Source organism: Helianthus annuus, chromosome 17, assembly GCF_002127325.2.
Source record: "Helianthus annuus cultivar XRQ/B chromosome 17, HanXRQr2.0-SUNRISE, whole genome shotgun sequence".
Classification (NCBI taxonomy): domain Eukaryota; kingdom Viridiplantae; phylum Streptophyta; class Magnoliopsida; order Asterales; family Asteraceae; genus Helianthus; species Helianthus annuus.
In genome coordinates, this window is record NC_035449.2 from 171,310,275 (window position 1) to 171,454,453 (window position 144,179).

Consider the following 144,179-nt stretch of genomic DNA (forward strand, 5'->3'; position numbering starts at 1 on the left):
AAGGCTTCTATTTATAGGCCAAAGGTGATAAGGAATCTTTCCTTATTTACAATAATGCCACCTTGCCTTTAGTAACAAGATATTACATTGTAAACACTATAGTTCTTCTGTTTCTGCTACGAACTGAGATGACGGAGGCGATAGACATTAATGTACCAACAAAATTCACATGATAAGGGTTTGGGATTGGATTCGGGTTTAAAGTGGATAAAGTATATTCGCAATCGCAGCTAACGTAAGCCTTGGTTTTAATTAATTATACCTATAATTTTCGACCCAAGTGAATATTTATCTCTGATTCCGTTGCATAATTCTTTTTCGGGGACGAAAAAAGAGTAAGTGTGGGGATGTTTGATGTACTGCAAAGTACATATGTTTATAGTGTATATTTCGGTCAGTTTTCAGTCGTTTAGAGTCTAGTTTAGGTAGAACTGCGATACTGCTGACGTTAAGCTTTGATTTCAGGTCCCGTAGCTTAAAGTGTTGAAAAACGAGCAAAACCGAGCAGTTTGGAAGAAAATCGGGATTCGTACGCGCGTCGGGAAGAGCCGGAAGCTGATAAGAATAAAAAAATATATACTGGAGGCGCCGCGTGACGTGACCCCCCCTAGGCGTCACGCGAGGGGTATGAAATCCGGAGAAAATTAGGGTTTTGTTGGATTGAAGAAAAAGAAACCGAACACAACTCTGAATACGAATCAAGAAACCCTAGGACGAATTTCGGAGGTGATTTTGAGCATTCTGGAGTATTTTGCCGAACGGGAATCATCCGGTTGAAGCTTGGATCGTGAGAGTGAAGATCTTTCGGGTTTTATCTCCCGGTGTTTCTTATTTTCGCGTTTTCGATACTTTATGATGAATTCTTGTTTTGAACTTGTTTTGTTTGCTTTGAACATCATGTTTCTTGGCTAGACTTTAGATACTACCTAGATTTGATGATGGTTTAATTTACTTATGGATCTTTTAACGGTTTTTATTGAATTGATTATGGATTGACTTCGAAAGTAACGTGTTCTAGATTTTCTGATTTGGTGTGTGTGCGTATTTACTTTTGATTGTGGATTGTTACTGTTTCACATAGATTTTGGTGGATGTCTTTCACATAATAGATCTATGTTGATTATTTGCATCCTTGCGGGTTCGGGTGATCTTTGGGTAAATCGGCCGATAGCCTTAGAAACAGTAATTAAAATATAATTAGAAGTAAATATTCTGCTTAACTTGTCGATGAGAGGCTCTAGTTAGTTATTAGGTCGCGATGCAGTATATAGCTAATTTAGATTTTGAGAGAAGTCGACGTTAGTTCCCTAATTGCATTTGTGTCTAGTAAACCAAGTCAGGACCTAGAATTGCCTTAGATTGTCGCGCTGAGAGGTAGATAGTCGTATTAGGGCACTTTTAGAGTCGTTAGAGGACTGAGAGGAAATCTAACAGTCGGTAATCATAACTGTGACAACCCGTATTTCAAAGGTCAGCATTGCTTTTATTGCACGATCATACAAGAGTTATTAAGTTGCACGTGTGTGTCGTTAAATGCTATATGTGCAAGTTGTATACTTGATATCGTTCAATGGGTCTTATGCACACGACCACTTAGATTGTATATGAGTGCGAACGTAGTAAAACGGGCCTTAGTATGTGAACCTTGTAAGAGAATTAGGGCCGGATCATATACGTAGAACTCACATGTGCCTTCATAACATAAGTTCGCATTTTATACTTCGAACCCTGTTGTGTTCAATGAATAAAACCGGCCCAAACCCTTCCTGGATCGTTGTTTTGTTATTAGACTAATGGCCCAAATTCGTAATCCATATATTACTGATTTGGTTAATTAGACTACCGGCCCAAACTCCATATCTATATACGTATGTGTATGTAACTGGTAACGCACACAACAAACCAAACCCTACCTCTTATTCTGAGTGGCGACGGCATAGCAGACCCCCCCCTGTTCGAAGACTTCATTCTGATTAATTATAATTTCGGTTAGTGGCTCTCAACTAATGATCTTTCATGATGTGAGATAATGTATGCGTAATTGGTGTGGCTATTTATTAATCGATCAGATTTCTTTTACATGTATTCATGTAAGTTCTGTGCTAAGATGTGAGTTAATAATGATATTGTTGAATTGATATGTAAACTTGGTAGGATAAACTGTATTGATGTCATGCATATTAGTGGATATGAAAAATACATGATGTCACTATTGATTGTGGTCCAATGGCATTAGGAATTGGAGCACAAGGGTCGGCCATAATACATGTACATGGCGGCCCATGTGACCAAGCCATTTCAGGGCAATTAATGAAATGTCAGAAAACATATTACATGCATGGAATATGTTATAATGGCCATGATTGACAAAGTGTGATTGGTGCATAATGGATTTTGAATTCGTACTACAGAATTGTTGGGTAGTTATCATCATGTATTATAGTATAATAATTGGATTCTTTTGATGGCACATGTAAAGATAAAAGAGAATGCACTAAATAGGGTTGGTCCAATCCACTTGTGGCATTAATCGGTCCAATTAGAATGATATAATCATGCCATTAATGGAGAATTGTTATGATATATAAACATATTTAAGATAAAGGAATGGTTGTTTCAATCGGCTGCCCCTGTTGCTTTGATTGGACCGAAGTACGGTGGGCCGAGTGTGACTACATCCTGATGACTTGGGCTGGTTATATGCAAGGCCACAAGCCCTTAACAGGCTACACACCATACCAGGTCGCACACGGGGAGTTGGGCCGGAGATCATGGGGATTGTACAACCGTTTGGGCCTTCGGGTCATGTTAAACAATTATGTGAGACTAGACTTCATGTGTAGGATGTCAAATGTGATTACGTGTACTGTTGCGCATTACTTTCATATAGGTGTGAAGAGTTATATGTCAAATTCCGAATATGAAACTATGATGCGAGGCTAACTGTTATGAGTTTTGTGAGGTGTAGACTTGTAAGGTGAACGTATAGTTGAATCCACTACTCGTTATGTGATTATATGATGATAATGCACTGGTATGTCATATGAATTACTAATGTAACTTGATTAATGATATGTGCAATATGCGTACGCTACAAGTGCAGTATGTGTGTAGAATACGTGCCCTTTGTGCTTATGACTGATTGGTACTCATGCTAGGACGTGTTTGATCCATCTGGAACAAGTAGTGTAACGTAGATAAACCTAGGTTAGCAAACCAAAGGTGAGTTCACTACATTCGAGCATGCGTCCCAGTGGTTGGGGACAGTCAGTGGGTATCCCGTGGAGGGATAAGTCTTTTGGGTAAAAACGGGTATATTGGTTAATATTCTCACCTATCATCTTTGTAAGTCCCTTATTATGTTACCTGGAGGGTAACGGGTATTAGTTGGTAGCGCTACTTAGGTTTGGCACCCTCACACCGCTCCTAGATAGGACAGATGTGAACTAATGACCCAGTCGTGGCCCAGTACTAGATAGGAGTACGTGGGAAGGGCAGTCATGTATTTCAGGAGTCGTCTTGTTCGGAATTGAGATATTAACAATATTACTTGCATTTGTCAGTGAACTGTTTTACATAAAACTGGTAACAAACGTTTTCTAAAAACTGTGAACTCGCCAGCTTTGTCTGATACACTTGTTACATGCTCGCAGGTCGTTAGGTACTTGGGAACAGGAACTTGCTGGCTGGAGGGCGTGAGTGGTCATGGTTGCATTAATGGGTTCATCTATCAAACATTTATTTACTGTGGATGTTTAGAAAATATTTACATTATGTTACGTTAACGCTTCCGCTGAACTTGATGGTTTTTGAATTACTTATGATTGGATTTTATTACTTTTAAATGATGAAACGTTATTTTAAGCTTATGGTTTCAATGTAATCGGTGGCTCATTACTAGTGGTCACACGCCTAACAGGGACACTCCCTAGGTGGTAATTTAAGGGTGTGACAGGTTGGTATCAGAGCCACTGGTTATAGTGAACTTGGTTTTAAAATGTTTTACAAAACCAGACTATAACTGAACTGATCCGAAATCGACCATGACACTCAGCTCCAGACTGCGAGGTTCGTCTCTTGTTTACCACTGCACATTATTTCTAGTATTTGCTATTAGAAAACAGTACATGTGAATGCACACTTGGCACAACAGTATGAACTCATATGATAATAGCCCACATTACGTGTTTTCAGAGTACAACTTTTCCTTGAACTTTCATAATCTGTGTTGTGGTGTCATCTACTGTGTTGCTTGAATTCAGGGAACATTTCTAACATGAATTGAGTGGAGCTGAGATGAACATGCAAATTGGATTATTATTGTGGGTGCACACATAATAATAATGTGGGGTGCATGTGAGTACCAGTGAAACTTAACAAGTGTGAAAAGGATTCCGCTATGTCAGTTAATGTTATGCTAGAACGTAGAAATCTGTGGAGATCATAGTAATGCTTGCCTCTTACTTGTACTTGCATGTTGAATTTTTTCCTTTTATCATATATATAGAATCATCATGAGCGGACGTGGCGGACGTAATGGTGGACGTGGTGGAGGCCGCGGTGGTGGACGTGGCCATATTGCTATGACTCAGGCTGAGTTAACCGATCTCATTAACACTCGTGTGGCTGAAGCCTTAGCGGCTTATCAGGCTGGTACGATGTGTACCAAACATTCTTTATCCTTGAGTCGCATGCTTGAGTCTTACTTGTTGTCATATTTTCTCTCATTAATAGGTCAGCCGGCGCCACAAAATCCGCCTCACCCACCTGTTTGCACGTTTAAAACCTTCATGGATTGCAAGCCGCAGACCTTCAGTGGGACTGAAGGGGCTGTAGGACTCTTGCGCTGGTTCGAGAAGGCAGAGTCCGTATTCGCGATGTGTAACTGTCCGGTTGGGGACAGAGTGAAGTATGCTGCGGGCACGCTCGAGGATGGTGCCCTGACATGGTGGAATGCCCAGGTTCAGCTGTTGGGCATTGAGGCGGCGAACGCCACTACATGGGACGACTTTAAGGAGCTGATGAGGGAGGAATATTGTCCTCGTGATGAAATACAGAAATTAGAAAATGAGTATTATGATCTGAAAATGGTGGGATCCGAGATTGAAGCATACGTGAAGCGGTCGTATGAGTTGGCTGACATGTGTCCGAATTTGTCACGACCTATGTCTCGAAGAATTGAGTTGTTTATCAAGGGATTACCTCCACGGGTGAAGGGATTGGTTACTGCGGCTAACCTTAATAACTTAACTCAGATTGTCTGTTTGGCTCACAAGATCGTTGATCAAGAGGTGGAGAGCAATTCACTACCACCACGTATTTCAAGTACTACTACAGCCACTACTACTTCCACTGCACCTGCTACTGATAGCAAGCGTAAGTGGAACGATATGGACAAGGGGTCCAACTCTGCACAGCCTCAGAAGAAGACGGATACTGGCAGCAACCGCAGTTTCAGCCAGTCATCATCAGTGAATCAAAACCAGAGTAACAAGTCAGGGCAGGGATCATATGCAGGGAAGTTACCTTTGTGCAACAAGTTTAACTATCATCACAAGGGACAATGTGCTCGGGTTTGTCATCGGTGTAACCGATCAGGGCACGTGGCTAGGGATTGTAGGGCTACACTTCCAGCTCAGCAGCAGCCATCACAGCAGTCGGGTAGACAACAGACTCAGCAGAACCAGGGTACTCAAAAAGGGTGTTATCAGTGTGGGGCCGAGGGGCACTTCAAGCGAGACTGCCCTCAGCTGAAGCAGAACACAGGGGGTAACAACGGGAATAACAATGCGGGAAACAATGGGGGTAACGTTGCGCGTGGGCGCGGGTTTGTGTTAGGAGCGGGGGAAGCGCGGAACGACGGCAACGTGGTTACTGGTACGTTTTCAGTAAACGGTGTATTTGCTTCTATTTTATTTGACTCTGGTGCCGATTGGAGTTACGTGTCTTTGGGGTTCAGTTCTCAATTAGGGTTAAGTCCTACACCTCTCGTAATGAAACACATTGTAGAGATAGCAAATGGTAAAACAATCGAAGCTTCGCATGTCCTAGTTGGGTGTAAACTCGATCTTCTGGGTCAAGTATTCGACATTGACCTACTTCCCATTACTCTTGGAAGCTTCGACGTGATTGTCGGTATGGACTGGTTATCCAAGTATCAGGCGGAGATTCTCTGTAAGGAGAAGATCGTACGTGTCCCCCTTCCTGGTGGAGAATCTTTATCGGTTCAGGGTCATCGCAGTGGGACCCCAGTTAGTATTGTTTCAGCAATGAAGGCTCAGAAGTATCTGCGTAAGGGCTATCCTGCTATTTTAGCCCTTGTCACTGATTCACAGTCTGATGAAAGGAAGATTGAGGATCTTCCAGTTGTTCGTGAATATCCTGACGTATTTCCTGAGGAACTCCCTGGTTTACCTCCACATCGTCAGGTGGAATTCCAGATCGACCTCGCCCTAGCGGCAGCCCCGGTTGCTCGTGCGCCATACCGTCTTGCGCCAGGGGAGTTGCAGGAATTGTCAGACTAACTCCAAGAGCTGTTGGATAGGGGTTTAATCCGACCTAGCTCTTCCCCTTGGGGAGCCCCAGTTCTATTTGTGAAGAAGAAGGATGGGTCTTTTCGGATGTGTATAGATTATCGCGAGCTCAACAAGGTGACGGTTAAGAACCGTTATCCTTTACCTCGTATCGACGACCTGTTTGACCAGCTGCAAGGGTCAAGTTTTTATTCAAAAATCGACTTAAGGTCGGGATATCATCAGGTGCGAGTCAGAGAGGAAGACGTTCCCAAAACAGCGTTTCGGACGCGATACGGTCACTATGAGTTCTTGGTTATGCCATTCGGGTTGACCAACGCACCCTCGGTCTTCATGGATCTCATGAACCGCGTGTGCAAGCCATACCTCGACGACTTCGTTATCATTTTTATCGACGACATCCTAATTTATTCCAAGAACAAGGAGGATCATGAGCGGCATCTACGCCTTATCCTAGAACTCCTGAGGAGGGAGCAGTTGTACGCGAAATTTTCTAAGTGTGATTTTTGGATACGGGAGGTACATTTTCTGGGGCATATAGTTAATGAGATGGGCATACATGTGGATCCTTCCAAGATCGACGCCATTAGAAATTGGGCGGCACCAAGGAATCCTTCGGAGGTGCGGCAATTTCTCGGTCTAGCAGGGTATTATCGTCGTTTTATTCAGAACTTCTCGAAGATTGCTCAGCCACTCACCTCATTAACACAGAAGAAGGTAGTTTACTCTTGGGGAACGAAACAGGAGGATACTTTCCAGCTTTTGAAACAAAAATTATGCAGCGCGCCAATTCTATCTCTACCAGATGGTACCGAGGATTTTGTGGTTTATTGTGATGCTTCGATTCAGGGTCTCGGTTGCGTGTTGATGCAACGCGAGAAGGTGATAGCTTATGCTTCTCGTCAGTTGAAAGTACACGAGAAAAACTACACGACGCACGACTTGGAGTTGGAGCAGTAGTCTTTGCACTGAAGATTTGGAGGCATTATCTGTACGGCACGAAATGCACCATCTATACTGATCACAAGAGCCTTCAGTATATCTTCGACCAGAAAGAATTGAATATGCGTCAGCGTCGTTGGGTAGAGTTGTTCAATGATTACGAGTGTGCCATCAAGTATCACCCAGGTAAAGCTAACGTTGTAGCAGATGCTCTTAGCCGCAAGGAAACGAAGCCGAAGCGTGTTCGTGCTCTACAGCTTACTATTCACTCTGATTTACCCACACGGATTCATTCAGCTCAGGTCGAGGCCTTAAAGGTTGGAAACATTGAAGCAGAGAGTTTGCGTGGTATGAACAAGAAGTTCGAGCAAAAGTCTGATGGCATTTACTATTTTATGGGGAGATTATGGGTTCCTCTATTTGGCGATCTCCGCGAACTTGTGATGGATGAAGCACATAAGTCTCGATACTCTGTTCACCCGGGATCTGATAAGATGTATCAGGATCTCAAAGTCTTGTATTGGTGGCCGAATATGAAAGCTATCATCGCAACATACGTGAGTAAGTGCTTGACCTGTGCTAGAGTCAAAGCAGAGTACCAGAAACCTTCGGGTCTACTCCAGCAGCCAGAGATACCCATGTGGAAATGGGAACAAATCGCCATGGATTTCGTTACGGGAGTACCGAGAACGCAGGCTGGGAACGATACTATTTGGGTGATTGTCGACCGTCTCACGAAGTCAGCACACTTTCTGGCAATCAAGGAAACAGATAAGTATTCACAGCTGGCAGCAGTGTATCTTAAGGAGGTTGTATCTAGGCACGGGGTACCAACTTCTATCATTTCAGATCGAGATCCGCGTTTTACTTCTGAGTTATGGCAGGCTATGCACAAATCGTTCGGTTCACGCCTCGACATGAGTACTGCTTATCACCCACAGACGGATGGTCAGAGTGAGCGCACCATTCAGACGCTTGAAGACATGTTGCGGGCATGCGTGATTGATTTTGGGAAAGGATGGGAGAAACATTTGCCGTTGATAGAGTTCTCCTACAACAACAGCTACCATACTAGTATCAAGGCAGCTCCGTTCGAGGCATTGTACGGGCGGAAATGCCGTTCTCCTCTCTGTTGGGCCGAAGTGGGAGACAGTCAGATTACGGGCCCTGAGCTTGTACTAGAAACTTCGGAAAAGATTGTTCAGATCAGGAATCGCATGGCAGCAGCGCGAGACCGCCAGAAGAGCTACGCTGACAAGCATAGCAAACCGTTAGAGTTTGCAGTAGGTGATCGTGTTATGCTGAAAGTTTCACCGTGGAAGGGTGTTGTACGTTTCGGGAAGCGTGGCAAGCTTAATCCGCGATACGTTGGGCCATTCAAAATCCTGGAGCGGATCGGTAAAGTCGCTTACAAGCTTGAGTTACCTGCTGAGTTGGGTAATGTTCACGATGTCTTTAACGTTTCACAGTTGAAGAAGTGTTTGGTTGACGAAACACTAGTTGCACCGTTTCAAGAGCTCAAGATTGATGACAAGCTACAGTTTGTTGAAGAGCCTATTGAGATCATGGATCGGGAGGTCAAGGTACGTAAACATAGTCGCATTCCGATTGTTAGAGTTCGTTGGAACTCAAGACGTGGACCGGAGTTCACGTGGGAGCGGGAGGATCAAATGAAGCTTAAGTATCCTCATCTTTTTCCTAACGACAAGTCTAAACCGGGTGAAACAAGTGAATTTCGGGACGAAATTCCCCTTCAAGTTGGGGATGATGTAACACCTGAGCAAAATCCGCAACAATCTTGACTTCTCACCTCACTCTTTTGTGTTTACTTGTCAAATTTCGGGACGAAATTTCTTTCAAGTTGGGGATGATGTGACAACCCGTATTTCAAAGGTCAGCATTGTTTTTATTGCACGATCATACAAGAGTTATTAAGTTGCACGTGTGTGTCGTTAAATGCTATATGTGCAAGTTGTATACTTGATATCGTTCAATGGGTCTTATGCACCCGACCACTTAGATTGTATATGAGTGCGAACGTAGAAAAACGGGCCTTAGTATGTGAACCTTGTAAGAGAATTAGGGCCGGATCATATACGTAGAACTCACGTGTGCCATCATAACATAAGTCCGCATTTTATACTTCGAACCCTGTTGTGTTCAATGAATAAAACCGGCCCAAACCCTTCCTGGACCGTTGTTTTGTTATTAGACTAATGGCCCAAATTCGTAATCCATATATTACTGATTTGGTTAATTAGACTACCGGCCCAAACTCCATATCTATATACGTATGTGTATGTAACTGGTAACGCACACAACAAACCAAACCCTACCTCTTATTCTGAGTGGCGACGGCATAGCAGACCCCCCCCCCCCTGTTCGAAGACTTCATTCTGATTAATTATAATTTCAGTTAGTGGCTCTCAACTAATGATCTTTCATGATGTGAGATAATGTATGCGTAATTGGTGTGGCTATTTATTAATCGATCAGATTTCTTTTACATGTATTCATGCAAGTTCTGTGCTAAGATGTGAGTTAATAATGATATTGTTGAATTGATATGTAAACTTGGTAGGATAAACTGTATTGATGTCATGCATATTAGTGGATATGAATAATACATGATGTCACTATTGATTGTGGTCCAATGGCATTAGGAATTGGAGCACAAGGGTCGGCCATAATACATGTACATGGCGGCCCATGTGACCAAACCATTTCAGGGCAATTAATGAAATGTTAGAAAACATATTACATGCATGGAATATGTTATAATGGCCATGATTGACAAAGTGTGATTGGTGCATAATGGATTTTGAATTCGTACTACAGAATTGTTGGGTAGTTATCATCATGTATTATAGTATAATAATTGGATTCTTTTGATGGCACATGTAAAGATAAAAGAGAATGCACTAAATAGGGTTGGTCCAATCCACTTGTGGCATTAATCGGTCCAATTAGAATGATATAATCATGACATTAATGGAGAATTGTTATGATATATAAACATATTTGAGATAAAGGAATGGTTGTTTCAATTGGCTGCCCCTGTTGCTTTGATTGGACCGAAGTACGGTGGGCCGAGTGTGACTACATCCTGATGACTTGGGCTGGTTATATGCAAGGCCACAAGCCCTTAACGGGCTACACACCATACCAGGTCGCACACGGGGAGTTGGGCCGGAGATCATGGGGATTGTACAACCGTTTGGGCCTTCGGGTCATGTTAAACAATTATGTGAGACTAGACTTCATGTGTAGGATGTCAAATGTGATTACGTGTACTGTTGCGCATTACTTTCATATAGGTGTGAAGAGTTATATGTCAAATTCCGAATATGAAACTATGATGCGAGGCTAACTGTTATGAGTTTTGTGAGGTGTAGACTTGTAAGGTGAACGTATAGTTGAATCCACTACTCGTTATGTGATTATATGATGATAATGCACTGGTATGTCATATGAATTACTAATGTAACTTGATTAATGATATGTGCAATATGCGTACGCTACAAGTGCAGTATGTGTGTAGAATACGTGCCCTTTGTGCTTATGACTGATTGGTACTCATGCTAGGACGTGTTTGATCCATCTGGAACAAGTAGTGTAACGTAGATAAACCTACCGAGCAAACCAAAGGTGAGTTCACTACATTCGAGCATGCGTCCCAGTGGTTGGGGACAGTCAGTGGGTATCCCGTGGAGGGATAAGTCTTTTGGGTAAAAACGGGTATATTGGTTAATATTCTCACCTATCATCTTTGTAAGTCCCTTATTATGTTACCTGGAGGGTAACGGGTATTAGTTGGTAGCGCTACTTAGGTTTGGCACCCTCACACCGCTCCTAGATAGGACGGATGTGAACTAATGACCCAGTCGTGGCCCAGTACTAGATAGGAGTACGTGGGAAGGGCAGTCATGTATTTCAGGAGCCGTCTTGTTCGGAATTGAGATATTAACAATATTACTTGCATTTGTCAGTGAACTGTTTTACATAAAACTGGTAACAAACGTTTTCTAAAAACTGTGAACTCGCCAGCTTTGTCTGATACACTTGTTACATGCTCGCAGGTCGTTAGGTACTTGGGAACAGGAACTTGCTGGCTGGAGGGCGTGAGTGGTCATGGTTGCATTAATGGGTTCATCTATCAAACATTTATTTACTGTGGATGTTTGGAAAGTATTTACATTATGTTACGTTAACGCTTCCGCTGAACTTGATGGTTTTTGAATTACTTATGATTGGATTTTATTACTATTAAATGATGAAACGTTATTTTAAGCTTATGGTTTCAATGTAATCGGTGGCTCATTACTAGTGGTCACACGCCTAACAGGGACACTCCCTAGGTGGTAATTTAAGGGTGTGACAATAACAGCCTTGTAGGGTTTCCTAGGTTTCTTCCTGAGAAGGGTTGGGAAGTCTTAGCATTGAAATACCTTAAGGTTTAGTATTTTACGATCCCGGCTCCATACATCAATAAAACCGTTAGAAGTCTATTTGTAGTTAAACTGGATTCAAGTCTAGGTAGTCCTTAATCGCATCTGAATTAAAACCCTAGTTTCATTCGTAATTTAGTTTAATTTCAATTTAAATGCAATTTTAGAATTTTAGTAAACCCCCCCAAAACACAATATTTGTTTAGTCGTGTCAGTGTCTAGTCTAAGTTTAGTCGTTAACGTAATTCATTAGAGTCCTTGTGGGTTCGACATCCGGACTTATTTTGCTGTGCTAGAGTCGACCGGTACACTTGCCGGTGAGTAGTTTAGTCAGGTTAAAGAGTCTAGATTATTATCACTTGAGTCTTAATTTAGGGTAATTTAGTTTATTTAGTTGAACTACTTTTTCCACATCAAAGTCCTTCAGTGCCGGATCCAATTCTTACTCCAATCTACTGTAATTACCTGAAACGCGTTTTAAAAAGGTTTTGTCAGCAGGGAAATACTGAGTGAATCATTCAGTTTTACTAAAATGACTCGTTTGTTATAATTTACAGTATTAAGGGTGATTACATTGTTTCTATATCAACCAACTACCAACAGTATTTGTCACTCGACTCGTTTCTGTGACTGTGGTCATATCACCATTGGCTGCCCCAATGATGACGTATATCACTGTTAGGGCTTACTGGCCTAACCTGTGTTAGGGCTTATTAGCCTAACCCTGTGATACTTCACTATTAGGGCTTATTTGCCTAACCTATGTTAGGGCTTATTAGCCTAACCCCGTGAGAAATTAATATTGTGCACAATACCCCACATACCGGCTGTAATTTGGTGATTACAAAGACTTAATCCCTGTAATTATAACCTTGAAAATAAACAAGCTTTTGTAAATAAATTTGATAAAAAGAGAATGACTCACATTATAAGCATGCAGTATTGAATTAACAAGCTTCCTGAATCAATTTCTTCTGAGAATTAGCATCTACTTTGATTGTAAGTGTATGGGTAAAGTTTATCCTACTGGTAGGACTGATAACCTAATTTAAGCAGTGATGCACACGAAACTAGGTAAATAACTTAATACAACATTTACGATAACTCACAAGATTAAACCCTCACAACGAATGACAAAGTGCGATACTTAAACATCCAGCGGATTCGCAACGAATGACAAAGTATAGCCCGAGTTCGGGCGATACTCAAACATCCTATCGGAATCACGACGAATGACAAAGTATAACCCTAATGTGGGCAGCACTTAAACAGCTGTTGGATAGTTTCAATCGATCGGACATCGAATCGTAGCAGCGATCGAGTTAATACCCAGTATCGTAGCAGTACCCTGATATCTTAAATTTGAATTTTGAGTGATGAGAATTCACTTTTGTGAATTGATTTTGACACAGACGAACAGCTTGTGAACCAAGCTATTTATAGCCGAAAATTGACCCCCTCGCGTGACGCGAGGGGTCCCATAGGGGGCGCCGCGTGACGCGACGACCTACGTTATCTCATATGGTTGCCGCGTGTGTTTGGAGTTCAGCTGAGTCGACAGAATTTATATTTTTAGCAAAATATGTGGATAATCATCGAGTAGGGAATACCCCCCTTGAGTTTTAGGGGCCATGATCCTGATTCGGATTGTTATGAAAATTTTATGAGTTGTGTAGGATTACTTGGGTGTCTCAACTAGGGTTTCCTATTGGGTAAATAAAATAATAGGCATGACTTTTGATGAGAGTTGTTTACAAAATGGAATAATAAATAATAGTTTTGGGTAAATCACAAAAAGAAAATAAAATGGTGAGAAAAGAGAATGGACCCACTTTGTAACTTTAGGGTTCAACTAGAAAATCTCTTGGTATAAATTCTGGGTATAACTTCTGAGTTATTAAAAATATATAATGCACTCGTGGTAAGTATAGTACCCCTAATTCAACCTTGTCCCGAAGTCCTGAGATAGAATCCCAACAACTTAGTCGGGCAGAGCCCTGACATATGTTATGAGGCTCAGATCGATCGGAAAGGGTAGCGGTGATCGGGAGTTACAATACTTAAAACAGAGCATGGCTTGAAAGTATTATTGGTATAATATTAAAAGAAAAATAGAAGTTTGTAAAAGAGTGGAGAGGGCTCTCGAGAATGAAATGAAATTGGCCAGTATTCTGTCTATATTTATATTATCTCCAAAATTGTGAGAGACTTACACATAGCTTTATATTAAAACACGTACATATAAGAGTCATGTCCTTGAATTTGATTATTTTAATATTTTTATTTTCATGATTATCTCAACTTACCCATACTTCAATTAACATTTCTATTTGTTAACTTTATTATTTTATTATTTATTTCTTTCTACATATAACTTTAACTAAAAGAAATTTTAGTTATTATTACTTTTTTATTCTTAAATTTCATATGAAACGTTTTGATTATTATTAATTTATATATAATTAATTTAACTGCTTTACTTATTTGGCGTGTATAACTTCTAAAATATTACGTTTTGTAAAATAATAAATATGCTATTAGAAAGAGAATATTTTTGTCTACATTTGGGTCTAAGTTTCATTAAAAATAGAGTAGGTTCAAAATACAATTTATTTTTATAATTTAATTATTATATGGTTTCTAGGCCTTTCTAGGAATTTCATATTTTTAATAGTCAACTTACCCGTAGACTACCCGTCTATTAATATAAGTTTTTGTATACTTTTATTTTATTAGAAAGGTCAATCATATACAAGCCAATTGATTATATTTATTTCAACCAACTATATAAAATAGTGTTTAAAACTATTTGGGTTGAATAATTATATAAACTTTTTACTAGTTACTAGTTTACTAGGGTTAATAAACCTGTAATTCTTATATAAAAGTAGAAATGTTACAATCAGCCGTCTGATCGGACTACCGTCCGATCGACCAGCTGTCCGACCATCCAACACTTGTTTTCCGTTTTACGCGTTGCTTATCGTTATGCTATCAAACTATGCAGGCTAACCTTACTCTCAAGCGCTCCCTTCAATCCATCAACCGCTGTGAGTATACTCGATCCCTTTTTGCTTTCAGCACTTTTGGGTGTTACATACGTTACCTATTCTAAATCACAATCAAACACACTACTCAATTACTTTAAACGCTAACCGTTATCGCATGTATTACGTGACTAAATGAATGCTTGTTGTTATGTTTACACGTGGAATGTTGTCTACCTGCCTTAACGACGATAGTACTATAGTTTGGACTCAGCACCCGTTCACACGGGGGTTGTTAAGGACAATTACTTGCATGGATTACGGTGGTAATCATGTATTGCGAACTGCCTCGGGCAGTCAACCCGCAGTCATTGGTATCGATAGATCCATGTCGATAATTAACATGCTTCGTTTTCCTCTGTGTACGTGCTGGTTATGCGTAAACTATTTCGAACTCTGTATGCTATTATCAAACTTGTATGCTCACCTTTACATTTTATGTATTGACTTTATTTTAACGTATGTGACAGGTGTTTAAGATGCTTATCTGCTAGGAAGGCGAAGCTAGAATAAAAGTCTAGAGCATAGTTGTCTGTAGATCTTGTAGCTTGAGTCTCTAGACATAGATAAACAATATTTATATTTAAATCTGAGTTGTCGGAACAGAATATTTGCCTGGATCTTATCTGTAATAATTTGTTTGCTATTTGAGGTACGGTATGGGACGTATTATATAAATTGAATAATAATGATAATTGTTATGGAAACTTCTGGACAATCTGTTTCGCTCAGTGCCATGCCCTGATGATTCCGCCATCGATTGGGGTGTGACAGATTGGTATCAGAGCCATAACTATAGGGAATTAGGCAAAGACTCGACCTAGTCCGGGTCGATGTCTCAGAGACCTAGACTATAGTTAGGAACCAACAGACCGAGTTTATGTGCTATATCCTGCTATTTCTCGCCTACACTACCACTACACTCAGGTTTTCAATAAAGATCGGTGATTTAGTCAAGATTAGATGTGAAAGCCGCAAACTCTTGTCGAAATTGCTTGATCAATGCTATTTTTATCAATGATTTCTTCATTCTTTTCAATAACGAACGCTTGTTCAACGAGAGAATTATACCAAATTAGGAGTGAAATCCATATTTTGATGAATAAACTCCTTTATTTTACTAAAATCAAGGGGAAGTTGTCAAGCCAGGGGTGAAACCCTAACCTTGCTGGCTTGCCCGTGATTTTACCAAAACTCTCACCAAGGCCTCGACGGACTCCAACGACCTGAACTCACAAGTATGACTCAAGGGATGCGCGCCGAATGCCCAAGAATCGCGGCAGAGGCCGATTCCGAAAGTCGGAATGTGATGACAAGTTTTTGAGAATAGTTGAAACGCTTTGGGTAGTCAATGTCTAATGGCCGCAGACAATCTATTTCTCGATTTTACGTGTTTCGATTCTGAGCCCGCAACTGCTGACTCTGATGACATGTTTATGTGTTTATATGAGTTTGACTATTTATGTGTTTAATTTTGATATTTACTCGATTTTTGCTCTCACTTCGGTCAACACACACAACTCGCATTGCTCTCCTATCTCAATACGCTAACAAGTCGCTACAATCTAAACGGCATTATGCTGTACGCTATACTATAATATTCGATACGCAATCGACTCGCGAGCTTTAAGTGATAGGTTTCTGTATTCTGATGGCTTCTGTGATTGAATGCGTATGTGCTTCTGTGTTTATGTGTCTCTGTGCTTTACATACCTACGTGCTTATGTGCTTCTGTGACTACGTGAATCAGTGGTCATGTGCCTATGTGATTATGTGATATGTGTTTCAACGTGTTCCTGAGCTTTAGTAAGTAGTAGACGTGGGAGGTGAGATTCGATTTTGATGTGTCTGAGACCTACGACGATGTCTGTTGCAGACAATGTCGTCATCTGGACACCGAACCCCGCTTACTCGCCAAGAAAAGAGAGACAGACGTCTTGCTGCTATCATCGCCAAACAAGTAGCAAAAGATGTGAGCGATGTCTATGAAAACGTCAGTAAATCATCTGAGGAGTCGAGAACTGAAGCTCCCAAGGATGCTACCAAGACTGTTTTCAGCTTTAAACAGTTCAAGGCATGCAGACCAAAGGAATTCACCGGAGAAGATGGCCCAACGTTTATGTTTCAATGGTTTGATTCCATCGAAGTCACTCTGCGCCAAAGCGGCTGTCCAGAAAATCTCCGTACCCTAAACGCAACTGGTGTCTTCCAGTCCCGAGCTCTAGACTAGTGGACGGCCGAGCGAGACAAACGCGGGAATGATGCAGCTTATGAGCTGACATGGAAAGAGCTGAAAGCCATTATGATGGAAGAATTCTGCCCTCCCCATGAACGCCAAAAGCTGGAGGACGAGTTTTGGAACATTAAGCAGAAGGATGGAGACAACGCTGCCCTGACTGCTCGCTTCAAATAGCTCAGCATCACCTGTCCCGATCAAGTCATTCGAGCTCTACCGGATTGTGTTGCCGATTTTGTTCACGCCGCGAAGACCTCATCAATTGAAGAGACTTACTTGCTTGCCGCCGAGATCAACGACAAGCGAGTAAAAGCTGGTTTCTGGGATAAGCCCTCCAAGTCTCTGCACCAAGCCACCACTGCACAGACCGCCGAAACCGCCACTGCTCAACCATCCAAGTCATCACGCCGCAAGAAGAAGCACAACAACAAGAACAGCTCCAGCAACAAGAACTGTGCTGTCACTACCACTGCTGCTCATCTGCAAGCCGTAACGGCTCAGCAGCAGTCTCATCATCGACCAACACCAGTTACTCAAGCGCCGCCAGCAAAGCGTGCTTACACAGGTCCCCACCCGCTCTGCCCGACATGCTCATATCATCATCCGGTGGGTCTTGCCTGTCGTTTCTGCGCTCATTGCAATTTGTACGGTCATTTCACTGCCAACTATCGCTTTGGTCCCCGTAACACCACAGCTCCTGCCACTACTCATCAAGCTCTACTCCCAGCCCCGTAAGGCCAACAAGCAGCTCAGGCACCCGCGATCAATGCTTGAGTCTGCTTTGCATGTGGTGATCCTAACCACTTTGCAAACATGTGTCCGAACAGGGTTGTGAAGCAAGAGCCCCAGCAGCAGCAGCAGCAACAACAAGCAGCACGCGCCAGAACCTTCAACATCAAAATGCTCGTCAAGCACAGGCTGACAACAACGTGGTTAATGGTACGTTCCTTGTGAATGGTATTTATGCATCGTGTTTGTTTGATACTGGAGCCAATAACTGCTTTGTGTCGTTTGAATTCGAGAAGCTCCTTAGTCGTAAGCGCTCTTATCTCTCCTCGTCATTCGAAGTCGAAGTCGCTACTGGAAGAACTATCACCGTTAATTCTGTTCTTCGTGATTGTACCCTCGAGCTCAATAATCACATCTTCCCAATCGACCTTATTCCAATGCAACTCGGAAGTTTTGACGTCATAGTAGGCATGGACTTTCTTCGTGAAAACCATGTTGAAGTTGTGTGCTTCGACAAGATGATTCGAATCTCGCTCGCGAATGGTGATTCACTATGTGTCTATGGCGAAACTGCTTCAAAAGGCCTCAAACTTATGTCCTGCGTCCAAGCTAGCAAGTATCTCCGCAAGGAATACAGAGCTTTCTTGGCCAATATTGTAGTAGCGGAGAAGGAAAAGAAAAGGAAGACAGAAGTTGAAGACGTCCCAGTGGTCCGTGAATTTCCTCAGGTGTTCCCTGATGATCTTCCTGGACTACCGCCAAGACGTGATATCGACTTCCGTATCGACCTCATTCCTGGAGCTAACCCCGTGGCCAAAGCCCCTTATCGACTCGCGCCATCCGAAATGCGGGAACTCTCGAACCAACTCCAGGAATTACTTGAAAAAGGCTTTATTCGCCCGAGCACCTCTCCTTGGGGTGCACCAGTCCTCTTCGTTAAAAAGAAGGATGGGTCATTCAGGATGTGCATCGACTACCGGGAATTGAATAAGTTAACCATCAAGAACCGTTATCCCCTACCTCGCATCGACGATTTGTTTGCCCAGCTGCAAGGTGCTACGTGTTTCTCGAAGATCGATCTACGCTCAGGCTATCACCAGCTCCGCATTCAGGAACAAGATATACCCAAAACCGCTTTCCGCACTCGTTACGGCCACTACGAGTTCGTTGTTATGCCTTTTGGTTTAACCAACGCACCCGCGGTCTTCATGGATCTAATGAATCGCGTGTGTAAGCCCTATCTGGACCGTTTCGTCACCGTGTTCATCGACGATGTCTTGATATATTTCAAATCGAAAGCCGAACACGCACAACATCTACGTTTGGTTCTCGAGTTACTCCAGGGGAACCAACTCTATGCCAAGTTCTCCAAATGCGAATTCTGGTTAGAAGAGGTTCAGTTTCTGGGTCACATCATGAATAGTCAAGGTATCCATGTCGATCCTGCGAAGATTGATGCTGTTAAGATGTCACACCCCGATATTTCCACGTTTCACCGGTGGGCCCGGTGGGGGATTATCGTGACGTAGTTGGTAACATTACAGTCAAACAACACAATATTTAAATGCACAGCGGAAGCAAAAGATAGATATATTTCAACCGAATATAATTGTAATATCAAGTATCACAAACAGTTGAAAATAATCCACAGGGGGATCAAAATGAAATAGGAAACATTGTTCAACAGTTTTGACATCTAAGCTTGCGAGACTTATTATGGATGCTAGGAGAAAGCCAGCCTAGTTCGCGTAGTACCTGCACTTAACCTTTTTGTGAAAACACGTCAGTTTACACTGGTAAATACATTCAACCGACTCAGTTTGAAAAGTTTAATAAAATTGATTTGAATGCACGTGGCACAAACTTTTATAACTTGGGATAATTATTTGAATATAATACTTGTAAACGAATTACATGTTCCTTATGCGTTCAGTAGTCTGATCCGTAGACCGGGTTAAAGATCAATAGACACACCACATTATTTATTCATTTATGCACTGACGGTGTACGCCTACACCCCGTGCTCAGGTCGTGGCCATCTCGTAAGATGATGCCAAGGATATCCGGGACATGGTCATTAACCCCCCCCCCCCCCCGGTCATTAACCCCCCAAAGGCTTTAAGCAAACAAAACATTTCAAAACAAAGCATATCAATGATTTAATCTCTATTCGATTAAAGATTCGATGCTGGACCAAGCGGTATTTTATATACCGTACCCCAAGCCCGTATAAGGGAAATTAAGTTAAAAGTATTTACCTTTGCAAGTATCAATCACAAATAGCAAGTGCGGGTAGCTTTTACCGGGTCTCCTATTCTGGAACGAAGGTTTATAATAACCTATTAGAATCCTAACGGGTCTTTAATTAAGCCTAAGCTTAGACCGGTTAGTTTTAACGAAAGATACGGTTCGAACGCACAATTAGGCGAAGACCAGAATAGAATGTGTTTTAGTCCCGATAAGTTTAAAGACTTGTATAATATGGGTGAACTAAACACCTTCTGGATTTTGAGATAAAAACGATAAGGTTTGACCCGTTTCGGCTAATTTATGTAAATTAGTTATATAAACCGAACCGAACGCGCAGAAAGCGTAACGGGTAACCATGAGAGTCACTTACAGGTTTCCTAAGTTAATATGCCCTAAAGTGTTGTGATATCAGTAGGATACCTTCCATTATGCCTAAAACGAGTTTAATCTCAATATAAGCCCCGTAGGGGTATTTTGGTCATTTTAAAGGTTATAAAAGAGTTTATTTATAATTCTGATATTCGGGTTTGAAGTAATCAGTAAAACCACTTACTTTAACAAATTACATCAGTAGGTAGTAAGCCTTACATGGCAAAATGGTTTTAAAGCTATACTAGGCGTTTAATACGCGTAAAAAGCCATTTTAAGCGATTTCCGGATTAAACAGGAAATCTGAGTTTTCTGATCAGGTTACATAGTTCAAAATACTTTATTTATTATATAAGATTAGTAGCAATTGGATTTGTGTCAAAATACTATGTAGAACTCATTTTATGCCCGAAAAGGGTATAATCGGTATTCACCGAATCAATGCCATAACCTTAAGTTATGAGCAGGTTAAAAATAATTAAAAATCTTTAAAAATCTCAAAATATTATATTACGTCAGTGTGTAAAAGGTTTGGTGTTGGTACGTGCGTGACTACACATATTTTTACAATGAAATTACACACGAATTGGTTTTAAATTTATAAAAGTGATTATTACTTTTACATCAAAACACACACGAAAGGGCAAGTGTACCCTGTCATATATGTAGTAAAGTATCGGTAAGAACCAAGTATCGATCCACGGAAATGGGCGGAGAAATAATACTAGACCTTTGCCACTAAATTACCGGTAAAAACATAAGTTGTTTTGGTTTTAATTAATCTAAAGTAAGCATAAATAAATACTTATAAAACATAGTAAATTATATATAAATAGCCTTGCTTAATACACAACCAAAGCATGTCAGCTAAGTCAGTTTTGGCACTAGAAGCATTCGGTCAATTTTCCATTTTGAGACAATTAGTATCCCTTTCGGGAATCCTAACATGACAATCATTCGGAAAGTTAAAACGATAAACACACTTTAACCACCTAAAATTGTTCTTTAACGTGCAATTGATTAATGTCTACAAAAATATCCTAAAAATAAGTTAGTCATCCGTTAGGAGTTTTCTAACCTCACTTAATCAAGGAAAGCAACACCGATAAACACAATGCAACCACCGAGACAAGCATAGACTAGATTAAATCACAACCGAGTTCATTTTACAAATCTTACGCATAAATTCACCAAGATAGCAATTTTGGCCGAAACTACTAACTAAGCTAACAAATCATGGCAAGAATTCATAACAACACCATCTAACCCGTTAGAGTCCTTCCGTGAGGGCAAGCTCTCTTGATTAATAATAATTGCATTTTATTAAACCACTAACCCGTTAGAGTATCATGGTGCCCACATTTTAACCAAGTTAAACTAGTTAACCAAATTAAAAGTTTACTAATACATGATTAAATAAGCTTCATTTTGCAACTATCTTACCTAACCAAGCACCAATCATCCAACACAATTACTTATAATCAAGAAATCAATATCAATAACAAGGTTGCAAACTAATCATCAAAGATAATCATAGAAAACACTTCCAAATTTCATTACAAACATAGATTAACATACTAATAGCTATAATCAAGCAAGGGATTGTTGTGTTTTTGCCCAAAGGCTACAATAATACATAAATATTAATCTAAATGCTTGAAACATTAACAAAATTCTGGAAAGGGTAGAAATCCAAACCATAAACAAGCACAAGATTAAGAATCTGGATAGTAAACGAGCAAAACCGGGCAATGTGGCTTGAATCCGTGCTAAAGCTGATGCTTCCGGAGCCTGAAAATCGCCTGTGGAGCTCTCCAAAATTCCAGAGTTACTAATAGAATGGTTCTGTTCTGTTTTTATGCTTTTTCGATGTTGCACGGTCGTTCTTCGATCGCACGACCGTGCACTTTAAGCAATTATTGGTGGTGGTCCACCATACTGCGTGACATCAGCAGATTTGACTGGTCTTCGGTCTCGCACGGGCGTGCCATGGGGTGCACGGGCGTGCATATCCGGGATCGGGGCTGGTCATCGAATCCGCATGGGGGTGCAACCAGTCGCACGGGGGTGCGTTGCCGGGATTTCGTTGCACTCCTGATCGCACTGGGTGTGCAACGCCGAGCTGAGCCTTGTTGTCGCATCCGCACGGGGGTGCCACCAGTTGCACTGGGTGTGCAACGCCGAGCTGAGCCTTATTGTCGCATCCGCACGGGGGTGCCACCAGTCGCACGGGGGTGCAACTTGCCCAGGTCAGAATTTTCCACAGAATGTTCGCAGTTCATTCGTTTCGCCGGGAAAATCCTCGTTTTCACTGTCATCTTGTCTGGTATGTTGTTTTAGACCTGTAAACAAAAGTATACATGATTAAGTATCCGCATGACGGTTTTACGGCCGAAAACGCATAAAATGGGGATAAAATGGGGGACTAAAATATGTGTAAATTAGCGAATATCAAATCTCCCCACACTTGAACCTTGCTTGTCCTCAAGCAAGCTAAACTAAAATGCAATAAAAGATAGAATCAAACAAGAACGATAATTTACACACTATTTATTAAAAGAACTACAAACGGTTAGCCGGTTTTTCGAAAGACAACATCAAATGAATCAAACCAAACAAGCGTATGCAAATATATGTAGATAACCAAAAAGCCGTGACGTCACTTTCAGTTGACTTAACATGCTAATCTTCACACAACTCACAATGTTCACACACACTCGGTTTTATTTGTGAAACATACATAAAATGTGTATGTGCAAACACTCAATGCCTCGTCAATGAAATGTGTAATATCATAAGCTTGTCGTAAGATCTCATCTCCACCAACTAACATGCGAAATAGTGTAAATCAAGAGGTCTTTACGGGGTGTAACGTTAGGCTTGGGCGAAGGGTATGGAAAGGGATATTTAAAGTGGTGAAACGGTTAAAACTCGGTAGTTACGTTTAACAAGGGCAATACAACAAAACTATACATACAAATGCCTTAAAAAGGCGACTTATGCGACAACGAGCTCATAAACAAGATTTCATCATTTTATCAATCAAAATTGCTCGAATTTTGTCTACTTCACCCTATTTTAGGGTGTTTTATTTTCTGTTTTTTTTTTTTGTTTTTTTTGTTTTTTTTTTTTTTTTTTTTTTTTGCGAACTAATGGATTTATACAATGAATAATAAACTATAACAAGCGCTAGTTAAACGATTATTTTGACCGAGTTTCAACACTAAAAGGTTTAAAACATAAAATGGCTAAATTTGGCTAAGTGGGCAATTATGTTGGGTAAACAAAGGTAAACAGGAAGGCTCGACATGGTTAATCCTAAAGGTAATTTAAGGTTTACGGGAAACACAACACAAAGAACAAGGCTAACAACAAAGGGGTAATCTAAGTGCCTCTATCACTTCTACACAATTCCGCAAGTTCATGGTCTTAACAAGCATACTAGTGACAAGTTCTAAATTACACATGACATCCGGCTCACTCCTACTCCGAAATGAACAAATATATATAACAATTTCAAGGCTCAAATATGCTCACGTAACGGAAGGAATGGGTAAAAGTGTGAAAACTATCATGCAAGTCTTTCTTTGTTTGTCACGCTTTACGGTTTTTTTTTTCAAAATTTATTTTGCTTGTCGGGTTTTTATCAAGTCGAAGCTTTCTAAAACACAACCAACCGGTTTATTTACTAAAATATATACAGAACACGGATATTTTTGGATGATTTTTCTGGTTTTTTTTTTTTTTTATGAGGACAAACAAAGTTAACAAAGTTAACCCCCTCCCCACACTTGAACTTCGCATTGTCCCCAATGCGAAACCCGAAATATAGAGAAAAAGGATAATAATACTCCCCTCAAGATGATATCTGATGAATCGAGGCTTCCAAAGCTGCGTCTGTCATATGCTCCGGTCAAAGACTTGATAGCCACAATCTGCAAATATGTCATATGGTACAGCATAACAGAACAGTAACAGAATAGACAGAAATAAACCATAATGTACATAAATACTACTAGTTCAAACAAAGACACAACATAAAGTAAAGAGTTTTTAAAATACAATACAATCCGAGGGTGTTCGAAATAGTATGCAAAAAGAACATCCGAAATAACAAGTACTAATAATAACCATAAAAACCACCAAGGAAAATCACCACCAACTCCTACTCGTCATCGCCGTCATCGTCTCTCGTGAAGGATGGGCCCGCACCACCATAACCAGGCGGGTTCCACGGTGGGAACTGTGGAGGGTGCTGGAAGTAGTCGGGATATGCCTGGTGCATCTCCCCAAATAAGTACGAAAACCCGGCACTCACCCCCTGGTATAAGCTCTCCTGGCTCTGCCTCAACTGATCCTGCGTGGCTCTGAGCTGATCCTGACTAGCCCAGATCTGGTCCTGGCTGGTCCTAATCTGATCGATGTACGCACCATTCTGTTCCTGCGTGACACGCATCTGCTGGAACTGCTGATAAAACTCAGGCCAGTCCTGGTGCTGATAGAACTCATGGTGCTGCGGCTGGTGTGGCGGTGTTTGGTGTGGCGGTGTGTGTGGCTGGTGCTGCTCCTGCATCTCTACATCTTCTTCCTCTTCTTCTGCTGGGAGTGGGGGTAACGGGTCCCAGACCTCGTTATTCAGCCCCCTCAACCTATCCCCGTGATCAGTCTCAACAATAACCCCCATCGCCTTCAGCGACCTGATGTCAACATGCACTCCCTCAGTAATCAGGGTGAGACTCTGAAGTACCTCGTCAGTCATGAGGTGTTCGTTGTATGCAAGTTCGGTCACATATTGACCGCCATGTATCTGACTGTTAGGGGTCCTTCCTGAGCTCTACACAAAGTATTCAGCCATACGCGCCGCTAAATTAATTGGCGCCTTCTCCACCAATGCGTAAAGAAAAATCAGATCTGGTGTTGGACAGTTACCAAGACTATCCATGCGCCCGCATATAGTGTGGCTAAACACATGGTGCATCACACGCACCAGAGGGTCTTTAAGTCGTGAGGCTTTTGACATTCTTGGGTTGTATGGGTCCCCAACAACATTTGCAGCCCAAAACTCATCCCTTGATGCATCAGACGGGAAGGTGAACTGCTCTGTGAAGACACTGGCATCATCCATGTCTTCCCTAGTGTAAATACCGAGTCTCCTTCCCAGACGACCAACCGACCACCGGTGCCATTTACCACACAATCGGAAAGCTATCCGCTCCTTGTGGCGGAATTTGGGTCTTCGCGCAGCAACTGGCTTTTCATAAGCATATGATGCAAAGAACTCTATGGTAAGCTCCAAGTACACGGGTCGGTTGCAACCGACCAGATTTATAAGTGGACGACTCATCATATTTTCTAAACGGTCGTATTGATTAAGTTCTTGCATAACTTCCCAATCAAGCCATCTAGGGACTCCGAATTGCCCCCTCCGGGCCCATAACTCGTCTCTTTTAGGAATGCACAAAGCTTCACGCTCGTTGTTAGGATCGAACTGTAGGAAGGGATGATCCATCTGTAATGGGGAACATTGTTAGAAAGACAGAAACAGGAGAAAATGGAATTGAAAACAGCCGAGCAGCAAATTATGAAGCTTCTGTCCAACTGATCTGGGCATCCGGCACGGGCGTGCGGCGACATGCACGGTCGTGCATCACCGACGAAGTGTACCATCTGCCCAGCAAACTCAGAATCGCACGGCGTGCGAACATCGGAACGACCGTGCAACTCCGAACCAACATCAGAAGCAGTGAACACCCAGAAAGGCACGACCGTTCCATACAAGAACGACCGTGCAATGCCGATTCTGCAGTATTTCGAACCCCTGATCTAATAACAGCCTGATTTTTCGCAAATTTCAACAAGTATTGGGCTAACAGGGGTCGGAATCACAATCGGGTGTTCACGATACTTTGATTCAAGAAAGGTTAGGGTTTCGATTTGTTTATGAAGAGAACCCTAATAAATCCCTTGTTGAATCGGAGGAAATCTACCTAGAAAGCGAGAAAACAAGAAATCTAACACTAGAGACGTACCGTGCGAAGTTGGGTGCGAGACCGTGCGAAAAATCGTGCGATTTGGTGTAAAACCCGCTCTGGAACGGCTGCAGTTGCTAGGGTTCGCGAATGAGGGGTTTTGCAGCAGATGAAGGTATATATAATGTGCAAAATGACAAAAATGCCCTCAGCCTGCCGCACGGTCGTTCGCCGTTTGGCACGGTCGTGCGAATCCGACGACTCTCATTTTCCTCGGTGATGCACCGAGGGTGCGACCCATCGTGCCGGAACCTCGAAAACGCACGGTCGTGCGAATCCTGGCACGGGCGTGCATCAGCTGCAGATCAGAATTTTCTGCAGAAGCTATTTCCAGCAACTGTTTTGGCCGTTTTTCGCCATTTTTTCGACACACCAACTGTTCTAACAATATTGCAACATAGAACCCTCGCTCGGCACGAATAGAAACTGTACAAACTATCGGAAACTACCTAACTAACCTAAATTACGCTAAAACTATAAAAACATAAAAATGGACAATTTTGCCCCTATAGCGCCAAAGACGCTCCTGCTACATTTTTGTCGGCGAGTTAGTAGCGTAGACTCATGCTAAATTTTTGTCGACGAGTCGATAGCAAGACTCCAAGCTAAAACTAGAAAATAAATCCTAAATGACTAAACTACCCCTAAAGCGCAAAATACGCTCTTGCTGCATTTTTGATCCACGAGTCAGCAGCGTAGACTCTCTCCTCCCCACACTTATGATGTGTGCGGGGTTTGGAGCTCAATGACCTCCATCACCGACTCTGTCGGCCCTCCAATGTAAACCTTTAACCGATGCCCATTTACCTTGAAAATAACGCCGTCCGCGTTCTCTATCGCAACAGTCCCATAAGGAAATACCTCTTTTACTGTGTATGGTCCTGTCCAACGTGAATGAAGCTTTTTCGTAAACACGCTTCTTGTCGTTAGCCATGATGATGTGTCCTTCGTCGGCTGGGCCCTCTGTCTCAGCGGATACCACCTGCTCGTCCACAGCTGCTGCGAGTTGCAGCACAACCGCACGGGATCTCTAATGAAGACGTCTCCTCAGATCACGCTCGGGTTCGTCTGAAGGCTCAGCAGCGTCGGGAGCAGGGGTTGAGGACACGAAAAATTGCTCGACAAGAATATTATATTATTATAATAAGGCTGTTTTTTTTTTTTTTTTTTTTTGCTGAAAAGAAACAGAATATTATTTTAAATGGGCTGAAAAATTTATAAAAATCCGAAAATGGGCCGAAATTTTTATAAAAATTAAAGCAATGAAAATAATCGAATCGGCTAGTGCAAAAACGATTTTTAAGAGCCGAAAATTTAAAGAATAAATGAATAAATAAATCCGGATTAGAACAAATAAATAGAATAAAAATTTACAAGTGTACAAAAGAATCATGAAAACGAATAAATTAAATTAAAAACAAGAAATATTAACAGATAAATCAACGAATAAATAATCACGAAAGTATACATAAATATTAACAAGTATATACACCGATAACACAATGACTCGGGTCGTTCCTAAAACTCGCCACTTCCCCGGCAGCGGCGCCAAAAACTTGGTACGTGCGTGACTACACATATTTTTACAATGAAATTACACACGAATTGGTTTTAAATTTATAAAAGTGATTATTACTTTTACATCAAAACACACACGAAAGGGCAAGTGTACCCTGTCATATATGTAGTAAAGTATCGGTAAGAACCAAGTATCGATCCACGGAAATGGGCGGAGAAATAATACTAGACCTTTGCCACTAAATTACCGGTAAAAACATAAGTTGTTTTGGTTTTAATTAATCTAAAGTAAGCATAAATAAATACTTATAAAACATAGTAAATTATATATAAATAGCCTTGCTTAATACACAACCAAAGCATGTCAGCTAAGTCAGTTTTGGCACTAGAAGCATTCGGTCAATTTTCCATTTTGAGACAATTAGTATCCCTTTCGGGAATCCTAACATGACAATCATTCGGAAAGTTAAAACGATAAACACACTTTAACCACCTAAAATTGTTCTTTAACGTGCAATTGATTAATGTCTACAAAAATCTCCTAAAAATAAGTTAGTCATCCGTTAGGAGTTTTCTAACCTCACTTAATCAAGGAAAGCAACACCGATAAACACAATGCAACCACCGAGACAAGCATAGACTAGATTAAATCACAACCGAGTTCATTTTACAAATCTTACGCATAAATTCACCAAGATAGCAATTTTGGCCGAAACTACTAACTAAGCTAACAAATCATGGCAAGAATTTATAACAACACCATCTAACCCGTTAGAGTCCTTCCGTGAGGGCAAGCTCTCTTGATAAATAATAATTGCATTTTATTAAACCACTAACCCGTTAGAGTATCATGGTGCCCACATTTTAACCAAGTTAAACTAGTTAACCAAATTAAAAGTTTACTAATACATGATTAAATAAGCTTCATTTTGCAACTATCTTACCTAACCAAGCACCAATCATCCAACACAATTACTTATAATCAAGAAATCAATATCAATAACAAGGTTGCAAACTAATCATCAAAGATAATCATAGAAAACACTTCCAAATTTCATTACAAACATAGATTAACATACTAATAGCTATAATCAAGCAAGGGATTGTTGTGTTTTTGCCCAAAGGCTACAATAATACATAAATATTAATCTAAATGCTTGAAACATTAACAAAATTCTGGAAAGGGTAGAAATCCAAACCATAAACAAGCACAAGATTAAGAATCCGGATAGTAAACGAGCAAAACCGGACAATGTGGCTTGAATCCGGGCTAAAGCTGATGCTTCCGGAGCCTGAAAATCGCCTGTGGAGCTCTCCAAAATTCCAGAGTTACTAATAGAATGGTTCTGTTCTGTTTTTATGCTTTTTCGATGTTGCACGGTCGTTCTTCGATCGCACGACCGTGCACTTTAAGCAATTATTGGTGGTGGTCCACCATACTGCGTGACATCAGCAGATTTGACTGGTCTTCGGTCTCGCACGGGCGTGCCATGGGGTGCACGGGCGTGCATATCCGGGATAGGGGCTGGTCATCGAATCCGCATGGGGGTGCAACCAGTCGCACGGCGGTGCAACCAGTCGCACGGGGGTGCGTTGCCGGGATTTCGTTGCACTCCTGATCGCACTGGGTGTGCAACGCCGAGCTGAGCCTTGTTGTCGCATCCGCACGGGGGTGCCACCAGTTGCACTGGGTGTGCAACGCCGAGCTGAGCCTTATTGTCGCATCCGCACGGGGGTGCCAACAGTCGCACGGGGGTGCAACTTGCCCAGGTCAGAATTTTCCACAGAATGTTCGCAGTTCATTCGTTTCGCCTGGAAAATCCTCGTTTTCACTGTCATCTTGTCTGGTATGTTGTTTTAGGCCTGTAAACAAAACTATACATGATTAAGTATCCGCATGACGGTTTTACGGCCGAAAACGCATAAAATGGGGATAAAATGGGGGACTAAAATATGTGTAAATTAGCGAATATCAGGTGTCAAAATTGGGTTTTAGATAGGCTTTATGCTAAGTGCGCCGTTTAATTAACAAAAGTTTCTTAATTGCGCTATTTAGAATAAATCCTATTCTGGACCTCGAATCGTTATGAAACTTTAGGGACATGTTTATAAATCAGTAACAAAGATTTTTGCTCTCTCACATTCCCAAATTTCTTGTTTTATGATCAAAAGGGCATTATGGTCAACTTTTAAGCATTTAACGGAAATGTGCAAACGACTCGGACAAACATCGAATCAGTCACAGTGGGTTATACTATCATGTAACCTGGTCCTAAGGAAGTCCTAAGGCATTTCTAGACTCTACTAAAACGGGTCAGAACTGAAGTCAAAGCCAAGTCAAAGTTTTGCGACTTTCGGTTGCAAACCAGGTCTAAACAGAAAATTGTCGGATCAAACAAGCTTAGACCAGTTCTTATACTTATTACCAAGTTAAATGAATGATAAAATAGGTTACATGCCTTCTACATTGTTAATTTGGTGTTAATTCATAAATTAGCATTCTGTTGACTTTTTCTAAACAACTTTGACCCGACATTTGTTCTAGTTAGAGTGCGAATCAGAGGGTGCCCTTTTGAGGGTGTAATGCCCACATAATTACCAACTTATAACTACCTTTGATTCGATTAATCACTGGACCAATAGTGATTAATCGTTAAGTCAAACGTTAATTACGACGGTTTGACTTTTAAGCTAAAACTAAGTAAAAACTCAACTAAGGAAGGTCAAGCATACTTACTGAAGTCCTATGCACGATTAGAGATGCTTAGGGTCTGCTCTTATGCTCCAGGAAGCTCCAAGAATGCTGATGGAAGGTGTGGTTACAAGGTTGCAACATAAAGGCCTTTTATAGTGTTCTTAATCCATCATGATCATGACAAGCAAGTCTAGTATGGATCCCAGATCATTACAAGTGTTTCCTAGTGCCTAGGAACTGTTAGGGGTCGCCCATGCTGCTGAAAAGATCTGATAAAGTCGGTTACAAAGCACCTAGGGGACACTAGCCAAGGTTTTCGGATTAGAGGGCCCCTCGCGCCACGCGTAGCCCCCCAGGGACCCTCGCGTCGCGCGATGCCCCTTCTGATCAAATCCAAACTTTTGATTTTTTAGGCTTTGGTCCTTGGTCCTTTATAACATTGTTTCGACATTATTTCTTGCATTATGAGCCCTCCAAGTTGACTTATAAGGGCTTCAAGACTTATACCCACTTTGTTAAGTCCTTGGTTTTCTTTGTGTTTACCCGAAAAGTCATAACTTCATCGTTGACGCTTTTAACCCCTTATATACGAATTTGATCATAACTTTCTCATACGATAACGAAACTTTATGAAATTTTTATCATGTGTTCTAGTGAGCATAATTTACCGTTACAAAGCTTCGGGTGTGCTATAAGGTCACTCAGAGGTATAACTTAAACATGTTGACACATTTAACCCCTGTAGTTTGTAATTTCTCACTTTCTTTCATATTTAGCTCCGTATGATCCATGATTTATTCGTTTGAAGGTATGTACATTTTGTAGGGCCATTCTAGGATATATTTATCCTTTGTTGACAATTTGAACCTTTATATTCACATACTTTCCATGTTTGTCAACTTTAGTCCCTGTAGAGTATTCTTTCTCACATTCAAGCTTATGACACGGGTCAATACATTATAGGACGCGAATTTTCGAGGTGTCACATAAGAGCTGGGTTATGCCAAAGAACCCGTCTGAAGTCCATTCTTTTCTCAGATTAGCGGGCTACTAACGACGATTTATCGAAGGATTCTCCAAGTCGCTGTGCCGCTTACCGCTCTTACGCATAAAGACAAGTCTTTTGTTTGGGGAACCGAACAAGATTACGCTTTCCAAACCCTCAAGCATAAGCTTTGCAATGCTCCTGTTCTCTCATTGCCCGACGGAAACAACGACTTCATTGTCTACTGTGATGCTTCCAACCTTGGTCTTGGCTGTGTTCTCATGCAACGAGACAAGGTTATAGCTTACGCTTCTCGACAGCTCAAAATCCACGAGAAGAACTATACAACCCATGATCTCGAGTTAGGCGCGGTTGTTTTTGCATTAAATATTTGGCGACACTACCTGTATGGTACCAAGTGTACGATCTTCACCGATCACAGGAGTTTACAACACATCTTTGATCGGAAAGAACTCAATATGCGTCAACGCCGATGGGTAGAACTCCTCAACGATTATGACTGTGAGATTCGTTATCACCCAGGCAAAGCAAATGTCGTTGCCGACGCGCTCAGCAGACGGAGTTATTTGCTCAGCATTCGTAATACCCAAGCCCAACACGATCTCAAAACCCTTATCCGCGAAGCCCAACATGCTTGCTTTAATGAACGCACCTTGAAGAAGGAGAGAATCTATCACGATGGAGCCCAGCTTGTAAGCAAATCGAATAAGATCTTCTATTTTCTGGACCGAATTTGGATCCCTAAGCGGACTGAATTGCGAAAGATTTTGATGGACGAAGCCCACAAATCCCGGTATTTTATCCATCCCGGTGTCGATAAAATGTACCAGGATCTTCGTTACAAGTACTGGTGGCCGGGCATGAAAAGGGATATCGCTCTCAATGTCGGAAGATGCCTGACTTGTGCAAGGGTCAAGGCTGAACATCAAAGACCTTCTGGCTTACTCGAACAACCGCCAATCCCTATATGGAAGTGGGAAAGTATAGCTATGGATTTCATAACCAAACTTCCGCCCACGTCATCAGGTCACGACAGCATCTGGGTTGTCGTTGATCGTTTGACCAAATCAGCCCACTTTTTGCCAATACGGGAAGATACAAGGTAGAACGATTAGCCCGAATCTACACCGACGTGATCATTTGTAATCATGGTACGCCTCGTGACATCATTTCTGACCGTGATGCTCGTTTACCTCGCGATTGTGGGAAACGTTTCAAGTAGCTCTCGGTACGTCGCTTAACTTAAGTACCGCATTCCATCCTCAAACTGACGGACAGACTGAAAGAACGATCCGTACTCTTGAAGACATGCTCCGTGCGTGTGTCATAGACTTCGGTGGTAATTGGAACAAATATCTGCGGTTAGTCGAATTCTCGTACAACAACAGTTACCATACCAGCATCCAGATGGCACCATTCGAGGCCCTATATGGAAGAAGATGTCGATCGACAATTGTGTGGCACGAGATCGGTCACTCGCAACTAACCGGTTCAGAGCTATTGCAAGAAACGACTGACAAAGTCCTCCAAATTCGAGACAACTTATTGAAAGCTCGGAGTAGACAGAAAAGTTACGCTGATAGAAGACGCAAGCCCCTGGAATTTGACGTTGGCGACTACGTACTCCTAAAGGTATCACCTTGGAAGATTGTAGTTAGATTCGACAAGAAAGGGAAACTAGCGCCTCGATATGTTGGACCTTTTAAGATTCTGGAAAGGATCGGAAAAGTCGCCTACAGACTCGAACTACCGGAGGAACTTAGTAACGTCCACCCGACTTTCCATGTGTCAAACCTCCAAAAATGCCTGGCTGAGCATGATCTGATTGTACCTCTCGACGACCTTCAAATAAACGAAACGCTACACTTCGTGGAGAAGCCTGTCGAAATCATGGATCGCCAAACCAAGCAACTCAGACGCTCGCGCATTCCTATCGTGAAAGTCCGATGGGAAGGCAAACGAGGCGCGGAGTTCACTTGGAAACTCGAAAGCGACATAAAGGCAAAGTACCCGCAGTTGTTTAAGTGAAAGTCTAGAGAGAGAAAGTAGCAAAAGGTAATTCACGATGTTGTGCAGTTCTCAGCCTAATTTCGGGACGAAATTCCCTAAACAAGGGGAGGCTGTAACACCCCGTGTTTCCGAAAGTAAAAGTCAAAGTCAAGATTGAAGTCAAAGGAAGAAAAGATCGCTAATTGCGATCTGTCTCTCTCCTTGCTCAATCCCTGTTTGACTTTTTGACTGTAGTTAGTCTATTTATTTTTATGTTTTTATGTTAGTTGTATTATGTGGAGTAATTAATTACAATCGAATTAATCGAAGTTTATTCATCGAACTCGAAACTCGAATTGTGCAACTTTGGTATTATTGTTATACGTGTGTGTGCCTTATGTGTTACTTGTGCATGTTTACTTCATGTTATGTGTGGTAATCAATCGAAACTCGACTCGAAACCGAAACCCAATCGAAATCGAATTATCATAATTGGTGGAGAAGAGACAGTGCAAGATATAGATGATTGTATGTTAGATATAGTGGTTGGGATTAAAAATAATTTGAATAGGAAACTCTATCGTACTCGCATCGTCCTCAATCGAAATCGAAATATCAAAAATCGTCACACTGAACGCTCGAATCGTGCAGCTGAACGATCAGGCTACCAGCCGATCAAACAGCCAGTCAATCGGACTGCTGTCCGATCGGACAGGCTGTCCGATCGAGCTGCCTGGCCGATCAGCCAGCACTTTCCTCATTTGGCATCCTATAAATACCCCTTGTCACTCTCAAACTTTCTACTTTTGGAAACCTCTGTCCGACCAGCTCGTGCTCCCCTCTTTTTCTTAGATTTCTCTCGATTCCGGTAAGATTTCATCTTAAATCTTGTACTTTCTTGATCTACACGTACTCCTACACCTTTCTATCTTTCAAATCTTAACTTTTAACCGTGAAATCACCAAGATTCAAGTGTTCTAGGATGATGTCATCATGGTGTCCTTGAAGAACTTCATGTTTTGGCCTCAATCCACCAAGAATAACTTGGATCTAGCCGATTTCCACATAAACAAACAAAGATCTTTCATGGATCTAAACATTTACATGATGGAAAGGATTGAAAGATAGTTTTCCAACTTTCTTTCAACTCTTTTACACTCAGTGCCTTCAAATCGATAGAAACGGAGCTTGTGCCGACTTGCTAATCATTCCGGTGGTTGCATGACTCAAGATCCGGATTCTATCCACGAGATTCACCGATTTCGGGTTAAACGTTAAACTCCGTCCTGAACAGTTCACCAGCCGGATTTGGGTGATTCCTGTCCGATCAGGAGAACCAAGTAAAGACGAGTTTTCTATTGTTCAACTCGCTCTCAATATATCACAATAAAACGACAAATCAGAACAACCAAGTGTTAGACGAATAGGCCGACCAGGTCAGGATGCTGACCGATCGGACTGCTGTCCGAACGGACAGCCAGCCGATCGGACAGTCACCCGAATGACGGGCCAGCCGATCGGCTAACACATGGCCCTACGCTTAATAAATTTTGAAGACTAGTATTGAACGAACAGCTGTTCGATCGGACTACCGTCCGACCGGATTACTCTTCGGATCATGAGATACTATACTTCAACACTTAGTCGACTTTCAACATGTTCAATGCACTAGGAGTGCCACCCGATCGAACAGCCATCCGATCAGGTGACACTCTGCTGAGAACTTGTCTTGTTAGAAGTAGCTAACCGATCGGGCTGTCGGCCGATCGAACGACCGTTCGATCGACCGACCTGAAAGGTAAAGATACTTCAATATTTTCTAATGCTACAACGAAAACTTCAAAAGTCAAACCATCATACACAAACACATCCTTCTCAAAGGAAGAAACAATCCATTCGAACAACCATCCGATCGGCCTACCGACCGACCGGGCAGCTGTTCGAACGGACTGCCAACCGAACGATCAGCTGTCCGATCGGACTACCATCCGATCAACCAGTTGTCCGACCATCCAACACTTGTTTTCCGTTTTACGCATTGCTTATCGTTGTGCTATCAAACTATTCAGGCTAACCTTACTCTCAAGCGCTCCCTTCAATCCATCAACCGCTATGAGTATACTCGATCCCTCTTTGCTTTCAGCACTTTTGGGTGTTACATACGTTACCTATTCTAAATCACAATCGAACACACTACTCAATTACTTTAAACGCTAACCGTTATCGCATGTATTACGTGACTAAATAAATGCTTGTTGTTATGTTTACACGTGGAATGCTGTCTACCTGCCCTAACGACGATAGTACTATAGTATGGACTCAGCACCCGTTCACACGGGGGTTGTTAAGGACAATTACTTGCATCGATTACGGTGGTAATCATGTATTGCGAACTACCTCGGACAGTCAACCCGCAGTCATTGGTATCGATAGATCCATGTTGATAATTAACATGCTTCGTTTTCCTCTGTGTACGTGCTGGTTATGCGTAAACTATTTCGAACTCTATATGCTATTATCAAACTTGTATGCTCACCTTTACATTTTATGTATTGACTTTATTTTAACGTATGTGACAGGTGTTTAAGATGCTTATCTGCTAGGAAGGCGAAGCTAGAATAAAAGTCTAGAGCATAGTTGTCTGTAGATCTTGCAGCTTGAGTCTCTAGATATAGATAAACAATATTTATATTTAAATCTGAGTTGTCGGAACAGAATATTTGTCTGGATCTTAACTGTAATATTTTGTTTGCTATTTGAGGTACGGTATGGGACGTATTATATAAACTGAATAGTAATGATAATTGTTATGGAAACTTCTGGACAATTTGTTTCGCTCAGTGCCATGCCCCGATGATTCCGCCATCGGTTGGGGTGTAACAAAAAAATCAAAAAATATCTATTTTTAAACTACCGTTGGTCTGCATAGTATTCAAATCGGTGTTAAACATGATGAATAAACAGTACCTGAGGGTCGAGATTAGCAACGTAGGCTGTGAAATGACTGTGACAACTCGAGTTTCCAAGATTCCACTCTCGCATTTATTGCACGTTCATTGTTTGTTTAGCTAATTATTTGCACAATTAGTTTGTTATGAAACTGTATACGTTTTGATACAATAAAGTGTATTGTGATTGTGCGTGGTTATGTATTACTTGTGAAAGATTTGACAAATACTTGAATGTGGTGATGAAACTGTGAAATGTACATCTTGTGCCTGTAATATGTAATAGATAATAATTAAGGGTGCGTAGAGTAATTAGTGAAACTCTAATCATTCTTAACCCTAATCCCTTCACTAATCACCACACAGTCATCTGACGTACTTGAGATTTTCTCTGCAATCCTCTCTACAATCAATTGCTTCATCATTTGCAAGCTCTCAATCATCACTCTTGATTCCACTCTACAGCTAGAATCAATCCAGGGTAATTGTTTATTGATTCTTTGATTGTTATCAATTCTTGATTCTTGTGATTCTTGTAAACCCTAGTTCCTCATATGATGGTTCTGTGCTTACAATCAATTCTGATTTATTGTGTAATGGTTATGATTGGGTGTTTAATTGATTGTCTGATGCCAATATGCTTGATATAATGAAGATGTTAGTTGTTGAATTGATTTCTGCTATGCAATGTATGAATTAGGGTTCCTGATCGTATGAAAACAAAAACGTAACTGTTGCATCAGAGTTGAATGTTCGCATAATGATGTTTGTTAAAGGGTCCGAACTTTACATGTGTTTATTTAGTCCGAATTTTAATATGATATATATGTCCGACCTTTTAATTGATAAAGGGGGTCCGAACTTGTGACTAAGGAAGATGATAGTCCGAGTTTTAAAGGAGGGATTGAGGTCCGAGTTTTAACCCCAAGCACTTGTCCGACCTTTTAGTTAACATATGGAGTCCGAACTTTATGAATGCTATAGGTGGTCCGAGTTTTGGGCTTTAAATGCCCTGTCCGAGTTTTAAGAGGAACAAGCCCCATGTCCGAGTTTTTGAGGGGCCTCCCCTGTCCGAGTTTAAAGGGGGGGAGCCCCTTGGTCCGACTTTTGTGGTGTTAAAACACCTTGTCCGACTTTTGTGGTGTTGTCCGAATTTTTGATGGATAACCCCTTGGTCCGAGTTTTATATTACATGTGATCAGAAGTTATAAGTGTTGAATGATCCGAGTTTTTGAATGACATATAGGACAAGTCTGTTGTGTTTTCATCCAAGATGCTCGTACAGTAAACTCGTTAGGTTAAATCTGTTAACCCCGTTAAGTATGTTGGTAACACAGTTCAGCATGAAACACTGTTAGTTTATTGAACCTGTTCATTATTAACGTTGTTAACTTAGTAAACTCTATTAGTTTATTAATTCCGTGAGATGTTAACTTTGTTAAGATATGCATGTAACCCTATTAAATGTGTTAACCTGGTAAAGTATGTTAACTGCCTGTTATCCTGTCAAGCATGAATTTACATGGATTTGACTGACTGCTTAAATGCCGCATGATGATTAACTGCCAAACACACTATGTGACGTTAGATTGTGTGCAAGATTGTTACGAACGGAAACTGATTATACATACGTGCGTACGATAGGTCGTGATTGATTAACTGTGAGCGTGTGTATTCTTTAGCATACCGAGCAAACCAAGGTGAGTTCACACAGCCAAGGCATGGGGTTCCCAGGGTGGGAATGGGTTTGGATTATTTACTTGTACTTACCTAGCTTATGGAACTTAGTTATATGATCCTCGGGTGAGGAAGGGTTATTGATAAGATACGACTAGACTAGTGATACTTATAGAACTGATCTTCGCACACACGCCGGGGTTGGCCGCGATAATATGACTAATCTTCGCATACATGCCTAGGAAGGCCGCGAACTATACACTAAACTTCGCACACATGCCGGGTAGCCGCGATACAAATATACCTAGTCTAGAATACTTGGAAACTTTCCCTAATCTTCGCATACATGCCTAGAGGGCCGCGATACGAACTAATACGATACATGACTTAATGAACGAACACAAGGCTTACTATACTATTACAATTACTGAACTATAAACTGTGAACTCGCTCAACTAGTTGTTGACTCTCTGCTGCATGCCTTGCAGGACCTTAGGTACATATGGAGCTTGCACAGGGAGGAGCAGGTCGTTGTGGAGCATGGATTGGATGTTTTGTTACATTTTATAACACTTGAACTTATTACATACATTGGGTTTTCATATTATGCTTCCGCTACTTAAACTATGTTTGGTTTGAACATCAATTGTATTGAATTGGGTTTTTACGAACTACTTCGATTATTATATACTATGTTCAATATGATTGATGGCTTGATCCTGGTCAGTCACGCTCCCAAGCGGTGATACTCCGCGTGTGGATTTTGGGGGTGTGACAATGACCTCAAGCTCCGATGAGAAATAGAGAGAGAGAGAGAGAGAGAGAGAGAGAGGGAAAATTCAAACCGTAGAGAGAGAATTAGAGTTTATGTTTGTTATGAGACTTTGAGATTAAAAAGAGCTTTATATACCTATATGGTTTGAATTTTAAATCTGGAGCCAGAATTTTGAAATTTGAATCTGGGCAGATGTTTGAAGCATGAATGGAAGGCAGATGTTTGAAGAATGTGGGCTAGAGTTTTGAATTTTAAAGTGTTTTAATATTAAGCTTTATGATGTCACTATGGCTCCTTTATGTCTGTCACCCCATCGTTGATGACATAAGAAAAGCATTGTTGGACAGCCTCTATGGCTGCCACATAAGCTTTTCTTATGTTATTGGGATTTCTCCTTTTATAGAAAATATAGATAGATTATGTCGGGCATTAATTACACAATGATAATAAAAGATGGTCAAATTATAACAGATTTTTTTTTAAAACTAAATCAAACCTAGCTAATTATTAATCTCTTATTAATCTCTTATTAATAAGCAAACGAAATGAATAGTGTCAAACAAGCTTATTGGGCCACAGATAAACAAATGTGTGGCATGTAATGCTTATGACATGATTTTTTCACACACACGTGTTGAGGGGGCTTCTTCCCCAAATTCCTCACCTCTCACTCACATTTTCCAGATTCTAAAAGATACTGAGAAAACCGGAGGAGAGAGAGGGTGGGGGGAGATCGGAGAAGAGATGGGAGAGAGAGACGGTGGAGATCAGAGAAGAGATGGGAGAGAGACACGGGGTAGGTTGCTGCCACGCCTCCAGCGGCAACGAGGGTGGTTAAACCATCGGAATCAGGGTCTGCCGCACATGGGTCACCAGCGACGACATGGGGTTCCGGTGATGAACCAGGAGCTCCAGTTAAGACTGTGAGGTGCGATTTCAGGTGACTTGAGTTTCTTTTTTTGGGTTTAACCGCAAATTGATGTTGTGGTTGTTTTTCAGTCTGAATTTTACTTTTAGATATGTTCTTTTTATATACATACCGGTAGTATATGGTGGAATGATTTTTTTTGGTTATTTGAGTTTCTACTTCACTGTAGATTAAACATGTGCTTGTAGTATGCATAGGCTACTAAGATTTGTATGCTCATATGCTGTTTTATTTACTCAATATGTTGGCTTACATTGATCTCAGTATCTGAGCATGTATATTGTCCTGTTTGTACAACAAATCATGTATGTTAAAACAACAATTGTAATGCAGATCATGGTGCATGTGGCGATTTATTTGCACAATTAATCTCTTATAATAGGCAAAGGAAATGAGAAGTGAATGTGCTGTTGTTGTTGCTGCGTGATTGGGCCTATTTGGCGGTGTTAGCATCATCATGGTTCCCAACACCGCCAAACACACATCCATAACCTCTTCTTCTCTGTATTGAGAGAGAGAGAGAGAGAGAGAGAGATTGGAATGAGATTGACGACAATGGTGGGATCCGGTCGATGACAAAGGGTTTTAGGGTTTGGAGGAGTGTCAGCAAACGAGGATAACATAGATGCTGATGATGGTTTTGATTCTCGATTTCCAGCCAAATTAAGGTTCCGGCGAGGTTGGCGGTGGTGCATCCGGCCAATTTCTAGGGTTTCCGTGGTTATCCTAAAAGTCATACTGATTGCATATCAGTTATCACACCGCACTCACTATTCAAACCCACCAACCACCAAAATCTTCAAAAATTTCAATGGAGCTTTAACAATGGTAATTGATAATTCGTTTTAGGGTTACCATTTTGCTAACCTGTACGGTCAGACTTAGAATGGCATATCGTATATATTGTCTTTGCATTCAATCAGGTTCTGTTGTTGATCAGTTCCTAAAGGTTGAACAACTAGGGTTTTTAGCAAATAACTGATACTTTTTTTTTTTTTTTTGGTTTTTAGGATTAAACATGGAAAACTATCCCCAAAATGAGGCAGATTATTAAGTTATTAATTACCGTTTGTGGTTGTTTTTCAGGTCTGATTCAAGGGTGTTTTCTTTGGGTTGTTTGGGCAAACTAGCAGATAAGGATGATAAGTTGCCGGGAGTGTACAATGGTTACTTGATTGTTAAATGTTAAGTTCAGTCTTATCGCATTGGATTTTAGGGGGTTTCGCAACGGCATTTGAGGCCATTATCTTTATTTGGTCCACATCGTCATTCTCATAGAACAAAAAAGGGACAACATGTGAACACATGTAAAATTTCTAATTCAACGTCAATTTGGTACTATCTTTAGATAGGAACAAAAGATCATGCTTCATTGTAAGCCAATGGACCTGGGCCCGAATTCTTTTTTTTTTTTTTTTAATCAATTACGGCAGTAGTATATAAACATATAGGAATAGTTTTTCCATAAAGTTGTCACTTGGTGTAGTGGAAACCATGCTTCATTGTAAGCCAATGGACCTGGGTCCGAATCCTAGCTACCCTATTTGTTTTTATACTTGTTAAATTTACAAGCCTGATTCCTACTTGCTGTGAAGTGTATGCAATTGGTGCAGCAAGTTTGAGTAGAAGTGTTATGTTCATGCAATTGGTACAACTTAGTTATAGGTTGAGTATAATGAAAATTTTTAAAGATCTCAACATAATGTAAACAAAACTACAGCGATTTGGGATTTTGTGGCTTCACGAAGCAGGTGCCAAAGGAATTTTTTTATCAGCCTAAATGGTCTCTTTAAGACACACTTACAGTACAGGGGAACATAAAAATGGAAGTAGCTCCTTCATTCAATCATGCAGGTAGCTATTTGGGTCATATTAAGGTGACAAAATAACTTGGTAATCAAACAGAAGGAACCTAATCTGGAAGGGGCGAAAGAACAGATTAGACACTTGGGTCAGGAGTTGAGCAAAAGGAATTAAATGTCTCATGGTCCCAATGGTGTAGGATGGATTCAAGTATGGGTCAGTAATGTTTGTGGTGTTTTGTAATTGATATACTGCACTTGGTGTGGTCTAACATTGTAAGCCCAAGATTTAATAAACTTTGTTAAAAATTGGATGTGAAGTTTTATATTCGTATAAAATGGTCTTTCGATTTGAGTTATAAAATGAACTTTTTATTTTGGCTTTTTACCGGAGTTGGCACTACGAAACCAAATTGATATTCATTTCTATATGTTTCAATACACGTAAACAATGTGACAACATCGTTTTGATACATCACGACTTTATTTTTTGCGTTTCTCTTTCGTTTGCTATACTAGCTGCGAGTACCGTATTGATGTCATCATGAACCAAAAACACGGTGCACTAGATCGGTGACATGCGACGCTTTTCCGCCGCAAAGCGCGGATGGCAAAAACTAGTTAATATAATTGAAGATATTGAGTAACAAAAGTCAACTCTAAGTTCTAAAAACCTCTAAATTTGAAGCTTATGAGAAAAGAAGTCAATCCTAATTAATAAAAATTGAAGATTAAATGTATAGATATGTACACATATTTTTGTTGTATTAATAATTGAAACAATGTCAAAACCTTTGGTTAAACTTGTGAGAAGTATATAGTGAGCAATCAATAGCATCTTAAATGCAGGCAACAAAGAATCAACAACCACATACCTCATTTGCTTTAATTTACTATATTACCATACCTCCATCTTTCTTTTTTGCTATATATATGACTTAAATCATAACCATTCCCCACACCATTTCTTGACTCAAAAATGGGGACAACCAAAAACCTACAAACTTGTTTTCTTTTATGGGTATTTGCTGCTGGTTTCTGTGCTGCTTCTTCAAGCTTTCAAGATGAGAAAAACATCTACTTTTACTATACTCCATACGCAGATGCTTCTCCTCCTTCCATTGGTATAAATTTTAACTTCTGAATGATGATAGTTTATTCTTTGTGATTTTTTTTTATAGAATGTTATGCATCCTTTTGTTGATTCTTGATTTATGGGATTTGTTTGTAACGTAGTTTCTTAGGGTGAAGAGAGTGGTTACCTATTTGGAATAGGTAAACTCCTCATTCACCCAATCAGACAGTGTCACGTCAATTCACCTAAACTGTTTACCTAATGCTTAAAAACGTTGGTGGTGGTTTACCTAATGGGGTTTAGGTAAACTATTTAAGAAAAAAAAGAAAAATGTGTGATTAATTGAGAAGTAATAGACCCCACAACACATCCATCTCTCTCCCCTTTCCCTCCCTCTCACCGAGTCGGTAAAGATTCAATTCGGTAAAGTTGCTCGGTAAAAAGTTTAGAAAGTTTAGAGATTTTGTGTGATGAATTTTATGAAAGTGGTTTCTGTAACATTTTAATGTACCCTTTTGCTATATTATTGATTTGTGGAATTTGTTTGCAGTTTCTTATCAAAATCCACCGCCTGCTCATGCAAATGATCCACGAGTTGGTACGTAAAAGTTTAAAGATTTTGACTGATGAGTCTAGTAAAATTAAAATTCTTTTTTCTTTCGTATTTTAGCAAAAATATAAGTGTTTCTAAGAGGTTTTTGGATTTTGTTTCTAGTGATATTAACGTGGCAAGTAAACATTTTTGAATATGTTCACATGGCAAAACTAAACCAAAAAGTTCACAAATTTTTAGTGATGATTTTGTTTTGGCTTTTTCTTTTTTTTTGGTAAGACTTTAATTTGGCATTCTTCTAATACCTGATTTATTTTTGTTTGTTTACAGTTTCTTACCAAAATCCACCACCAGCTCATGCAAATAATCCACCCTCTTACCAAAATCCACCACCAGCTCATGCAAATGATCCACCCGCAGGTGTGTGTGAACGTATGTTTATTTGTTTGTAAAATCTGACATACGTTTTTTTATGATTCTTTAATTTATGGTTTTTTATTTATTTTTTTTTGTAACGTCTGTTTGCAGTTTCAAATCCACCGCCAGCTCATGCAGATAATCCTCCCCCAGGTAAAAGTTTATAAAAATATTATGTCATAAAATTTGTAAAATTTGTGTGTTCTTTTAACAGTAGAGTATTCTACTTCTAAATACTCTTATACCTTGTTATTTTTTTAGAGTAAACTGCCATTTTGGTCCCTGAGGTTTGGCCAGTTTTGCCACTTTAGTTCAAAATGTCAAATTTTTTGTATCTGGGTCCCTGCGGTTTCATTTTGTTGTCATTTTGGTCCAAAAGTGAAATCAGACCAGATTCCCAAAATTAAACCCTCAAGTTTTGTCCTTTTCCACAGGGGTAATCTTGTCATTTTTCTTTTTATTATAACTGATTATTAATTAAAAATAATAAAACTAAATTAATCAACCTCCACACCATCTTCCCCGAATATACCCTAACACAAACCCTAATCGTATAAATTTTGCCCCAAATTGAAATTGCATTCAACTGGTCAATCACAAACCCCATATCTATCTATAAAAATCAACGACCACATAACATATTCCGTAATTAAAATCAAATCAAGATCCAATCAATCAAGTCTTACTCAAATCATCCACATCAGTCTCCTCTTTTGATTAAACACACTCGAGAAATTAACCGACAAATCCGCATACATGGCCACAATCTATGAAACATTATTATTAATCTCTTGAATCAGGGCAACATTCGACACCATACTTTCATGATTCTTCAATCGGTGATTCTCGTTAACCTGTTGGATCAATACCCGGTTCCGTTCCAATACAGATTGCACTTCACAGAAGCTGTCGGTGAAGGTGGTCCACAGGGCCTGAGATTCCCCGCTGTTCTTTTCTTCTTCGTCGGAGAGTCCATTGTTGTAGTTGTGATGGTCGTTTACGGTGGAAGATGGTGGTTGAGGGTTTGATCGTTCGTCCATTGTTGATTCAACGTCGGAGGAGGAATTGAGGGTCGTCATTTAGGGTTTGTGTTAGGGTATATTTGGGGAAGATGATGTGATTTTATAGGGTAAGGTTGATTTATTTAATTTTATTATTTTTAATTAATAATCAGTTATAATAAAACAAAAATGACAAAATTACCCCTGTGGAAAAGGACAAAACTTGAGGGTTCAATTTGGGGAATCGGGCCTGATTTCACTTTTGGACCAAAATGGCAATAAAAATGAAACCACAGGGACCCAGATACAAAAAGTTTGAGATTTGGACTAAAGTGGCAAAACTGGCCAAACCTCAAGGACCAAAATGGCAGTTTACTCTTTTTTTTATTATTGATTTACGGTGGTTTGTTTGCAGTTTCATACCAAAATCCACCGCCGGATCAATCAAACAACCCACCGTCAGGCGGCGGCAACACACCACCGGTTGATCATACACCACCTCACCACCACCACCATGAAGACAAACCACCAACTAACTGTGGAACACCACTACCACCATCACCATCACCACCACCACCACCACCATCACCATCACCACAACCACCATCACCACCATCATCACCATCACCATCACCACCACCACCACCATCACCATCAACACCACCACCATCACCACCATCACCACCATCATCACCATCACCACCATCACCACCACCACCATCATCACCATCAACACCACCACCATCATCTAATGCCTATGGTGACCCCACTCCACCACCTCCCAGCGGAGGAAATTCCCCTAGTGGCACTCCTCCATCACCAACCGGTTGCAAAGATCCGTCAAATTCTACTCTTGTTAGACCTGTAGCAGCACCCTCCCCAAGTGAGCATCACAACCGTTCCCCACCACCACAATCTGGATACCACTACTACCCTCCACCTTCTACAACCACCCCACCGTCCACTCCTCCTACTGACTCTCCGTCCACCACTCCTTACTACATCACCCCACCGCCACACCCCAAGCACACCACTCCACTGCCACACCCCAAGCGCACCACTCCACCATCTCACCCCAGATCACCCACCACCCCACGGTCTACCCCTCCTTCGCCTGGTGACGTGTTCCGATCACCTCCGTTTTTCCCAAATATACCATTCTTTGGTGGCACATGCGAGTAAGTCAATCATTATATCGTTTATAGTGTACAAACTCCTGTTATACGTGGGCAGGTAAGTGAACCAAGGGCGTTATTGGTTTACTGGTCGGACCAGATTTAGTACACGATGAAGCGATACGTTATTAAAAAAATTGAAATATAAATATATAACGATTTTTGAGATAAAATATAAATATACTAGCTTTTTTTGAGTTTTGAGGTCAAAAGAAAAAAAAATAGAGTTTAAAATAGTAAATTAATGGTTTAATGATATTTTGAAAAAAAAAACAAAAAAAGTATTAAAAAAGTTGAATTCCCACCGACCACCTCAATCCGGTTTTTGGTGTCGGTTCAAATGAAAACAGTTCAAATACAGATAGTCGGACTACTGGTGATTTGGGATCATACCTCTTCATTTTGAGAAAAAAAAAAAAAATCATTGGTGAAATATCCATGTCTGTCTTGGCCTGGATGAGGTCCCTGAAAAACATACACATTTAAGTAGGTAATTTTTTTATAAAATTCAAATGATATCACAAGCCAAAATTTAAAACAATATTGGTACTTAAAAGGGACAAAATTTATTAATTTTACACCTGAAAGTGCAAACTCTAACCATATCCTATATTATGAATCATTACACATACAGTTTCTGGAGGACACACCCAAACTTGATCCCAGATCTATGCAACTGGTGGCGTAGCACATTCGGCCCACTCTTGGGGCTAGGCAGCATTCCCGGGTTCGGCTCAGACATGAGCTTTCAGAACGCACTTTCAAACACCAGAACCGATGGCATTGGTGCACTTTACCGTGAAGGAACAGCTTCTTTACTCAACTCTATGGTAAACCCGAACTTCCCGTTCGCAACCAACGATGTGGTAGAAAGTTTCGTGGCTGCACTAGTCTCGAATCAGGCGGCAGCGGCCCAAGCCCACCTTTTCAAGCTAGCCAATGAGGGTCAACTCCAGCCAAGAGTCTAGTTACCAACTGCATTGATCTTTGTCTATTTCATATAAACTTTTATTTATTGTTTGTAGGGGGATATTTTTGATAATTAGCCGCTACGATATATGATGTTCTGCACCATGTTTACATGGATTATCAGAAGTTTTGGATAAAATGATGAATTTATGAGATTATGACTGTTGTTGACCATGGTCAAAGTATTTATGAAAGTAATGTGAAGTAACAGAAGTGGAGTTTAAAGGCATTAAAGAAGGGTTGGTTATAGCATACGTACTAGTACTGTAGCAAACGTAAATGCTTTGGTACTCACTTTTGAAGCAACAAATTAACTCATGTACCCAATGATCTAAAATGGCTGGCATAAAATTCAAATATTGGGACACTTTTTGTTCTTAACCTCTTGGATTAGTAACTTGATGTCGGGTTTCCACGCATCTGGGAGAGCCAAGGGGCTGGCAGCGGTCGAGTAGTCAACCTTGGTCACAGCGCCCGGTGTCACGGTGGTTGGCACGTCGTTTCTTGCCGTTAAAAAAAAGTAACTAACTCAATGCGTGTAACACATTTCATCCACCCACGATCATAGAGATTACCAGAATTAAAATTGAAATTTTAAACTCTTAATAAGTAGCAGAGTTCAGTACCAACTCTGTTCAAACTTCAAACCCTAAACCCATGGAATCTCACATTATTTATCCTTTTCGAAAGCAATTTGTTCATTCATATTTCAACAATTATAAATCAACAAAACAAATATTCGACAGATCTGCAAGCAGTTCTTTTAGTCGTTTTATTGAACCTGAAATGTAACTCATATGTTAAAAAATACAATATGAATGAATTTGGCCCATTTCCTGTTTAGTTAGTCATTTAAGCTTAACCAATTTGGCCAATCAAAAATAAATATAACCCAAATCAATTTGCTTATAAACGGTTAAAATGGGTTGCGGTTTGACCTATTATTTTTTCTTTTTGATTTTTTTATTCTAACTTTTGAACATGTCAGCAGGTCGACCTGTTTAATAAAATGGGTTAAACGTGTTGACCCAAATACAACACGTTTAATTAACAGGATTAAGCTTGTCAACCAAAATATGACATGTTTATTAAATGGTTAATCACACATTCACACATAAAGATCATTCATACTTACTCCTTTCATGCAGCTGAGGCTGCTTCAATTTTTTCAAGCTAGCTCACAATCTCACTTTTAGCACATATTATCCAATCTTTCATGCAGCAACTGCAAAAACACAAGAATGATACAAGTACGTGACAATGTAAACTCCTATAAAACATGTTAAAATATAGTTGTCCAAAACTTTTCAGAATCAGAGAAACCTCCTCCTCACTTGGTGGTTCAAGAATTTATTAAGGAGAAAAGAAATGTTCAATTTTTCTAGCCAAATACAACCAGGGTGTTAGTATTATAAAATACACATCAATAATCATAAGAACCATGTAATATAATTCTTATCTATCGGTATCAGATGACCAATTCCAATCTTGCCTTTAGTTCAAGAGAAAGCTAAAAAGATGCATATATAAAACAAATGATTCAGTGTCTACGCATGCATTTCAAGAAAAAAAATAAACGCTGTAGCTATTCTTACCATAGGTATTGCAATACCTTCCAAAGCTTGATTGTAAAGAAGAACATCACCGAATTCATTGGATCTCTAACCATATCAGAGTCATAGTACACCGATGAGATTAATTGGGACTTATTTAAGTTAATTGTGTATACCTTTTGCCTAACTCCAAGATAGATATGCTTTCATCAAGCTTGCTAGTCACGACATCAAACCAGATATATGAGCCCAATCACTACAGGTCTTTAGCCATATCCTCCTATCTTGAGATCTCCAAGAAAAAGAATGAACCTTCAGGACTTCTGAAGAGCTAATTCCAAGTAATCAAAAGCAACACCTAATCAAACTTTAGTGAAAGAACGGGTGGCACATTCTATTTAATAAAATATAAATTCATTGATACAAAGAAGCAATAAGAAAAAGGTTTGAGTCACACCAACTTCTTTCAAAACATCTCCTCGGGATTTCCAGCTTCTATGGCTCCTTCAAACCATTCGTGGAGACCTGGAGCTTCTAGAACTTGCTACAACACAGCTTCAACAGGCAACTGCAATCCAAATAACTTCATCGTACGCCTTAAAAAATCGAGCCTCATCAGGCATGTACTTGAAGATGATCTAAATAGGATCAAACTCAAAGAAAATAATCGATGAAAGACAGAAGAAATCGATGAAATCGAACGAAATCATCCATGAAAGACACAAGAAATCATAGCAAAATAAGAATAGATACATTGACTTACCAGATGTTAGTGAAATCGGAAGAGATAGTGGTGGATTTTCTTGATCAGCGGTGGCTCGGATTAGAGTTCGTGAAGGAAAAAAATGAGGCGAGTGAGGGATTTAGGTTTATTAGGAGAAGATTTAAGGTTTTTTTAGAAGAGAGAGTAAAGGAGATGGAACCCGGGCGGGAAAAGGGAAGAAAGGAGGCCCTAATTTAGTGACATATGGTCCAAATAACTTTCATTTATTATATATAACTAGCAGTAAGATCCGTGTGTAAACACGGATCGTTTCTTAGAAAACCACGCATAACACATATTGACAGAGAGTAAAAAAATAATTAGTCCAGACTTACAAAATTGATATAAATTAATGATCAATAGGTTTATTCAACAGCAATTCCATTATGTTGATAGCAAACCACTGTTGTCTATTAACTGTTAAAAACTTCTGTTGCTTTTCAACAGACTTTCCTAAGAACTGTCATCCATTATCTCCAACAGAGCTTGCCAGATGGAGAGATAGTAACTATCAGATGTTAGTCAACCCATGTTAAAAAGGTCAGTCAACAGAAATTACAAAGGTTAGTAAACAGATATTAAGAGAATAATGTTATTAACAACATGTGTTCTCAGGATAGGCTTAATGCAGAGCAAGTATCAGATGCTTTCAAAAAGTTGTATTGCTTTCCAACAAACATTTCCTAACAACAGATCCTCCATTATACCCAACAGACGTTGCCAGGTTGACAGAAGTCTAGTATCATCATAGATTTTGTAAAACTTCTTTGTAAACCACATTAGTAGTGGTTGTACAGACTCGTTTTTCTTTATCACAAATCAAAATTTTCAACCCCTTCCTACTTTTTACTCTAGATATAGCAACATAGAGCTGGCCATGGCTAAACACTGGACGTGGAAGATATAAACCAACACGCTCCAATGATTGTCCTTGACTTTTATTTATTGTCATAGCAAAACACAGTGAAAGTGGGAATTGTCTTCGAGAAATCTTCACTGGTATTCTTTTATCAGAAGGTGTCATCTTCAGTCTTGATATCAAAGTATGATGACCTATATTAGTCCTTGTGATAATTTTTGCTTCAATCACACCTTTTCCGAGCCTCGTGACTTGTAAACGTGTACCATTACACAATCCATTTGCCTGGTCAATGTTTCTGAGTAACATCACTCGAGCACTAAGTTTCAGTACTAATTTATGGTTAGGTAAACCAGATAAACGAAGATTGTTTAACACATCAGGAAGAAACAATGCCATATTAACTATTAAGCTCTGATTCTTCCTCCGATTGACATAAACTATCTGAACTAAAATAAACCTTTTCTTCACCAGGCAGACTCTCTAACAACTCTTAGTTGGAGCAAGAATCGCTCTTTGTTGGAAATACGTTAAATCCCACAAAAACTTATTCATGTCCGGATATATAAATGAAATGAGAGAAGAAATAGGATTGACTTGGTCATGAATAAGTAAATCATCTGGTATTTCAATATCAATCTCACCATCATTTTCTTCACCAAGCAGACCATCACCAAGCTTTAAAATCCATTCTCCAAGTTCCTTTATTTCTTTCAAATCTGCTTCCTGACAACCAACTCTTAATCTCATATTCTCAGTTAGCTTTAGTACTTGACAGTGCCGCCATATATACGAAGAATTCAAAGAAGCATCGACTATCATTGTTCTGGTACCTTTAGGGATGACCGGAAGAATTTGTCTAAAATCACCACCAAATAGAATTACCTTTCCCCCAAACGGCTTGGGTTGCATGTTCGGTTGACTGGTACGTGATATGTCTCTCATTGTTCTATCAAGAGCCTCGAAACAATGCTTGTGAGTCATAGGTGCTTCATCCCAAATAATCAATGTTGCTCTTTTAATTAAATCACCTAACTCAGTATTAGGCTCTATCGAACATATTGAATTCTCATTAATGTTGATTGGAATTACAAACCTTGAATGAGCAGTTCTACCACCATCCAGCAAAAGTGAAGCAATTCCACTGGATGCAACATTCAATACAACTTCACCTTTTGATCGTAATGCAGCTGAGAATATCTTCCAAAGAAACGTCTTTCCAGTTCCACCACAACCATATACAAAAAACACACCTCCATCGCTTTTTTCAATCGCTTCCATAACAATTTTATATATCCTTTCCTGTTTGGCAGATAAACACTTTACATAACCATCATGTTCCCTTTGAAGAGCTAGTCTGTCATACGATAATTCTTTCATTATCAATCGACTGTTCGACGATGAAACATAATTGTCCGGAACACTTGGCATATCATCAAAATTTCTCACTGTACTTCCATTGGTAAGTAGTAACTTTTCAATTTCAGATAGACAGATATTTTCAAGTTCTTCTTGTTGAAGATCCAAATCTAAAACAAATGTTGAAAAAAGTATTAGTTTTTTCCCAATAGCAGAGCTATTACATAATTTTAATGTAGTTGTATATAACTTTAATAAAATAATCACATTACCTGCAATACCAGTTATCTTTCGTTGCTAATACAGAATGTCTTCACATAACAGGGACTTCGTTTCTGACCAAAAAACACCAGGACGAGATATCGAATTTGACAGCAAAAACATTACCAAAAAAGTCCTCAATCTCTGGTTGACCATGTGCTAGCTTATTTGACAACATTAACATATTCTTTATCATCATCCAACAGTCCCCGTGCAAAACATGTATCTTTAAATGTTTGAAAAACCTGCCCATCAACTGTTTTTATATCTTCAAAACAGGTTGGTCCCTTAATATGTGATGTGCGTGAAGTGTGATATATTTTTGATGTATATTTTAAGCCCTTTACACTTTTTAGCCAAGTTTTAAATTTATAAAACACGATATTTACTAACACTAAACACACATATGGGCAAGTGCACCCATCGTGAGCGTAGTATAGTGTTGGTAAGATACCGAGGTCGTGCAAGGACACAAGAGCTTTTAATACCGATTTATCCTCAACGTCTAATCAAATCAAAAAGTTAGAAAAAATGTTTTAAACTAGAAAAATAAAACTAACTAAAATGCTGAAAAATAAAAACAGATAGACAAGATGAATCACTTGGATCCGACTCGCCTTTAGTGTAACCTTTTATTATTTCCGCACTTTTGCACTTTTTAAGAGATTATCTTAGTTATTGTAGTAGGCCTCTCTTTTGAAGGTGACGTTACCCTCAACCCAGTAGTTTGAGTCAGCAAGGATACAATCCTAAAGGGTCGGATTATCGAAAGATAATTAATTAAGTTATTAATGCATAATGTGGTAGACCCCTCTTTTGAAGGTGACGTTACCCTCGGCTAAGTAGTCTGAGTCAGCAGGGATACAGTCCTAAGTAGCCGGGTTAAAGTTTTAATAGTAGTTTACATATGAGGGGATCAAAGAGTTTGGACCCCCGCCATCCAATACCATTAGGCATTGAAGGAGGTCCTACTAAAGTTGACCCAGGTCCTTGCAGGATCTATACACTGAACAATGGCAAGACTCTTACCAAACCATTCCCTTAACCCCCGACCAGGTAGCTAACATATCTCCATATAGACCGTGGAGATATGAACGGTGAAAATCTTTTATTTTATATAGACAGTAAAATAATGCCAAGACACCACGGAAAATGATAAGGAAGAATCACCTTCAACATATAAAACTAATTATTAAAGTTACTAATACATAACCGAATAAAAAGTGCGAAAAGATTAAAAATAAAAAGTATTACACTAAATGCTTGTCTTTACCAAGTGATGTAAGAGACTTAGGCAAACATGGCCTTTGATTGTCAAGAACTCTTACGATCAATCTTGGATCCCGAGACGACTCACACACTCTATGATGGACGATGGATGATGGTGGTGGATGATGGTGTTGTGGTGGTGGTGGAGTGTGGGTGAAGTGTGAGAGAGGTGGTGTGCCAAGGGATGATTTGCAAATGAGCCAAGCACCCCTATTTATAGCCTGAACAGAAGCTCGGGCACGGCCCCGTGTCCATCCCTCTTCTCTTTCTTCATTAATTGCAGTTTGTCTGCATTAGTTGACCACGCTCGCGTGTCCGCTGGGCACGACCCCGTGTGCAGAAGTGTATCTGTACTATCAAGATTTCCTCAGATTCTGCAAATCTTAGAGTTGACCACGGACCCGTGTCCGTTGGGCACGCCCCCGTGGTGGGTGATAGAATCTTCTACAACTTTGTCTTTTCTGCTGACACTTGGGCACGCCCCCGTGCTTATTGAGCACGGGGCGTGTTCAGCCTTCTGTTCTCTTGTTTTGCTTGGGAAGATGCTGTCGGGAGGTCGGGCATGCCACGTTTGTTCCTTTTCTTGTATTTATGTTAGATTTAGCTGCCTTTTTGCTTCTTTTGTTCATTTGAGCTCATTTAATCCTGAAAATACAAAAGGAAGACAAAAACACACTTTTTCCAACATTAGTACTAAAAAAAGATTAGTTTTATGCCACAATTGATGTAATTTATATGTTGCATTTTGTGCACATCAAATACCCCCACACTTGAATCTTTGCTTGTCCTCAAGCAAAACTCTTTATAATGTGGCTTTACACTCCCAAATGGAACGGGTAGAAGAGAAGGTTTTGGGCTAGAGTGTCGGTATTCCAAGATTTTTATTAGGTTCTATTTTTATTTTATTTACAATCCTATTCGTCATGATTTATTTTAAACATTTCATAAGATAAATTACTTATTAGGGCATAACATGCCTTTTTAAAATTCCATTTATATACAAGTTCACATACCTCACGGGGGATCACTCAACACTCGGCCGAAGATGTATTTTAGTGAATCACTCGAGAGCGGCATGGAACTTACTCCTACCATAAGCTTCCCAAGCAATCAATCCGCCTCCTTTTTAACTATATACCTTTGTAAATATCAAGAGGACTTTTCGGGGTGAAGGGTTAGGCTTGGGATAAAGGTAGGTGGTTGGGTTAGTGGTTAGTAGAAAAAGGGCGAAAGGCGTAAAAAGCATCGGTTTTCATAAGACTTTTTATTTTTTCATAACTTTTTATTTTGATGAAGCATTTCTTTCAAACAAAGTTCTTTTTGATAGATTTGTTTGTTTATTTCTTTTGGCTTCATCATATATATATATATATATATATATATATATATATATATATATATATATATATTTATTCTGATAAGGAAAGACATAAGAAAAACCGAGCTTTGTTACTAAAATAAAGGGTTTAAAATAAAAATTGGGTAAGAGGGTATTTGTTTTGGGTTAAGAAATGAAAAGGTTTATGCTCAAAGGGGTTAACTAGGGGGATTTTGGGTAGGTGGTAAAAAAAAGAAAAATAATAGTGTAGAAATAAAAAGGGTTAGTCATAATGCCTCCATCATTTACTTACTTGGGTTTAAGTTGGTAAGGACCGGGAATGTATTGTCGTGGCAAGTTCTAGAGTCGTAAGAACCAAGCGGCTATTCACACAAGAAACGAAAAATGAACATTTAGTTTAAAGATATGTATTTGTATGCTCAATAAAGGCTCAAAACTCACTTTTGTGGGAATGAGTTTTTATGTGATCAAGTATATATAATCAAATTTTAACTAGATTTGTCATGCCGTTTCATAATTTTCTTATGTTGGTTCTTTTTATCACGACGCTATCGGTTGTAAATTTGTAAAAACATAACCTTTTTTAAAACTTGTAATTCCCTACTTAACTCAAGACAAGTAAAAAAATGAAAATTTTTGAAAAAAATTTGGGGTGATTAGCGGTTCCAATAAAGTTTTGTGTAAGGCTTGTGATTAGGACTTGCAAAAAATTCAAGGTTTTAGCATCCCCCACACTTAAATTACACATTGTCCTTAATGTGTCCCAAAAATAAGTTTTTAGGTTGATTGGATGTGTAAAAAGGTGTGAAAAAGCAAAAATTTATGTTACTGGGCGTCTGGACACGGCCCCGAGGTGTCCGGGCACGGCCCCGTGTTCAGATCGCCAGTAACAGAAATTGATAAAAAGAAACAGAAGCCTGGGCACGGGGGCGTGTTCAGTGAGCACGCCCCGTGTCCAGTTACCTGAACTGGGCATTTCTTGCAGATTGTGCAGCATGGGGCCGTGTTGGGTGGGCACGACCCGTGCTGAACTTGCTGTAACGAAGAAAAATCTTCGGGACGTTATGTTTTTGTGCATGGGGTGTTGGTGCAAGTTTCCCTTGTTATCCTTCACCATCTTGAGTGTGTTTTATTCCTGAAAATTAAAACTAAACTAGAAAACATAAAATTAATCTAAACTAAACAAAGGATAGTTCCGCGGAATGCCTCCGTGGTAGGTCACGTTTATAAGGGTCCTTGGTTAGACCCTAAGCCTGGTCATATGTTACCCAAGTGGGATGTTTTGCATTCCATGCTACACCGTCGGAGAGCATCATCCAAACTTGAGTCAATGACCTTCATGTAGTTGACCGGGTCGTCGTCTTCTACTCTTTTTCCAACTCCAAACTTCATTTCCTCGTCCCCAATCCTCAATGTTAGTGTTCCATCATTCATATCTACCACTGCTTGGGCCGTAGCTAGGAATGGCCTCCCTAGGATGAGTGGTACTTCGGCATCTTCCTCCATATCTAGTATGACAAAGTCAGCCGGAAAGACAAATTCGCCGACTTTGACCAGTAGATTTTCAGCGACACCTTGTGGATATTTAACGGATCTATCGGCGAGTTGTATGCTAATTTTTGTAGGGCTTGTTTTCCCTAAGCCGAGTCGGTTGAACATTCATGAGGGCATGAGGTTGATGCTTGCCCCGAGATCGGCTAGTGCATTACGAACGGGGGATTCCCCAATCGAGCAAGGAATTGTGAAGCTTCCGGGGTCAAGCTTCTTTTGTGGGAGTTTGTTGAGTAGTAAGGCGGAACATTCTTCGCCTAAATTAACTAATTGCAATGATTCAATTTTCCTTTTATGAGTGAGGAAGTCTCTCATAAATTTTGAATATTTAGGCATTTGAGTTAGGACTTCGATAAATGGAATATTAACATGCAATTGTTTTAATAAATTTTCGAACTTTGCGAATTGCTCGTCGGTCTTTTGACGAATTAACCGACCGGGGTATGGAACCGGAGGAGTCTTAGCAGGCTCTTGAATTGGCGGAGAAGCCTTCTCTTGTTGGGGCGTGGGTGGAGTTGTGGGTTGGCTAGATTGGCTTCCTTCAGTTGGTGGTAATGGAGCCTCTTCGGGCCCACGGTACGGTTTCTCAATGTTATGAGATGTACTTGCGCCTTTGGTTTGGTTTCGGTATTACTTGGTAACGCGCCTTGTGGTCTCTCGGAGAAATTCTGAGCTATTTGGTTTAATTGCTTTTCAATGTTTTGTATACTAGCTTGCTGATTTCTAAAATTTCGATTCCAATTGTTGAAACCGATCCGAGTTTTTCTTTTCGGTGTCGGAGATGAGGCGAGATACAGTATCTTCAAGCCTTTCTTGTCCACCTTGTTGTTGAGAGAAATTTTGTGACTCGATTCTTGGTTGTTGAAAGTTTGTTCGTTGGTTTAGATTTTGTTGGTTACTACCATTGTCGGATTCTCTCCAACCAAGGTTAGGGTGGTTACGCCATCCTTGGTTGTAGGTACCCGTTGGAGGACCCGACGGCCTAGGTCTATTATCAATGTAGTTTACCGACTCTGTTTGATCATCTACTTCTTTCATACAACTCCAATTTTCATGTGGCCCACCACACCCTTCACAAGCCATGACCGAGGCTGTTTTTGCCATTTCTAGCTTTTTTATTTTTGAAGAAAGGGCCTCGATTTGGGCTTGCAAAGAAGTGTTTTCATCAACCTTATGGGCGCCCGGGGCAATAGATTTATTGCCTCGGGGAGTGTGCCACTGAGAATTGGTTTGAGCAATTTCCTCAATTTGATTATATATTTCATTTGGGCGACGATTACCTAAAAGTCCCCCAGAGCTAGAGTCAAGTGTTTGTCTTGTATGTGGCAACAACCCATTGTATAAAGTGGATACTTGTTTCCACACTACAAGACCGTGATGAGGACACTTTCTTATTGGCTCCTTGAACCTTTCCCAAGTTTCATATAAGGATTCCCCATCATCTTGTGAATATGTATTAATTTCAGTCATTAATTTAGCCGTTTTGGCAGGAGGGAAATACTTATATAGAAACTTTTGGGCTAGTTCATCCCAGGTGTTTACCGAGCCAACTGGGAGGGCATTAAGCCAAGCCTTAGCTCGGTCTTTTAGTTAAAATGGAAACATTCGAAGGCGGATGACGTCGTTTGATGCTCCATTGATCCGAAAGGTATCACATATTTCTAAGAAATTAGTAATATGTAGATGAGGATCCTCGTCCGCAAGCCCATGGAAGGTTGCGGAGTTTTGAAGCATTTGTATCAAATGTGGCCGAAGTTCAAAGTTGTTGGCTTCGACATTCGGTGCATTGATAGTGGCGCCGAGATTACTTACAGTGGGTCGTAGGTAATCCATGAGGGTACGTTGGTCCGCCATTGGAAGTGGGTCCCCCGAAACTTTCTCTTGGTTTTTAGCTTTAAGTCTCTTTAGTAGAAAGCGTTCGGGTTCGTCTAGGGGTTCTTTTATTTCTCTACTAGAACTGGAGCTCATACACTACGTGGAAAATGCAAATGTGGCGCCTGAGTTCCAAGTCCTGCAATAAAAACAAAGAAGAACGTTGGTCAGAAGCTTCACCACGGCCCTGTGCTCAGATGAATACGGCCCGTGGTCGGAAATACAGTGATTGTTTTCCGGATCCCTGTTACTGGGTAGTTTGACACGACCCCGTGTTGCACCGACACGGCCCCGTGCTCAACTCTCTGTAACTCGGAAAATAAAAACTGCCAGTAATAACGCTGGGCACGGCCCGTGTCCGACCAGGCACGGCCCGTGCTGAGCTCTGCAGAAACTGAAAAATTTAAGAAAATCTTAAAAAAAACAGAAAAATAAGAAAAAATGATTAGGCCGTTGATTTTAATCTTTATTAAAATCCTTGTGTCCCCGGCAACGGCGCCAAAAACTTGATGTGCGTGAAGTGTGATATATTTTTGATGTATATTTTAAGCCCTTTTACACTTTTTAGCCAAGTTTTAAATTTATAAAACACGATAATTACTAACACAAAAACACATATGGGCAAGTGCACCCATCGTGAGCGTAGTATAGTGTTGGTAAGATACCGAGGACGTCCAAGGACACAAGAGCTTGTAATACCGGTTTATCCTCAACGTCTAATCAAATCAAAAAGTTAGAAAAAATGTTTTAAACTAGAAAAATAAAACTAACTAAAATGCTGAAAAATAAAATAAAAATAAAAACAGATAGACAATATGAATCACTTGGATCCGACTCGCCTTTAGTGTAACCTTTGATTATTTCCGCACTTTTACATTTTTTAAGAGATTATCTTAGTTATTGTAGTAGGCCCCTCTTTTGAAGGTGACGTTACCCTCAACCCAGTAGTTTGAGTCAGCAAGGATACAATCCTAAAGGGTCGGATTATCGAAAGACAATTAATTAAGTTATTAATGCATAATGTGGTAGGCCCCTCTTTTGAAGGTGACATTACCCTCGGCTAAGTAGTCTGAGTCAGCAGGGATACAGTCCTAAGTAGCCGGGTTAAAGTTTTAATAGTAGTTTGCATATGAGGGGATCAAAGAGTTTGGACCCCCGCCATCCAATACCATTGGGTATTGAAGGAGGTCCTACTAAATTTGACCCAGGTCCTTGCAGGATCTATACACTGAACAATGGCAAGACTCTTACCAAATCATTCCCTTAACCCCCGACCAGGTAGCCAACATATTTCCATATAGACCATGGAGATATGAATGGTGAAAATCTTTTATTTTATATAGACAGTAAAATAATGCCAAGACACCACGGAAAATGATAAGGAAGAATCACCTTCAACATATAAAACTAGTTATTAAAGTTAGTAATACATAACCAAATAAAAAGTGCGAAAAGATTAAAAATAAAAAGTATTACACTAAATGCTTGTCTTCACCAAGTGATGTAAGAGACTTAGGCAAACATGGCCTTTGATTGTCAAGAACTCTTACGATCAATCTTGGATCCCGAGACGACTCACACAATCTATGATGGACGATGGATGATGGTGGTGGATGATGGTGTTGTGGTGGTGGTGGAGTGTGGGTGAAGTGTGAGAGTGGTGGTGTGCCAAGGGATGATTTGCAAATGAGCCAAGCACCCCTATTTATAGCCTGAACAGAAGCTCGGGCACGGCCCCGTGTCCATTGGGCACGGCCCCGTGTCCATCCCTCTTCTCTTTCTTCATTAATTGCAGTTTGTCTGCATTAGTTGACCACGCCCGCGTGTCCGCTGGGCACGACCCCGTGTGCAGAAGCGTATCTGTACTATCAAGATTTCCTCAGATTCTGCGAATCTTAGAGTTGACCACGGCCCTGTGTCCGCTGGGCACGCCCCCGTGGTGGGTGATAGAAGCTTCTACAACTTTGTCTTTCCTGCTGACACTTGGGCACGCCCCCGTGCTTATTGAGCACGGGGCGTGTTCAGCTTTCTGTTCTCTTGTTTTGCTTGGGAAGATGCTGTCGGGAGGTCGGGCATGCCACGTTTGTTCCTTTTCTTGTATTTATGTTAGATTTAGCTGCCTTTTTGCTTCTTTTGTTCATTTGAGCTCATTTAATCCTGAAAATACAAAAGGAAGACAAAAACACACTTTTTCCAACATTAGTACTAAAAAAAGGGTTAGTTTTATGTCACAATTGATGTAATATATATGTTGCATTTTGTGCACATCAATATGATTCAGTAAAATCCTTAGGTAATAACAATCACCAAGTGATGGTGGGACATAATGGATCCTCCCAATTGATCCATACGGATGCTTTCTTCGATTCCATTTGCGATTTTTAGTATTCCATACATAATATCCCGGAAACTAAACATACCTCAATGTCCTGGCAAATTCATCGACTTTATTACAATTCATCCACTCTGTGAACATTGTCATTTTCACAGTTGGATCAGTAACAATATCACACAAATTATCATGATCGTTATACACAATACTCTGGCCATCTTCACAATGAAAAGGTAATACTTCAACAGCTGGAGATCTATAATGTATATCATACATGAATATTCTCCAAGCAGCTTCACAAGCAGAGATATATCTACAATCAAGGTATGCTTTTATCTCATCTACAACTCCATTCTGTTTCGTATCATTCTTGGTGCTATTGGCTTGAAAAACAGAAGCAGTGACTCTATCATGCCCCTTATTAATATATTTAAACAAATATTTGATAGAACCTGACTGGTTGCACCATTCAACGTTAACGTGGCACTGATACTTTCTGAGCAGGAGAGCATTGTATGGAACTACAGATCTATTATCAAGTGTCACACCATTCTTTACTACTGTATTACTTGTTTGACGACGACGATAGACAGGATATCCTTTAGAATCAACACAAGTCTCATCTACATATTTTTTGGGAAACCTTTTAGAACATTTTTGCTTAACCATACATGGACAAAGTGGGTTGTCTGTACCACATGGTCCATGAATCATAAATTGCTTGACAAGCTCATATAATTCAGGATCTCTTTCTATATCTGGTACCTCAGCACTACCATAAGCTTGCCAAGCAATCAATCATTTTCCTTTTTAACTATATACCTTTGTAAATATCAAGAGGACTTTTTAGGTGAAAGGTTAGGCTTGGGCTAAAGGTGGGTGGTTGGGTTAGTGGTTAGTGAAAGGGCGAAAAGCGTAAAAAGAATCGGTTTTTGAAAGACTTTTTATTTTTCACAATTTTATTTTATTTTGATGAACCATTTCTTTCAAACAAAGTAATTTTTGATGAACTTGTTTGTTTATTTGGTTTCATCATCAATATATATATATATATATATATATATATATATATATATATATATATATATATTTAGTCATAAGAAAAACCGAGCTTTGTTACTAAAAGAAATGGTTAAAATAAAAAGGTTTAGGTGGGTAAAAATGGTGATTGTTTTGGGTTAAGAAATGAAAAGGTTTAGGCTCAAAGGGGTTAACTAGGGGGATTTTGGGTAGGTGGTAAAAAAATGAAAAATAATGGTGTAGAAAGAAAAAGGGTTAGTCCTAATGCCTCCACCATTTACTTACTCGGGTTTAAGTTTGTAAGGACCGGGAATGCATTGTCGTGGCAAGTTCTAGAGTCGTAAGAACCAAGCGGCTATTCACACAAGAAATGAAAAATGAGCATTTAGTGTAAAGATATGTATTTGTATGCTCAATAAAGGCTCAAAACTCACTTTTGTGGGAATGGGTTTTATGTGATCAAGTATATATAATCAAATTTTAACTAAGCTTGTCATGCCGTTTCATAATTTTCTTATGTTGGTTCTTTTTATCACGACGCTATCGGTTGTAAATTTGTAAAAATATAACCTTTTTTTAGAACTTGAAATTCCCAACTTAAACTTAGACAAGTAAACAGAAAATGAAAATTTTTTGAAAAAATTTGGGGTGATTAGCGGTTCCAATAGAGTTTTGTGTAAGGCTTGTTAATTAGGACTTGCAAGATTCAAAGTTTTAGCATCCCCCCACACTTAAATTACACATTGTCCTCAATGTGTCCCAAAAATAAGTTTTTAGGTTGATTGAATGTGTAAAAAGGTGTTAAAAAACAAAATTTTATGTTACTGGCACTCTGGACACGGCCCCGTGTCGGATGGACACGACCCCGTGTTCAGGTGCCAGTAACGAAAACTTACAGAAGGTGGACACGGGGGCGCGTTGGCTGGACACGACCCTGTGTCTTGCAAAAATCTGCATAAATTAAACAAACAACAGGTCTGGGAGGTGGCCACGGGGGTGTGTCGGCCGGACACGACCCCGTGTAGACAGTCTGCAAGGTTGAAAAACAGGTTTCTAGCTCCGGTTTTCCTGTTCCGGCTTTAGTAGTACTAATGTTCAGTACTCTAAGCCTCGTATGTACCTGTTTTATCAATAAATACCACACCAAACAATACCAAACATCCTAGATTACCAAGTTCAACATCCATGTCACAAAGTAAAAAAAATGCAAAAAAATAAAAAGAGTTAGGGAAAGTAAATTGTTTAACACTCGGCACGCAGGCCAGAAATTGTTTGATAGAAAGGGGGGGGTTTAACCTGTGGGATCACCAACCACCTGCTCCTGCTCCTACTCCACCCGCCTAGTCCATGTCATCATCACTGCCCTCCTCATCACCTCCTCCTCCATGCCCCACTATGTACTCCCGGATGCTTCCGATGTCATCTTGGATATCGGAGATGTTTCTTTCAATGGCCCCGACCCTGTTGTATGTGTTGTTGGCGAGGTTGTAGGTGTTCCTGGTGCACATAAGGTTTTCCTGCAAAAGATCATGCAAACTCTGAAAGTTAGGAAAACCACCTCCTTGTGAGGAGGATTGGCCTGGATCACCGTGAGGGTGGTACTGGTAGTGGGGAGGTTGTTGAAACTGTGGAGCGTAAAGGACTAGCGCCTCTTGCGGGTTCCATGCATGCCCTTGCATCCTCTAAAAGCTAACCGACCCGTCTTCCGCCTCATAGATTAGGTTCATGGAGCGGCAGATGTGTACATCGACTCGTCCCGACCATGGGCTCCTTTCGAAAGACCTAGGTATGTTCACGAAGTGCTTGAAGAGGCGGTACACCCATCCCCCGAAGAAAATAGGGGTTGGTGCATGAGCTAGCCGGTTCAGATGCATGTTTCAGAGTAGGAGAAATGGAACATCGAGGTGTCTTCGGGTATGAATGCAGTGAAGGACTATCAGATCTCTCAACCCAACAACGCCACCACTATCATGCCTTTGGTTTAGAGAGTAACCGAGGACCCTATGGATGTATCGGTAGAGTGGGTCCCTCAACTTGGTACTCTTTGTGCTGCTTGGGTTGTAGTGCCCTTCACCAATCTGAGCCCACGCGGCTTGGCGCTTGTTCTCATCCAAGTCTCGCACCCCTCCGGTGTTCTCTTCACTCCCCGAATCTTCCTCCGTATACAGCCCTACTATTGCCCCGAATTGTGCCATTGAGATCGAGTACTTCGTTCCACCATATCGGAATGCCACCCCATCATTGTCGAAAGGGTCGCACCTTGAATTGAAAGTGAAGGTGCCATAGAATTCCATAGTGCACTCATGGACGGAACGAAGTCTAGTGGTTAGGGCAATCCTTAGTGGGCCGGTAACGAGGTTGTTAAACCGGTCAAGTTGGTTCACCATGGCTAAGAGATCCGTGCACACTTGTCTTGGGTATTCTTCCAGTCTTGTTTGAAGTATGTCATATCTGGCCCTAGCATCGAGCTCATTTGCGTTGAATCTTGTGAACTTCTTCGGCATCTGAAAGAATACATCAAAAGTTAGCACGAAATAATGAAACTTTTCGGAGAAAACTGAAAACAGTGGGCTGGACACGGCCCCGTGCTCAGCGGGCACGACCCCGTGTCCAAGCGTCTGTTACTCAAAAGTTCCATTTTTCGACCCGGTCCCGAAAACTTGAAAATTTTTGGTCAAGTATGTGCGGTTTCCCCCGAAAATGAAACCCTAAGTGCCGTTTTTCCCAAAACAAACCGTTTACCCTTTCGATTTTATCTTTTTCGGGTTCAAAAACAAGGGTTTAGGGTTTTTGTGAGAAATCGGGCAAATCTATCAACAATACAAGTGGGTTTACTTTCCATAACACTAATCTATACCAATGCTATCAGATCTAAGCAAAAATTTGAGGTTTGATCCGGATGAACTTCAAGAACCCTAGATTTTTCCCCAAATTTTTGATGTTTTAACTACATGCAAGTAACTAATCTAACTACTAATGATGATAGAATCATACCTTGATGTTGTTAGAATGAGAGGAGACGTCGAAAATCTGCGGAAAATCGCCTGGACCAGAGCGTTTTGCGGGGAAACGGGGCGTGTGGAATGATGTAACTGTTATGAAAAAGGGGTTTTATCCCGACAGATGCGCGGACACGGCCCCGTGCCGAGCAAAGTTTTTTTTAGTGCTCGTGTGAGTGCCCTGTTTTCCCAAAACTCGGTTAGAAGACTTACCAGTTTCGATGTTCATCCGCTTGTTCTTAACCTACCAGGTTTGATGTTGATGCCTTTATTCGTCAACCGTTTGAAGCGAGATTTCTTCCTCCTCATCCTCAATGAATCCTTGATAGAGTTTCAGCCATTGGCCATTGACTTTGAATGGAATACCATTCCGAGATTTAATTTCTACTGCACCATGAGGAAAAATATGGGTGATGGAAAAAGGTCCTGACCACCTAGATTTTAGTTTACCTGGAAATAATCGAAGTCGTGAATTAAACAATAGAACTTGATCTCCTACTCGAAATTCATTAGGTTTAATGTGTTTCTCGTGTAAATTTTTCATTCTTTCCTTATAAATTTCAGAGTTAGAGTACGCATAATTTCTTAATTCGTCTAATTCATTTATTTGACAAAACCGATTTTTACCGGCAAATTGTAAATCTAAGTTTACATTTTTTATTGCCCAGTAGGCCTTGTGAGCTATTTCTACCGGCAAATGACAACCTTTTCCATAGACGAACTTGTATGGGGTTATGCCTATTGTTGTTTTATAAGCAGTTCGAAAAGCCCATAAAGCATCATCTAGTTTATCGGCCCATTCCTTTTTATTTAATCCTACGGTTTTTTCAAGTATTCGTTTTAAACCTCTATTAGTCACTTCGGCTTGTCCGTTTGTTTGAGGGTGATATGCTGTTGAGACCCGGTGATAGACCCCATATCTTGTTAAGATTTTTTCGAGTTGATGATTACAAAAATGGGTACCTCTATCACTTATTAATGCTTTAGGTGTTCCAAAACGAGAGAATAATTTTTTCAGAAATCTTACCACGACTCTTCCATCATTTGTTGGAAGTGCCTCGGCCTCGGCCCATTTAGACAAGTAATCTACTGCCACAAGTATATATTTGTTTCCTTTTGACGGCGGGAAAGGTCCCATAAAGTCGAGTCCCCACACATCAAAAATTTCACAAACGAGAATGCCATTTTGTGGCATTTCGTTTTTGGAAGAAATATTACCTGATCTTTGGCAAGCATCACATGTCTTAACTAGACTTTGCGCGTCTTTGTAAATGGTCGGCCAATAAAATCCTGAATCAAATACCTTTCGTGTGGTACTAGCGGCACCATGATGTGCTCCGTATGGACCTTCATGACAATGGAGGAGAATTTTTCTTGCTTCACTACCATGTACGCACCTTCGAATGAGTTGGTCGGCACACATTTTGAAAAGATAAGGATCTTTGTTAGTGCATTTATGTCTATAGCCTTCGTCAATCCGAGCCGTAGCGAGAAACAGAAGAAAACGAGATTTATATTGTAATATTAGAGATAGATAGTCAAAAAGGCAAGGTGGCATAATTGTAATAATGAGAAACCTCATTAAAAGCCAAGGCCTATAAATAGGGAGGTTATGTTTAGTTTAAAAACTTTTTGCTCATTTGACATTTAGAAAGCTCTAGATCTAGAGAGAGATTCTAGAGAGAGAAAGTGATTCAAGGTGCTTGTTCCTGTTAGATTTCTAATAGAATCACGTTTATATTACATCGTGTGTGTTAGGTCGCGTTCGTGTACGGATTCCGCACGTCATACGTTCGTTTCTCAATCGTTTCAGAGTCAAAACCGGTCCTACAAGTGGTATCAGAGCAGGAGCTCGATTGCACTGATCCAACACACATTTCCGCTCGTGATTTCATCGATTTCAGATCCGGATTTCATCTATTTCTTCATTTTTTTATATTCTTCACGTTTTTACTGATTTTCATCAAATTCAACGGGATTTTACGGTCCGAATCGGCTGATTTTTTGATATGTTGTGCGAAAACACCTGATCTATAACCCTACCAAGTTTCAGAACCAAACTCCTAGCCGTTTAGGAGAAATCGAAGATTTTCAGTCCGATTTCGCGTCAAAAAAACAGGTTTCGCTCATACGGACACTAGGAGTTTCGCTCTTACGTCCATCTAGTGGTTTCGCTTTTTCGTCATTGAGTGGTTTCGCTCTTTCGTTCATCAAGTGGTTTCGCTCTTAAGACATCACATCTGGTTTCGCTTATTTGAACATTAGATTTTACTCATTAAAAGTCATTGTCGGCCATCATCATAATCGTGCATGTGTGAATGTTATCATCGGCCCTATCATATTATAACAACCTACTATTGCGGCCCAATTGAAATTAATATGCATGTGACTTTGGAAGTAACTCATGTGATTTAATATTGTAACAATCAGTAATGTCGGTTCATCATTTAGCTTGATTATCATAGTTGTCAGTTCTTTGGTCCAATCACTGTTTTTGAATCATTAATAAATTGATAAGAGTGTTGTCGGCCACTTCCAAATTGAGGTCCAATAAAAATTCAGTTTAGTTGTAATCGGTCACTGTGTTGTTTGATCAAATTAATAAATGCATATGTGACTAAAATCAATCGGCCCAATCAATATCATTTTCATATTAGGCGGCCCTATAGCATTTGAAGAGCATTAAAGCATTTGTCGGCCATTTAATTCTTTGCATGTGTATGTCAGATTCACTAAAATAAAATTGATACTTAAAGAGGTCCAATAAGCTGTTACCATCGATTAAAAAATAAATTTAGCCCGCCATACCTTCGGCCTAATGATAAATGGGTGTGCTTAATTGTTGTCGGACATATTGTAAGCCCATGTGACCTCATACGTTATCGGCCCAATCATAGTTTGTATGTGTTAAGTGTTTACGACCCAAGTGCATAGTTTGAATTTTAATTGTTGAAGTCTTATTGTGTGGCCCAATCAATCAGATCACACGGTTTGATTTCAGTTGGGGAAGTCACTTGAAAGGGTCAAGGTAGTCTGAAAGTGAATTCTGTGTCACACGGTTTGAATTTGATCCCAGTTCACAAGAGGTGGTTCAGTCTTAGGTCGTGTGGTTTTGTCAGGTTGTTTGAATTTGATCCGGGTTATAGCACTTCGTATGGTTTGACAACTTAAATCTCAGTTCGCATCAACCTTCAGTCTGCACAGAATATTCACCAGTTAGAGTATTATTTTGATTCAGTTGTTTGATAAGTGTTTAAACTGATAAGTGTTTGTTTGTTTGTTGAGTCAAGGTAATTCGAGATATTCAAGGTAATTCAAGAAAACATCATGGCTGAAATCAAAGAGAAAACTCGAGAAGAGATTTTGAGTGAGAAGACTTACAGAGAAAGAAACGTGGTCTACAACAGATTGGATGACATGCAGGAAGAGTATGAAAGTGCTGTCAGCAGCAGAAGATGGGATAAGAAGAAAGAATGTTACTACAACAGAGAAGGTGAACCGGTTGTTCCAAAGAAAGACATAATCTTTGATGATGTTCTTCTCGTTGTCCCATTGAGAGCCGAATACTATAGAAATGTGATGAAAGATGAAACATATGCTAAGAGGCTTGAAAAAGAAATCAGATATACCATGTTATCGTGTCTAAGAAAAAGGGATGAAGAGAGAATGAAGAAGAGTGTTGAAGAGATGGTGAACGATTTGAAGAAAGCTGCTGAAGAGGTTAAAACAGAAGTTGTTAAAGTTGAAGTTTTGAAAGAAGTTGTTACTGAAGAACAACAGATTGAAAAAGAGGTGAAGAAATGTCACACCCCCAAAATCCACCTGCGGAGTATCACCGCTTGGGAGCGTGACTGACCAGGATCAAGCCACCAATCATATTGAACATAGCATAACATAAATAAAGTAGTTCGTAAAACCTCATTCAATACAATTGATGTTTCAAAACAAACATAGTATCAGTAGCGGAAGCATAAGTAAATAACCCAAGTAAACCATAAGTTCAATTATTCGAAATGTTTAATCATAGCGTTCATAATCCACTGCCCACAACGTCCCGCTCCTCCAGTGCAAGCTCCATAAGTACCTAAGGTCCTGCAAGGCATGCAGCAGATAATCAACAAACTAGTTGAGCGAGTTCACAGTTTATAGTTTAGTTTGGGTAATAGTGCGTTTGTTCAATTAAGTTTCGTATCGTATCAATTCCATCGCGGCCTCACAGGCATGTGTGCGAAGATTATGTTCGTTAGTTCGCGACCATAGTCCTTACCGACCAGGGTGTGTGCGAAGGCAATTTATCAGTTCGTTCGCGACCATAGTCTTTACCGACCAGGGTGGGTGCGAAGGCAGTTGAGTAGTTCGTAAGCATCAACAGTTTAATCGTTCGTTACAGTATCAAAGTATGCACAAGTAATCATCCAACCCATTCCCACCCTGGGAACCCATGCCTTGGCTGTGTGAACTCACCTTGGTTTGCTCGGTATGCTAAGTTATGCACTCACAAGTAATTAATCACGTCCTAGTGTATGCACGTATAACAAATCAGTTCATGTTCAAAATGATACGCATGCAATTAATTGTTCACATTGCAGTCAGTTTGCATATCAGCACGGCACGTAGTATTGCACGTTCATCACTAAGCATGGCATGTCAATTAAATCAACGTATGTTCCACTGTTCAAACATTATTCAAAACCCTAGTATCTTTCGATTCATAATTCATCTTTCGACCAACAGTTTTGTCATGTTTCGAAGCATGCTATCCTTCGATCAAATCTATCCTTCGGTCAAATTATGGTTCGGTCAAACTATCTTTCGGTCACTACTATTATCTTTCGGCATATACATTATCTTTCGACAATAACTATGTTTCGAGTAGACAAGTATCGTTCGATACAATCAGTTACGTTAACAACAGTTACAATTTCAGAAACCCTAAGCATGCTAACAGCCGTCAATCAACATTATCGATCAAACAACAATCATGCAGTAATCATAGGATCATCATCTAATCATCATGCAATCATCATAATTCTAATACCCATCGTGATCCCTAGTTTATGCGTATCCCGAAACCGGTTAACACACAGTAATACATTATCAAACCCTATCAGAAATAATGACTAAATCCAGATTAACGCCACCCAGAAATCAGTATTCAATCGTAACGAGTTTCACATAGAATCATATACATATCCGTCAACAACAATCCTATATGAAAACTATATCATCAATATCGTAACAAGAATCCTAATATTTAATCATGCATCAATTTCAGATTACTTCAACAACCAAAACACACGACACATGAGCACATACGCAGAGGAGCGAACGATCAAATCAAATCAAATAGATTTACTAACCGAGATGAGGGTTTGGTCACGCAAAAAGGGTTCCGGTGGTTTCTAGTCTGCCGTCACAGTGAAATGGCTCTTAGGGTTGAAAAATGACAGAAATGACAGCCGGTTATGTGCTTATACGTATATATACGTATTACAGAAATGGGCCAAGCCCATCTGAATGACTGGGCCGAAGGATGTCGAAGGATTCCTTCATGGCCCGAATGATATGTTTCGAGACTTATCAATCCGAAGGATGATCTTCCGGATCGAAGGATGTGTTTCGTCATCCTTCGATTCATGCACCATGTTTCGTGGACATCCTTCGAAGGTTGTTTGTGTAATGTAATGTGTTTCATGCTAACTAGTTTACAAGTTTCACAATGTAACAAACAACTATGCACGATCAAACAATCAAAACGTATATATATATTTTCATTAACACACAACTCGTATAATTCAAGTCCACAATCCAACAACTAAACAGTCAAAGTCAAAGTCAACGCGCAATAAATGCGAAAGTGAAAGTCAAACACTCGAGTTGTCACATTATCCCCAACTTAAAAGAAATTTCGTCCCGAAATTTAGTACGCACTTACTGAGGAAGCTAGGTATCGTTCACTGGTTTTCCTGGGGTGTCACATCATCCCCCCGTTGGTTTGGAATTTCGTCCCGAAATTCAGTAGTAGTAGCTTCAGCCTCAGAAGTGGATGCATTGGTTTCGAATAACTGGGGGTACTTTTCTTTCATCTGGTCTTCGCGTTCCCATGTATACTCCGGGCCACGCTGGGAGTTCCAACGAACTCGAACAAGAGGGATTCTCTTGTGTTTGAGGACCTTAACATCCCGGTCCGTGATTTCAACTGGTTCCTCGACGAACTGCAACCGCTCGTCGATAGTGAGTTCCTTAAAAGGAACTATAAGGGTCTCATCTGATAGGCATTTCTTCAGATTGGACACGTGAAATACATTGTGAACTGCACCGAGTTCAGGAGGTAGGTTTAATCTGTAGGCTACTTTGCCAATCTTTCCTAAGATTTCGAACGGTCCGACGTACCGCGGATTGAGTTTGCCCCGTTTACCAAAACGTACCACACCCTTCCAGGGTGAAACTTTCAATAAAACCCGGTCCCCGACCTCAAATTCCAATGGCTTTCTACGCTTGTCCGCGTAGGCTTTCTGACGGTCGCGTGCTGCCGCCATGCGTTGTCGTATCTGTGCTATCTTTTCTGTGGCGTCCACAACAATATCTGGACCCGTAATCTGACTATCCCCCACCTCTGCCCAACAGAGAGGTGACCGGCATTTACGTCCGTACAATGCCTCGAATGGAGCGGCTTGAATGCTGGTATGGTAACTGTTATTATACGAGAACTCCACCAAAGGGAGGTGCTTTTCCCAGCCGTTGCCGAAATCGATGACACACGCTCGAAGCATGTCTTCTAGAGTTTGAATAGTTCGCTCAGACTGCCCATCCGTCTGAGGATGATATGCTGTGCTCATGTCTAATCGTGAGCCGAAGGATTTGTGCATTGCTTGCCAAAGCTCTGACGTGAATCGTGCATCGCGATCCGAAATAATAGAGGTGGGCACTCCGTGCCTCGAAACAACTTCCTTCAAGTAAATGTCTGCTAAAGTAGAAAACTTATCCGTTTCTTTGATAGCCAAAAAGTGAGCAGACTTTGTGAGTCGATCAACGATTACCCAAATAGTGTCATTCCCACGCTGGGATCTAGGTAAGCCCGTAACGAAATCCATGGAAATTTCTTCCCATTTCCACTGCGGTATCTTGGGCTGCTGAAGTAGACCGGCTGGTTTCTGGTACTCGATTTTAACCCTTGCACAAGTTAAACACTTGCCGACGTAAGTTGCGATAAGAGCTTTCATGTTTGGCCACCAATAAGTTGTACTGATATCGTGGTACATCTTATCCGACCCTGGATGTACCGAGTAGCGAGACTTGTGCGCTTCATCCATCACAAGTTCGCGTAAACCGCCATAAAGTGGGACCCAAATACGCCCCGTTACATAGTAGGCGCCGTCTTCCTTTTGTTCCATTTGTTGCCTTGAACCGCGCAAGGCTTCAGCCTTGACGTTTTCGGGTTTTAGTGCTTCAATCTGAGCAGCTCGTATCTGTGCAGGAAGACTGGACTGAATGGTAAGCTGTAGCGCTCGCACGCGCTTAGGTAAAGTGTCTTTCCGACTGAGGGCATCAGCCACAACATTGGCCTTCCCTGGATGATACTTGATGGCACATTCGTAGTCGTTCAGTAGTTCAACCCATCTTCGTTGACGCATATTCAAATCTTTTTGCTTAAGGATATGCTCGAGACTCCTGTGATCGGTGTAAATCGTGCACCTGGTACCGTACAGGTAGTGTCGCCATATCTTAAGCGCGAAAACAACAGCTCCCAGCTCTAAATCGTGCGTCGTGTAGTTCCGTTCATGAACCTTGAGTTGCCGAGAAGCGTAGGCTATCACTTTATCACGTTGCATCAATACACAACCAAGCCCCTGTATCGATGCGTCACAATAGACCACGAAGTCATCCGTGCCCTCTGGCAATGAAAGAATAGGTGCGCTGCAAAGCCTATCCTTTAAGTACTGGAAAGCGGTCTCTTGGGTATTACCCCATCTGTAAACGACACCTTTCTGTGTAAGCATAGTGAGTGGTTGCGCGATCTTGGAGAAGTCTTTAATAAATCGCCTGTAGTAACCCGCCAAACCCAAGAATTGGCGTATTTCCGTCGGTGTACGTGGTGCTGGCCAGTTTCTGATCGAATCAACCTTGGATGGATCGACATGAATCCCATCCTTGTTCACCACATGGCCTAAGAAGTGGACTTCACGAAGCCAGAAGTCGCATTTTGAAAACTTTGCGTACAGTTGCTCTTTTCGAAGAAGTTCCAAGATAATACGTAGATGCTGCTCATGCTCCTCCTGACTCTTGGAGTAAATCAAAATGTCGTCGATGAAAACGATGACGAACTTGTCGAGATACGGTTTGCACACCCTGTTCATGAGATCCATGAAGACTGCAGGTGCGTTTGTAAGCCCGAATGGCATGACCAGAAACTCGTAGTGACCGTAGCGAGTTCTGAAAGCAGTTTTGGAGACGTCCTCATCCCGGACTCTCAGCTGATGATACCCTGACCTCAAATCGATCTTGGAATAGTAACACGACCCTTGCAACTGGTCGAATAAGTCATCTATGCGTGGAAGAGGATAACGGTTCTTCACCGTCACCTTGTTGAGTTCACGGTAGTCGATACACATCCTGAACGTACCGTCTTTCTTCTTCACAAATAACACTGGAGCTCCCCAAGGCGAAGAGCTTGGACGAATAAAGCCCTTTTCCAAGAGCTCTTGTAGCTGCTTCGACAGTTCTTCCAGTTCGGTTGGAGCTAAACGATACGGTGCGCGGGCTATTGGTGCTGCTCCAGGAGCTAACTCAATCTGAAACTCGACTTGACGATGAGGAGGTAAACCAGGTAAATCTTCAGGAAACACTTGAGGAAAATCACGCACAACTGGTATATCCTCCAGCTTCTTTTTCTTTGTTGATGCGTCAGTGACAAGTGCCAGAATGGCAGTATGTCCCTTTCGTAAACATTTCTGCGCCTTTAGGAATGAGATGATGCCAACCACTGCACCACTCTTGTCACCTTGTACTTCGAGAGGTTCTTGACTGGAGCGAGGAATACGTATAACTTTTTCTTTGCATAAGATCTCCGCATGATGTTGGGATAACCAATCCATACCGATGACGACGTCGAAACTACCCAAAACTATGGGTATGAGATCAATCGAGAAAGTCTGACCCGCTAGAACAATACTACAACCCTTGACTACCTGTGTGGCTTCTACACTTTTACCATTGGCTAGTTCTACGACGTGTTTGGTGTCTAGGGGTGTTGGTGTACGTTTTAATAATTTACCCATTTTCAATGACATATAACTTGTATCAGCACCCGAATCAAATAAGACAGTAACGTAAATATCGTCGAGAAGAAACTTACCCATAACCACATTGGGATCATTCACTGCATCTCCTCGACCCAACACAAAAGCACGACCACGAGCTTCATTGCCGTTGTTGTTGTTGTTTCCCCCATTGTTGTTGTTACCATTACCCTGATTGTTGTTATTCCCGTTGCCCTGGTTGTTGTTATTGCGATTCTGGTTCAACTGGGGACAATCGCGTTTGTAGTGACCTTCAGCCCCACACTGGAAACACCCCCGGTTTCCACGCTGTGGCTGCTGCTGCTGATTCTGTGGAGCTGGCGGTGGAAGTTGCTGGTTCTGATTCACTGGTCGCGCGCTTCTACAATCTTTGGCCTCATGGCCCATCTTGTGGCATCTTTGACATTGACTCCTGCGACATCTTCCACTGTGGTGTTTGTTGCACCTGTTACACCACGGGTGATTTCCCTTATAACCACTATGTCCCTGACTGCCCGATGACTGCTGACTCGGACTCTGGTAATCGTTGGTGCGACGTTGCTGAGTTTGGGACTGAACAGACGCTGATCCCCTGCTGGAATCCCCGTCCCACTTTCTTTTATTCTCGCTGGGTGTGGCAGAAGTAGCAGCAGTGGGAGTGACTGTAGTAACAGCTGTAGCAGTAGCGCCGACACGCTTCGGCAGTTTATTCTGATCCACTGCCTGATCGGTGATGCGGTGAGCGAGACGCTGTATTTCCTGGATATTGTTGAGGTTAGCCGAGGTAACGTGGCTCTGTATTTCTGGCACCAAACCTTTGAGATACAACTCGATACGCTTGTAAGGAGGGTCCACCATAGTTGGGCACAGCACAGCCAACTCATTCGATCTTTTGGTGTAAGCTTCGATTTCCGAACCAACCATTTTCAAGTTATACAACTCGTCCTCCAACTTGTGAATGTCTTCTCTAGTGCAGTATTCCCTCTTGATCAGTTCTTTGAATTCATTCCAGGGTGTGGCGTTAGCAGCTGCCAACCCTAAAATCTGCACTTGTGCGTTCCACCAAGTGAGCGCAATCCCTTCAAGTGTGCCAGTGGCGAACTTCACCCTGCGAGCCTCAGGGCATTCACACATTTCGAAAACCGACTCGAGCTTTTCAAACCAGTGGAGGAGTCCAACTGCTCCCTCCGTGCCACTGAACGAGCTAGGACGACAATCCATGAAATTCTTGAATGTGCACCCAGGTTGTTGCTGAGCGGGTTGACCTATTGTGTACGAATAGGGCAAAGTTAAGTACGAGAATTAATGTAGGATCTAAAGATCCTAGTGTTTATACTGCAGGGTACACTACCTGCTTGGGCGGCTGCAACTGCCGCAGCAACGAGAGCCTCTAGCTGGGCTTGAGTCATGGTAATTCGTGCGGCCATTGATCTTCACATCAAAGGCAACATAAGTGAGAAAGGTTCGCGAGTAGTGCGATGACAGAAGAGTGTAAGCACATAAGTATTCTCATGCAATGTCAAGTTGTGAGCAAGGTAATGTAAGCATACTACGAGCAAAGTTCTATGCAAATTCTAGCATGTAGGCAATAAACATAAACCTTATTACCTAGGAAGTTGAGTCTTGCACGTGGAGCGAAGCGTCGTTGTGGATCGTTGAGAGCACTGTTCTGGTTATAGTCTGGTTTTAATAAAAACGTTTTTCCATATTAAAACCAAGTTCTCTATAACCAATGGCTCTGATACCAATCTGTCACACCCCCAAAATCCACCTGCGGAGTATCACCGCTTGGGAGCGTGACTGACCAGGATCAAGCCACCAATCATATTGAACATAGCATAACATAAATAAAGTAGTTCGTAAAACCTCATTCAATACAATTGATGTTTCAAAACAAACATAGTATCAGTAGCGGAAGCATAAGTAAATAACCCAAGTAAACCATAAGTTCAATTATTCGAAATGTTTAATCATAGCGTTCATAATCCACTGCCCACAACGTCCCGCTCCTCCAGTGCAAGCTCCATAAGTACCTAAGGTCCTGCAAGGCATGCAGCAGATAATCAACAAACTAGTTGAGCGAGTTCACAGTTTATAGTTTAGTTTGGGTAATAGTGCGTTTGTTCAATTAAGTTTCGTATCGTATCAATTCCATCGCGGCCTCACAGGCATGTGTGCGAAGATTATGTTCGTTAGTTCGCGACCATAGTCCTTACCGACCAGGGTGTGTGCGAAGGCAATTTATCAGTTCGTTCGCGACCATAGTCTTTACCGACCAGGGTGGGTGCGAAGGCAGTTGAGTAGTTCGTAAGCATCAACAGTTTAATCGTTCGTTACAGTATCAAAGTATGCACAAGTAATCATCCAACCCATTCCCACCCTGGGAACCCATGCCTTGGCTGTGTGAACTCACCTTGGTTTGCTCGGTATGCTAAGTTATGCACTCACAAGTAATTAATCACGTCCTAGTGTATGCACGTATAACAAATCAGTTCATGTTCAAAATGATACGCATGCAATTAATTGTTCACATTGCAGTCAGTTTGCATATCAGCACGGCACGTAGTATTGCACGTTCATCACTAAGCATGGCATGTCAATTAAATCAACGTATGTTCCACTGTTCAAACATTATTCAAAACCCTAGTATCTTTCGATTCATAATTCATCTTTCGACCAACAGTTTTGTCATGTTTCGAAGCATGCTATCCTTCGATCAAATCTATCCTTCGGTCAAATTATGGTTCGGTCAAACTATCTTTCGGTCACTACTATTATCTTTCGGCATATACATTATCTTTCGACAATAACTATGTTTCGAGTAGACAAGTATCGTTCGATACAATCAGTTACGTTAACAACAGTTACAATTTCAGAAACCCTAAGCATGCTAACAGCCGTCAATCAACATTATCGATCAAACAACAATCATGCAGTAATCATAGGATCATCATCTAATCATCATGCAATCATCATAATTCTAATACCCATCGTGATCCCTAGTTTATGCGTATCCCGAAACCGGTTAACACACAGTAATACATTATCAAACCCTATCAGAAATAATGACTAAATCCAGATTAACGCCACCCAGAAATCAGTATTCAATCGTAACGAGTTTCACATAGAATCATATACATATCCGTCAACAACAATCCTATATGAAAACTATATCATCAATATCGTAACAAGAATCCTAATATTTAATCATGCATCAATTTCAGATTACTTCAACAACCAAAACACACGACACATGAGCACATACGCAGAGGAGCGAACGATCAAATCAAATCAAATAGATTTACTAACCGAGATGAGGGTTTGGTCACGCAAAAAGGGTTCCGGTGGTTTCTAGTCTGCCATCACAGTGAAATGGCTCTTAGGGTTGAAAAATGACAGAAATGACAGCCGGTTATGTGCTTATACGTATATATACGTATTACAGAAATGGGCCAAGCCCATCTGAATGACTGGGCCGAAGGATGTCGAAGGATTCCTTCATGGCCCGAATGATATGTTTCGAGACTTATCAATCCGAAGGATGATCTTCCGGATCGAAGGATGTGTTTCGTCATCCTTCGATTCATGCACCATGTTTCGTGGACATCCTTCGAAGGTTGTTTGTGTAATGTAATGTGTTTCATGCTAACTAGTTTACAAGTTTCACAATGTAACAAACAACTATGCACGATCAAACAATCAAAACGTATATATATATTTTCATTAACACACAACTCGTATAATTCAAGTCCACAATCCAACAACTAAACAGTCAAAGTCAAAGTCAACGCGCAATAAATGCGAAAGTGAAAGTCAAACACTCGAGTTGTCACATTATCCCCAACTTAAAAGAAATTTCGTCCCGAAATTTAGTACGCACTTACTGAGGAAGCTAGGTATCGTTCACTGGTTTTCCTGGGGTGTCACAAGAAAGAAGAAAAAGAAGAAAAGAATGAGAATTTGGATGCTGGTAATGATGGTGAGGAAGTCAGTATTGAAGAGAAGCAAGATGATGCTAATCAGATGCAGACAAAAGCTACTGAAGATACCGAGGTGCCAATCACTGAGGTAAATTCTGATTCTGAAAACTTAAAACTGATTGATCAGTGCAAGAAATGCATGGAACCGTGCAGAGCTTGTACTGAAAAAGATGAGCAATTCAGAACAAGAGATCTAGAATTCACTAAAATTGAAAACATTTTCAAAGAAAAATGCATAGAAATGATAGAAAAAGAAAGAGTTTGTAAAGAAAATGATGAAAAACTTTCTGAAAAATGTAGAACAATAGAAAAAGAAAATGAAGTTTTGAAAGAAAATGTTTCTAAAATGACAGAATAGTGTTCTCAAAAAGAAATTGCTTGTCAAGAAATGAAAAAGGAATATGACTAAATGAAATTAGCATATCATATTATGAAAGAGTCATATGAGAAAGTGAAAGATGAAATGAAATATGCTCAATCAAGAATGAATTATCTTTCTGAAACAACTAAAGAGCTTAAACGAATGTATGCTATGAAACAAGATGTTGTTAATTCCTATATTGAGGATGTTGCTAAGTTAAAGCGACAGATTGCTGATTTAGAACAGGATAACAACAAGTTAAAAAGTTACCACGTGTCGTCATATGTGCTTGAACGAACTTTCAATATAAAACCGGGAGATGGTGAGTCTGAGCAAAACAAGAAAGGCATTGGCTCAGAGTTTCATCAAGTTCCACCACCGGAAAAGTTTGCATTTTATGATGAGGAAAAGATTGAAAAAGCTTTCAACATGGTAGACCAATTGCCAGACAACATTGACATAACCTATTCCAAATCTGATGATTCTCATGATTCAGAGGTGGTAGGTAAAGTTGTTGAAAGTGTGTTGAAAGAAGAGTCGATTGTTACAGGTAAATCTGAATCACAGGATGAAGATGAAGGAAATCTTCATGATGGATATCTGAAAAATACAAAATCCGAGAAAAATTTGAATGATGATTCAAAGGGATTGGTTTATACCATGATTGGATCAGACAAATTATTCTTAGATGTTGTCTTCCCGATTCAGAATGTGATTTCAGAAAAGGTTGATAAAGTTTTCAAAATGGTTGAGATTGAGAAATCTGAGATTTCAAAGTTTGTCGGTAAGAGTCGTAAAGGTTCATATAACAGACCTGGTTTCAAGAAGAAAAACATGAAGGCTGGGTTGGGTTATAAGAAGAAACAACATCGGAACAAAAATGAGACGCCAAATTATCAGGCAAAAATGAGTTTTGTTCAAGGAAACAGTTTAGCTGAAGAGAAAGAACTTAAAATTGGACGACAGTCTAATGCTGAGTTTGAGGCACAAAAGAGAAAGCAACAACCACAGGTCAAAGATGTGTCCATGAGAACATGTTTCAAATGTGATCAAAAAGGACATCTTGCACGCAAGTGTCCAAATCTAAAACCTGTGGATGTTGACCACAAGAAGATTGATTCTGAGAAACAAAAATCTGAGTATGTGAGACAAAGGTCAACCAGATTTGATTCAAAACAAACTTGGAGGTACAACACAAACAAGTTTGTTTCAAATCAAAATTGGAAATCAAACCCGAACATGTTTGATTCAAGACAGACCTGGAATTCTCACACACCCAGATTCAGAACAACACAAAGTTGGAAAACATCAGTTGATATGACAAAACCCCAAGAGTTTTGGAAACCAAAAATTGTTGTTCAAAACCAAAGTGTTCAAAAAGATTCACATTTTTACAAACGTGGTACACCGAAAGGTCAAACATGGAGTGTTAAGAAACATGTTGATTCGGTAAAAGATGAGAAAGCTGAAGTTAAAATTGAGAAAGTTTTTGTGAAAAATGATAATGAATTTCCAGCATTGAATGAAAATTATTGTGTTGAAATGCCTAAGGTCCAACAGACCTGGGCTAAATTGTTCAAGTAATTCAATTAGTTGAATGTGCAGGTGCTCAAGAATACCAAAGATTGTGAAATTGAAAGTTGGAGCAGCCTGGTACATGAAGAGGAAGCAGAGGCTGCTGGACCCTGTGTTGGTTGAACCAGGGAGTTTATATGTTTTTCTGTACATAAATAAACAATATTTTCAAAACCCTAAAAGTTTGAAAAATTAAAAACCAAAAATATGTTTGGTTTTAATTTTTGTCAAAAATAGAAAATTTCAAAAATATGTGTTGATTGAATACGCCGAAACCCTCACGGCTGAACAAACATGATTACTTTCACCAGATTGAAAAACGGTTTTCAAACTGTAAAAATCAATCTGTTGTAAATCATGGGGGTACTTTATGTTAGTTTTTCTGCTAATTGTGCTAAATAGTATGTTATATTTTCTGTAATTCGGTACACGAGGAGCAGAACATGGATGGCGAGACAAAGCTATCAGCATCGTGTTGTCAAATTTCCTTTAATGGTTTTGCATTTTAGGGGGAGAAAAATTGTCAGAAAATACAAAAACATTAGAAAATTTGAAAAAAAAAAACCAAAAACATGATAAAATTCAAAAATTGAGTTTTTTTTTGCATAAAAAGAGGAAATGATAGTACATCAGTAGACAGTTACAGTATGCTAAAGAAATGTAATGATTAAATAGCGTTAAACAGTCTCACTGATGATATGCCGATAGGTTTTTATACATTTAGTAAACTTTTTCGGGATATAAACCTAAATTCAAACTTGCTTATTTCATGGGGAACACTACTTGGATATATAGGTAACCCCTGAAATCTCGTTTGAAAGGTCCCTCTTTCTGAGATACTAGGTCTTTATACTCAGTGATATCTGGGGTATTATTCCGGGACTTCTGCTGAATGGAAGTTCTGACCTAGTCCCCGAATAATACTTTCCGCAAATGCTTGAAACATAGCATCGCCCTCAGCAAGCTGATGAAACAATAAAATTGATAGTCGCTGCTGTTGTAATCAAAAGATCCTCTAAAGGGGACACACCGAAAAGTCGAAGCCGTCATCTCTCTGCGTATACGGAAGTATCGACCTGAGCTCTCACGGCCCTCGCATCTAACCCTTTACAGATATCATCTGTGGTATACTCACCTGTAAGACTGAATATTGGGTTCTGGATACGGGAGTATATTCAAGAGGTGGGACACATGAATGAGTTTAAGTTCTTAAAACATCTAATTCGTATCCTGAATCAGTTGAAATTTGTATGAAAATTTAAGTGAATCAGTATATCGACAATCTAAGTGAATTGTTTAATTCTTAATGTGAAATTAAGCTCAACGGTACTTGTGACTTGTTAAAAACTGATATGATCCTCTGACGCATACTCAAACAAAAATATTATCTGTAAATATGTTTGTATATATTTCTTTACTGCTTTATATTTTCAGAAAATACAAAAAGATTTTGATTTCTGCTTTATTTTCGATAAACCAATGTCTGAGTTGCTGAGTTTCAAAATCTAAGTAAGCTGATTTGTGTTTCTGAAAATAAAACAAGTTCATTAATTTGATACTTGAATTAAAATCAAAAATTTCAAAAACAGTTTGTGATATCTCCAAGGTCATTAGTTTGGACTTGGACGATTAACTGTGAGGGAGTTGGATTCTTTAACACTGCCAAATCTGTAAAGATTGTTGATAGGGGAAGTGATTTAGAGAGTTGAATAGTGCCAGATTACGATTTCTGGAAAATTGAATGTTCAAAATGTTGTTACTTATAAATGTTTGAGAATTGCAGATGTTATACCAGACTACGATCCCGAAAGCCGAGTCTAAGGGGGAGTCTGAAGACGAGCTCAACGCAAAAGGAAGCGTGGATTAGAGAAGCTAGGAAACTATTCTAAAGGAGCTTGTATACGGAAAGCAAGGTGTCGATCCCAAAGCACGGAAGCTTGACGAAAGGGGGAGCCTGACGAAGAAAAGAGTCTATAGAAAGGAGAAGCCGAAGCTGAAGACAGATCCACGGGGATTCTGTTCAAACAAACGAGAGTCTACGTTGATGAAAAAGTGTTAAAGCTTCAAGAAGACTCAAAGAGAGAGAGAGAGAGAGAGAGAGAGAGAGAGAGAGAGAGAGAAAGACAAGACGCTACGAGATTGACTGCGGCAATATCCAAGGGGGAGTCTGTTAGTGCATTTATGTCTATAGCCTTCGTCAATCCGAGCCGTAGCGAGAAACAGAAGAAAACGAGATTTATATTGTAATATTAGAGATAGATAGTCAAAAAGGCAAGGTGGCATAATTGTAATAATGAGAAACCTCATTAAAAGGCAAGGCCTATAAATAGGGAGGTTATGTTTAGTTTAAAAACTTTTTGCTCATTTGACATTTAGAAAGCTCTAGATCTAGAGAGAGATTCTAGAGAGAGAAAGTGATTCAAGGTGCTTGTTCCTGTTAGATTTCTAATAGAATCACGTTTATATTACATCGTGTGTGTTAGGTCGCGTTCGTGTACGGATTCCGCATGTCATACGTTCGTTTCTCAATCGTTTCGGAGTCAAAACCGGTCCTACAATCTTCCCAAAAGTAATTCTTCACATTAGCAAAGAATTTTTTTCTTTGGTGATGTGGCCATCCTTTGGCGACTATACTGCTAGCTAAGTAGTTAGCATAGTCGGCATACCATGGTTCTTCCTTGTATTCCACCATTTCTAGGGACTCCGTTGGAAATTTTTCGTTGATTTGCTCGTCCCTAGTTTCCTCCAAAGCTGGGTCTTCTAAGCGTGAAAGATGATCTGCAGCGGTGTTTTCTGCTCCTCTTTTGTCTTTGATTTCAATATCGAATTCTTGGAGGAGTAAAATCCACCTGATCAAACGGGATTTTGCGTCTTGTTTCTTGAAAAGGTATCGAATGGCTGCATGATCTGTATAGACTATTGTTTTAGAAAGAACAAGATAAGAACGAAATTTATCAAAAGCAAATACCACAGCTAGTAATTCTTTTTCGGTTGTTGTGTAATTCTCTTGTGCATCGTTAAGTGTTTTACTGGCACAATAAATTGGGTGAAAATGCTTTTCTTTTCTTTGTCCCAAGACTGCTCCAACTGCAAAGTCACTTGCATCACACATGATTTCGAGAGGAAATTTCCAATCAGGCGCTATCATGATAGGTGCATTGACTAGCATTTCCTTGAGGGTTAGAAATGCTTGATTGCAATCCTTGTCAAAGATGAAAGGCGCATCTTTTTCAAGTAATTTTGTTAGAGGTCTTGAAATTTTAAAACAGTCTTTGATAAATCGCCTATAAAATCCGGCATGCCCTAAGAAACTTCTGATTGCTCTAACGGAGGATGGTGGAGGTAATCGAGAAATAGTGTCTATTTTTGCTCGATCAACTTCCATTCCTTCGCTTGAGATCTTTGATCGAGCACTATTCCCTCTGTTACCATGAAATGGCATTTTTCCCAGTTAAGGGCGAGGTTAGTTTCCTCACATCGGGATAGCATTCGTTCAAGGTTATCGAGGCATTGGTCGTATGAGTCTCCAAAGATAGAAAAGTCGTCCATGAAGACTTCCATTGTCTTTTCTATAATGTCATGGAAGATGGCCACCATGCAACGTTGGAATGTTGCGGGGGCATTACATAGACCAAATGGCATGCGTGGATAAGCAAAAGTTCCATAGGGACATGTGAAAGTTGTCTTTTCTTGGTCTTCGGGCGCTATCGGGATTTGAAAGTAACCTGAAAAACCATCCAAGAAACAATAAAATTTATTACCGAATAATCTTTCTAACATTTGATCAATGAAGGGCAAAGGAAAGTGATCTTTCCTTGTTGCTTCATTTAATTGTCTATAGTCTATACTTACTCCCCATCCTGTGACGGTTCTCGTTGGTATTAATTCATTCTTTTCATTAGTTATTACCGTCATACCTCCTTTCTTTGGAACTACTTGGACGGGACTTACCCAGGGACTATCTGAGATAGGGTAGATAAGTCCAGCGTCAAGTAATTTGATGACTTCGTTTTTAACCACTTCTTGCACATTTGGATTTACTCTACGTTGTAGTTGTATTACCGATTTGTAGTCATCATTCATTAAAATTTTGTGCGTGCACATGGAAGAACTTATTCCTTTAATATCTACAAGCTTCCAAGCGATCGCATTTTTATGTTTTTTCAAAAGTTTAATTAATTTTTGTTTTTCTAAACTACTTAATTTAGACGAAATAATTATAGGTAATTTACCATCTTTGTCTAGAAAAGCATATTCCAATCCTTTCGGAAGTTCTTTGAGCTCAAGAGGTGGGTCTTTAGGAGACTCCTTATTTGGTTGCTCATTTTGATCAAGAACTTTAAAAGTTTGTTCTATGGCGACCTCTTCTTCAACAAAGTGGTCAATCTTTTCTCTTGTATCAGGTGGCTCATCTTCATCTTCAATTAGGGGGTCATTGTTGCCAAAAGGATATTTCATTGAGCGCCCAAGATCTATGCTTCTTTTGAATGCCCCTAATTGAAGAGGTAGATTGTTGAATTTCCGGTTTTTCAAAGCTTCGCGAGTTTTTACAAAAGGTCGTCCCAACACTAAAGGAGCGTCATCGAGAATGACAAAGTCGGTTGGGATTACCATTTGATTTGTTTGAACCAAGACATCCTCAACTACACCGATTGATTTTATTATTTTTCGATTGGATAGAAAAATGGGAATTTGAAGTGGAGAAAAATCACTAATACTTAATTTTTCGAAAATGTAATTAGGCATTATGTTAACACAAAGATCTTTATCAATGGTGGCGTTACTAATAAATGAATTTTGAAAGAAACATGGAACCGGTGTAATGTTAATTTCAAAAGGGTCTTCTTTTATTAGCGAAGTTTGATCATTAGTTAACTTAACACTTACCATTTCCTCAATTTTAGTGTTAGTGTTTAACTCTTTTAAAAACTTAGCATGAGTTGGTACTAAACAATGATTTTCAAAAGAAGGTGACAAGAGATTAATTTCTTCTAAATTAGACTCTTCTTGAATTTTAACGCTATCGTCCTCACCCCTTTCGTTGTTTAACTCATGCGTCGGTTTTTCACTTATTTGTTCTTCCATTTTTAACTCTTCAACTATCGTCTCTTTATTTAATTCTTCTCTTGTGCGGGATTCCTCTTCCCTTGCGCGAGATTCTTTTATGTATCGCTCGATAGTTTTAAGTTTTTCTAATATCCTATCGGTCACTTCGGTGATAGAAAAAGGATCGGGATCCTCAAAGCTTGAATCCGGTTGTTCGATCCTTGGTTCCTCATAGTACTCATATGAAGTAGATGGTTCACACCATTGTTCCTCATTGTAAGTATATGATGGATAAGGGTCGTAATTTTGTTCTTCATAGTACTCATATGAGGTGGGTTGTTCACGCCATGGTTCCTCATAATAAGAGTATGAAGGTGGTGGCTCATATCTTGATTCCTCAAAGTATGAGTATGAAGGTTCATACCTTGGTTCATCAAAATATGAGTATGAGGGAGAAGGTTCATATCTTTGGTCTTCATGGGATGTGTATGAAGTCGATGGCTCGTACCTGGGCTCCTCATAATAATTGTATGAAGTGGACGGTTGAGATGAGTTGTAATATTGAACCGAGTGCGGGTTACCACAATTAGTGCAATAGTCCCTTCTATAATCATCCTCCTCATAGGTGTAGTTGTAGTCTCCTGAGTATCGATCCATAAGAATCAATCAACATACCACAACAGAGTCTCGGGACCAGAAAACAAAAATAAAGACGAAAACAGAGGCTGGACACGGCCCCGTGTTCAGTGGACACGACCCGTGTACAAGATCTGTATCAGGGCGTTTAAATTAAAGTTACTGGTTTCGTTGAGCACAGGGGCGTGTTTAGTGAGCATGACCCCGTGTTCAGACTCTGTATCCGGGTGTTTTATGAAAAATATGCAGCACGGCCCCGTGTTCAGTGAACACGGCCCCATGTTCAGGCTACTGTAAATGCAAAACTAAACTAAAATGCAGAAAAATGTGCACGCGTTTTGAAAAGGTTTTGAAAAACTGATTAGGCCGTCGATTTTAAGCTTTCTTAAAACCCTTGTGTCCCCGGCAACGACGCCAAAAACTTGATGCGTGTGAAGTGTTATATATATTAGGTGTATATTTTAAGCCCTTTTTACACTTTTTAGCCAAGTTTTAAATTTATAAACACGATATTCACTAACACTAAACACACATATGGGCAAGTGCACCCATTGTGGACGTAGTATAGTGTTGGTAAGATACCGAGGTCGTCCAAGGACACAAGAGCTTTTAGTACCGGTTTATCCTCAACGTCTAATCAAATCAAAATGTTAGAAAAAGGTTTTTAAACTAGGAAAATAAAACTAACTAAAATGCTGAAAAGTAAAACAAAAATAAAAACAGATAGACAAGATGAATCACTTGGATCCGATTCGTGTGTAGTGTAACCTTTGATTATTTTCGCACTTTTGCACTTGTTTAAGAGATTATCTTAGTTATTGTAGTAGGCCCCTCTTTTGAAGGCGACGTTACCCTCAACCCAGTAGTTTGAGTCAGCAAGGATACAATCCTAAAGGGTCGGATTATTGAAAGATAATTAATTAAGTTATTAATGCATAATGTGGTAGGCCCCTCTTTTGAAGGCGACGTTACCCTCGGCTAAGTAGTATGAGTCAGCAGGGATACAGTCCTAAGTAGCCGGGTTAAAGTTTTAATAGTAGTTTAACTTATGAGGGGGTCAAAGAGTTTGGACCCCCGCCATCCAATACCGTTGGGTATTGAAGGAGGTCCTACTAAATTTGACCTAGGTCCTTTGCAGGATCTATACACTGAACAATGGCAAGACTCTTACCAAACCGTTCCCTTAACCCCCGACCAGGTAGCTAACATACCTCCATATAGACCGTGGAGATATGAATGGTGAAAATCTTTTATTTTATATAGACAGTAAAATAATACCAAGACACCACGGACAAACGATAAGGAAGAATCACCTTCAACATAAGAAACTAGTAATTAAAGTCATTAATACAAAACCAATTAAAAAGTGCAAAAGATTAAAAATAAAAAGTATTACACTAAACACTTGTCTTCACCAAGTGATGTAAGAGACTTAGGCAAACATGGCCTTTGATTGTCAAGAACTCTTACGATCAATCTTGGATCCCGAGACGACTCACACACTCTATGATGGACAATGGATGATGGTGGTGGATGATGGTGTTATGATGGTGGTGGGTGGTGGGTGGTGGGTGAAGTGTGAGAGAGGTGGTGTGCCAAGGGATGAGTTGTAAGAGCTCCAAGCACTCCTATTTATAGGCTGAACAGAAGCTCGGGCACGGCCCCATGTCCGCTGGACACGGCCCCGTGTCCATCCTCCTCTCTTTCTTCATTAAATGCAGTTTGTCTGCATTAGTTGACCACGCCCCCGTGTCCGCTGAGCACGACCCCGTGTGCAGAAGCATATCTGTACTATTAAGATTTGCCTGGATTCTGCGAATCTTATAGTTGACCACGGCCCCGTGCCCGCTGAGCACGGCCCCGTGGTGGGCGATGGAAGCTTCTACCACTTTGTCTTTTCTGCTGACACTTGGGCACGCCCCCGTGCTCACTGAGCACGAGGCGTGTTCAGGCTTCTGTCTTCTTGTTTTGCTTGGGAAGATGCTGTCGGGAGGTCGGGCATGCCACGTTTGTTCCTTTTCTTGTATTTATGTTAGATTTAGCTGTCTTTTTTGCTTCTTTTGTCTATTTGAGCTCATTTAATCCTGAAAATACAAAAGGAAAACAAAAGCACACTTTTTCCAACATTAGTACTAAAAAGGGTTAGTTTTATGCCACAATTGATATAATTTATATGTTGCATTTTGTGCACATCAGTTTACCACAACTTGAGGCATTATTCTCTCCACTTTCAATAGTAGCATTCAAGTTCTTAAGACTTTGTGTTCTAAGTTTAGGTTGTTGTGTCCTTATATAATTCAACCTGGCAGATTCTATCATCGTGTATGCATCAACCAAAAACTGCTGAAATAGTTTTTTCGCATTAAGTAACAATGAAAACCGATTCTGTCTATCTTAAATTTTGTAACAAAAGAATTTTCTAATTTTAAGATTGGTTCTAAGTACTTCATTATCAATCGCAATCCCTCTATGTTTAATACCAACTCTATAACCATCTTCTGCATATGGGAAAATAAGTGGATATTGCAAAGCAAGGTAAGAGGGATGAAGCTCACTAATTCTTTGAAGACCACCAGACTTCTTTCTAATAACAATGTCCCGTTTATCAAATGCTCCATCAAAATCACCAGTTATTAACACAACAATTTCTGATGTTGTTGGCAAATTGTGAACTCTTCCATCCTTATCTCTTGTTCCAATAAGCTTCAAACTTACATCTTGAAACTCATTTTCTTGAAAACAATCTCTTACCATTCTGAAGGACTGGACAAGAGGATTGCAAGAATCCAACATATCTTTAAGACCCTTGATGGTTGTACTATCAAGCTGATTATTTCTTGTAGTTTTGAATTCTATCTGAGAACTGCCAGAAATATAAAATGTTAAAATTTACATTCATTTCAAATGATAATGAATGTAAATATACTGAGAAGCAAAATATATATTCATAAATGTCACAGTTATCATAAAGAAATTACCTTACTGCTTTTTGACGATTTACCGATTCGTTTTGTGAATCATATATGTAAAGCTGTGAGATTTTGGGTTCTTCCCCATCGTCCGGAAGTAGACTACCCATTCGATGATAATTCTGACCTTGTAGTCTAAATACATAAGGACCTTTACCTCTCTGATAACTTTTGTCAACCTTCCCACCAAGAGATGTGAAGGAAAACATCATGTTATATGCTTGAATATTATCCATGAAATTGCGAGACTGTGAGGTATGACTTTTATATAAATGACGTAGTAATGGAGGAGGTGTAAGCGGTGATGGTAGCTCAACATCTCCATTTGAACAACAAAGAGAATAGGATGTTTTCTTACGTTTTTTATTTCCCCTAAGCATTTCATCTTCCCATAACATTGCATCACATTTAGAACACACAAAGATGGCATCTCCATGATCAATATAATCTACAGACTTAGCAAATTTATAAGTCAACATAAGTTATCTAAATATTGAAAACTTAACAGGAATTTACATTCATATCTTATACCTTTAGAAATTCCATGAATCTTCTTAACCACAGAATCTGCTAACATCTCTTCACTCATTGGTAATTCAATTTTAGATATTCCACCTATATTGAAGCTTGTAAAATAAGACATATATAACAATTCATAAAAACTAAGATTAAACAAATATTTTGTTTCCAAAAATTTAAAACATACAATTTGTAATATCTGATAATGGAGTCCTCTCAACAAAATAGGATGTTTTCTTAGTACTTCCAAGAGGAGTGTGATGTACATTCCTTGATGAGATTTTTCTTGAAGAATCTTATAAGTCAAAAGTATATAAAATAAATGAACAAAACTACAATTCATAATTAAATTAGAAAAAATATCTGCAGTAAGTTTATCTTTTTCTTTTGTAGATGAGTGACACACATTACTACTAATATCTGGGGTAGCATAAGTAGGAAGGTGATACGCATTCCTTCTTTTGACATTGGTGGTTGAAGCTTGTAAAATAGAACATATGTAAGGATTCCAAAAACATAACATATAAATACATATTTCTTTTAAATTTTGTTTGCAAAACTATAACACATACCATTTGAAGTATTTGAAAATGGAATCCTTTCAACAGAATCAGATGTTGATGTAGGATGACAACCTCTGTTGTTTCTCTTTTGTTGAAGAACATACTTCCTTTTTTCTCTTTCTTCAGCACACCTTTGATGTTCACTTGCTTGAAGGTCAACTTCATACTTACTTGAAATTGTGTTATCTGTATCCATAATTTAAAATACTTGAATGAAGAAGATTGTTGACCACTCGAGAAAAGAACTTTGAAAGTATTGTGAAAATTATTTGAAATTACCAAAAAATACCTGCAGTAAGTATACCTTTTACTTCTGTAGATGAATGAAACAAATTACTACTAATATTTAGAGTGGCATAACCAGGAAGATGATACACATTCCTTCTTTCAACATTGGTGGTTGAAACTTGTAAAATAGAACATATGTAAAGATCCCAAAAACATAAAATATACATACATATTTCTTTTAAATTTTGTTTGCAAAACTATAATACATACCACTTGAAGTATTTAAAAATGGAATCCTTTCAATAAAATCAGATGTTGATGTAGGATGACAACCTGTGTTGTTTCTCTTTTGTTGAAGAACATACTTCCTTTTTTCTGTTTCTTCAGCACAGCTTTGACGTTGACTTGCTTGAAGGAGTACTTCATATTTACTTGAAATTGTGTTATCTGTATCCATAATTTAAAATACTTGAATGAAGAAGATTGTTGACCACACAAGAAAAGAACTTTGAACGTATTGTGAAAATTTTTTGAAATTACCAAAAAATATCTGCAATAAGTATACCTTTTACTTCTGTAGATGGGTGAAACAAATTACTACTAATATTTGGAGTAGTATAAGCAGGAAAATGATACACATTCCTTCTTTTAACATTGGTTGTTAAAACTTGTAAAATACGAAACATGTGTAAGGATTCCCAAAACATAACATATAAATATGTATTTCTTGTAAATTTTTGTTTGCAAACCTATAAGACATACTACTTGGAGTGTTTAATAATGGAATCCTTTTAAAAGAATTGGATGTTGATGTACGATGAGAACCACTGTTGTTTCGCTTTTGTTGCAGAACACGCTTCCTTTTTTTCCTTACTTCAGCACAGACTTGACTTTGACTTGGTTGAAAGAACAGTTCATACTTACTTGAAATTCTATTACCTGTATCCATAATTTCAAATATCTGAATGAAGAAGAGTGTTGAGCACTCAAGAAAAAGACTTTCAAAGTATTTTGAAAATGATTTGAATTATTTGAAAATGATTTGAATTATTTGAAAATGACAACTGTATTATTAGGGGGTAAAATGTAACTTCCTTATCTCAATGGCGGTTTCCCTTTTTTACATAAAGGCAGATAGAAACATACTTTACCTTTTTAACGACTCTCCAAATCCCCTTTACAAAATTGTTTGTCTGATCTCATAAAAAGTGCTTCAAGTTTTAATCACCGATGTCCGTTTCAATATTGAATCACTCCACTTGAATACTTCTTACTTTTGACATCATCAACAACTTCGATCAAAGTATAATAATATTTATTAAAATTTGTATATACATTAGTTTCATATGCACATGATTAACAACTGTTATGAAGACCGTTCTTAATGTATTGCATGTTTTAGATGATATATCAATTTAATTTTACAAGCTTTTTTTTTATAATGTTTCCGATTTGAAGTTTTCTTTGATATGATGTTACATTTGGATTCTTGAAAGCAATCGATATGGTATATTTTGTTGTTTATCTTACTTGATATTAAAGAATATGATTAAATGACAAATATTTTATTTATGGACTTGCAGAAAAAAAAGTTATTGACAGTGGTACTCGATTCTACAGTTTTTAGAGGAATCTTTATTTATTGATATACTCTAGATAAATTGATAAATATTAAATGCGTTATTTGAATGACATAGATATGTTAAACATTGTTGGTTCATATTTGTTATCACAATCTTTATAAATAATGAAGTATCTGATAAAATACATTGTCTAATTTTTCTTTGATTTTTAACCAGAAACATCATATCTTGGAAGATATCTTTTTATAAATATTTGGACTCTCTTAATTCCACAATCTTGGTAAGATTATTACATTAAAACCATTTTCTACAGTTTTATTGTTAACAATTAATTCACATATAACACTTGCCAATACTTAAATACTTGAACTCAACAGATAATACCACAAAACTTTGCAAACAATCATTTACTCAAAGAAGTTGGTAACCTTGGCGTTATAGAGTGTGTAAACGGTATGTGATGGGATTACCGATTCTCAAAACACAATGGAAGTTTTGCTCTAAAAGAAGGATGATCCTCAGATGTCTCTGACCTTTCATTGAAAGAAGGATGTCTGTTGGTATTTAAAAAAACTGCACCATATACATATCTGCTGACACCTTTTGAAACAGTTCATCATTATCCAACAAAACTCCCAATGATTTCTATGTTCACATCAATATCGTTTGAGAGGAACTTTGGATGTATGGATTCATTCTCCCATAGTTTTACTGATGTTTGTAAGGACGTGTTGGTAAGTTTTGGTATTTTAATCCAATACTTAAATGTTACTATAGTAATTAGTGATATAGTTGTTAATTTTACTGTACCTTTGTTGATTTCATAATTTTATATCTTTTTGTTCAGCTAATACCCAAGGAGTTAGTTAACGTCAGTATTAGAGTTGGTAAACTTAAAGAGACATTTAAGATCTATGTGAATCAGTGGGACTCTTTTGATGTAGTACTTCAACGTGATCCTTTTCAGAATTGTTACTTTATAACCGATGGATGGGAAAAGGTTGTACACTACATGGGTATGCAAACAGGAATTGTACTTGTTTTAAGATACGTAGCGGATTACATCTTTCTGCTTTCTGCCTTTGATTTGAATGGATGTGATATTGTTGCACCCAATCCAATGACAGTCCGATAGACGATACTTCCTCACCCAATTTAGAAGTTGCTCCAATTACCGAGAATCTGGATCACCAGTCGGATGTTGAAGAATCCAATGACACAGATTCTGATAGTGATTATGTTGTATCGAATGAATCATCCGATGATATCGACGACGCAGATTTTGATGCCGCTGTCTTAGATTATGAAGCTGATCCAGATGTATACCCCTTACAATTCGTATGGTACTGCAGCAAACATTTTGTAAGTTTATTCTGTTAATATATTATTCCTCATTCTTTGGATGTTAAATATTTGTTACAATTAAGTTGTTTTTTTGTTACTTTCCTTAAATACATTATTTATTTCTTATTAATTATTGGTATTTTATATTTATTTTTAAGCGTCTGAATGTGAAAGTAGCGTCTTTATCAAGGATTCATAGAACATTGAAGATGACAGTTGAAAATCTAAATGGAGTTGACACTGTAATTTACTTTCGACTGGAGAAGCATGGCAAGGGATTTAGATACGCGGCTTGTTAATTCACCAAGAAGTTCACGAAGCCCAATGGTATCTACAGAAATATGAGTTGCAAATTTGTCTACTCTGAAGAAAAAGCCAAGCTGATCTTAAAGAAAGTCTACAGATACTTGTGGTTGTTGGTATTATCTCATTTGAGATAAATTATGGGATGGTGATGTATCAAACTTCTATATTTGAAAACTTACGACTTACGAATATTTAAATTATAGTCATCTATGCTTATCAAACTTAAACCTTTGTTGTACATTCTCCATATATTTTAATTAGTTCTTCATGATACATTACAACTTGAATTATACTCTGTAAATTTATGGGCAGTCATCGATGCTTAAAAGGCCTCAACAAATTTATGGGCAGTCATTGACACTTAAAAGACTTCAACAAATTTATGGGTGATCATTATCATAACTTCACTTGAATTAACCTCTGACTACAAACAAATTTATGCACTCAACCTCTATTTAGATAACGTCTGACAAACCAAAAGCTCTGTGAAACAGAAAATCTGTTCAAGCAAAGTCTGTTGTTCCAAACAACCTTTGCTGATAAACATAACCTCTGCTGCTGAATATGAATACAAAAGCATCATAAAGCTAATATCTGCAGTTACTTAACAGATGATACAATCTTTAAACATCTGAAACATCTGCTGTTGAAACAAAGGTCTGCCAAACATAACATCTGCTGATCATTCCACAGTATAGATTGCTAACATCTGCTGTGCCTTAACAGATGATGCAGTTCAACAGAGGATTTCAAACATCTGTTTACACACGCATCATGATGAACATCTGTTGATAAACACCGAGACGGTTCAACCAAAGGTCTGTCAAAGAGAACCTCTGCTATGGACTAACAGATGATGCAGTTCAACAGAGAATGTTTAACAACAGTGCTTTAGCAGACCATGATCAATAGATGATAAGGTCTGTTGAAGCGAACACTGCTCAACAGATTCTAACAATTTTCCTACTAACCAATTCATTAAAGCAGTACTCAGTCACTAAAAATAATATTCAAAGTGTAGCAATTACATAACATACCATTAATCGAATCAACATAAATCATTAATCGAATCAACATGGGGAGCAGTCAATCATGGAAGCAACATACTTTTCATCATAGACACTGAAGTATCATAAAACTGTGAATGAATATACCCAATCCGAAATTGTTACCCATTTTCATAAATCTAACAACCATCATCGAAGCTGTAACAAAATCAAACACTGTTACATAAGAAAGACTGATGTTGAATCCGCTGTAGATGCTGAACCACTGCTGTTACTGACCAGTGGTTTTCCTTTGGTTGATCAGGCCTTAGGTACATAAGATGTAACAACTGTCACTAAAATCCCTAATTAGGATAGTAATTAGCTATTAAGGAAACTCTAATTGAGACACCCAAGTGATTCTACACAAACCCTAAAATTTTCAGAATTTTCAGAATCAGGATCAGGGCCCCTAAAACTCAGGGGGGGATAAACCCTAGCCAACGATTATCTTCATAACTAATTATAAAAATCGAATTTTAAGAAACTGACAACACAGCAAGCCTACCTGCACGAAGGGCTACCCTATGAAAATAGGGTGGTCACTCGCGTAGCGCGACGGCTAAGGGGGTACCCCTCGCGCTACGCTACGGTGACAAATTTTCAGTATAAATAGCAGGGGTTGGGACTTGAAATTTGGCACTTGAACGACGAAAAGCGGAGTTACGTAGGTCGAGTTATAAGCAAAACAGTCCAACACACACACACAATTATCGAATCGCTGCCGCAGAACAGGGTAATTACTCGATCGCTATTACGATTCAGTTTCCGGAATCAATACATTCAAAGAATGTCTAAGTGCCGCCCACATTGGGCTATGCTTTATCGTTGTCGATAATTCGATAATGAGCCGAAGCATTGTATTTTGTCGTTGTCGATAATTCGATATACGAGTTGAAGTACTATACTTTATCGTTTGTCATTTTGATAAATGAGCCGAAGTATTGCACTTGGACATTCATTGTCAAAATTGATCTCGGGGAATTATCGTAACTGTTGTATTGATCACTAATCCTGTTTTGTGTGCATTATTGTTAAATTAGAAATAATCAAGGCTAATCAGTAGGCTTATACACTGCTCGTTAAATCTGCAATGTGAGTCATTCTCTTTTTATCAACTGTTTTACAATACTCCAAATTATTTTCAAAGTGTTATAATTACAGGGACTAAGTCGTGGATATCTTGATTTATTGGTTAGTGGGGTATTGTGCACATTACTATTTCTCCCAGTTAGGTTCATTGACCTACTAGGGAGAAACGTCACTATTAGAGTTCATTGACCTAATAGTGGTATGACCATCGTCACCATTGTGACTTGTCACCATTGTGACAGAAAGCCAGATAAAAATAAGATATGAACCATTGTAATCGCTCTTATGCTGTAAATTATAACTATGAGTCATTTCCTAAAAACTGAATGAACTCACTCAGTATTTCCCCGCTGACAAAACCTTTTTCAAACATGTTTCAGGTAATCTGTTGTGAACAAAGAAAAGTGCCAGGAAGCACTACCAGCTTAGAAAAGTGGCTCAGTGTAAATAAATAAAGGAACATGTTTTAAAAATAAAGATTTCCATGGAAATCACAGTATTGTAAATTACTGGGTTTTATCCCTAAATTATATAATGAGCAGTTTAATACTAAAGATCATGTTTTAAAAAGACTTCCGCTGTCGCCTAAATTAAAATACCGCGGGATTTCTGTTCCGCGGCTCCTGAAACGGGTCAAACCGGGTCGGGGGCCGTGACAGAAATAAGGTGGTATCAGAGCCACTTCTCAAGCCACTGATTTAAGCCAATTAAGTATTTAGAAAATACTTAATTTCCATTAATTGCTATTTTGTGATTATTTGTTTATTTATCTGAATAATTGTGTACAGTATGAGCAGATCTTTATATGCTAGTCAATGTAGTAAGTCATGCAAATTCTTAAATAATTTGACTCAAGTATTAGTACCTTTATTATCTACAATCTAGAAGTCTTATCAAGAAAATCATAAAATTTCTAAATAAAACCTCGTGTGATGTAAATTTCAATAGTACCCAGTAGGAACGAATATTTAAAAAGTTTTCTATAAATTTTATGAATTCTGACTATGTCTATTTTTGCTAAACAGCATGAGTAACTTGTCTGAGGCCCTTCAGAATTTAAATCTCTATCCAGTAAGAGTAGAAGTTTCCAGAGATTTCAATAGGTATATACCAGATATAGAAGAACCTATAGAGTTCGATGCTTTACCTCTCGAGAAACCCAAGCCCAAGGAAATAGAAATTGGGGAAAATTCTAGGCAAATTGAAAAGTTACCATCTCAGGAAGAGTTAGATTCTATAATGGCAAGCCATAATACTATTAAGCCTGTTAATGAAAATATTTTTAATCGCTCTCTTGAAACACCACTACCAATGAACTTAGAACCATCTATTCCAAACCCTTCAATCCACTCGCAAATAGACGAATGGTTAATTAATGAAATACAGTTACAAAACTATCCCTATAAGCTTTTTCCTCAAGTTCCATCTAGAACCTTTACCAAATCCACCAATGAGTAACAAGAATACGGCTGAACTTCACTTTGGGGAAGAACTAATGGATACTGGAAATAGGATCCAAGAGATTGGGGGACAAATCTCCTGGAACTACGATAAGAGGGAACACAGTTACTAGAATGTCGTTGACAAAAAAAAAAAAAAAAGAATAGAGGATTTATGAAACTGTTATTATGTAATAATAATAGTAAAACCAGTATGTGTAAAGATAAATAATAAAACGGTTGTATATAGAAGCATGAAATTTAAGAGAATTTATAAATTTTGTTCATATACGTGATTATGTGCAATTAAGTGTGATATTGGATTATTTCTCGTATACTAATTATTTATCTATAACTTAGTTGTCAAATGGAAAACGCTAATAATGAACCAGTTAATGAGGTTAATGATTCTGAGCAACAACCGGGGGATCAATATATGACTAGGCAGGATATAGAAAATATCGTTGCTCAAGGGATAGCCAACACTATTCCAACAATGATAGCTCAAGGGATAGCCAACGCTATTCCAGCCATCGTTGCTGCTGTTAAAAATCCAATAGAACCACAACAACCCGTTCCTAGCAAACGTATTTCTGAAGATAACTTCAGTAATAGCGTAAACGGAGGCAATGATCATGTTAATCATGACAATGAACCACAACCAGCGCCGCTCCCTAAGAAAATGAAAGCTGCAACACCTGGTTGCACTTACAAGGAATTTCTTGCTTGTAAACCATCTGAGTTTGCAGGCAACGAAGGAGCGACTGCGGCACTACGTTGGTTAGAGAAAACTGAGGCAGTAATTGCCATAAGTAAATGTGCTCAGGATGATCAGGTCATGTACGCGTCAAACCTTTTCAAAGAAGGAGCGTTAGAATGGTGGAATACGGTGTTACAATCAAAAGGAAGAAGGATGGCGTATGCTATGAACTGGGAAGAATTTAAGAGCTTGGTAGAAAGAAAATTCTGTCCCGAATATGAAAAAGAACAAATGACAAACAAGTTTTTAACCCACCGAATGGTTGATGTAGATTGTCGAAAGTATACTACGACATTCTTCGAATATGCTCGAGTAGTACCAACCCTAGCTTCGCCAGAGCCAGTACTTATTTCTCGATATATTTGGGGATTGATTTCTGAAATCCGTAACATCGTCAAGGCTGCGAAACCTCGCACGATTGATGATGCGGTAGATTTAGCCAATACTCTGACTGACGAACTAGTATGGACAAGAGAAGAAAATAGAAGGAAGGAAGTAGCCCAAAAGATTACCCAGGTAATCCGTTCGGATAACCATAACGATTTTAAGAAAGGAGGGAATGGGCAATCTTCTACTAGTTCATTTTGCAATTTTTGCAAAAGGAAGCATTTTGGAAGATGCAAAGGATACTGCAATTTTTGCAAAATTCCGGGGCATCAGGAAGAAGACTGTAGGAGGAAGAAATTTTCAGTTTGTTACAACTGTGGAGAAACTGGACATCTTAGGCCAAATTGTCCAAAACTGAACAAACCATCTGACACTAAAGCCAAACCTGCAGAAGAAGCAAAAAGGAATGCAAGAGCCTTTCAATTGACTGCTCAGGAAACAGAGCTCATTCCAGATGTAATAGCCGGTACGTCCTAGGTTACAACGTTTACACAAAAAGTATTAACTGACGCTGATGCACACCAAAGTTTTATAAATACTTCATTCTGTCAAACTCTTAACTTAGACAAATCTTTACCATCAAAATAGGCAAAAAGGAAAATATAACTCTCAGGTCATATAATTCTTCGCTAACCTAATTCCTATAAAATTAATCGAATTTGATGTTGTATTAGAAATAGATTGGTTAGTAGCCAACCCTACTCGAATTCTCTGTGATAAGAACTTTATAGAAAATCCAGGTAACCGCCGGAGAAGTATTTATGATTATAGGAAATAAACCACGTAAGGTCACATGATAAATCATGAAGATATTCACTTAGATCCTGCTAAGATAGCAATGGAAGAGTTCGCAATCTTTAAATGGAAAATAGGTATTTTGTAAATTTAGCCGGATACTATAGGCAGTTTATTAAGGATTCTTTTAGATAGATACATCCTTAACTAAGTTAACACAGTTAATTCTAAATAAGAACCTAAACAAAAAGAAGCCTCTAGCTAGCCTTACCAGAAGGAACAGAAGATTTTAAAGTATACGGTAATGCTTCAAAGTTAAAATTTGGATATATGGTAATGCGACACAAAAAGGTAATTGTGTATGCATCAAGGCAATCGCAAAAGCACGAAGAAAGCCTTACCACTTGTAAGCCTAAAAATTAGAAACCACAAGTTATCCTTAAGATTAGGAAACATTATCTAAGCAAGCTTACTATCCATATGGGTCATAAGATTTTAAGATACATATTTGAGCAACAAGAATTAAACATGAGAAAAAGGAAATCATCGGTGATTACGACTGTGATATTTAGTATCACGAAGGAAAGGCTGAAGACGGGTAGAAGAATTATACAAATAATAAACAAAAGTCGTCGAAGTTCGAGTTGGAGACAAAATGCTATTGAAAGTATTTCCTTGGAAAGGAATTTATAAATTCGGTAAGAGAAGAAGCTAAGTCTCTTATACGTAGGACCATTACCAGTAATCCAACGCATAGAACCAGTAGCTTATCAATTACAACTACCAGAAGAATTAGCAGGAGTACATGATGTGTTTCATATATCCAATCACAAGAAATGTCTCACAGACGAATCCCTAGTAGTACCTCTTCAAGATATAGAGATAAATGAAAAACTGAAATTCGTAGAGAAACCCTTACAAATAGAAGATCGGAAAATTAAGTTTCTCAAATACAAACGACTAGTGTTAGTGAAAGTCCAATGGGAATCCAGAAGAGAACAAGAGTATACTTGGGAACTGGAGTCAGAAATGAAGTGAAAATACCCTCATCTATTTCAGTGAATCTCGAGGACGAGATTTTTCTTAAGGTGGGGAGGATGTAACAACTGTCACTAAAATCCCTAATTAGGATAGTAATTAGCTATTAAGGAAACTCTAATTGAGACACCCAAGTGATTCTACACAAACCCTAAAATTTTCAGAATTTTCAGAATCAGGATCAGGGCCCCTAAAACTCAGGGGGGGATAAACCCTAGCCAACGATTATCTTCATAACTAATTATAAAAATCGAATTTTAAGAAACTGACAACACAGCAAGCCTACCTGCACGAAGGGCTACCCTATGAAAATAGGGTGGTCACTCGCGTAGCGCGACGGCTAAGGGGGTACCCCTCGCGCTACGCTACGGTGACAAATTTTCAGTATAAATAGCAGGGGTTGGGACTTGAAATTTGGCACTTGAACGACGAAAAGCGGAGTTACGTAGGTCGAGTTATAAGCAAAACAGTCCAACACACACACACAATTATCGAATCGCTGCCGCAGAACAGGGTAATTACTCGATCGCTATTACGATTCAGTTTCCGGAATCAATACATTCAAAGAATGTCTAAGTGCCGCCCACATTGGGCTATGCTTTATCGTTGTCGATAATTCGATAATGAGCCGAAGCATTGTATTTTGTCGTTGTCGATAATTCGATATACGAGTTGAAGTACTATACTTTATCGTTTGTCATTTTGATAAATGAGCCGAAGTATTGCACTTGGACATTCATTGTCAAAATTGATCTCGGGGAATTATCGTAACTGTTGTATTGATCACTAATCCTGTTTTGTGTGCATTATTGTTAAATTAGAAATAATCAAGGCTAATCAGTAGGCTTATACACTGCTCGTTAAATCTGCAATGTGAGTCATTCTCTTTTTATCAACTGTTTTACAATACTCCAAATTATTTTCAAAGTGTTATAATTACAGGGACTAAGTCGTGGATATCTTGATTTATTGGTTAGTGGGGTATTGTGCACATTACTATTTCTCCCAGTTAGGTTCATTGACCTACTAGGGAGAAACGTCACTATTAGAGTTCATTGACCTAATAGTGGTATGACCATCGTCACCATTGTGACTTGTCACCATTGTGACAGAAAGCCAGATAAAAATAAGATATGAACCATTGTAATCGCTCTTATGCTGTAAATTATAACTATGAGTCATTTCCTAAAAACTGAATGAACTCACTCAGTATTTCCCCGCTGACAAAACCTTTTTCAAACATGTTTCAGGTAATCTGTTGTGAACAAAGAAAAGTGCCAGGAAGCACTACCAGCTTAGAAAAGTGGCTCAGTGTAAATAAATAAAGGAACATGTTTTAAAAATAAAGATTTCCATGGAAATCACAGTATTGTAAATTACTGGGTTTTATCCCTAAATTATATAATGAGCAGTTTAATACTAAAGATCATGTTTTAAAAAGACTTCCGCTGTCGCCTAAATTAAAATACCGCGGGATTTCTGTTCCGCGGCTCCTGAAACGGGTCAAACCGGGTCGGGGGCCGTGACATAAGTGCTTGTCTTTAACAGGGCTTTGTCTTCAACATTTGATAGGTCTCATCAGTCTTTAAGTCCATCAGTCTTTATAAGGAGCAGTGGTTAGTTATAACAGTCCTTAGCATGATCAGCTGTTATAACCACTCTATAACCCTTTTGAGAGGAAACAAGTGTCCGTCTATTCAATTGAGAGGAATCATTGCATTACATCCCTGTTGAAAAACAGAATCAATAAATTTAGGGAAAATGGGTTTAAAAGACGATAACCCAACAGTGGAGGATCTCATTCTACAGCTCCGATAAATTCAATGGTATTCTCAAATAATGGTTCCTAGATGTTTGAAGACCGACAAAGACCGATAAATGTCCACAGTGCTGCTTCTTTGGACATTTGTCGGTCTTCAAAAATCTAGGAAGCATTATTTGAGAATACCCTTGAATTTATCGAAGCTGTAGAATGAGATCCTCAATTGTTGGGTTATCATCTTTCAACCCCATTTTCCCTAAATTTATCAATTCTGTTTTTCAGAACTCCCAAAGCCACCTATCCGCCTCCAAAGAGATCGACACAGCTTGAAGCATAACCTGGACTTGCTGTCATTCCACCAGTTCAGTATTTAATCCCAATATACCAACTCAATACAAATAACAAATATTTGGTGTGCTATAACTATAAATAACTCAGGAAACATATTTGAAACCAAAAATATGGATTATAGAGATCTATGAATGAAACATGGGTGAATAAACCAACAAAACAGATTGTGAAAAACAAAAACTACAAACATATCAAAATCAATCTACTCGTAATCACATGGTACACCAATGCAAGCATCTGAATAAAGAATAACAAATTAAAGACAAAATCAAAAGCTACAAACATATCAAACAAATTTCATAGAATCATGAAAGAAATTAGGTCACGGATTGTTACCAGATTTAGCGAGAGAAGAATCGATGGAAGCATTGAAGAAGATGACGATTTGAAGAAACTTCAATCTGGAAAAGATGTAACAAAGCTCAAGAAATAACGAAGAAGAAGAAGAACTGATTACAAAGTATACTAACAATTAGCAAAAGAATAACAATTACCTGATTTATTTTAAACACATATAGATCTATTTGTAAACACAAACAGACATTACCTCTTCATCAATAAAGTTGAGATCTATTTGATGTTATGATTAAATTTCGAAGTTCGGCCAACGAACTCAAGACTTCCACACCAAATAACAAATCCAACAAGATCTACCTGAAGAACATTTAGCATACAAACCTTCAGTTTGTGATAAAAAGAAAAAATCAAAAAATATCTATTTTTAAACTACCTTCAGCTCTGCATAATATTCAAATCGATGGTAAAACATGATGAATCAAGAATACACACATATACATCTATTTTTAAACACAAACAGACATTACCTCTTCATCAATCAAGTTGAAATCCATTTTATAACCTTGATTACATTCCGAAGTTCGGCCAACGAACTCAAGACTTCCACACCATATAACAAATCCAGCAAGATCTACCTGAAGAACATTTAGCATACAAACCTTCACTTTGTGATAAAAAGAAAAAATAAAAAAAATATCTATTTTTAAACTACCTTCAGCTCTGCATAATATTCAAATCGATGGTAAAACATGATGAATCAAGAATACACACATATACATCTATTTTTAAACACAAACAGACATTACATCTTCATCAATAAAGTTGAAATCCATTTTATAACCTTGATTACATTCCGAAGTTCGGCCAACGAACTCAAGACTTCCACACCATATAACAAATCCAGCAAGATCTACCAGAAGAACATTTAGCATACAAACCTTTAGTTTGTGATAAAAAGAAAAAATAAAAAAATATCTATTTTTAAACTATCGTTGGTCTGCATAATATTCAAATCGGTGTTAAACATGATGAATAAACAGTACCCGAGGGTCGAGATTAGCAATGTAGGCTGTGAAATTACCTCAAGCTCCGATGAGAAACAGAGAGAGAGGGAAAACTCAAACCGTAGAGAGAGAATTAGAGTTTATGTTTCTTATGAGAATTTGAGATTAAAAAGAGCTTTATATACCTATATGGTTTGAATTTTAAATCTGGAGCCAGAATTATGAAATTTGAATCTGGGCAGATGTTTGAAGCATGAATGGAAGGCAGAGGTTTGAAACATGAATGGAAGGCAGATGTTTGAAGAATGTGGGCCAGAGTTTTGAATTTTAAAGTGTTTTAATATTAAGCTTTATGATGTCACTATGGCTCCTCTATGGCTGCCACCTCGTCGTTGATGACATAAGAAAAGCATTGTTGGACAGCCTCTATGGCTGCCACATAAGCTTTTCTTATGTCATTGGGATTTCTCCTTTTATAGAAAGTATAGATAGATTATGTCGGGCATTAATTACACAATGATAATAAAAGATGGTCAAATTATAACAGATTTTTTTAAAACTAAATCAAACCTAGCTAATGAATCTATTTTAATCTATTATTAATAAGCAAATGAAATGAATAGTGTCAAACAAGCTGGCACAAACTTATTAGGCCACAGATAAACAAATGTGTGGCATGTAATGCTTATGACACGTTTTTTTCACACACACGTGTTGAGGGGGCTTCTTCCCCAAATTCCTCACCCGACACTCACATTTTCCAGATTCCAAAAGATACCGAGAAAACCGGAGGAGAGAGAGGGTGGGGGGAGATCAGAGAAGAGATGGGAGAGAGACACGAGGTAGGTTGCTGCCACACCTACAGCGGCAGCGAGGGTGGTTAAACCATCGGAATCAGGGTCCACCGCACATGGTGGCGGGGTTTATGAATTTCAGCAATCAAGCGACGTTAGGGTGTGGGTCACCAGCGACGACATGGGGTTCCGGTGATGAACCAGGAGCTCTAGTTAAGACTGTGAGGTGCGATTTCAGGTGACTTGAGTTTCTTTTTTTGGGTTTAACCGCAAATTGATGTTGTGGTTGTTTTTCAGTCTGAATTTTACTTTTAGATATGTTCTTTTTATATACATACCGGTAGTATATGGTGGAATGATTTTCTTTGGTTCTGTGAGTTTCTACTTCACTGTAGATTAAACATGTGCTTGTAGTATGCATAGGCTACTAAGATTTGTATGCTCATATGTTGTTTTATTTACTCAATATGTTGGCTTACATTGATCTCAGTATCTGAGCATGTATATTGTCCTGTTTGTACAACAAATCATGTATGTTAAAACAACAATTGTAATGCAGATTATGGTGCATGTGGCGATTTATTTGCACAATTAATCTCTTATAATAGGCAAAGGAAATGAGAAGTGAATGTGCTGTTGTTGTTGCTGCGTGATTGGGCCTATTTGGCGGTGTTAGCATCATCATGGTTCCCAACACCGCCAAACACACATCCATAACCTCTTCTTCTCTGTATTGAAAGAGAGAGAGAGAGATTGGAGTGAGATTGACGACAATGGTGGGATCCGGTCGATGACAAAGGGTTTTAGGGTTTGGAGGAGTGTCAGCAAACGAGGATAACATAGATGCTGATGATGGTTTTGATTCTCGATTTCCAGCCAAATTAAGGTTCCGGCGAGGTTGGCGGTGGTGCATCCGGCCAATTTCTAGGGTTTCTGTGGTTATCCTAAAAGTCATACTGATTGCATATCAGTTATCACACCGCACTATTCAAACCCACCAACCACCAAAATCTTCAAAAATTTCAATGGAGCTTTAACAATGGTAAGATAATTCGTTTTAGGGTTACCATTTTGCTAACCAGTACGGTCAGACTTAGAATGGCATATCGTATATATTGTCTTTGCATTCAATCAGCAAGGGCGGACCTAAGCCCAACCCAAGGTGGGCGGGCGCACCCCCGGGGAAAAAAAATTAGTGCTAATTCCGTCGAAAATCCCGTCCGCACCCCTTGAAATTTTTCGTCCGCACCCCATGGATTTTTTCGACCGCACCCTTGAAATTTTTCGTCCGCATCCCCTAGGTAAAAAGTGTTATCAATTTATATTTTAAATTTTTTTAGTAAACTCTTATTTAAAAAAAATACTACCTAAATTATATAACTTTTAATACCTAACTAACTAAACCCAAATACCCATACCTTTACCCACTTATAATTCCTAACAAGATAGCCCACTAAGTCTTAGCCCATTAACCAAACTCAACAATATTTCAAACTATAATAAAATAATTAAAGCCCAAAACCTTTAGAAATTCTCTCCCGCTATCTCTCTCTCTAGCGTCCCTGCACTGCCAACGAACAACATCACCCAGCGGCAACAGTCCAGCAGCCGGCGACCACCGTAATCAGCCACCATACCACCGTCGTTTGACACCAAATCTAACCGGAATCCGAACACGGGTAAGTTTCTTTGTTATTTTGATGATTTTGGTTGATATTATAGGAGAAAAAAAGGTAATAAAGTTGTTAAATAGGTTTGAAATTTTATGTGTTTTGACGTTGTTTATGGTTGTTTAGATGATTTTTAGGGTGATTATGTTGTTTATATATTTTTAGGATGATTATGTTGTTTATATATTTTTAGGGTGATTACAACTTACGTTATGATTTCTAGGGCTTGAATAGTTGAAAATTAAAATTGAAACATTATGTTATGGAGCGATTAACTTATGTCATATAGAGAAAGAATTGCTTAAGAAATTAGTTTTAGATGATATTTTGGATAGATTTCAAAAAATGAAAACCCGTAGGGCGTCGACGTTTTAATTATGTTTGTAACAAGGTTTGACATGTTTTTGATGATTATATAAATTTAGTTTGATGTTCGTTTATTTTACATGACCCGACCCGACCTGATACGAACCGATTTTTTTTACTTATATACATAGGGGCCTAAAATTTTTAAAAATGTTTCGCACCCCCGTGGAAAAATTCCTGGGTCCGCCACTGTCAATCAGGTTCTGTTGTTGATCATTTCCTAAAGGTTGAACAACTAGGGTTTTTAGCAAATAACTGATATTATTTTTTATTTTTTTGGTTTTTAGGATTAAACATGGAAAACTATCCCCAACATGAGGCAGATTATTAGGTTATTAATTACCGTTTGTGGTTGTTTTTCAGGTCTGATTCAAGGGTGTTTTCTTTGGGTTGTTTGGGCAAACTAGCAGATAAGGATGATAAGTTGCCGGGAGTGTACAATGGTTACTTGATTGTTAAATGTTAAGTTCAGTCTTATCGCATTGGATTTTAGGGGGTTTCGCAACGGCATTTGCGGCCATTATCTTTATTTGGTCCACATCGACATTCTCATAGAACAAAAAAGGGACAACATGTGAACACGTGTAAAATTTCTAATTTTTTTTTGAACCGCCAACAAACTCAATCCTAAGCACTTTCGGGGCACCCACTGGACAAACGGAGTACTCCGAGAGTAACCCGAGTCCACCACCAATTCCAGGGAAAATCCGGTAACCCACCCGCCCGTAGGCACGACAGTGAAATTACCGGTAAAACCCGTTTGGCTCAAGGATCCAACCCAGGTTTCCCAGGCTCTCCTATCATCGCCCACCAATGCCTCACTCTGCACCAAATGGGAGTCGAACCTGCATCTCTCAAGAGAAATGCAAGCCCTCCACCACTTGATCTAGAGATCATTGGCGTAAAATTTCTAATTCAACGTTAATTTGGTACTATCTTTAGATAGGAACAAAAGATCATGGCCATTAGGTGTTTGCTTTTAAAAATTGAGGAAAATTTGACTTTGTGTAATAGTGAACTTTACCATAATGTGTAATTTGTTTACTTATATGCAGGTTACTTGCACATGAGGGGATAAATGCTGAGCAGCTGGCACCTAATTTAAAATCATTTGAGTTGAAGGTATTAGTTAGTTACTTGAGTTGTGTTGATTTCTGTAAGAAAAGGAAAAATGTTCAAGTTTTACTTAGAAATTTGACGGTTGCCAACCACTGAATTCTTTTTTTTTTTTTTTTTTTATCAATTACGGCATTAGTATATAAACATATAGGAATAGTTTTTCCATAAAGTTGTCACTTGGTGTAGTGGAAACCATGCTTCATTGTAAGCCAATGGACCTGGGTCCGAATCCTAGCTACCCTATTTGTTTTTATACTTGTTAAATTTACAAGCCTGATTCCTACTTGCTGTGAAGTGTATGCAATTGGTGCAGCAAGTTTGAGTAGAAGTGTTATGTCCATGCAATTGGTACAACTTAGTTATAGGTTGAGTATAATGAAAATTTTTAAAGATCTCAACATAATGTAAACAAAACTACAGCGATTTGGGATTTTGTGGCTTCACGAAGCAGGTGCCAAAGGAATTTTTTTATCAGCCTAAATGGTCTCTTTAAGACACACTTACAGTACAGGGGAACATAAAAATGGAAGTAGCTCCTTCATTCAATCATGCAGGTAGCTATTTGGGTCATATTAAGGTGACAAAATAACTTGGTAATCAAACAGAAGGAACCTAATCTGGAAGGGGCGAAAGAACGGATTAGACACTTGGGTCAGGAGTTGAGCAAAAGGAATTAAATGTCTCATGGTCCTAATGGTGTAGGATGGATGTTTCAAGTATGGGTCAGTAATGTTTGTGGTGTTTTGTAATTGATATACTGCACTTGGTGTGGTCTAACATTGTAAGCCCAAGATTTAATAAACTTTGTTAACAATTGGATGTGAAGTTTTATATTCGTATAAAATGGTCTTTCGATTTGAGTTATAAAATGAACTTTTTATTTTGGCTTTTTACCGGAGTTGGCACTACGAAACCAAATTGATATTCATTTCTATATGTTTCAATACACGTAAACAATGTGACAACATCGTTTTGATACATCACGACTTTATTTTTTGCGTTTCTCTTTCGTTTGCTATACTAGCTGCGAGTACCGTATTGATGTCATCATGAACCAAAAACACGGTGCACTAGATCGGTGACATGCGACGCTTTTCCGCCGCAAAGCGCGGATGGCAAAAACTAGTTAATATAATTGAAGATATTGAGTAACAAAAGTCAACTCTAAGTTCTAAAAACCTCTAAATTTGAAGCTTATGAGAAAAGAAGTCAATCCTAATTAATAAAAATTGAAGATTAAATGTATAGATATGTACACATATTTTTGTTGTATTAATAATTGAAACAATGTCAAAACCTTTGGTTAAACTTGTGAGAAGTATATAGTGAGCAATCAATAGCATCTTAAATGCAGGCAACAAAGAATCAACAACCACATACCTCATTTGCTTTAATTTACTATATTACCATACCTCCATCTTTCTTTTTTGCTATATATATGACTTAAATCATAACCATTCCCCACACCATTTCTTGACTCAAAAATGGGGACAACCAAAAACCTACAAACTTGTTTTCTTTTATGGGTATTTGCTGCTGGTTTCTGTGTTGCTTCTTCAAGCTTTCAAGATGAGAAAAACATCTACTTTTACTATACTCCATACGCAGATGCTTCTCCTCCTCCCATTGGTATAAATTTTAACTTCTGAATGATGATATTTTATTCTTTGTGATTTTTTTATAGAATGTTATGCATCCTTTCGTTGATTCTTGATTTATGGGATTTGTTTGTAACGTAGTTTCTTAGGGTGAAGAGAGTGGTTACCTATTTGGAATAGGTAAACTCCTCATTCACCCAATCAGACAATGTCACGTCAATTCACCTAAATTATTTACCTAATACTCAAAAACGTTGGTGGTGGTTTACCTAATGGGGTTTAGGTAAACTATTTAAGAAAAAAGAAAAAATGTGTGATTAGTTGAGAAGGAATGGACCCCACCACACATCCATCTCTCTCCCCTTTCCCTCCCTCTCACCGAGACGGTAAAGGTTCAATTCGGTAAAGTTGCTCGGTTAAAAGTTTAGAAAGTTTAGAGATTTTGTGTGATGAATTTTATGAAAGTGGTTTCTGTAACGTTTTAATGTACCCTTTTGCTATATTATTGATTTGTGGAATTTGTTTGCAGTTTCTTATCAAAATCCACCGCCTGCTCATGCAAATGATCCACCAGTTGGTACGTAAAAGTTTAAAGATTTTGACTGATGAGTCTAGTAAAATTAAAATTCTTTTTTCTTTCGTATTTTAGCAAAAATATAAGTGTTTCTAAGAGGTTTTTGGATTTTGTTTCTAGTGATATTAACGTGGCAAGTGAACATTTTTGAATATGTTCACATGGCAAAACTAAACCAAAAAGTTCACAAATTTTTAGTGATGATTTTGTTTTGGCTTTTTTTTTTTTTTTTTTTTTTTTTTTTTTTTTTTTTGGTAAGACCTTAATTTGGCATTTTTCTAATACCTGATTTATTTTTGTTTGTTTGCAGTTTCTTACCAAAATCCACCACCAGCTCATGTAAATGATTCACCCGTAGCAGGTGTGTGTGTGTGTGAACGTGTGTTTATTTGTTTGTAAAATCTGATATACGTTTTTTATGATTCTTTAATTTATGGTTTTTTTATTTATTATTTTTTATTTTTGTAACGTCTGTTTGCAGTTTCAAATCCACCGCCAGCTCATGCAGATAATCCTCCCCCAGGTAAAAGTTTATAAAATATTATGTCATAAATCTTGTAAAATTTGTGTGTTTTTTTAATAGTAGAGTATCCTACTTCTAAATACACTTAGGGGGCGTTTGGTTCGTGGAATGGAATGGAATGGAATTAGGAAGTTTTTCTTTGTAAAATTGATCTTGGTTGAGGGAGAGAGGAATTTGAAATCCTTCACTCTAATGAAATTTGTGACTATTTCAACATTCCTTAGAAATCCTTCACTCTAATGAAGGAATGGAATGGAATGTTGAAATAGTCACAAATTTCATTAGAGTGAAGGATTTCAAATTCCTCCCACCCCCAACCAAGATCAATTTTACAAAGAAAAACTTCCTAATTCCAATTCCTACACATTCCACGAACCAAACGCCCACTTATACCTTGTTATTTTTTTATTATTGATTTACGGTCGTTTGTTTGCAGTTTCATACCAAAATCCACCGCCGGATCAATCAAACAACCCACCGTCAGGCGGCGGCAACACACCACCGGTTGATCATACACCACCTCACCACCACCACCATGAAGACAAACCACCAACTAACTGTGGAACACCACCACCACCATCACCATCACCACCACCATTATCACCATCACCATCACCACCATCACCATCAACACCACCACCATCACCACCATCATCACCATCACCATCACCACCACCACCACCACCATCAACACCACCACCATCATCTAGTGCCTATGGTGACCCCAATCCACCACCTCCCAGCGGAGGAAATTCCCCTAGTGGCACTCCTCCATCACCAACCGGTTGCAAAGATCCGTCAAATTCTACTCTTGTTAGACCCGTAGCAGCACCCTCGCCAAGTGAGCATCACAACCGTTCCCAACCACCACAATCTGGATACCACTACTACCCTCCACCTTCTACAACCACCCCACCACCCTCTGGATATTATTATCCTCCACCTTCTACAACCACCCCACCGTCCACTCCTCCTACTGACTCTCCGTCCACCACTCCTTACTACATCACCCCACCGCCACACCCCAAGCACACCACTCCACCGCCACACCCCAAGCGCACCACTCCACCGTCTCACCCCAGATCACCCACCACCCCACGGTCTACCCCTCCTCCGCCTGGTGACGTGTTCCGATCACCTCCGTTTTTCCCAAATATACCATTCTTTGGTGGCACATGCGAGTAAGTCGATCATTATATCGTTTATAGTGTACAAACTTCTGTTATACGCGGGTCTATAATCTGGTTTAAATATACGAAAAAGGCAAGATTTATGTAAATGGAGAGGTCAGTGAACCAAGCGCGTTATTGGTTTACTGGTCGGACCAGATTTAGCACACTATGAAGCGATACGTTATTAAAAAAATTGAAATATAAATATATAACGATTTTTGAGATAAAATATAAATATACTAGTTTTTTTTGAGTTTTGAGGTCAAAAGAAAAAAAATAGAGTTTATAATAGTAAATTAATGGTTTAATGATATTTTGGAAAAAAAAAAAAAAAGTATTAAAAAAAGTTGAAATTCCACCGACCACCTCAATTCGGTTTTTGGTGTCGGTTCAAACTTCAAACGAAAGCAGTTCGGACTACTAGTGATTTGGGATCATACCTCTTCATTTTGAAAACACACACACACAAAAAAAAAAAAAAAAAAAAAAAAAAAAAAAAAAATCATTGGTGAAATATCCATGTCTGTCTCGGCCTGTATGAGGTCCCTGAAAAAATACAATTTCTACACATTTAAGTAGGTAATTTTTTATAAAATTTAAATGATATCACAAGCCAAAATTTAAAACAATATTGGTACTTAAAAGGGACAAAATTTATTAATTTTACACCTGAAAGTGCAAACTCTAACCATATCCTATATTATGAATCATTACACATACAGTTTCTGGAGGACACACCCAAACTTGATCCCAGATCTATGCAACTGGTGGCGTAGCACATTCGGCCCACTCTTGGGGCTAGGCAGCATTCCCGGGTTCGGCTCAGACATGAGCTTTCAGAACGCACTTTCAAACACCAGAACCGATGGCATTGGTGCACTTTACCGTGAAGGAACCGCTTCTTTACTCAACTCTATGGTAAACCCGAACTTCCCGTTCGCAACCAACGATGTGGTAGAAAGTTTCGTGGCTGCACTAGTCTCGAATCGGGCGGCAGCGGCCCAAGCCCACCTTTTCAAGCTAGCCAATGAGGGTCAACTCCAGCCAAGAGTCTAGTTACCAACTGCATTGATCTTTGTCTATTTCATATAAACTTTTATTTATTGTTTGTAGGGGGATATTTTTGATAATTAGCCGCTACGATATATGATGTTCTGCACCATGTTTACATGGATTATCAGAAGTTTTGGATAAAATGATGAATTTATGAGATTATGACTGTTGTTGACTTGTGTTGACTATGGTCAAAGTTTTTTTTTTTTTTTTTTTTTTTGAACAGCAAACACACTTTATATATATAAAGTTTATATATATATATGGTCAAAATATTTATGAAAGCAATGTGAAGTAACAGAAGTGTAGTTTAAAGGCATTAAAGAAGGGTTGGTGATTGCACTTATATATTGCTCTCAGTAGAGCATACGTACTAGTACTGTAGCAAACGTAAATGCTTTGGTACTCACTATTGAAACAACAAATTAACTCATGTACCCAATGATCTAAAAAAGGCTGGCATAAAATTCAAATACTGGGACACTTTTTTCTTTCCAGTTGGATGCTATCAGTTCTTTGGAAAGTCATATTATGGGTTTTGTTATCCTAAAATTTAGGATATAACGCCATCAATCAATGAATTGTACCTAAGCTATTGGTAGGGTCTTAAGAGGGTGGTGTTAGAAGATTTGGAAAAAAATAAGGGGAAATGGACTGTATCACCTTAAACTATGCAAAATTAGCCAATACCACGCCCAACTTTCAAATTGGCTCCCACCACCCTCTACTCGACAACTTGGTGTCACTATCACCCCTTCGTTAAAAAAACACTAACTGAGTTAGTTTTTTTAAGCCTATGTGGCATGCAGATGATGACTTGGAAGCATACGTGGACAGAGACTTGTTATATCATCTCTTTAACATCAATTTAACCCTAATTTCCAAACAAACTCATTTTCTCCCCATCAATTGCAGACGAAGATCAATCGCACCTGTTAAAACCCATCGCCGTTCTTGCCCTAATTCCTCTCCATAGTCGTTCTTGCCCTAATTGCCCCTTGAAACATTCAGTCAACATGTCCTCGTCTTCTACCTCTGGTCTAATTCGAAAACCTAAACTCTTCAAGGTCGATTTGGATGGAAAAGTGTACTGTCATCACGACATTGTTGCGGTTCTTCAAGTAGCTAGACTTAAAAGTGAAAGACATGGTGAAGAATTTTACGGCTGTTCTCACTGGCCTGTAAGTTGAATTTGCAGATCAATTTGGTGTTTTGTAGATAGTCCATCGCAATTTCCTTATAGTTGTTGTGTTTTGTAGAGAGGGGATTGCAAATTCTTCTTGTTGAAAGAAGATGTTGATAAGATGTTCGTTGAACGTTCATATGGCACCTCAACTCCAGTGACGTTTAAAGACCTGAAGATAAAGAACCTTGAATTACACAATGTGTTATTAATAGAAGAGAACAAGAACTTGAAAGCAATGAGATTTGACACAAAGACGAAGTCGAAGAAACCATATGTGCTAACCTTTGTAATTGCAATTGCCATATTGTTGTATTTGTGGAATTAGTATTTATTGATAATGAACTGCTGTGGTATTTAGTGTTTGTAACCATTTGTGCCCACTTGTTATGAAATGGACATCTAAGTTATGTTTTTGTAACTTTGACTCAACTAGACATCTAAGTTATGTACATGTTGACCATACTTGCAAGTGACTCAAACTGCATATGTAGCCAAAATGGCCAATGTTTGAACCAAAATTGACAAACTGTGTAAAGCAAAAGTGGCCAAAGTTTGACCAAACTGCAGTCAAACTGTAACTAGGTGCAGAATTGGCCAAAGTATGAACCAAAGTGCAACTGCACTTGCAAGTGACTCAAATTGCATATGAAGCCAAAATTGGCCAAAGTTTAACCAATTTGCAGTCAAACTGTAACTAGGTGCAGAATTGGCCAAAGTTTGAACCAAAGTGCAACTGCACTTGCAGAAACAGCAGAATCACCAAACCAAACTGCAGTGGAACTGTAACTAGGTGCAAAATTGGCCAAAGTTTGAACCAAAGCGCAATTGAACTTGCAGAAACAGCAGAATCACCAAACCAAACTGCTATCAAACTGTAAGTTGAATAAAAATTGGCCAAAGTTTGAACCAAACTGTAAATGCACTTGTAGAAACTGCAGAATCACTAAACCAAACTACAAACTGACCAAAACATACCAAACAGAAGCATGGTCACCATTGTTTGAGTCAACCTATTAAAGTGTACACAATGACCATAATGGAATATGTACACCAATGTGTGACTCAATCAACAACAAAAGTCAAACAACACAGAAGTCAAACAACACATAAAAAGTCAAATAACACTGAAAAGTCAAACATTGACTACTTAACTTGTCCCACCCATTACTAGAAGGTGTTTTAGACAAAATATTAGAGTCATACATAACATTGCCTACTTAAATAAGTCATACACAACATTGCCACAAACACAAAAGATCACATATATTCTACATAACTTCAGCCTTCATTGTTGCCCCTCTCTTTGGTCTTTCTCTTTCCCTTTTGACTTGACTTGTTGGTTCCCTTTTGAGTAGATTTCTGAGTTGCCTCTTGAGTGGACTGCTGGGTTGCCTCTTGAGTAGACTGCTGGGTTGCCTTTTTACTTGACTTCTTCTGTCTCTTTGGAGCAGAACCACCTGGAGATACACACTTTAAGCCAGGTAATTAACTAAAGAATAAACTTAAACTTAATAAAATTCACCTTCAGTTGTTTTCCCCTTCTCAGTGCACTTTCTTTTGTTGTGACCTCTAGCCCCACAGATACTACATTTCATTATAACCCCATGCTTTGTGAGTTTCCCAGGCCTTTTTGGATCTTCATGAGGATCCCTCTTCCTATTCTTCTTGGGCCTACCAGGAGCAGATTTGATTGGTGGTGGATCCATTGGCTGGTTGATCTTGGTCCAATACCTTTCACTAGGCAATGGAGGTATTGAGAACTCATAAGCCTTCATGTATGTTTCTTTGTGATCACACACATCAACATAGTCTTCAGCATTCTTATATAAAAAACCAGCAACAACATAGACATGTTTACAAGGATATCCCCTTAAATCCCATTTTCTACATGTGCAGCTTCTCTTTTCTAGATCTACAGAGACATCATCAAAATCCCTTACTTGAAAAACTTGATATGATGAGGGATACACCTCACATCTATAAGAAGCACATTTTGAAAATTCAAGTTTTTCTTGGATTTTAGGGCATATGATAACATCTCTGGCAGCTATTTCTGTCCTTTTTGTCACTAACCTACTCATGACCTGAATCCTTATATCCTCTAACATATGAATTATGTGTTTTGACCTTGCATTAATGATAAAACCATTAAAGGTTTCTTCCATGTTGTTTACTATTACATCACACTTGGTGTGGGTGTCCAAATAGCACCTGTTAAACCACTTGGGATTCTGCTTCAGTAAGGCCTCTACTGCATCAGGATTGATTGCTTTCATGTCTTCAATTGCTTGTAGATAGTCACTTTCAGAGTAAGCCCTAGTTGATTTCCAAAACAACTCTTTCAGCTCCTCGTCTTTGAATGTTTTGTGCCAATTTGCATAGATGTGCCTTCCACAGTTTCTATGCTCTGCATAGGGCCAAATCAATGAAACAGTATTTAACAGACCCTACCAAAGCATTTAAACATAAGTAATGAATAACTAAACAACTGATTTAGGAAGACAGAATTGAGTAACAACCTTTTGCTGGTCAGAAATGAATGTCTATGAAAGCCCAACATCATTTACTTCTAAACATAGCAGTAGCTCATGCATTAACCATTCCCAACTGTCATTGTTTTCTCCTTCAACAACTGCCCAAGCCAAAGGATACATTTGGTCATTAGCATCCCTCCCAACAGCAGTTAACAACATTCCTCCAAGGAAGGTCTTTATAAAACACCCATCTAAGCACAACACCTTCCTGCATCCAGCTAGAAACCCTTTTTTAAGACCATCAAAACATACAAACAGTCTGAAGAATGCTTCACATGTGGCCTCTGGATCTAGATTAATGAAACCTGGTAGAGCAGTTTCCAACTTGAAAGTTGATGATGGATTTGCTTTCCTTAATGCATTCAGATATGAACCAATCGTTCTGTAATGATCTCTCATTGATCCATAAAGCTTCTTCTGTGCACTTTTCTTAGCCTTATAAGCCAACCACTTACTTATAATCACCTTGTACTTTTGTCTGACAGCAGTTATGATTTCCTTAGTAGACCAGTGTGGTTTGGCCTTAAATAAAGGTAGGAACTCATCACCTATAAACTTAGTAGTTAGTTGCCTGTTCTTTATCATGTTTCTTTGGCAAGTGTGATTGTTTTTCACACTTTTAATCATGTAACACTCTTTCCCTGTGTGCATTGAACAAAATAGATAGAAAGGACACCCTGCTACACACTTGACTACTACACGACCTTCTTGTTTGCTATCACTCTTTGCTATGAAAAGATTCCTGCCATTAGACACAGCATATCTTCTAACTGCCTCCTTAAAGGAATCCCTTGAAGCAAACCTTGTCCCAACTTTCCAAACAAACTTATTCCAGTTAGTGTGTGCACTTACACTAGGAGCAGTTTCTTTAAACTGTTTACCTCGAACATCATCTTCTTCACTATCACCTTGTGTGGCAATATCACCATCTGATTCTTCATAACTACTGTATCCCTCTAAATGTGTACAACCTGCATCATTAGATTCATGCAAATTACCTTCTTTTTCATTAGGTTTCATACACTCTTCAAGTATCTTCTTTGTGGCTGCTTCTTCATCCTTGGTAGCTTGTTTAATTGCATCTTGTGACTGTTTCCATTCAAAATCTTCTCTGTCTGAATCTAAGCAAACCAATTCTTCCAGAACCTCATCCTCATCAGAATAATAATCCTCATCATCATCACAACTGGACTCTTCATTGTAATCACTGTCTTCACTGTCCTGTCTATCTAAATCAGCTTCTTTATCACCAGTATCACTATCTTGACCAAAGACTTCTTCCTGTACAACCTCTTTTACTGGTTCTTTCACAACCTCTTTAAGATTTGTTTCCTTATCTATACCAAATGCCCATGAAGCCTCGTGTACTGGTTCTTCCACAACCTGTTTAACACCAGGTTCTACACCTGATGTACTTCGAGATCTAGGGACTTCAGGAGTTGTAAAACTTTTACCAGATGCCCTACCCACTTTCACATGTACTACTTTTTTCTGGGCTTGGGTACTAGTTTTTTGGGTTGGGCTTGTCGTTTAATGGGCTGGGAACTAGACTTAGGTTTAATGGGCTGGGAACTGGACTGGGCCTGTGGTTTACTGGGTTGGGAACAGTAGTGGGTCTTATGTTCAGACATAATTGGGCTATGTTGAACAAACACTTCAAGGAATGGTTCAGTCCAATTTTTAGCCTTCATTGCAAGTTCCAACACATCTTTATCATCACTAAATAGTTTAAAATCACCATTATCCGCATCCATCCCATACTATATAAAAATCCCTACTTTGATACTGGTTGGTTTCCAGTGCATAATCAACTAGCTCAAAGTGTGCGAGATGGTCAAAATCCATTACCAACAACTTAGAATTACATCCAATATACTGAGGTTGATCAAAAGAGAAATCTAAACAACCACCGTACCAAAGCATAACATCTATACGATCCATAAGTTAAATCAGTGTGTAAAATCACAATGCAATCAACCCTTACCTCTTGGTTGTCCGAATTTTGGCTGCAATCGTCGATGATCAGCGAATTAGGGTTTGATCGCCATTGCCTAGTGAACTGGGTGTTGAAATGGATGAAATGCAACTGATTAAAGAGGGAAAGGGGTATTTAATGAGACTCTGTCCACGTATGCTTCCAAGTCATCATCTGCATGCCACATAGGCTTAAAAACTAACTCAGTTGGTGTTTTTTTAACGAAGGGGTGACAGTGACACCAAGTTGTCGAGAAGAGGGTGGTGGAAGCCAATTTGAAAGTTGGGCGTGGTATTGGCCAATTTTGCATAGTTCAGGGTGATACAGTCCATTTCCCCAAAAAATAATTCAAGGGATCAGTGTTTATCCTTCACATCATCTCTCAAAATAGTCCCTCAATCACAACTCAATCACAGCTCAATCACAGCCCACGATTGCTTGCTTTTCCATTTTCTGAAATTTGTATTTATAGATTACTCTCCCTCAATGTAATATCGACACAGAAAATACAATCAATAGAAAAAAAACAACTTTTTGATCCATTTAATCACATGGTATCAGAGCAGTGTGATTGATCCTTACCTGCGCAATTATCGTCTTCACAAAAACAACTTCAATCAAAACCAAAACCAAACCCAAAAACAAAACCACTCCGACGAAAAATTCTTTGTACTTGATGTTGTCAGCCGGACTCGAAATAAGGAACAACTTGAAGAACCATGGCGGCTGCTGTGGAGATTCCACCAGCAACTTCAACAACAAATCAAAGCAGAACCACCATAGTGGTGGTAGCGCCTTCAGCGACGGCGGAACCATACCCACTGAAGGAACAGGAAGCCACAAATCGGGTGACATCACCACCGTTAAAACAGGCGGCAACAGTGGATTCGTCACCCACAAATCAAACAACACTGTTAAAACGAGTGGCGGCGTATTCGCCGGAAAAGCAAACCCGAACACGGGAGGCGGCACGGCTGCAACCAGCGATGCCAGACATCGGAGTGAAGGAGGCGTCGGTGGTATGGTCTCTGCCGGAGAAGAAGGTGGAACATTACCATCGCACAACAACAGAGGTACCGGGTTTGGGGATAAATTTTCAGACCCATTGCTCTTCAATAATTCAAATATGTTTTTTGATGAGACCAAGACATCAGGTCTCTTGATAGACCAACCCACTAACCACAGTAACCCTCACCATTCTTGCAATTATCATTTGAGTCCCTCTAGCTTATTTAAACCTGAATACTTTCCCATTGAATTTCAAAAATTACTTGAAGGCACCTCTTTAAATTTAGAGCTGTCAAAAGAAAAACTACTTTTACAACAGGAAGTCAGTTTTTCTAAAAACAATGAGTTTGAAACAATGGGAAAAGTAAATGTCGTAAATGGTTGTGACAATCGTAATGACTCTTGGATATTCGACTGTGGCGCCACAGATACAATGACGTTTGATCCGTCCGAGATAAAAACAAGGATGAAACCAATAAAAAATCATATCCAAACTGCCAATGGAGAAATTATTGAAGTTAAAGGGGAGGAACAGTTGAAGTGTCACTAACGATGAAGTTGTCAAATTGTCTTTATATACCTTCCCTGTCACATAAACTTTATCCATTAGCCATGTCACAAAAAACTTAAACTGTACAGTTCTAATGCATCCAACCTTTTGCATCTTACAGGATATTAGGACGAGAGTGATCATTGGGCGTGGCACTAAACGACAAGGGTTGTACTATGTGGATGAAGTGACTCATCAGGGGACTGTGATGTTAGCTCATGGAAGTATCGATAGAGAAGCATGGCTATGGCATATGAGACTGGGACACCCATCCACTGCTTACATCTTTTGTTTCTAAAGTTATTTCCTTCAATAAACAATTCAGTTTTGAAACTTGTGTTTTGGCCAAAAGCCATCGTTATACCTATTTACCAAATAATACTAGAGTCGATATTCCTTTTTCGTTGATTCACTCTGATGTTTGGGGACCGGCGAAAGTTATGGGGGACAAAACTTTCGATATTTCGTTACATTTTTTGATGATTGTACTCGTATGACGTGGAGGTATTTTTTGCAGCATAAATCTAAAGTCTTTGAAAAATTCAAGGAATTTCATACTATGGTCGAAACTCAATTCCATAGCCTCATTCAAATTCTCCGATCTGATAATGGAGGAGAATTTGTTAATGACTCCATGAAACTTTTTTGTAAATCAAAAGGGATAATCCACCAAACTTCATTCCCACGCCCCTGAATAGAATGGTGTGTCAGAACGAAAGAATCGAATCTTGCTAGAAATAACACGTGCCCTACTGATAGAATCCCAAGTTCCTACATCGTTCTGGCCTGAAGCTTTAGCTACGGCTACATATCTCATAAAACCCCAACTAAAGCACTCCAACTTAAAACCCCCGTTGAAACCCTAACCAAGTTCACCAAACCCCCTCCACCACTTACTCTTGAACCTAAAGTATTCAGTTGTTCTGTCTATGTTCACATACCCAAAATCAACCGAAACAAACTTGGGCCATGTGTAGAAAAGTGTCACACCCTGACCACGTAAAACAACAAAACGTGGCGGAAACGTAGGGGAGTGTTGTAACAGAATTATTGTTTCACAACCATGGTATTTAAAGTTATGTTTTATTTATAAACAAAGGTGTCACATTGTCTTAAAACAACTGAAACAAAGAGTACATAACATGTTTTAAACTAATCTTGCTTCTTTTATGTCACTAAGGCCCGAGTCCACCCTAGTGTATCCTGAATCAAGCCTATGCACCATTTCCTGAAACACATTTGAAAATAGGTGCGTCAGCATAAAAATGCCTGTGAGATACATAGGTTTTATGAAAATAGGATTCATGACTTGGGTTTAAAGAAATGTTTAATAAAAAGTAGTCATGAACCTTGTAAAGTGTTTTCTTTTATAAATCATATGAAAAAATGATATGAAATCAGATTATATAAAACAAAGGTGTATGGTTAATTAAATAACCAAGTAAAATGAGTTGCATAAAATAAACTGTTTGTAAAACAATGTCTTGTGAAAAATATGTTATTTATGTAAAATGTTATATGTATAAATTGAAATAATTTAAATAACACTACGATATGTAATATCATACAAGCACTTTTATATAGGAAGTACCAGCGGCGTATCCACCATGCTTGTATCATATTACATACGCCTCGTTATTTAAATCACTTACCCAAACAAACCACCAATGTAAAATGTTTATGTTTAAACCAATTGTTAAAATGTTTATGTCAAAATGTAAATCATGTAATATATAATCAATGTCAAAATGTTCATGTGTCAAATGTAAATCATGTAGTGTGTATCCAAAATATCATGTATGGCATGTGAAATATATCAACTAGACCATAGGTAAAATGCACATAACAAGGTATTGATGTAAAACGTAGTTTAAATCAAAGTTATGTTTTGTGGAAATGCATGCTATACTGATACAAACATCTATGCGGTATTGTGAAAATGCATACATTCAAGCCTTGAGACTGTGGCGACAAACCCATTAAACAAATTAAAGGTTTATCTGAGTTATGTGTATCGAATTCGGTCATTCCTTCCATCCAAACATACCTAGGATGTCAAGAACGGGATTTGTCAATTCCTATGGTACCACTACCTATTAACGAACGGCATGGCCAATGTTAATGAACGTATTTTTGTCCCATTTAAACAAACCATATGTCATACCAAAATGTAAGCATGTGATGAAAACAAATGTACTAAGTATGCAACAAATGAACATACATAGCATGTGATGTGATGTAAAACAATGCACCAAGTATGCACTAAATGGACATATATAGAGTGAAATGTAATGTAAAACGATGTACTAAGTATGCACTAAATGGACATACATAGCATAAAATGTAATGAAAAACGATGTACTAAGTATGCACTAAACGGACATACATAGCATAAAATGTAATGAAAAACGATGTACTAAGTACGCACTAAACGGACATACATAGCATAAAATGTAATGTAAAACGATGTACTAAGTATGCACTAAATGGACATACATAGCAAAAAAATAATGAAATCATGTACTATAAGTGTACTAATGAACATAGCAAGCATATGATATGAAAACATGGAAAGCACGAAAGTAACAAGTAGGCACATGTGTTTCACCCCAAAATGTTTGAAAAACAGTAAAAGAGGGGACTATGTACTCACTCGAGATTGCTCAATAGTCTTTAGATAACCACCAAGCAATGCTAGAAAGATCACGGAATCAAACGGCACCTAATATAGGTATCTATGTTAATAAATGGACCTAAATCGGAGGATCGGATAAAATGTGGTTTCCTAAACCAAATGAGTATAAGAACTCATGTAATATGGTTTAACAAAGCCCACATTCTAAAACGGAACCTATCCTAAGTGCTTACGACCCATTACGACTCGTTTAGGTAGCTTGCGCTACTTTAACGCGTCATTCGTGTAAAACGCGTTCGGACCGCCTAACTAGTCCTATGACAAGTAAAATATGCCTTAACATGTCTAATATTGTTGCCTAGTCAGTTTAGATGTCAAAAATTACGTTACATATGCTTAAAATGAATTTTGGCGTAAAAAGGGCATTTTGGTAATTTTCCTAAGGCATATAAACTACCTATCATACAACTAACAAAACGACGTGACCATAAGGTATATCCTCGGAAGGTTATTCCCTACACAACTATGGTCACCTAATATGTTTGATCGAATCCTAATGATTGACCAAACGGGTCGGGTTCGAAAGTATAAGCGATTGATTAGATCGCTTACCTTACGACCCTATATAAGCACAAATCTAAAAGTGACGAGTTAAACATGTTAAAACATGTTTAACGAGGTTTGAAAACAGGTTTGGTATCAAAACATAGGGTCTTGATACCTAAAAGTAGTTTGGTTACAAAATACGCAAGAATACGCATTTTTGCCGAAACTACGACTCGCCACTATGCCTAGATAACGTGGTAATCAGTAGGTATAGTCATAAGAGACTAAAACCATTGTGATTACGCTCACGTTATGAAGTTCAAACGAACTTCACGTTGACCATAAACTGGTCAATGCAGAAAGTCAAACGCAGATTGACTTTCGTGCTAAAAACGCGAAAAAGAACGAAAGAATACTTATAACGGGTCCAAGAATGGAGGTTTGATTCCAAATATTCTCAGGTATGAAGTGATAATCACATCAACTTAGAGAAATTTCAGAATCAAGTGTGAGTTGGGAGTGAAATGGGTGGGGGTATTTATAGATTTCATAGGACCGTTAAGATCGTTCATCGAAAACCGTGTTTCAATCTCAACCATACACATGTACCCATGGTTTTGCAATACCATGGGCACCTAAAAATGGCCCCTAGAATGATAAAATACCATGTGCAAGAGCCCAAAACAGCTGGAACAGCTGTCAACAGCTGGAAAATTGATTCTGTGCAGATCTGGGGTTACTACGCGCCCCGCGTAAGACCCAGACAAGGGCTACGCGGCCCGCCTGGTATCCAGATCAGCAAACAAAGTTTCAGTTTCAGCAGTTTTGGTCCCTGCAGTGTTTTAAGCTAAATTCCGACACATCTAAGGCCCGTTAAGCCAACTTTAAGGCCCGACAATGATGCCTAAACATAGTGGACATGAAACTTGCTCAAAAATATGCCGGATGTCGGTTCGTTTGGTCGTACGAAGGTGTTATTCGCGTAATTACGACGAATTACGCACGAACGCGAAAAACGATCCAAATTAGGCGACGAGTGGATTTTTCTCATGCCAATCACTAAAATAAAATATTTTAATGATTACATAAATTTTTGGATGTCCAGATGTATTCAGAACGTAAGTTATCCGCGAAAATGCAAACTTATGCACTTTTTGACGCTTTTAGTCCCTGAATGAGCATAAAGTTTATTTTAGCACACCGAACCCCTCAAAGCCTATTTCTAAGCTATGTAAAGGATATTTAGGGTATGTTTAACTTATGATCATGTTCCGAAATGTCCGTTACAGTACAAATCCGCATACTTTCACAGTTTGTCGAATTTAGTCCCTGTAAGCGAATATACTTGATTTTGCCATACCAAAGCCTTCAAAACTTATTTCCAAGTTATGTAAAGGTTATTTAAGGTATGTTAAGAATATTTTGATGTTCCAGAGTACACTATTGTTTGTCGCGTTAAACTGATTTCGTTTGCACCAGTTTGCGTATAACTCTCTAGAAAGCGATATAGAGTTTGAAATTGAACAACAATCAAAATATGAAAAATGTCAAACATAAACAAACAAATATTGGGGTCAAATAACATTATTTCATTGATAACTGGACTATTTACAATGATTACAAGCACAGGTGTCACAAAAAGTGTATCTTTGTAGGATATGGAGTTACTCAAAAGGAATACCGTTGTTACAATCCGAAAACGAGGCACATGTATACTACAATGGACTGTGACCTCCTTGAAACAAAATATTTCTATATCTCCCAACATAATGGTCAGGGGGAGAAGGAGCATGTTGATCCATTAAGTTGGTTGGTTTGGTTGCCTACGTCAGAAGAAACTTATCACAATGAGTCACTAAGATCCACACAGCCTGCGGAACCATCGGTTAGTGCCACTGAACAAGGTCCTCTTGACTTGATACCCGAGGTAAGTGAATTTCCCCTACATGAATCTCCCATATTTGAACCAAAAGATAATTCTTCATTTACTCCTAATCATGATATTCAACAAACAGTAGTTGAACAGGGGGAACAAACAACTAATAACAATGATGTTCAACAAACATTAGTTCAACAGGGGGAACAAACAACTGATGACAATGAGCAAGGAGTACAGGAAACAAATGATCGTTATGTGCTACCTCCAATGGTAAATAGAGGAGTTCCTCCTAAACGGTACTCTCCAGAAAAAGAGTCACGAAGCTCCAAATATCCTATGGCAAACATTGCCAAAGGAAACCTGTCCAAAGAAGCCAAGGCATTTGATTCATCATTATACTCAAAAGAAATTCCAGCCACTGTTGAGGAAGCCTTAGCATTAGAAGTGTGGAAGGATGCAATAGAGACAGAAATGAAGGCCCTAATTAATAATGATACACGGGGAAAAGGCAAGCTTCCAGTAGGAAAGAAACCGGTAGGGTGTCGTTGGGTGTATTCTATTAAACACAAACCCGATGGTACCATTAAAAGGTATAAAGCCCGATTGGTGGCCAAAGGGTACACACAAACTTACGGGATTGATTACTCAGAAACTTTCTCTCCAGTAGCAAAACTCGATACAATTAAGGTGCTTCTCTCTATTGCGGCTAACAAGGATTGGCCACTGCACCAGTTTGATGTAAAGAATGCTTTCTTACACAGAGAATTAAAGGAGGAGGTTTATATGGCAGCTCCACCAGGGTTTGCTGGAGACTTCAAAACAGGAAAAGTATGTCGATTGAAGAAGTCGATCTATGGGCTTAAACAGTCTCCACGGGCTTGGTTTGGGAGGTTCACCATTCCTATGAAAAAATATGGTTTTCAACAAAGCAACTCTGACCATACCCTGTTCTTAAAAAGGAGGGGGACCCTTGTGACCTGTTTAATTATTTATGTTGATGATATGATAATTACATGGGATGATCATGAAGAAATGTCAAGATTAAAGGAGAATCTGTTTATAGAGTTTGAAATGAAAGACTTGGGAAGGCTCAAGTATATTCTTGGAATTGAAGTCCTAAGATCCAAACGGGGAATATTTATTTTTCAGAAAAAATATATTCTTGATTTATTAGCAGAAATTGGAATGCTTGAATGTAAACCAGCTGACACTCCAATGGTTGTAAATCATCGGTTGCACATGGATGAAGGAGCAAAATTGGCCGATAAAGAATGATATCAACGGATGGTGGAAAATTAATATATCTTTCTCATAATCGTCCAGATATAGCATATGCACTGGGAGTGGTTAGCCAATTTATGCATCAACCTCAAGTAAGTCACATGGAAGCAATATGGAGAATTGTAAGGTATCTCAAGGGTACAACTGGGCATGGTATCTTATTTAAAGCAAACAAGCATTTGGAGATTCAGGGATATACAGATGCTGACTGGACAGGAAGTAAAGGTAACCGGAGATCAACATCAGGATACTTCACGATGGTAGGTGGAAATCTAGTCACTTGGAGAAGCAAGAAACAAAAGGTAGTTGCTCTCTCAAGTCCTGAGGCTGAATTTCGAGGGATTGCTCGAGGTGTGGCAGAAATTTTGTGGATACAAAAACTTCTAACGGAGATTGGTTTTCCTCCTAATAAAACCATTAAACTTATGTGTGATAACGAAGCAGCCATTCAAATTTCAGAAAATCCTGTGCAGCATGATCGAACAAAACATGTTGAAGTAGATAGATACTTTATCAAAGAGAAAATAGAGGCAGGCATAATTAAAGTTCCATTTATTTCATCTGAAGACCAACTAGCAGATATTCTAACTAAGGTGGTTAATGGGAGAATTTTCAACGAGTATTTAGCCAAGTTGAGTTTTGGAAATCTCACTACTCCACTTGAAGGAGAGTGTTAGAAGTTTTGGAAAAAAAATAATTCAAGGGATTAGTGTTTATCCTTCACATCATCTCCCAAAATAGTCCATAAATCACAGCCTACGATTGTTTGCTTTTCCATAGTTAGTTTTGTGAAATTTGTATTTTTAGATTATTCTCCCTCAATGTAATATCGACACAGAAAATACAATCAATAGAAAAAAAACAACTTTTTGATCCATTTGATCACAGGTGGGATGTAGGCAAACATTACCTCTATCCTTAGGGATAGAGAGACTGCTTCCAGTAAGACCCCCAACTCCAACTCCAAATTCATCTCCAGACATAAAAAGTCAAATAAAAACATGATCAAAAGATACTAAAGGTATAACGGTACATGGACTTATATGCACACTTGCCCGGTTTTACTTTTAGAAATATAAAATGATCGACGCAACGGAGCAACCAGTTGAAAGGATAACATATCAGCCCTAAACAAAAAATATCAACATTTGCGCGGTTTTACTCTTAAAAATCAATGTTTAACGCAACCAAGCAACCAATTAAAATGATAACATATTTTTTTGACCGACAAAGAGGAGCAATTCAATAACTGAAACCTTTAGTACAAAGCAAGTTAACAAAAAACACAGGAAACAAAACAAACATAAGGGTGTAAGGAGTGGTTAAAAACTTGAGAGTAGCAAACTAAAAAATCAACCAATGAGAGTGTGCCATGTCAAAGTGGTAAACTATGCTCAAAAGTGTTGGCAATGCTTAGACACTTGGTGAAGTGGTAAATTATTTTTTTTTTAAAAAGGAAAAAGGTGTGATTGGTTGAGAATGGAATAGCCCCACCCCACACTACCCTCTCTCTCTCTCTCACTACCCTCTCTCTCTCATGATTCCCGCACGGCAAGCCCTCAGCGAGCGACAATGAAACCGCAGCGGCAAAGGGGTCGGCGGCGGTGTTGCCGCGCGGCAAAAGCCATTGCCGACACCCTTTGCCGCACCACACTGGACACCTTAATAGTTGCTCCATTACACCAAAAAATAATCCAAATCAATGTTGTCCATGTCATCCCACGTGATGGTCTTGAAACTCGTTCTGATAGTCACCCAAAGAAATGCAAGTTCTTTGTCAAGTCCCAGTCGATACTAAACGAACATAAATATGTATGGCTAACTCACACAATATTATTAGATCAAGAAAATTACACAAAAACTTGATTCTTACAATCCCTACCCAATACAAGGTATATATAGCTAACCTATCACGTTAGACTATAACTAGGATTCCTATTAATTAATTTACACAATAATTATCTAACACACTTCTAACATAACACATATAGGATATTAGACAATTACCCACTAATTAATTAATATTGTTAATCTATCCACTCCTAAACTTGAGTTAATCATTATCTCTAACCGCCTCCACGTATTGAAGCCATGAGTACGATTAGGAATTCCCAACACTTTGATTTCTTGAACACAAAAGGAACTAGCCTTTCTTCTCTACTCAAACCTTCTTCCATTTCTAGCTATCCAGATAGTCCAGATTGTAGTCGCAATAATCTAATTTCCAATCGTTTTCCACATCACTGATCTTTGCCCAAAGTCCACGTTTTTCATCATGTCTACGAGTGACGAGTTTTGGCCCGGAATGGGCAACCCGACCCAATCACACACTCTTATCCAAATGTTAAATGTGAAACTACACACACATAGGGCAAGCTATCGAAGGAAAGACGACGCCTCTTCTGTTAAGGTCATAAAGGGTAGCAATCCGATTCTCTTGAGCACAGCACCCAAGAATTCCATCTGAAGGTTGAAACTGGACCAGGGGATATATTTGTGCCCGAAACTTCCTTTCTGATCTGGGCCATAACTACCAAGGCGTCACCCACACACCCAAGCATCCATTGTCATCCCAAACCAAAAATATCTGGTTTTGGGCTACTGTGTTCCCGAGTCTCATTTAACAAGGGGGGAAGGAAAATGAATTAAGAGAGAAAAGGAAGGAAAAGATGTGATTTTTTTCGTGTTCCTGAGTTTAATGAAAAGTAAAGGAAAAGAGAATAAATCAAGCATTTTATGTGTTCCCGAGTTAGGAGGAAAGGAAAAGAAAGGAACAATTTTACCATTATACCCTTTAAACATAAAACATTTTAATTAGATATGAGGGTAATTTTGGAATTAATAAGATTTTCTCTTCTAATCTCTCCGATTTGGAAGGATAAATATATTAACAAAGTTTCTTCCTTTTTCCCTCCTTTCCCCTTCCCTTCTATCCTTAAAAAATCTCGAAAACATGGTTTTTCATATTTTCATCTCTTTTCTTTCCCCTCCCCCTGTTAAATGAGACTCGGGAACAGAGTAGTGCGAAAATGAAATGACCATTTTTTAACTAATGAGATTTTGACACCTAAGCTAAAAATGTAATTTTTTTTTGCTCTGGATGTGAAAATTTCACAAATGATTATTCACGTGGGTTCCCAAAATCAAAACATTCTTATAAAAAAATCACCTGTTAGACCTCCCGTAGTGGTTTAGTGAATAATGCCATCCTTGGGCGTTTTCCGCCATGTGGCAGTCCAGTCAGCAAGGGGGCATTATTGGGCATTCTTACAAAAGTGGCGTAGTGGAATAATGCCCAATAATGCCCCAACCAATCATTACACAATCTTTATTTTTTTTTAATTTAAAAATTACTAATATTTCATGTCTTTGTCTGATTGGTTATTTGAAAATGGTTTAGGCGTGATTTAAAGAACGCTGGGAGAACTTGTTTGAAAAAAAAAGCTGAAAAACGCCGAGGGGTGGGGGACGGGCGATATTGGGCATGTTTGGTAGGAAATTTTGAAAAAACCACGCCCATTACGGGTGGTCTTATATACTTTAACTAGTAATCCAAAGTTATTGATCAAAAACATGACAAAAAGATATATTCCACAGGCTAAGTGAAGGGGTATGGTCCCAAAAAGCTGCGCAGGCCATGCAGGTCGCGCGCTGGACCATACTCCTTACTCAGCAAGCTGATTACTCCACATACCTCACGCGGGCTACTTAGGTAAAACCTGGACTCCGCGAGAGGCCCAACTAAGAGATAACATCAGTTTCCCACTTAGTATTCTGAATAAGAGCCATCAACTCATAAAACCTTGCGCAGGCTAGTTACGTACACAACAAGGGTCGCTCAAGGGTTACGGCGTAAGGCCACTTCAGAAAATAACAAAGGTACGAGTGGCAGAAGCACGAGCCAATCAGCGTCCACCAGGCTATGCATTATCGTGCTCCACGACTAACAGTTGTGCAGGAGACAAAGAGTACACAAGGACGCATACATGGCACCAATCAAGTGGCAGCGACAACTGCCCCATGATCTCCACTCACCTACTGATGGCAGAAGGACAGCATGGCCGACAACTCGGACACGTGGCTCCAATCAAGGTGCGCCAGCACCGAAGAGCTTCTAGAAACCACTAACGGTTGATACCAGTGAGACAAAGAGGATATTCCTTGTTGTCGCCTTTCGGCCCAAGGCCCATCAGCCCATCTCCTCCTACACCTCTCTGGCTATAAATAGAGACCTCCATACACAGGTTAAACATTTTATTCTCTCTACTCTCACTCTTAACACACACTTAATTTCCTCAAAGCAGTTACTTATTCTCATGTCGGAGTCTGGTTAAGAGGAAACCCCCATATTCCCCTCTTAACGAGCTAACGGTGTTGCTGTTTTGCAGGAAGATTGGATCACATCGGAGCTCAGGAAAGATTAAGAAGATTAACCCTCATGTTTGAAACATAAACCAAACTAGTTAACCTTAAAATATAGTCAACACATATAATGTAAATGTGAGCATACAAGTTTGATAATAGCATATAGAGTTTGAATAATTTACGCATAACCAGCACGTACACAGAGGAAAACGAAGCATGTTAATTATCGACATGGACCTATCGATACCAATGACTGCGGGTTGACCGTCCGAGACGGTTCGCAATACATGATTACCACCGTAATCCATGCAAGTGATTGTCCTTAACAACCCCCGTGTGAACGGGTGCTGAGTCCAAACTATAGTACTACGTCGTTAAGGCAGGTAGATAGCATTCCACGTGTAAACACAATCAACAAGCGTTCATTAAGTCACGTAATACATGCATGTTGGTTAGCGTTCAAATAGTTTGAGTAGTGTGATCGTTTGTGTTTTGATATAAGCAACGTATGTAACACCCAAAAGTGCTAAAGGCAAAAAGGGATCGAGTATACTCACAGTGATTGATTATGGATTGAAGGGAGCGCTGAGAGTAGGGTTAGCCTGAATAGTTTGATAGCACAACAATGAGTAACGTGGAAAAGTAAACAAATGTGGATGGATCGAATAGGCTGGTCGATCGAACGACAGGTTCGATCGAACGGGCTGTTCGATCGGCTGGTATGTCCGTTTGGACAGTCCTGTTCGATCGGCCGGTAGGCTCGATCGGCTGGGCCATTCGAGTGGATTGTTTCTTCCTCTGGTGTGTTTGTGTTTGAGGATTTGAACTTTTGTAGTTTTCGTTGTGGTATATGAGAGCACTAAGGTGTTCTTACGTTTCAGGTCGATCGATCGAACGGTCCGTTCGATCGGCCGGCTTAACCGATTGGCTGGGAACTTTTGAAGTGGTTCTCAACAGGATGTCGCTCGATCGAACGGACTGTTCTATCGGCTGGCATTCCCTACTACGAACGAGTTGTAAAAACAATCAAGTGTTGAAGCATAGTATCTCATGATCCGAAGAGTAATGTTTACCAATCGAGTAGCATACTCGATCGAACATCCCTTCGTCAATACCATACCTCAGGAAGTTTGAAAAGTGGGACGCCATGTGCTAGCCGATCGGCTGGCACGTCCGATCGGCTGGGCTGTTCGAACAGCCTAGCCGTTCGACCAGCAAGTCTGACCTGGTCGGCCTTTCGTCTAACTCTTGGCTGTTTAATTACTTGTTGTCATTTCGAGGTAGTTTGATAACGAGTTGAACTATGATATCCTCCGTTCCCACTCGTTTCCTCGGCTCGGACAGGAATCACCCAAGTCCGGCCGGTGAACGGTTCGGAACGTCGGTTTAGAGTTTAACTCATTGTCGGTGAACCTTGTATCTAGAATCTGAATCTTGAACCTCTTAACTGTTAGAACGATTAGTTAGCCAGTTCAAGCTCCGTTTCTACTGGTTTTAAGGTTTCAAGTGTAAAAGGTTGGAGAAAGTTGAAAATTATTCATAAAAATGTTAAGATTCTTACAAATCTTAGTTTGTTTATGTGGAAACCGGTCAGACCTAAGCTATTCATAGTTGTATAAGGCCAAAGTTTGGTGTTCTTCAAGAACACCATAATGACATCACCCAAGAACACTTAGATCTTGGTGATTTCACGGTTAGAAATCGAGTTTTGAAAGATAGAAAGGTGTAGAATCATGCAATGATCAGAATCGTACAAGAATTAGAGTGAAAACTTACCAGAGTTGAGAGAAATCTGAGAAAAGGTGAAGAAGAAGGCCGGTTCGGTCAGAGCTTTCCAAAAATAGAAAGTGTGACAATGACAGCCCTATTTATAGGCTCCAAAAGAGGAAAGTGGCAGCCGATCGGCCAGGAGCTCCGATCGAATGGGCTGCTCGATCGGCTAGGAAGATGCTAGCTGATCGGCTGGCCTGTTCGACCAGGATGCCTCCTGTTTGATCCGCGACCCACTTTGAGCGTTTCGCGACGATTTTCGATGTTTCGATTTCGATGGACGATGATACGAATACGATAGAGTTCCTAGTCAAATTACTTTCAGTCCCAATCACTATATCTACATACAAGCATCTACATTTCACGTTTCGATGTCGGTTTCGATTGAGTTTGATTGCTTTTCGAGTTTCGATTCGATTTTCGATTGATTTGTTTGAATACCACACCAAACATATAAGTAAACACGCACAAGTAACACATAAGGCACACACACACGTATAACAATACCAGAGTTCACATAATTCGAGTCTCGAGCTTGATTGATGATTCGATTAGCTTGATTATTGATTGATTAACTTTGTCGCATTGTTACTTCCTACTATTCACAGTCGTAAATCGGTCGTATTGATTAAACATTCGATCATTTCATTTAGACAACACTTACTCCACATAATACAAAAAGTAAAAAGAAACGTTAACAGTCAAAGAAGTCAAAGTTGACTTGGATTTTGACTTTGACTTTGACATTCGAAAACACGGGGTGTTACAGCCTCCCCTTGTTTAGGGAATTTCGTCCCGAAATTAGGTCGAAGGCTACACAACGCCGTGATTTACCAATTTGATGCTTCAGATCTATTTATTTAAACAACTGCGGGTACTTGGCCCTCATGTCGCTTTCGAGTTCCCAAGTGAACTACGCGCCTCGTTTGCCTTCCCATCGGACTTTCACGATCGGGATGCGAGAGCGCCTGAGTTGCTTGGTTTGGCGATCCATGATTTCGACAGGCGTTTCCACGAAGTGTAAGGTTTCATTGACCTGAAGATCGTCGAGTGGTATGATTAGGTCATGATCAGCAAGGCATTTTCGGAGGTTAGAGACGTCGAAAGTCGGGTGGACGTTACTGAGTTCCTCCGGTAGTTCGAGTCTGTAGGCAACTTTTCCGATCCTTTCCAGAATCCTAAAAGGTCCAACATTTCGAGGCGCGAGTTTCCCTTTCTTGCCGAATCGGACTACACCCTTCCAAGGTGATACCTTTAGGAGTACGTAGTCACCAACTTCAAATTCAAGGGCTTGCGTCTTTTATCGGCGTAACTTTTCTGTCTGTTCCGAGCTTTCACCAAGTTGTCTCGAATCTGGTGGATTTTGTCAGTCGTTTCTTGTAGAATCTCGGGACCGGTTAGTTGCGAGTGACCGATCTCGTGCCACACAATAGGCGATCGACATCTTCTACCATACAAAGCCTCGAAAGGTGCCATTTGGATGCTGGCATGATAGCTTTTATTGTACGAGAATTCCACCAATGGCAGGTGTTTGTTCCAACTACCACCAAAATCTATGACACACGCTCGGAGCATGTCTTCAAGAGTACGGATCGTTTTTTCAGTTTGTCCGTCGGTTTGAGGATGGAATGCAGTACTCAGATTAAGCGACGTACCAAGGGCCGCTTGAAACGTTTCCCACAATCGCGAAGTGAACCGAGCGTCACGGTCTGAAATGATGTCACGAGGTGTACCATGATTACAAATGATCTCATCGGTGTAGATTTGGGCTAGTCGCTCCACCTTGTAGTCTTCTCGTATCGGCAAAAAGTGGGCTGATTTCGTTAGACGATCGACTATGACCCAAATACTGTCGTGACCTGATGGCGTGGGCGGGGGTTTTGTTATGAAATCCATAGCTATACTCTCCCACTTCCATATAGGTATCGGCGGTTGTTTGAGTAAGCCAGAAGGTCTTTGATGTTCAGCCTTGACTCTTGCGCAAGTTAGACAACTTCCAACGTAGAGGGCGATATCTCGTTTCATACCCGGCCACCAGTACTTATAGCGAAGGTCCTGGTACATCTTATCTACACCGGGATGAATAGAATACCGGGATTTGTGGGCTACATTCATGATAATCTTTCGCAATTCGGTCCGCTTAGGGATCCAAATTCGGTCCAGATAATAGAATATCCCATCGGATTTGCTTACTAACTGAGCTCCATCGTGATAGATTATCTCTTTTTCAATGTACGCTCGTTAAAGCAAGCATGTTGAGCTTCGCGGATAAGGGTTTCGAGATTGTGCTGGGCTTGGATGTTTCGGGTACTGAGCACGTAACTCTTTCTGCTGAGCGCATCGGCAACCGCATTCGCCTTGCCTAGGTGATAACGAATCTCATAGTCGTAATCGTTGAGAAGTTCTACCCATCGGCGTTGACGCATATTAAGCTCTCTCTGATTAAAGATGTGTTGTAAACTCCTGTGATCAGTGTAGATTGTACACTTAGTGCCATACAGGTAGTGTCGCCAAATCTTCAATGCAAAGACAACCTCGCCTAGCTCGAGGTCATGGGTTGTATAGTTCTTCTCGTGGATCTTGAGCTGACGAGATGCGTAGGCTATAACCTTGTCTCGCTGCATGAGGACACAACCGAGACCAAGGTTAGAAGCATCACAGTAGACAATGAAGTTGTCGCTTCCGTCGGGCAGCGTAAGAATCGGAGCGTTGCACAGCATATGCTTGAGGGTTTGAAAGGCAGTCTCTTGTGCGTTTCCCCACACAAAAGGCTTGTCCTTATGAGTAAGAGCGGTGAGTGGCACAGCGATCTTGGAGAATCCTTCAATGAATCGTCGATAATATCCCGCTAGTCCGAGAAAAGAACGAACTTCTGACGGGTTCTTAGGCGTAATCCAGCTTTTGACGGCTTCAATCTTCGCAGGGTCGACATGGATGCCCTGACTATTCACGATGTGACCCAGAAACTGAACCTCCTCCAACCAGAATTCGCACTTGGAGAATTTAGCGTAGAGTAGGTTCCCCTGGAGTAACTCGAGAACCAAACGTAGATGTTGCGCGTGTTCAGCTTTCGTTTTGGAATAAATCAAGACATCGTCGATGAACACGATGACGAAACGGTCAAGATAAGGCTTACATACGCGATTCATCAGGTCCATAAAAACCGCGGGTGCGTTGGTTAGACCAAAGGGCATAACAACAAATTCGTAATGGCCATAACGGGTTCGAAAAGCGGTTTTGGGGATGTCTTCCTCTTGAATCCGCAGCTGATGATATCCTGAACGCAGATCGATCTTAGAGAAACATGATGCACCTTGTAGCTGATCAAACAAATCGTCGATTCGGGGCAAGGGGTATCGGTTCTTGATGGTTAGCTTATTCAATTCCCGATAGTCGATGCACATCCGGAACGATCCATCCTTCTTTTTGACGAAGAGGACTGGCGCGCCCCAAGGAGAGGTGCTTGGGCGAATAAAGCCTTTTTCGAGTAATTCCTGGAGTTGATTCGAGAGTTCCCTCATTTCGGATGGTGCGAGTCGGTAAGGGGCTTTGGCAATGGGGCTAGCTCCAGGAATGAGGTCGATGCGGAAGTCGATATCACGACTTGGTGGTAGTCCGGGAAGGTCATCAGGGAACACCTGAGGAAATTCACGAACCACTGGGACGTCTTTGACTTCAACTTTCTTTTTCTTTTCCTTCTCCGCTACTACAATGTTGGCCAAGAAGGCTCGGTATTCCTTGCGGAGATACTTGCTGGCTCGAATACATGACATAAGCTTGAGACCTTTCGACGCTGTTTCACCGTACACACACAATAGATCACCATTCGCGAGCGAGAATCGAATCATCTTTTCAAAGCACACAACTTCAGCATGGTTTTCGCGAAGAAAGTCCATGCCTATTATGACATCAAAGCTTCCGAGTTGCATTGGAATAAGGTCGATTGGAAAGATGTGATTGTTGAGTTCGAGAGTACAATCACGGAGTACAGAATTAACGGCAATAGTTCTTCCCGTAGCGACTTCGACTTCGAATGACGAGGACAGATAAGAGCGCTTACGACTAAGGAGCTTCTCGAATTCAAACGACACAAAGCAGTTATCAGCTCCAGTATCAAACAAACATGATGCATAAATACCATTCACAAGGAACGTACCATTAACCACGTTGTTATCCGCCTGAGCCTGACGGGCATTGATGTTGAAGGTTCGGGCATTAGCTGCTTGCTGTTGTGGCTGTTGTTGTTGCTGTTGTTGGGGCTCTTGCTTAACCACCCTGTTCGGGCACCTGTTTGCAAAGTGGTTAGGGTCACCACATGCAAAGCAGACTCGAGCATTGGCTGCTGGTGCTTGAGCAGCTTGTTGGCCTTGAGGGGCAGGGAGTAGAGCTTGGTTGACAGTGGCTTGAACTGGGGCTTGACGGGGACCATAGCGACAGTTCGCAGTGAAATGACCGTAAAGGTTGCAGTGAGCGCAAAAACGACAGGCTAGACCCACCGGGTGATGATACGAACACGTTGGGCAGAGTGGGTGAGGGCCTGTGTATGCACGCTTTGCTGGCGGTGCATTGATCACTGGAGCTGAGCGCTGGTGCTGCTGTTGAGCTGGTACAGCTTGTAGAGAAGCAGCAGTGGTTGCGGCAGCACAGCTCTTGTTGCTGGAGCTGTTGTTTTTCTTCCTTCTTCTTGAAGACTTGGAGGCTTGAGCAGTGGTGTTGTCGGTGGATGTTGTTGTAGCTTGGTGCAGAGACTTGGTTTGCTTATCCCAGAAACCAGACTTTATTCGCTTGTCATTGATCTCAGCGGCGAGTAGGTAGGTTTCCTCGATCGTTGCTGGCTTGGAGGCATGAACAAAATCTGCTACACAGTCTGGCAGAGCTCGGATATACTTCTTGATGGTCATTTTTGGAGTCTTGACCTGATCGGGACAGATGATACTGAGCTGCTTGAAGCGAGCGGTGAGAGCAGCGTTGTCTCCGTCCTTCTGCTTAGTGACCCAAAATTCATCCTCCAGCTTTTGGCGTTCATGAGGAGGGCAGAATTCATCGATCATAATCGCCTTCAGTTCCTCCCATGTCAGCTCGTAAGCTGCATCATTCCCACGCTTGTTCTGTTCAGCAGTCCACCAGTTTAGAGCACGGGACTGGAAGACGCCAGTAGCATTGAGAGTGCGGAGATTTTAGGGGCATCCGCTTTGTCGCATGGTGACTTCGACCGAGTCGAACCAATGAAACATGGCAGTAGGGCCATCCTCACCGGTGAATTCCTTCGGTCCGCACGCTTTAAACTGCTTGAAGATAAAAGCAGTCTTGCTGGAATCTTTCGGGATATCAGCATGAGATCCTTCAGACGACTTGCTAACGTTTTCATACACCTCACTCACAGCTTTCGCCACGGATTTGGAGATGATAGCAGCGAGACGCCTGTCTCTCTTCTCTTGGCGGGTCAGACGTTGACGTGATCCACACGACGACATGGTCTGCAATAGACATCGTCACAGGACTCAACACAACGTAATCGAATCTCACCTCACACGTCTAGATTACTAAAGCTTAGGAACACGTTGAAACACATATCACGTAATCTTATAGACACAAAAGCACAGAATCCACATAACCACAGAAGCACATAGAGCACAGAAGCACATAGTCACGAAAGGCACATACGCATTTAATCACAGAGGCAGTCAGAAAACAGAAACCTATCCTTCCAAGTTGAGTGTCGTTCATATAACGATCGCGTATGGTATATCGGGTAGCATAGTATAGTATAGCCTAACTTAGTCGTATAGCATAGCATAGCACAATATTATCTTGATTGCAGCAACCGGAGATCGAATAGGGATAGAATAACAGTATGAGTCGTGTGTGTCGATTGAAATGATAGCAAAATCGAATAATGTCCAAAATTATAAACACGTAAACAGATAAAGCACACAGAAACACATAAAATCAACGAGTCATCAGAGTACACGGCTGCGGTTCTCAGAATCGAAACACATAAAAATCGAGAGGTAGATTATCTGCGGCTACTAGACATCGACTACCCAAAGCGATTCGACTATTCGCAACGGACTTGTTGTCACTTTCAACGTTCGGGCTCGTGTCCTTGCCTCGATTCTTGGGCATTGAACACGTATTCCCTAGGTCATACGTCGTGAGTTCAGGTCGTTGGAGTCCATCGAGGCCTTGGTGAGATAAATAAAGTCCAGAACAAACTGCCAAGGTTAGGGTTTCACCCCTTGGCTTAGCAATTTCTTCCTTGTTTTAAGAAAATTTAAAGAGAATTTTCATCAACATGGGGATTTCACCCTGATTTGGTATAATTCTCCTTGAAAATATTAGGATAAGCATGAGTAAATGGATAAAATCATCGTAAGTCAGCCAACTTAGTCGGGAGTTTGCGGTCTTCACACCTATTCCTGACTGAATCGCCTCACTTTAATTGAAAATTCGAGTACAGTGATAGTGAAGGATTGCAGAATAAGGCACATAAACTTGGTATGTTGGTTCCTAACTATAGTCTAGGTCTCTAAGACAGCGACCCGGACTAGGTTGTGTCTAACCTAATTCCCTATAGTTATGGCTCTGATACCAATCTGTCACACCCCAACCGATGGCGGAATCATCGGGGCGCGGCACTGAGTGAAACAGATTGTTCAGAAGTTTCCATAACAACTATTTATATAATCCAGTTAAAGATACGTCCCATACCGTATCCCGAATAAACAAGCATGTCATTACAGATAATCATCCAAACAAGAAATTCCGTTCCGACAACTCAGCTTCAAATATTATTACAGCAATTGTTTATCTGCTTCTAGACCCCTATTTTGTTGACTTTCTGGCTGTAATGCCAGAGGACAAGATCTACAGACAACTATGCCCCAGACACTTGTTCTTGGCAGACAACCATTTGTTGGGGGCTTCTAGAAACTTATTCTAGCCTCGCTTTCCTAGCAAATAAGCATCCTAAATACCTGTCACATACGTTAAAATATAGTCAACACATATAATGTAAAGGTGAGCACACAAGTTTGATAATAGCATATAGAGTTTGAATAATTTACGCATAACCAGCACGTACACAGAGGAAAACGAAGCATGTTAATTATCGACATGGACCTATCGATACCAATGACTGCGGGTTGACCGTCCGAGACGATTCGCAATACATGATTACCACCGTAATCCATGCAAGTGATTGTCCTTAACAACCCCCATGTGAACGGGTGCTGAGTCCAAACTATAGTACTACGTCGTTAAGGCAGGTAGACAGCATTCCACGTGTAAACACAATCAACAAGCGTTCATTAAGTCACGTAATACATGCATGTTGGTTAGCGTTCAAATAGTTAGAGTAGTGTGATCGTTTGTGTTTTGATATAAGCAACGTATGTAACACCCAAAAGTGCTAAAGGCAAAAAGGGATCGAGTATACTCACAGTGATTGATTATGGATTGAAGGGAGCGCTGAGAGTAGGGTTAGCCTGAATAGTTTGATAGCACAACAATGAGTAACGTGGAAAAGTAAACAAATGTGGATGGATCGAATAGGCTGGTCGATCGAACGGCAGGTTCGATCGAACGGGCTGTTCGATCGGCTGGTATGTCCGTTTGGACAGTCCTGTTCGATCGGCCGGTAGGCTCGATCGGCTGGGCCATTCGAGTGGATTGTTTCTTCCTCTGGTGTGTTTGTGTTTGAGGATTTGAACTTTTGTAGTTTTCGTTGTGGTATATGAGAGCACTAATGTGTTCTTATGTTTCAGGTCGATCGATCAAACGGTCCGTTCGATCGGCCGGCTTAACCGACCGGCTGGGAACTTTTGAAGTGGTTCTCAACAGGATGTCGCTCGATCGAACAGACTGTTCGATCGGCTGGCATTCCCTACTACGAACGAGTTGTAAAATCAATCAAGTGTTGAAGCATAGTATCTCATGATCCGAAGAGTAATGTTTACCAATCGAGTAGCATACTCGATCGAACATCCCTTCGTCAATACCATACCTCAGGAAGTTTGAAAAGTGGGACGCCATGTGCTAGCCGATCGGCTGGCACGTCTGATCGGCTGGGCTGTTCGAACAGCCTAGCCGTTCGGCCAGCAAGTCTGACCTGGTCGGCCTTTCGTCTAACTCTTGGCTGTTTAATTACTTGTTGTCATTTCGAGGTAGTTTGATAACGAGTTGAACTATGATATCCTCCGTTCCCACTCGTTTCCTTGGCTCGGACAGGAATCACCCAAGTCCGGCCGGTGAACGGTTCGGAACGTCGGTTTAGAGTTTAACTCATCGTCGGTGAACCTTGTATCTAGAATCCGAATCTTGAACCTCTTAACTGTTAGAACGATTAGTTAGCCGGTTCAAGCTTCGTTTCTACCGGTTTTAAGGTTTCGAGTGTAAAAGGTTGGAGAAAGTTGGAAATTATTCATAAAAATGTTAAGATTCTTACAAATCTTAGTTCGTTTATGTGGAAACCGGTCAGACCTAAGCTATTCATAGTTGTATGAGGCCAAAGTTTGGTGTTCTTCAAGAACACCATGATGACATCACCCAAGAACACTTAGATCTTGGTGATTTCACGGTTAGAAATTGAGTTTTGAAAGATAGAAAGGTGTAGAATCATGCAATGATCAGAATCATACAAGAATTAGAGTGAAAACTTACCGGAGTTGAGAGAAATCTGAGAAAAGGTGAAGAAGAAGGCTGGTTCGGTCAGAGCTTTCCAAAAATAGAAAGTGTGACAATGACAGCCCTATTTATAGGCTCCAAAAGAGGAAAGTGGCAGCCGATCGGCCAGGAGCTCCGATCAAATGGGCTGCTCGATCGGCTAGGAAGATGCTAGCCGATCGGCTGGCCTGTTCGACCAGGATGCCTCCTGTTCGATCCGCGACCCACTTTGAGCGTTTCGCGACGATTTTCGATGTTTCGATTTCGATGGACGATGATACGAATACGATAGAGTTCCTAGTCAAATTACTTTCAGTCCCAATCACTATATCTACATACAAGCATCTACATTTCACGTTTCAATGTCGGTTTCGATTAGGTTTGATTGCTTTTCCAGTTTCGATTCGATTTTCGATTGATATGTTTGAATACCACACCAAACATATAAGTAAACACGCACAAGTAACACATAAGACACACACACACGTATAACAATACCAGAGTTCACATAATTCGAGTCTCGAGCTTGATTGATGATTCGATTAGCTTGATTATTGATTGATTAACTTTATTGCATTGTTACTTCCTACTATTCACAGTCGTAAATCGGTCGTATTGATTAAACATTCGATCATTTCATTTAGACAACACTTACTCCACATAATACAAAAAGTAAAAAGAAACGTTAACAATCAAAGAAGTCAAAGTTGACTTGGACTTTGACTTTGACTTTGACATTCGAAAACACGGGGTGTTACACATCTGTTCATTCAGACTCTCATAGGGGCTGCTCGCGCATGGTTCAACAGCCTTCCATCTGGAAAAATCAAGTCATGGGTCGACTTTAGAACCCAATTTGTAAGCCATTTTAGCCAGCAGAGACGTTACCAGCGCGATACGTCCGAAGTCACAAACATCTAGCGCAGAGATAACGAGGGGTAAGAAGATTTTATCACTCACTTCAACAAGGAGTGCTTAGAGATTGGAGATGTAAACGAACAGTTAATGTGTGCCCACTTCAAAAAGGCCATCAGTTGCGATAGTCTAATCAGGACTATCACAGGAAATGACGGTATGCCTAAAGAATGGGACAAACTCATGGCAGCTGCAAAGATTGTAGCACAAACCGAAGAATCATTGGCTGGAACCAAAAGCTCTTACACTGAAGATCGTTTTTCAAAAGGAAGCTCGTGCAACAATAGCAGGCGAAACAGAAACAGAAACCCTGGATGGAGGGCAAACCAATCCAGCGGTTATGAAGAAAGGCCTCGCTTTAAAGAAGACGCGCGAGACACAATTGATCGCATCGGCTATCGAAAAGCCGTCAAGAATGAAAATCGAGAGAAACACTGGACTCCGCTCATTAAGACACCAAAAGAGGTGCTCATGACGGAGAACCATGACTTTAAGGCACCAAAGCCTATGACTACCAAGAAGGGGCAGACCCGAACCTGTACTGCGATTTTCACAAAGACACAGGTCATTTGGCAGATGACTGTATCAGTCTAAGGCAAGAGATCGAGAAGGCGCTGAAAAGCGGCAAGTTAAGCCATCTGGTCAAGAATGTGTGCAAGGAAACGCGCCAGATCCAAAGGAATGACGATGGAAACCAGAAGAAGGTTAGGCGCCTAGAAACTCACATGGTTAATGGACCAAGATACAGCGCAAGGAACAAGGGCAAATGTCCATTCGAGCCCGCATGGCAAGAACAACAAGTCATCTTTCCGATAGTGCACGGGGGACCACGCGCCACGCGCCCCGTTGTCGTTACCGGCATCATAGGCCACTATGAAACAGAGTACGTCTTCATCGATCCAGGAAGCACAGCTGATATCATTTATGAACAATGCTTCAACCAGTATGATGAAGAGGACAAAGCGTGCCTCGAGCCTGTGGATTACCCTCTATCTGGATTTTGCAATGAGACAGCCATCCCATTGGGCCAAATTAGATTCCCCGTCACGCTATCTGACGGAAAGCATTCAAGAACTACAAACGTCAACTTTATGGTGATGCCAGTCAAATCAAGGCATGACGTTTTAATTGGGAGAGAAACTCAGGGAGAAATGAACATGGTAACCTCCACGCCCCATTCAGCCATTGGCTTTCCAACTGAGACGGGGGTGGCGATTATCTACGCAAAGAAAGAGGTGATGGCAGCAGAAGATGCGCGCCCAGTCAAAGCAGCAAAGATTTCAACAACCGAGCCAGGAAAATGGGTCTTGAACCGCAAGTACCCAGAACAGACGGTGACGATTGGCCACGCAATCTCACCAAATATCAGGACAAACCTCAAGCAACTACTGTTCAGAAACATGGACATCTTCGCCTGGACCCCGTCCGACATGACAGGTGTCCCGCGTGACGTCACTGAACATTGTTTGAACACTTATCCATCCATCGAGCCAAAGGTCCAAAGAAGGCGCAGCCTAGGAGCAGATAAGACAAAAGCCATGAATGAACAAGTTTGTGAACTATTAAAGGCAGGCATACAGAGGGAGGTGCGCTACCAAAGTTGAGTTGCAAACCCTGTCATGGTCGAGAAGTCTATGGGAGGATGGCGCATGTGTGTTGACTACACAGATCTTAATAAGGCATGTCCTAAAGATTGCTATTCACTGCCAGAGATCGACAAGAAGATAGACTCTCTCGCGCCATTCAGGTGGAAATGCTTTTTAGATTGCTACAAGGGGTACCACCAAGTCCAGATGAAGCTGGAAGATGAGGATAAAACAGCCTTTCGCACTAACATCAGAATCTTCTGTTACACAAAGATGCCCTTTAGGCTCAAGAATGTTGGCGCAACGTACCAGCGACTAATGGACAAGATATTTGCTTATGACATCGGAAAGCATATCGAAGTGTACATTGACGATCTTGTGATTAAGAGTCCCGAGGAGGACCAAATGCTAAAAGACATAGAGAAGACGTTTAATTCTCTAAGAAGCGTGAACATGAAGCTGAACCCAGTGAAATGTTCTTTTGGAATGGAGGAAGGCAAATTTCTAGGCTTTGTGGTTACAAACGGCGGTTTCAAAGTCAACCCTGAAAAAGTTCAAGCCATTAAGCGAATGCCATCACCGCGCACGATCAAAGAAATGCAAAGATTGGCCGGTCGCCTAGCCGCGCTGAATCGTTTCTTATCAAACCACGCTGCAAAGTCTTACCGTTTCATCAGTACATTGCGCAACTGCGTGAAAAAACAAGAGTTCAAATGGACACCTGAAGCGGAAGCAGCCTTCCAACAGATGAAAGAATGCTTGATCAAGCTCCCTACTTTAACCGCACCATTCGAGGAAGAGCCACTCATTCTGTACTTGTCTTCTTTAGACAAGTCAGTTGGGTCGGTATTGTTAGTAGAAAGAAACGGAGTTCAAACTCCAATCTACTATGTTAGTAGGGTGCTCACGAATCTGGAAACACGATACTCAACCATGGAGAAGTTAGTGCTCACGCTACTACACGCCTCTAGGAGGCTGCGCAGGTATTTCACTAGGCATGTAATCATTGTACTCGCTAACTTCCATATTGGCACAATCTTGCAAAAACCAGAGACATCAGGCCGTTTGGCAAAGTGGGCAATTAAACTGGGGGGCCACAACATCCTTTACAGGCCACGCCCAGCTATCAAAGGCCAAGTATTAGTGGGCTTCATCACTGAAGTCCCAGAAGACAAGATCAAAGAACGTGAAGTAGTAGATACTCCTATCAAAGTTACATCAGATGAACTATGGCTGCTGTACGCCGATGGAGCCTCAAATGAAGACGACGCAGGAGCTGGCTTGCGCCTTGTTAGCCAAGAGAAGCATGAGTTCACATATGCCATCAAGTTGGATTTCAAAAATACCAACAATGAGGCAGAGTATGAAGCGTTTTTGGCAGGCTTGCGCCTGGCCATCAAGATGGGAGCACAGAATCTACAAGCGCATGTCGACTCTCTCCTGATCGCGAGTCAAATGAATGGTTTATGTGATGCAAAGGGCGAAGTCGTGGCTTTATACCTGGAACAAGCTAAAGAGTTACTCCAAAGTACAAGTCATACAAGGTTGTTCATATCAACCGATCAGAAAACAAGCCTGCTGACGCGCAAAGCAAGCTTGCTTCAACAACTTTTCAGCACCTCGTCAAAGATGTAAGAATTGAGGTTTTGAAAAACACGTTAGTATTGCTGCGCCAAGTCAATGTGATTGAGATAGGGCCACCCTCGTGGATGACCCCTATCATTCAATATCTTCAAGAGGGAATTCTCCCGGAGAACAAGGCGGAAGCCAGAAAGATACAATACAAAGTGATGTTCTACGAGATGAACGGGGGCATCCTTTACAGAAGA

General features: G+C 39.7%; 3 protein-coding genes, 3 long non-coding RNA genes and 1 other non-coding gene across 14 annotated transcripts; 5 read left to right on the plus strand and 2 right to left on the minus strand.

The window, feature by feature from the left end:
* Positions 1-24,719: 24,719 nt before the first annotated feature.
* LOC110925216 (50 kDa gamma-zein-like) lies at positions 24,720-25,127 on the minus strand. Its single transcript, XM_022169183.1, has one exon. It carries the CDS (start codon positions 25,125-25,127, stop codon positions 24,720-24,722), a length of 408 nt encoding a protein of 135 aa, XP_022024875.1.
* A 14,652-nt stretch (positions 25,128-39,779) lies between these two features.
* LOC110920881 lies at positions 39,780-107,344 on the plus strand. 3 transcript variants are annotated; one of them, XR_004886012.1, is made up of 4 exons: positions 39,782-40,119; positions 41,206-41,426; positions 106,473-106,539; positions 106,988-107,344. It is a non-coding gene; the product is annotated as an uncharacterized LOC110920881 (long non-coding RNA). The 3 variants fall into 3 exon arrangements; XR_002581954.2 differs by having other exon boundaries at positions 39,780-40,131; positions 106,473-107,344; XR_002581956.2 differs by having other exon boundaries at positions 39,785-40,119; positions 106,473-107,344.
* Positions 42,876-47,285, plus strand: LOC110920878 (protodermal factor 1). Its single transcript, XM_022165096.2, has 6 exons — positions 42,876-43,045; positions 43,547-43,594; positions 43,880-43,969; positions 44,078-44,119; positions 45,383-46,145; positions 46,777-47,285. Exons 1-6 carry the CDS (start codon positions 42,901-42,903, stop codon positions 47,108-47,110), a joined length of 1,422 nt encoding a protein of 473 aa, XP_022020788.2. The 5' UTR covers positions 42,876-42,900; the 3' UTR covers positions 47,111-47,285.
* Positions 46,401-49,586, minus strand: LOC110920879. Of its 6 annotated transcripts, none has more exons than XR_004886017.1 (4): positions 49,428-49,586; positions 49,122-49,302; positions 48,247-48,995; positions 46,401-46,607 (listed from the first exon to the last, which is right to left on the minus strand). It is a non-coding gene; the product is annotated as an uncharacterized LOC110920879 (long non-coding RNA). The 6 variants fall into 6 exon arrangements; XR_004886016.1 differs by lacking the exon at positions 46,401-46,607 and adding an exon at positions 47,275-47,614; XR_004886014.1 differs by lacking the exon at positions 46,401-46,607 and adding an exon at positions 47,275-47,892.
* LOC118489372 lies at positions 57,435-57,541 on the plus strand. The gene has a single exon (XR_004887391.1). It is a non-coding gene; the product is annotated as a small nucleolar RNA R71 (small nucleolar RNA).
* LOC118489055 lies at positions 103,288-106,129 on the plus strand. The gene is made up of 3 exons (XR_004886019.1): positions 103,288-103,607; positions 103,941-104,423; positions 105,781-106,129. It is a non-coding gene; the product is annotated as an uncharacterized LOC118489055 (long non-coding RNA).
* A 638-nt stretch (positions 107,345-107,982) lies between the features above and the next one.
* On the plus strand, positions 107,983-111,632 carry LOC110925821 (protodermal factor 1). Its single transcript, XM_022169649.2, has 6 exons — positions 107,983-108,165; positions 108,664-108,711; positions 109,019-109,069; positions 109,190-109,231; positions 109,668-110,412; positions 111,126-111,632. The coding sequence occupies exons 1-6, from the start codon at positions 108,021-108,023 to the stop codon at positions 111,457-111,459; spliced, it is 1,365 nt and encodes a 454-aa protein (XP_022025341.1). The 5' UTR covers positions 107,983-108,020; the 3' UTR covers positions 111,460-111,632.
* Positions 111,633-144,179: the final 32,547 nt, after the last annotated feature.

Bases quoted from the DNA above. Each gene is read 5' to 3' on its own strand.
- LOC110925216 (XM_022169183.1), bottom strand. From the start codon at position 25,127: ATGCAGGAGCAGCACCAGCCACACACACCGCCACACCAAACACCGCCA.
- LOC110920878 (XM_022165096.2), top strand. From the start codon at position 42,901: ATGGGGACAACCAAAAACCTACAAACTTGTTTTCTTTTATGGGTATTT. The intron at 43,046-43,546 runs GTATAAATTTTA...ATTTGTTTGCAG, and splicing joins TGCTTCTCCTCCTTCCATTG to TTTCTTATCAAAATCCACCG. The intron at 44,120-45,382 runs GTAAAAGTTTAT...GTTTGTTTGCAG, and splicing joins TGCAGATAATCCTCCCCCAG to TTTCATACCAAAATCCACCG.
- LOC110925821 (XM_022169649.2), top strand. From the start codon at position 108,021: ATGGGGACAACCAAAAACCTACAAACTTGTTTTCTTTTATGGGTATTT. The intron at 108,166-108,663 runs GTATAAATTTTA...ATTTGTTTGCAG, and splicing joins TGCTTCTCCTCCTCCCATTG to TTTCTTATCAAAATCCACCG. The intron at 109,070-109,189 runs GTGTGTGTGTGT...GTCTGTTTGCAG, and splicing joins AAATGATTCACCCGTAGCAG to TTTCAAATCCACCGCCAGCT.